We start from the raw sequence: 144179 nt of genomic DNA, 5'->3' as shown, positions 1-144179 counted from the left end.
TAGATTTATATTTAAATAAAAATTGATAAATGCTTATTGAAAAAAAAGTTATAAGAACCTGTAAAGAAATGAAAGTTCAATCTTATTTCTTATTCCCCTGCCAGAAGTTTAAAAAAATGTTGTGGGTGGGGCACCTGCCTGTGTCAGTCATAAGAGTATACAATTCTTGATGTCAGGGTCTTGAGTTTGAGCCCCATGTTAGGTGCAGAGATTATAAAAATAGTATAAAATATAAAATAAATAAACAAAAAATATTTTGTGACTTGGTATATAATCTTCCAGATTTAAAATTTTTTTCTATTTGAATATATATATACTTACATATGTTTAAAATAAACCAACTTTTAACTAACTCGCTTCCCAAATGTAGTATATATATTAGACCTTCTTCCATATCAGTACAATAAAGATTCCTCATTATTTTTAATAGCTGTATAGTATTCCATCCCGTATACATACTTTAATTGATTCCTCTGATAAATGTTAAATTGTCTCTAATTTTTTACTATTTAAAATTATACTAAAAAAAACACAATAAAAAGCAAAGAGAATGCGGTGCTCTATATATACACCTACCCCGTTCTAGTTTACAAAAACCAGTCTCCAGGACTGGACTGGAACCAGGACATCTCAGGACAATGGCTAATTCCAGTGCTAGGACAAGGACAGTGAGTCTAGGTCATCTTGTGGTACCAGGAAGTAGGAAAGTGTTCTGAAAATGATTGGATTATGTCAAAAGGATGCAGAAATTTGCTTGAAGTGTTTCCACTTGCCAAGTCTGGTGCAAATCTAGTACCAAAATAATAAAGAGTATATCTTAATTAAGATAAAGTTGTTAATATTATATATTAATACAGATTCTATTTTATTGATTGAAAATAGAAGTCACTAGCCCATACTGACAAAAAGAAAATCTACATATATACAGGAAAGGAGAAAACTCTTCCTAATAGTAGAAAGCAAATGATACAGAAAGAATGATGAAATTCAAAAATCACCGTTTGGCAACCATCATGTTAACAATTGACGTGGGTATGAATCATCATGAGGTACTAAAATCTGTGGGTAAAAGTTTGAGGAGTAACTGAATTTTTTTTTAGTCTCAAAGTATATGCCCACAAAATACCTATTAGCTACACAGTGAAATATGGTAAAAAACCTGGCAAATACTTTAACCAAGTGTTTAAAGTTAACAAGTCAAAACTGGAGCATGTGCCTGGTCTGATAGACTAAGGGAAGGACTAAGTGGTAGGCCTGCCAAAAGTGCATGACATGAACCCAATCACGTAGAGACATCAGGCTGACCCAAAATAAGAAAAAGTCTGCAAATTACCTGGCCTGTACTCTTTCAAAAATGTCAATGTCATGACATAGAGAAAGGCACAGAAATGGTTCCAGATTAAATCAAACTAAAGAGACATGACAGTGAATACAACTCACGGATTTTCTTGCCATAGAGAACATTAATGGGACAAATGTAGAAATCTGAATAAGTTCTCTAGCTAAGATAATAGTATTATATCAATATTAAATTCTTAACTTTGATAAATGTACCAAGATTATATGGAATTGTTCAGATTTTTAGGAAAATACACAGTGAAGTATTTAAGAGTAAAGGAATACTCTGTTCAGCTCACTTTCAAACACTGCAGATAAAAGCTGTGTATAAGGGTGTATGGAGAGGGAAACAGAGGAGGAGAAGAAAACAAATGTAATAAAGTGTTAATATTTGGGGATTCGGGGTAAAAGTTACATTCTTTGGTTATTATTCTTGTGACTTTTCTATAAATCTCAGATTATGCCAAGAGTAAATTTTGTAAACAGTACTCTAGTGAACATCAGTGTTTATAAATATTTGTGTCATTGTAAAGGAGTTACTGTAGAATAAATCCCAAGTGGGGCAGCGTGGGTGGCTCAGCGGTTTATTGCCGCCTTCAGCCCAAGGCCTGACCCTGGAGACCCAGGATCGAGTTCCGCATCGGGCTCCCCGCATGGAGCCTGCTTCTCCCTCTGCCTGTGTCTCTGCTTCTCTCTGTCTCTCTCTGTGTCTCTCATGAATCAATAAATAAAATCTTTTTTTTTTTAAAAAAGAATAAATCCCAAGTGAAACTGATAAGTCAAAGAACATACACATTCTGGATTTTCAGGGAAACTGAGAAAACTCTATCTTACTCCAGTGTGCTGTTTGATAATCCACAAATGATACAGAAGATGGTGCGTTTCTGACCGACACCAGTGAACACTGTCCCCCTTTTGAATCTAAGTCTGATAAGAAATGAGATCTCTTCACTATTGGGGTTTGCAGTCCTTTGATGAGTAGATAGGTTGAATATCTCTTCAAAGATTCAGTAACCATTTGAATTTCATTCAATGAAATGAATTCAATGAATTTACAGCACCTGTTTACACACTTTGCCATTTCAGGTGTCATTTGTTTTCTTAATCATCTGTAAGAGTTTTTATGTCAAGAAGATTAACCAATGTAATACTGTGATGTTGACTCCACTATCCTGTCTTCAACCTTTAATTATGCTTTATCATTTTCTATGATCCGATCAGTCTTTTCCATAGGGATCAAGATTTCATACCATGCTTAGAAACAGAGTCTGTATAAAGCTTTTTTTTTTTAAGTTTAGAACTTATTATTTTTTACAGTTTTATCTTGATAGAAGGGAAGTTCATAAAAATCTGCAAACCAAATGCTCCACGTGCTCTACGTTGAAAACAATGGTCTTACAGAATAGTTCAATTTCCATAGCTCGCTCAAGAGTCATGATGGATTTGGATCCCGAGGACAGGTTTGGTAGATTTCCCCCAACTTCCCCCATCCCGGTCCTACCCTCGCAGATGACAGTATGTGTAGGGAAAGTGCTGTCATCCTTCCCAAATAAGCTATCTTTTCCCAGAAGTAATATCTTAGTGTAAATATCCACTTGGAGAGAATCTAGTTGTTTTCTGCTTAGATGGGGCTGGCAGGCAGTGTCAGTCCCTTTGATCCCTTGAAAGCACATGGGCCTGTGGGCTGCCATCCTCTTGAAGGATCCTGTCATTCCCCGTCAATCCATATTAGACAAGGATAGTGTTTTGTAACAATTTATCTCCTTCAAGGTGATTTAGTTATTTTCTGCCAAGATTATGCTAGAGGATGTCATTACTTTTGTCCTGTCTGTCTCGTTATTTTTATTGCCAGAAAGTGTTGTCGTTTACTTTCACTGATAATCTATCTCTCTGAGGAAAGATCGTATTAATATTTTTGTGCTGGCTAAAAGCTTCATTTTTATACTGAAGAACATGGAAATGAGATTGCTGTGCCTGTTCTTTGAAGATGCTGTCACAAATAAACAATAAACAACCCCAAGGAAAAAAGCCTTAAAAGTAGCAACATGTTATGCATAGAATATTTTTAAAAGAAAAGAGCACCTAGATAAGCATTCAATTACATGTAAATTGACATCTTTGAATCAGTATGTTGGTTAAGAGGAAAGATCTGGATTTCACCATTGCTAGCTAAGGAACACTGAACTTGTGTCACGTGCTGTTGTAGCTTACTCTCCTTATCTATAATATAGAAATAATTACTGTACTGTGTCCTAGTGTTGTTGCAAAGATTTACTTAGATAAATCCATGGGAAGTATTTTAATACTACTTAGTACATATTAAGAACTCAAGGAACATTAGCTGTCATCATCATCAACATTATAAATAATCCTTATACATTGCAGTAATAACTATCCAAAATAATTAGATTCTGAAATGACATATTTAATACTTAATAGTATTATCTATAATACACAAATGCCCTTTAACTGGACGTTGACAGATATTGACTGAACCAAAAGCTTCTCATTAACTCATGAACTACGACAACAACAACAAAAATCTGTGCAGCAGTTAGAGAGGAATACGTCTAATAATATGGTTCTAGTTAAGTTGGTCCTCTACGAAGAATATTTTTCATTTTTGGATAACAGTATTTTACTATAACTGCCTCTCTGAAGAGGTTTGTAATGGACTTGCTGTAAATAATGAAGGCTTCTTCCTCATGACGTCTTCTGGCATTTTGGGGACCATTTTGGAAAAGGTGGCTCCATGGCAGCTCTTATATTCAGACCTCGGACAGCTCCTAGCACAATCCCTAAATATCCAGTGACTCCCTAACTAAATCTCCCTCTCATTCAATTCCCCACTCCAATGTTCCTCCTCCCAGCACCCCCACCATTTAATTCGGATTTTGTGTTTACTACTTTCCTACTAGTCTTCCATAAATACATGTGTATGTATATGTATATATGTGTATATGTACACATATATGTATATACTGTATATACGCACATGTATATACTGTATATTTCACCTTTTGGAACAAAAACCAAGTTGCCAGGCAATAATCACTATATGATGTATTAAAGGACTTATATATCACAATAAAATAGGTATAGCACAAGTTATAAGAAACAGAAGTGCATAAATGAACACCTAAGGAATTATGAAACTTAAAACTGACTTCTGTGTCTAATCTCATCAGTAGTTTGAATTACTGGATCTATTAACATGTAGGGAAGAATCACAAACATAGCATAGCTTTATTTAACATGATGAAGTAACTCATTATATTCTTGGGAACAATGGACACTGACTGCATAAAGACAGATTGATTCATTGGCAATTGAATCGCCCTGCCCAATATGTGCTAATTAATGGAATAATAAAGGGGGAGGCTTAGCGAGAACAACAATTAAAACATTGTATGTTCTTTTAAAATTTATTGATGTGTGATTAAGAAACAGTGAGATGCACAGATTTTAGGGGGTACTTGAAGTTTCAACAAATGCGGGCACCCGTGTAATCCGTACATTTCTCAAGATATGGGGCATTTCTCTCTTCAGGAAGTTCCTGTGCCTTGTTCCCAGTCAATCCTTCCCACCCAGAAAGCAACACTCTTCAGATTCTTTTCACAAAAGATTAATTGCGCTTGGTCTAGAACTTCATGTAAGTGGACTCATGCATGGACTTTTTTGGACTCTGGCTTCTTTCACTGCATGCTATTGTTTGAGATACATCCATATTGTAGAGTGTGACGCTAATTTAATCCTTTTTTTATTTTCTGGATACTATTCCATTGTATGAATATACTAGTCTGTTTATCCATTCTTCTCTTGATGGACAAACACCTGGACAGTTTCCAGGTTTTACTATTATGAATAGAGCTGCTATAAACATTCTTCTACTGGGGCTTTATGTCAGTACATGTTTTCATTTCTCTCAGATAAACATCAAGAAGCACAATACTCTATAAATACATAATGTTTAACTTTATAAGAAACTGCCACACTATTTCTCAGAGTGGCTTACCATTCATTTTTCCAACTAGCATCACGAGAATTCTGAAAGTTGCGTATCCTTGACAGCATTTAGTACTGCAAGTTTTTGTTGTTATTGTTCTCATTTTAACCCTTCTAATAAGAAGTACCTCTTTGTAGTTTTAATTTGCTTTCCCATGCTTGATAATGCTGAGCAGTAAGTCCTTTATCAGATATATATGTTGCAAATGTTTTCTCTGAAATTTGTGAAGTAACTATTCATTACTTAGTGTAGTCTTTGGAAGAACAGAGAAGCTTTTGATTGTTGTGAACTTCAATGAACAATTTTGTTCTTTTATAATGAGTGCTTTCCGGGTCATTACTAAGAAATTTTCATTTTACCCAAGGTTGCAAAACTATTTTACAGTGAATGTTTCTAGAAGCTTTATTAATTTAGCCTTCATGGGTTAAGTCTATAAGCCCTCTTGAATTAATTTTGGTGTCTAATATGGAGTAGGTAGTGTAGGTGTGCTCATCTTTTTCCTGTATGGATATCCAAATGTTCCTTATAATATTGGTTGAGAACATTCCTTCAGCATAGAATCACCTTGGGACTTTTGTATCAAGTCGTTGCACTATATATACATAGATCTATTTAGGGGCCCTTTATCCTGTGCCAATGATCTATTCGTCTATATTTTGACCAATATTACACTGTATTACTATACTTTTATATAGTAATTTGCTTGCTATACCTTTATGTAAGTCTTAAAATCAAGTAATGTAAACTCTCCAACTTTTAAGACTATTTTGGCCATTTTAGGTTCTTTAAATCTTTCACACAGTTTTTAGAACCAGCTTGACAATTTCTCAAAAAGTCTTATAGTCATTTCTATTAAGATTTCCTGAATGTGTAGATCAATTTAGGAAGATATTGAATCAAAATATTGAATCTTCCTATCCAAGAACATGGTATATCTTTATTTATGTCTTCTTTAGTTGCTGTCACCAGTGTTTTATAGTTTTCAATATAGAGGTTCTACACATTTTTTGTTAAATTTATTCCTAAGTATTTTATAATTTGGGATGCTACTACAAATGCTGATAGTTTTTCAATTTTTTATTGCTATTATAGAGAAAAACAATTGAGTTCTGAATACTAATTTTGGATTATCAACATGTTAAGTTCGCTTTTAGTTAGTGTTTAGTTGGAGATTTTTGCAGGATTTTTCTTGTACACAATAATATCATCTAAAAATAGTTTCATGTTTTCCTTTCTTCAAATCTTATCTTCTTTTCTCTTGCATTAGCTAGAATATCTAAATAGCACAATGTTGAACAGGAGTGGAGAAAGTTTTAATATTGAAAAACTGAGCAGTAGGCTTTTCAGAAGTGCTTTATATCAGATGAGTGAGGCTTCTTTCTATCTCTAATTTTTTTGTGAATTTTTATTATGAATAGGTGCTAAATTTTGCCAAGTGCAATTTATGCATTTCTTGTAGTACTAGTGGGTTTTTTCCTACTATAAACTATTAATCTGAAGTACATCAATTTCTTTTTTTATTTTTAAAGTTTTTTTTTTAAGATTTTACTTATTTATTCATGAGAGACAGAGAGAGAGAGAGAGAGGCAAAGACACAGGCAGAGGGAGAAGCAGGCTCCATGCAGGGAGCCCGACGTGGGACTCGATCCTGGGTCTCCAGGATCACACCCTGGGCTGAAGGTGGCACTAAACTACTGGGCCACCAGGGCTGCCCGTACATCAATTTCTTAATGTTAAAAGAATCTCATGTTTATGTCTAAACCCCACATGGTCATGATTTGTTATTGTTTTAATACATATTACTTAATTTGATGTGCTAATATTTTGTTAAGGTTTTCTACATTTATGGTTATGAGCAATATTCTTTTTTTCTTGTGGAATTATCTAGTTCTGGTAATAGCATTACGCTGACCTTATAAAATGAGAATTTTTTTTCTTTTCTGTTTTCTGAAAGAATTTGTATATGTTTAATATTATTTGTTAGTTAAGTGTTTGATAGAACTCACCATTGAAGACACCTAGGCTAGGTTTTCTTTGTGGAAAGGTTTATATAACAAGTTCAAACTCTTTAACAGTAGAGGGTATATTAGCTTTTTATTGCAGTGTTAACAAATTATCCCTAAATCTTAACAGCTTAAAAGAACAAACATGTACTATCTCATAATTTCTGCAGGTTGGTAATCACGGAGCAGCTTAACTGGGTGCTTCGGATTCAGAATCTCTCATGAAATTTCAGTCAAGCTGTCAGCCTAGGCTGCTGTCATCTGAAGACTCAGCTGGAGGAAACTCCACCTCAGGCTCATCTATGTGGCTCTTTACAGGCCTCAGTACTTGCCAGGTCACTGACTTCTAGTTCCTCTCCTGGTGGGCTTCTCCTAGGCTACCTAACTGCTGTCCTCACAAAATGGCAGCTGGCTTACTGTAGAATGAGTGATATAAGACAGAGATAGAGATAGACACAGATATAGATAAGATAGATAGAGACCCATAATGTGTTTTATAGTGGAAACTCGGAACTGAACATGCCATAATTTCTGTTGTATTCTATTAGTCTACACAGGCCAAGTGGGATAAAACATTGGAGGGGACAACACAAAGGTGTGAATACCAGTATTGTGAAATACATAAATTAATACAATCATAAGCAGTAGAAAAATAAAAGTATACTTTTCAGAAAAAGCAAGTATTTGTCCCAGTTATCTGTACATATATTGGGAGTTTATGCTCCTTTCTGACACTACCATAGAGTGGCATTGACAAACTGGACTAGGTAGGCAACATAACAAATGTTGCAGAGTGTTTCCCAAATGCCAAATGAAGAATGGTACTTAGAATTGATTGAAAATCTTGAAAGTTAGCATATTCTTTAATCTGATGGTCCCGCCTTTAAAGATTTATCCTGAGAAAAATGATGAGTACACAAAGAATTGTATTTGGAGTCTTCGCAGTTCTGGGGGCACCTGGCTGGCTCAGTTAGTAGAGTGTGTGACTCTTGATCTCAGGGTCATGAGTTCAAGGGCCTACTTTAAATTAAAAAAAAAAATATCTTCACAGTGTTATTTTTTTTCCTTTTTTTCCCTATTTTCTTTTCTTCACAGTGTTATTTAGCAAAAAAAAAAAAATATGCATAGAACTTACTGGTTCAAAAGTCAAGGAATGTTACATAAAATTGGTATTTTATAACCATTAAAATGATTTTCTAAAAATATTCATTGACGTGAAAATATTTTTAGTATTGTTTCTAAGTAAAATAGAAACAAAAGTCACAAAAATAGAATTTCCATAGAATGATTTCATTATAAGAAACATATGTGTATAAAAAGTCTAGATATTATTATTGAAAATATTAACTGTTATACCAGAGTGGACATCTGTTGTTTTAGCTCACCCAGTATCTATTTCTCCTTCTCCCAATAGCAAGACCTAGACTTTTCCATTATCCTAGTCTTATCCTCTATTCAATGACTGCATAGTGTTAACTCAAACCTCCAAGTTCAGCAAAAGAGTTGGCATATGACCTCATCTCAAGCAGTCCTTGTATTCCCGACCAGCCACAAATACTGAGTCAGGGTTAAGACTGAGAGAGTCGAATCCCCGACTTTTGTTTATTTAAGTCAGGAGCTAAAGTGGCTACGTTGCTCCTTTGTGGAAGCCAGGAGATGGCAGCAGGGTTGGGGGAGTTGGGGGAGTAGTGGGTACCTGTTGACCCACCAATGACCACATGGTCGTTTGACCATGCATTTCCAGGCAAGCTCTAGGGTCCTCATCTCACTTAGGCTCCCATACCCTATGTTACATCATCATGTTTCTCCCCACCACAGGCACCTCCACTTGACTTAGCTGCACCTCATGTCTTTTGGACTGAATTAGGAAGAAAGGAAGGAAGAAAAGATGGGAAGGAAGGAGGGATGACTAGAGAGAGGGAGGAAGGAAGCTTGATTTTTATTTATTTCTGAAAAGATGGCTATGTAAAAAAAAATCAGGGAAATTGGAGACAAATGAAAACAGAAGGGGAATCATGACCATTGTCTTCATGTAGGTTAAAGACTCAGAAACAAAAAGGACTATTTGAATTCAGTGGTGTAAAGTTACAGGGAGGCATATTTGCTTCAGTATAAGTAACATAGTGTTCTAACAAGGAGAGCTGTCTAAAGGTAAAAATGGGATGCCTTGTAAAGTTATGAACCCCTTGTAAGTGGAAGCATTGAAGCAGAGACTGGATGCCAATCATCAGAGTTTTGTACAGGAAGTTCATTCCTGCCTTAAAAGAAGGGTAGCTCCAAATGACAACTAAGTTAGTTAACCGGGTTGGGTAACTAACTTGGGAGCCCTGGGCTTTCATTTCAATTTTTTATTTCCTTATATAATAAATGAATCTTTGCACAGCACGCTTTTTAACGTAACTCCAAAAATGTCTGAAAGAGGAAATTTGGGGAAAGCAGTACTCATGATTTTCTAGTAGCAAAAATAATTAGGTCCCGATTTTCTCGTGACTCAGAACAATCAGTAGTCAGTGCATTAAATACAAAGAACCTAACGTGACACAGTGTTCCCTTTTGAAATATAAATCTATTTTGAATTATACAGAGAAGAGAAATTTCCCCCGGATAAAATTGAAAACATTACAGACTATACCAAGGAAAGGAAAACATTATATTTTTATCAGCATGGGACTTTAGAGTGTTTTTTTTTTTTTTTTTTATGAAAAAACACAAGCATGACAGAGTGAAAAAGAAACAAAAAATATTGATAAATTTCTGAACTGTCAGATTTTAGCTAATGGTGTAAAATCTCTCAGGACCTTATGGAATAAATTTTACACATGAGTGTTCATTCCTGAAAGTGATAAAAGTTTTGTTTTGATAGAAGTCTTTTTTTTTTTTTTTTTTACAAATATATAGGTGCATTTGCCACTTTCCTGCCTTAACAGAGAATGCAAAAAAAAAAAAAAAATTGTCTTAATGACCCACAGAATTATCATTGTATACTCGACTTACGTGGAGGCCCTCAGAGTCTTCTAAAGCATATTTTATAAAAATATATTAAATATTATATATTCAGATATATATATATATACACACATATTCCTACATTAGCATGCCATTAATGTGTGTTTTGAGCAGTATTGTCTCCTTTTTAAAGTTTTTCAGTTTTCTTCCTTACTGTCAGGCTCCAGTCTGTCATTCTTCAGTGCTGCTAATAAATCTATCTCTGGCAGCCTTTTTCCTAATGTTAAATTTACTGCTTTTTACCTGCTGCTGGTTTGAAAAATGGATAACTTAAGCAGAAAAAGAACACACCAGAAAGATTAGATCAAAACGGTGGACTGAGTACATGTGCCTCATCTTCCTCTCCCAAATCCTTAGAAATGAAAAGAAATGGATGCTGTATGTGTGCGATACAAGGTTGTATGGCATTTTTTTATAATGAATTTATTTGAAGTGTATGATTCCTGGGGGAGACAAAACCGTGTGGAGTACCTTGGTTCATACCTCCTCCTTGCAGTACCGGAGCTGGGACTGAGGATTTTCGATGTAGAGACAACCGAAACCATGTGGCTTGTGGGAAAGAGGTTTAACAAAAAGCATGGCATGTTCAGTATGCGGACACTTGCTGCAAGGAGGCCTTCCGCACCACCCTCCTGGCCACTTGTCAAATTTTAAGAAGCTTGGATTTTAAATTGAGAAACTGACCCTTTTCAGTTTAGCATGAGCAGAATTCACATTTTCTTCAAGTCGACATGTAAAAAGCTTATAAGAATGGTAAATTTTAATTTATATGTAAGTTATTTAATCCCTAAAATATATCTTCATAGCTTGGGAGCTGGAGACTCGTGATTCTTTTCAGTTCTGGAAGATTCCCAGTTATCATTGCTTCAAATGTTACCTCTCTGCCAGTCCCTCCATTCTCTTCCTCTAAAACTCTTGTTAGAAGGACCCTAGACCCTTCACACCTACCCTCTGTATCTCTTAATTATCTTTTCACATTTTAATCTCTCTTGTCTCTCCGTGCTGTTTTAGATGAATTCCTCAGACTATCTTCTCATTCCCTAATTCTCTCTTTCACTCTGGCAATGTACCAGTTATCTATTGCTGTCTGTCTGACAAACCACTTCAAAATTTAGTGGTTTGAAATAAGAACAACTTGTTGTTTCTCATGATTCTGTGGGTTGGCTAGGTGGTTTTTCTGCTAGCCTTGCCCGGACTCCCTCTTGCAACTACCGCTTCCTGGTGGGTCAGCTAGAGTCTGGCCTTCACTGGCCTGTGGCGGACTCACTACTCAGTCCGCATGATCTCTCACTGGCCAGGAGATGACCACGGCTTCTAGCCTTGTGGCTTCAATATTCCCAGCATCATGAGTGTATGAGGCCCAATACTTAAGGACCTTCCAAGCCTCTACTTGCATCACTTTTACTAGTGATCCATTGGCTAAAACAAGTCACAGAGAAATAGGCTCCACCTTTGGATGCCAGGAGCTACAAAAAATGTATGGTCATTCTTCACAGGTGACCATACCTGGCTGGAATTTATTCACCTTCTATATTCTGTATTACAAGTAGAGTTTTTCACTTACAATATCTGTAAATCTCCACATATTATCTTCCTATGCCTGCTTTGTTGCATGAAATCTTGTTCTTGTAATGAATATATTTTTTAAATTTCTTTCTTTGAAAGAACAAACTTATTTTAAGATCTTCATCATATTGTACCATGTAACTGATTTCATATGGGGTGAATTTATGTTCTACTCGTTAACTTTGTTGGTTGTCTTTTTTATCACTGCTTTGTTCATGAGGTTCATTTGAGGAGTGGATTTTATTTTGATTTGTTATTTTGGTTCTCAGTCTCTGTCCTCCCCCTGTCCTACTTTTACTTACTCTCCCACCCCTTTGGACCTCTGGCCCAGAATTGAGTCTTACAATATGTTTTTGGGATCCCACGCTGATTTAGGATGAACTTGGGCCTGGGGCCAGAAGGCAGCTTGACTCAATTTCCAGTTACACAGCTTGCTTCTTGCTTCCTTAGCCTATACCTGTGAGTCCCAGACAGAAAGTCAGCAGGAAGGAGAGGTGGAGGGTAAAAATACAGGACCTTTCCTTTTTAGCTTCCATTCATAGAGATGAGTAGGAAAGGTCTTCTCCAGCCACTGGCTTTAAGCTCTGAGTCAGGCCAGGTCCCCAATCTCCTGAGGAGGATTTTTAATCTTCATTAGCAGCAGGAGCCATCCATTGCCCACTCTTGTTTCCAGGGCCCATCATCTGTCAAGCCTTCAGCTTCGGTTCCACTTATTCAGATTTCTATCGGTTTACAAGCCATGAAGATGTTTCCACGTTTTGGACTCTGCCTACGGATTTTATGTTTTATCTATAATGGCTATGGGTTTCAACTAGATGAAGTACATTACATATGAATGTACCATCCAACTGACCAAAGTCCCACAATTGGTTTAGCAAAGCACCTTATGTTAACTCAGAAGTATATGACAAGCACAGGAAAAGATGCTCAATATTGTTAATCATGAGGGAAAGATTAAAAGCACAGTGAGGTCTTACCATATAATTATTAGAATAGCTAAAATTAAAATCTGATCATACTAAGTGTTGAAGGATGTAGAGCAAGAGGAGCTCCCACACATACCCTGTTGATGGGAATGAAAAATTATAGAGCAAATTTGGAAAATAGCCTGGCAGTTTCTTAAAAAATTTAACATCTACCTACATACGATTTAGCCATTCCACTCTTAGATATTTACCCAATTAATGCATCATCTATATAAACACTTACCCATAAATGTTTATGATAGTTTTATTTGTAATAGCCAAAAATCAAAATTCTATCAACAGCTGGATGGGTAAATAAATTGTGGTATGTATTACAATGGAATGCTACTTGGCAATTAAAAGGAATGAACTATTAATACAGAACGAATCTCAAAATATTTAAGCTGAGTGAAAGAAGCCAGCAAAAAGGAATACATACCATATGATTCCATTTATAAACATTCCAGAGAATGCAAACTAATCTATAGTGACAAAAATTGGATCAATAATTATCTGGGGATGGGGAGGGGAAACAGAGGTGGAAGGTAGAAATCATAAAGAGTCACGAAGGACATTTTGGAGGTTATGGACATATTCATTGTGGTGATGGTTTCACAGCACTTACATACCAAGCTTAAATTATACACTTTATATTCCACTTATTGTATACAAATTATGCCTTAGTGAAGCTTTTTAAAAATAACTTGATGCTATGTATTTTTGAGCTAGTTTAATTTGGACATACTATTTTTACTTAAAATTATAGCATTGGCCAAAATATTGACAGCGACAGCTAACACTTACTGGGCACTTTGCCAAATCAGTTATTATGCTAAGTGTTCTGCTAGGTCATCGCACTTGACCCCTTCAACAAATTTATCAATAAGGGATTACTAATATCCCCATTATCTAAATAAAGATTGGGCTTCAAAAGACTAAGTAACTTGCCCAATAAGTGACACATAGGCAAGCGGCAAAAATGGGATATGAACCATAAACTGTGGTTGTAGGGCCCAAACTTTTAACATTACCCCTAGTCTGATGGGAAGGGGTATTTGCTTCACTCTTACTCAGTTTCCTGGTCTTGTTCTTTAAAACTGGTCTTCCTCATCCCCATTTTTTATCTCCTCCTGGTAAGGCTGATAAGCTTCTTCCAAGGATGGGGGTCAAGAAAGAGCACCACCATTTGGTTATGTCTCACCAGGTTACCTATGCAAGGAAAAACTGAAAGACTGAAATTATGGGGTGTCCTTGCTGGTCCATACATCTAGTGATCACTTTTGCTTGTCTTTACTGGACTATTTTACACCTTTGTGAAGATAGAAGTTGTAGAAAATGGATACTAATGCCATAATTCCTATCCAGAGAAATGCAAATTATCTGGTGAATTGCTATATTGATTATTGCCCCACAGACAATGATTTCTTTTAGTCTGTGTTTTATCCATTTACATATCTATTTCAGCACTTCTCATCTGACTGTAGGTTGTCTTTTCAACTGGTTGTAACATCTCCTGGCTCCCTCATGAATTGGTAAGTTACATAAAATCTTTAATATGCGTTCATTTTTATTTGTATGAAAGACATGATTTTATCCCTTAAAAAACCTACCCTTTAATAATATGTTATATTATAATTTAAAATAATTCAAAAACGTATTCCTTAACAGAGCCAGCAGCTCCCTGAATTTAGTGATCTCTTCCTTATGCCGTCCAACCATGAAATTCCCTGTGTATATATCTTCAATGACTGTGAGAATTTCAATTCTAATGTAAGACAATGGTGAGCCCTTCCTATTGCATCTAATTAGTTAGAGTAAGATCTGGGAGAGGGAAATAGAGACTAGACATAAAAAATAGTTGGAGAAGTAAAAATGGAGTTTCCCCCTCCCATAAACGGATATAAAGTTTAAAGAGAAGAGGAGGAAAAGTAAATGCAGACTTTAAGATTGTCTTCCTGTGACATCTGTAAGGGGAAAGGAAGGAAGCCAAATACATGTTCTTTGGGTTGAAGTGATCATAGAAAGAGCTGAGACCTTATAAAACTGAGTATTTGGAAAGAAAGGAAGAAATACCTGCTTTATGATGATGTGTGTATTAAATACAGATGACTTACAGTTTTTTTCCATTTCAAATATCCAAGTTCTCCTCTGTCCCTCAGTTAAGGCGGAAAGGTGGCAAGACAGACCAGATGAGGAGGCCTGGCCAAGATGCGGGTGCCGGAGCATAAGATTAAATGACCACAGGCACAGAAAAGCAGAAAAGCACTGATAGAACTGGACCAAGCCTTGTAATCCAGATTATCTTCCATAAAAGAAAATAAATTTATGGATATCTGGTTAAAACTAAAGGAGAGGGAAACTCTGAACGTTTCCTATAAGAAACAGTAAATGGGAATTGAATGTAGCATATATTACTTCAAGGTATGTAAAATAGCAGTGATGCTGTCCTTATAAATAGGTGATGTTTTATCTAAGACAACATTAAAAATACTTAACAACCTTAAGGCACAAGAAAGACTTATCTGGAAGGATGCAGAGCCCAGTGGAGCAAGGTTCTGGAGTCCCCTGGCTGTGCCTGACGTTGACCTGGGATCCATGCTCCATGATGGAAAATCCAATAGCCCTCAGGGAAATAACCACAGTTACTGGGGCAAGTGATTGGCGCTTAGGAGGCTTGGGGAAGTGACTACTTACAAATTACATGGAATTATTTTGCTATTTTAATTAAAATGCTTCTTCCTCTCTCTCTCTCTCTCTCTCTCTCTCTCTCTCTCTCTCTCTCTCTCTCACACACACACACACACACACACACACACACACACCCTCATCCTCTTGCTCTCCTAAGTACTTGGTATTGCTCACCTAAACAGGAAAAACAAAGGACTGTAAAAGAATTGATCACTGTATGAGTTAGGAATGTGCAGAGCTACAAATTGTGTATAAGTCTACCACAGGGGCTTAACAGAAGGGTTTTTTTTTTCGTATCACACACACACACATACACACATGATACGAGCAGTCCAGGGTTGGACATGGGATGCATACAGACATCATCAGGGACCCAGTCTCCTTCCATGTTCATGCCCCTCTATCCTGAGCCGTCCTCATTATGCTTGTGCCTCTTTGTTGCAAGAGGGTTCTGGAACCCTCACATTTCACATCTGAATCTCAGGAAAGAATGAGATGGAAGAGTGAAGGAGTAGTATGTATGTTAGGGGAGCACATTCACAGCAGACGTCTGCTTGCCTTTGGTCAGAAGTATGTCACATTATCTACCCTAGATGCCATGCAGCAGCAGGAAGTCAGTATTTTTAGTGATGCACTTTGTTGCCTTGAACAAAATGAGAATTTATTAGTGAGGACGAAGGAGAAAATAAATATTGGTTGGGTAAAAATACACTACACTCGTCTAAAAACTCCATCAAAAATTGGATAGAATTGGCCCTACCAATGAATTGTTAACATTTACAAAAAAGTCTTAAAATAGCAAAGTACAGTGCATTCTGCTGTGGGTTTTTAAATAATGTATTGTGTCACTCAGTAAATGTTGTTATTTTTAAATTTCACATCTGCAGGGATGTATATAATCACAACCTCATGTTTAAGTGGAAACCGTTGTATTACATATAAGCTGTTTCCAAACATGTATAACTAATCAAATTTTTAAGCCAAATTTCTTCATCCATGCAGAAAAACACTCCTCACTGATGTTCACATAAAAGCTCTTCATGAATGTAAGATTAATTTTGTAGTGTTTGAGGAGAGAGAAAGGGCATAATTTAAAAATCGTAAAATTATCCTAGTTAAGGCAATCAAATATAAAGAACTTTTCAAGTTAAAAAAAACATTTTAATTTCAGAATTACTCGCCCCTTTAAAGCAGTTATATTTTGCTCTTCCTGGCTCTGCTTCTTTTCTAAGGTGATCTTCAGTTTCCATTCTGTCTTTCTCTATTTTTGTTTGACTTTTAATTTTTTTTTCTCCATTTCAGAACAGAATTTTTCTAAGAGGGGAAGAGAGGTTTGTTGGTTTGTTTGTTTTTCCCAAATTGCCTAACATCATGTATCTCTATTGTAGAAAATGGTGTTCTCATTTGTCTCTGCAAAGAGGCTCTTCATAGTTTCTAGTGCAGCAAATGAAATGCAATCAGTTATGCTCCCAGTTTAAAAACATCTATGATGAAATAATATGTACGAGTTCATTGGAGAATAACCCTTGCATAAAATGCTTGAGCCTTGTTTTATTTAATGTGAATCCCAGTTTGGGAAGAAAAATGTTTTCAGAACAGTTTGCTTTTGGTAACTGTTAATACTGCTGGATCCTCTTAAGTGCCACAGAGAGTAGAGGGGAATCGGGTAGAGACCAACATACACAGTTAAGCTCCTGATGCTCGCATAGAGCACATATAGAGCTATAATGCCTCAATCAAAAACTAAGCAGTTCTCTGAAAAATAAAAATGGACGGTAACAAATGGCATTTCCAAGATAGACATTGGTTCTCTGTTTAAGCTATACTTAGGTTCAATTTGAATTAACTCAAAGTAAGTTGACTGAAATACTTATTACGTTGCATGAAGCCCATTTACCCTAAATTTATGTCACTAATGACCAATGTGCAGCAGTGACCTCCTTTCCTTCTTTTCTTTCTCAAGCCCAGACAATGCCTATTTGACATTGAATGGACCCAATGAGTCACCTAGATCTAATCAGATAGAGCTGTAAACTTGGCCAGGATTTGTTGTCACTAGAAAATGTCCTATCCTGCTAGTGAGGGGAAAAGTTGGTTCGACTTTTTTGGAAGATCGCTTGATAATGCATCAAGAGTCTTTTAAAAACACAGCAATTTTACTTTGTGCTCATATCTGATCATCTCCTTTGAATAAATTAGATTTATATACAGATGTTTATTATAGCATGTTTACAAAAAACAGAATAAAAGTAACTTCTCATTACTAGGTTATTAGGATATAACCTAATACATAGCTATGATCAAAGAGAGGGTGAAAGGGGCGCCTGGGTGGCTCAGTTAGTGAAGCATCTGACTCTTGATTTTGGCTCAGGTCATGATCTCAAGGTGGTAAGATCGAGCCCTGCCTCAAGCTCTGTGCTGCTTAAAGATTCTCTCTTCCTTTCCCTCTGCCTCCCCCCCTACTCTCTCACCCTCAAAACCTAAACAAAACAAAAACAAAGATAGAGTGAAAGGATAAAGTTTGAGATAGTATAGAGTGTATGACCTGTATTTTTAAAATTATTCAGACAATAAGACCCAAAGTAGAAAAATTACTGAAGGAAAATTCAACCGTGCCATATCTAGGTAAAGCAATTGCCTCCCTCTATAGAAACCTCATACACATATCTGATTAATTATTTTGATTAAATTCCTAAACAGAAATGATCCCGTGTATTACTATTTTTAAATGTCGTGTCACATTTTCAAATGGCCATCCAAAAATGTTATGCCAATTTACGTATGTTGATTGTAAGCAAGCTAATTTTCCTTTCCTTTTTTCCTTTTTTTTTTTTTTGTTAGAGAGGGGGAGGGGCCGAGGGAGAGAGAGCGAGAGAAACTTAAGCAGGCTCCATGCCCAGCGTGGAGCCCAACACAGGCCTTGATCTCACAACCCCGAGATACTAACCTGAGCTGAAATCAAGAGTCAGATGCTGAACCAAATGAGCCACCCAGGCAGGCATCACAGCAAGCCAGTTTTCTACTTAGGTGCACCCAGCTTCCCGGGTCTTCTTTACATTTTTCTTTATTGTCCAAATTATCTACACCAAACAAGGATATTTAAATAATAATAAAAAATACTTATATATACATATGAAAAAGACACAGTATTAGAAATGCAGATCAAATAAGAGAACATCTTGTCCTTCGTGATTATCAAGAGTGTCTTGGACCCAGCCTGAGACCCATACATCAACCTCAAGCGTCTGTCTACCTTCCCTTCTTTAACTGATTGGTGTTTCTACTTAAGTGTGTCATCATCCACCTTCCATTAAAAGTGTCAGACATGGGACTCCCAACCTGGCCCCCCACTAGCTGCATTTGTATTCTCAGCATAGTCCTTCTCTCACGCTAGAAGCCTCTGAGCAATCTTTGACTTCTCCTTTCTTGCCTACCATGTCACTAGATTATAAACTTTTCTGAACCTGTTCTCTGTCCTTTCTTTTCTATTCCCATGGCTCCCACCCTAACCCAGGTTTTCTTTACTTCTTTTATGCAACAAATACACCTTCAGTGCCTCCCCTGCACAAGGCATTCCACTATGACAATGGTATGAGGACAGAGGCTGTTCCTACCTGCATGGAATTTATAGTCTAGCAGGATGGACGGACAGTAAATGACACATTTTTTAAAGATTTTATTTATTTATTCATGAGAGAGAGAGGCAGAGACACAGGCAGAGGGAGAAGCAGGCTCCATGCATGCAAGGAGTCCGACGTGGGACTCAACCCCAAGTCCCCAGGATCACACCCCAGGCCGAAGGCAGTACTAAACCGCTGAGCTACCGGGGCTGCCCCAACACATTTTTTAAAAGATTTTATTTATTTATTTATGAGACACACACAGAGAAAGGCAGAGACATAGGCAGAGGGAGAAGCAGGCTCCCCATAGGGAGCCTGATGTGGGACTGGATCCCAGGACCCTGGGATCACGCCCTGACCCCAAGGCATATGCTCAACTGCTGAGCCACCCAGCATGCTCAGGTGTCCCCAGTAAATGGCAAATCATGCAATTTATCATATAACTGCAGTTGTGACAATGCTTCACAGAAGAAGGCCTGAGAACTGTAAGAGCAAGGAACTAGAGAGACATAATCTAGTCTGGAGAGTTTAGGTTGAAGACTGCTTGAGGAAGTGCCATTTGTTCTGAGCTCTGAAGTGGGGGCAATAACTAGGCATAATGAGAGAACAATCTAGACATAACGAACGATGTGTTCAAGAAAACCAAGAGGGAAGGGACTTGGGGCATTCAGAATAGTGAGGCCAAGTCAAGTTGGATGGAGGACAAAGAGAGGAAGAAAATGGTCTACCCTGAGGCTGCCAAGGTAGGGTCGCCAGATTATGCAGTCCCTTATAGGCTATGTACTAGACTGTAGGACTAAAACAACCTAAAAATAGCCTCTCTGGCTCAGGGTTACAGTGTCTTCAATTGTTATTGCTCACTACAACTAGATAGATCGTTCTAAAAGATCTGCTGGAGCACATCAGTTTCCTAACACAAAGAAAGCTGGAAAAACAAATCATCAATCAGTAGCTCACTGCTGCCTATGAACTCAAGGAGACTCCTTGGGCTTTGGGGGTAGGTTGAATTGTAACCCCCTCAAAATTCATATGCTGAAGTCTCTACCCCTAATAATATCTTAGAATGTGCTCTTATTTGGAAATTGGGGAAATGGGGTCATTGCAGATGTAATAGTTAAGGTCATTCTGGAGTAGGGTGGGCTCCTAATCCAACATGACTAGTATCCTTATGAAAGGGGAAATTTGGACCGAAGCATAAGCACACAGAGAGGACCCCATGCAATGGGAGTTATGTTGTCACAAGTCAAGGAACTACCAGCAGCTATGAGACAGCCCTGGAACAAATTCTTTGCTAGCATTTCCAGAGGGAGCACATCAGACTCCTGAACTCCATGCGAGGTGATATATTTCCGTCGTTTAAGTCATTCAGGGTGTGATGTGTTGTTCAGCAGCCCTAGCAAACTCATACTGACTTTTACCTTGCAATTTCTCATTGAAATATCTCACTAAAATATCTAGTGTTGTCCCCAGAGACCAAAGAAGACTGATACCATTCTTGTTGTCTTTATTTCCTGACTAAAATGACCCCTACTTCTCTCTGCTTATCTGTATCAGTTTTTCCTTTTAGAACCCACCCATGGGAGCCCCCTTCTCTTCTGAAACCCAATATAATTATTTTCTAATGTCATATTCATGCAACTTTTGTAAGCTACCTTGAATAATTTAGGGGACATAATGAATGGAGTAAAATAAATGGATAAAAAGGTAGTGTGGTGCCTAATTGCGATACCATTCATTGTCTATGATATGAAACTCTTGCCACTTTGTTAGGAATTTGTCTCATCTCTCCAACTAAATTGTGTGCTTTATGACCTTTCTCTACTTTTTTTGAATCCCCCCAAAGTAGTTCACCAAACTGTAGTTGATTGCCTGAAGTAGGCAGCCCTGACTGACCTCTTGTAAAGGGTGATCTAGTTGATTTCTGGGTAGTAGCAACCATGATGCTGACTTGACTGCGTTGGGGGCTCCAATTCTCACTCTCAGTATCCACCTTCAGCATCCTCTACGATCATCACGGCACCTCTTTTTCCAAGGGTCTTAGGGCTTTGGAGGACTAAAAATAGACTCTGTCAAAACAGATAAGAAAATTTAGGTGCGGGCTGTACATATATTAAAGTGTATTCAATTTAGAAACCATAATATAAGAAAGAATACAACAAGCAATGGATATTTGCTTTTCCTATTATAAGTCTCGTTCTATTAAATATGAATAAACAGTCTGGAGCCAATAACATAAAATTGCTTTTAATCATGACTGGAAATTTTTGCTGTTATTCAGACATGGGCATCAGTTTGTTTGTTTATTTATTTATTTATTTATTTATTTATTTATTTTTGCTGCTTTTTCAAGGCATACGGAATTCAAAATCTTATGTTCCTAACTCCTTATTTATTAAAGCACATCAGAAATAGAAGAAAGCTAATACTTCATGTAATACTACCTTACTTGCTAGTTTATTTTAAGGAATTACACTGAACCACTTAGAGACCTATGTTAGTGTGTGTGTGGAATATGGTTAACCCAATAATTAAAAGAACATTATTTCCCCTTCGGTTAAGAGAAAAAGTCAAATGATGCTAATGGTAATAGTTAAATACAGTATCCGTAGCAAAAGATTGTTTTCATAGGTTACGTTTTGGTGGTAAGGAACCTTGGGATTATGTTTGGAACTAAGGCATCAATCTAATTCCAAAATAGACCTAAACTGTAACCATTTGAATGACTATCAGGTAGATTGTGCCCACAATATATTGTCTCAAAAGTCACCTCTCTATAACTAAGTCCATTTTAAACATTGAGTTTAGAAAGACAAATACTGTCTTCCTTCTATGTGGGATCTTAAAAAAGAAAAAAAAGAAAAAAATAACCTCATGAAAAACAGACATCAGATTTGTGGTTGCCAGAGGTGAGGATGGTAGGTCGGGGAATTAGGTGAAGGTAGTTAAAAGGTGTAAGCTTCCAGTTATAAGAAAAATGAGTTCTGGGGATGTAAGGTACATCATGATGACTATAGCCAACAATATTGTATCATATTTTTTAAGATCTTGAAAAGAGTCGATCTCATCACGGGAAAAGAAGTGTAACTATGTGAGATGATGGTTGTTAACTGATCTTATTGTGGTGATTGTTTTGCACGTACACACATCAGAATCAAGTCATTACATTGTACACCAACTTCTACAATGTTTTATGTCAACGATATTGCAATAAAACTGGAGGATATGGTTTAAACATTATTTTAAGGGCATTCCTCTTTGCTATTTATTTTCACCACTTAAATTTTTATGCACTTTAACCTGTAATATGCAGCCCTTTTGTTCTGTCTAAAATATATCTGAAATAGAGAAAGAATTGGTTGGCAGCCTATACGTTGGCCTCCAGCGATCCTCACCGCCTGACATCCATACCCTGTATATCACCTCCCTTTGAATGTGCACTGAACGTGGTGACTCACTTCTAACAAACACAGTATGACTAAAGTAACATTATATCCCTTTTGATATTAGGTTATAAAAAGCCTATGGCTCCTGTCTTGGGTACTCTTGCTAACTTTCTCATTCCTTCTTAATCTTGTTCTCTTTTAAATCACCTTGGGGAAGCCAACTGCCATAATGTGAGGCTGTCCTGCGAAAAGGTACATGGGAGTGACCTTGGAAGTGGATCTTCTGAGGCCTACCAAGAGCCACATGAGTGAGCTTGGAAGTAGATACTCCTTCAGATGAGACTACTGCCCTGGCTGACTGCTGGATTGCAACCTTCAGAGTGACCTTGAGCCAGAACCATCCCACAGGCTACTTCCAGATTCCTGATCCACAGAAACTGCTTAAAGTGATAAATGTTTGCTGTTTCCAGCTACTGAGTTTTGGGATAATTTGTTACAGCACAATGATTGCTAATGCATTGTAACATTGTATGCCATGTAGTACATCATTTTTCTTTCTTTCTTGAAATTGGCCCAATCGAGTTTTGAGTGTTGGGAATGGGGCTGCTAACTATATTAAATTTGATCTTATGGATAATACATTTATTATATAGTCTAATTTTCAGTGATTTCCATAATTAACCTGAGTGGACTACAGTGCCCTGATGCATTCTCTGTTACATGGGTAAATTTATTTCAAAGCTCTTGGTGAAAGCTTAAAATGTTAATGACCTTTGTATGTTTGGAATATGAGTTGTTCACTCCTGTATTCATTCCTTTTATCATTAATTCAGTTAGAAAGCATCTGTTGAATATTATTAATCCTACCTTCTAGAAACTTAAGGTCTAATAGGGTAGCAAACCAAAGGCAATGATGATAGAGAGTGATGATTGATAGAAATAGCAGTTGGTCTTGGATGCTATTAGCACTGAGGAGAAGCATTAAGGGGATGAAAGAAAGTTTCCTGTAAGAAATGATGACTGGGGCACCTGGGTGGCTCATTTGGTTATACATCCAGCTCTTGGTTTTTGGCTCAGGTCATGATCTCATGAGATCGAGCCCTGCATCAGTCTCCATGGTCAGCAGGAAGACTGGTTGAAGAGTCTCTCCCTCTGCCCTCCCCCAAAACATGCCTGCATGTGCTCTCTCTCTCTCAAAAAAAAAATAATAATAATAATAAACCTATTAAAAGAAAAAGGCATGACTGATTTTGAATGATAAATAGGATTTAGTCAAATAAAGGAAACATGCAGGAAGTATTTCAAGTAGAAGAAAGATGTGTGTCACAGCACAGAGTAGAAACACAGTTTAGGATTTTAAAGCCCCTTCAGGTTGTTTAATGTAGCTGTAAGGAAAAAGGTGTGTGGTGATGGTGAGAAAAGAAGCTAGAGGGATTGGCAGGGGCAGATATTAAAAGGATTTGTGAAACAACTTAAAAATTTAGATAGACAAATCTGCTCCCAGAAAGCTAGATTAAAGTTCTAGATTCTCACAGTCCCTGAAAGACCCATTTAATCAGATTCTGGAGACTGATGGGATCCCTGGGTGGCGCAGCGGTTTGGCGCCTGCCTTTGGCCCAGGGCGCGATCCTGGAGACCCGGGATCGAATCCCACATCGGGCTCCCGGTGCATGGAGCCTGCTTCTCCTTCTGCCTATGTCTCTGCCCCTCTCTCTCTCTCTGTGTGACTATCATAAATAAATAAAAATTAAAAAAAAAAAAAGATTCTGGAGACTGAGAACATTATAGTAAGCTCTCCTGGCACTGTTTCTAAAATTAATGTAACTTAGGGACCATATTTATAGGAAAAGCAAACTGGCACTGACCACCAGTATTCCCAAATGAAATACAAGCAAAAAATTGTGAATGAAACCAATAAAATTTAAATCTAATGGTGCTCATTTCAATTGTGGGATGGAGTTGTTTGTTGAGCTAAACTGGTGCTTCCTCAGTGACTGTGACTGTGCCTCCTGTCTGCACCACTAGATCTTCAGAGTTTAGCATGTCGATATGATTATGCATCATGTAAGGACTCCATTCATCCCACACATTGTCCTATTTGAACTGCTATGAGTTCTAATTTATACAGCCCACGCTGACCAGTCATTTGACCTTCACTTAAGAATGTCTTGAGTATTGAATCTATGTACTCCTTAGGATTAAGTTCGCTGATGAACCAAAACCCAAATAGTTAAACAGGATAGATGTTTTATTACTCTCTTATGTATGCCTGAAAAGGTGCCTCGGCTTGGTTTAGTCTCCACAGTGTCAGAGACCCAGGCTCCTTTTGCACTATCATGTTGCTTGACCCTAAATGAGCCCTATACAGCTCATCAACCAAAAAGGGTATTCCAGCTTCAGGCATGAGAATATATTCTACACAGCAGGGCAAAGTGAAGGAAAGGGACAGGCTTTTTCTCTTTAAGGACACTCCCTAGAGTTGCGCAAACCACCTTCAGTTAGAGCCTGTAGTCACACCTAGCTGCAAGGGATGCTAGGAAACATAGATTTTCTTAGAGGCTGCCTTGTAGTTCTGTTACTGAGGAAATAGGAACAACCAATTATTGACAGATTATTGGTGGCAACTTGCAATCTCTGTTACACATTGTAATTTTTTTTTTTATCATTAGCCCACAACACAAATAGTTACACTATTTCTCATGCATGCTATCATAAACCTAAAAGTAGACAAGGATATTGAATAAGGGAGTTGTTGAGATCACCCAGGACACACTTGCTTAAATTGTCTTAGATCATCATGAAAGTGGAAATACAAATGTAAAAATAGTTTTAGTCTTGAAATCCATGACAAAATGGGACCCGGCTTAAGCAAAACTACCAGTGTTATTAAAATCATCAATTTAAAAACCAGTGCTAGATGATGTAGGACCATTAAGGGATTTTAAGTAAGTTTATGCTAATAACAATATTAGTTCTCAAAATGTGAGGGGCTATGGAGAGCCAAGCCTAAATCTTTGGGGATTTGGAAGAGAAATGTGCAAGCATGCACACACGAGTCAGTGGGAGGGGCAGAGGGAGAGAGACAGAATCTTAAGCAGCCTTCATACCCAGGGTGGGCTTGATCTCACGACCCTGTGATCATGACATGAGCCCAAATCAAGAGTCAGTCGCTTAATTGCCTTAACTGAGCCACCTAGATGCCCTGGAGGATTTGCTTTTTTATTTTATTTTATTTTATTTTATTTTATTTTATTTATTTATTTATTTATTTTTAAATTTATGATAGTCACACAGAGAGAGATGAGAGAGAGGCAGAGACACAGGAGGAGGGAGAAGCAGGCTCCATGCACCGGGAGCCTGACGTGGGATTCGATCCTGGGTCTCCAGGATCGCGCCCTGGGCCAAAGGCAGGCACCAAACCGCTGCGCCACCCAGGGATCCCGGATTTGCTTTTTAAAAGCATATGAATATATCTTCTATTTTTGTAATAGGAACAGCAGAAAGTAAAGTTTGATATGATCTCTGTGGAACTGCACAGAAGGTAAAGGGAGAGAACGTTTTAGAAGTCATAGGTTGCAAAAATTGACAAATACTGCTTTGGAAAGACCATTCCGATAGGAGTGTGAAAAATCATTTGAAGATAAAACCAGTAGGAAAGAATCCCATAAAGAGGCTATTACAGTTGTTCAAGGAAAAAAGCAAAGGCCCTGAATTGTCACTGGAGGGGAAATGAAGAAGGACAAGTCTGTGTTGACTTTTTTTGGCTTGGATCATGTGAATGTAGATGGTCTTGATATTTGCCAAGTCCCTGAACACAGGAGAAGACACAGTTATTATTTGCTCTTATACCAAATGATTTTTTGTTTGTTTCAACTGTAAATCACAGGCTGTTCTACATTCTGGGAATATTGTGTGACAAAATGAGCTTGATCCCTGCCCTCTTGGAACTAGCACTCTAGTGATGGAGAAAAATGTATGAGCAAACAAATTATTGAATTACAAATTGTGGTAAAAAAATAAAGGGGAAAACTAGAATGCAAAGAGATGGAATTTACATATAACAGTGTTATTGTGGAAAATAGTTTTTAGAAATTAATTTTTTAGAAGATTATGAAATATCTTCTTAGAAAAGTCCCAATGCAATGTATACAGAGAATGGGACTAAAAAGAGAAGCTGGCCTTAGGGTTAAAGACTTGGGTTTTATCAGTAGATTGACATTGTTAAAACCATGGATCTCAATTATGACCCAAGAGAAAATGTGTAGGGTTATCAAACTGTCAATTATTTAAGGAGAGTGCTTTTTGAGGTAGATTTTCAAGGTATCTGATTAATTTTAATCTGAGAATGTTACTTTTTTACATTAGTACCAGGTTTAAAAATAATTTCAAAGAATTTTCATTAAATTATAGTATCAGCAACCACAAAAATGGTTACTAATGCAATGTGCTTTCAGAAGTTCCATTTGGTAAGTTCGTAAGACCTGAGAAGCCGTTAAGTTTAATGCTTAAAAAGCACAGAATGTTGTGAGGGCTGCCTGGTTTCAAATGTTGGCTTCAGCACTTACTGTGTGACCACAGTTAGTTGCTTAAAATCTTTCATCTCAGTTTGTCTCTCTGTGAAACAGTGATAAGCCTTGGACATTTATAGGGAGAAGAAAATGAGAAAATGCAGGCCAAGTGTGGAGCACGCTGTACGTGCTCAATTTAAAAATAGTAGCAACAATGGGACACCTGCACCCCAGTGCTCATAGCAGCAGCGTCCACAACAGCCAAACTGTGGAAGGAGCCACGATATCCTTCGACAGGTGAATGGATAAAGAAGATGTGGTCTATGTATACAATGGGATATTCCTCAGCCATCAGAAAGGGTGAATACCCACCATTCATCATAGATGGAACTAGAGAGTGTTATGCTGAGTGATATAAGTCAATCGGAGAAAAACAATTATCAGTTTCACTCATTTATGGAGTACAAGAAATAGAGAAAGAGACCATAAGGGAAATGAGGGAAACTGAGTGGGGAAAAATTAGAGAAGAAGACAAACCATGAGAGACTCCTAACTCTGGGAAACAAACCAAGGGTTGCAGAAGGAGAGGGGGATGGGGGTGCGGTAACTGGGTATCAGGCTCTAAAAGGGCACATGATGAGATGAGCACTGGGTATCATACTATATGTTGGCAAATTGAATTTAAATAAAATATTAAAAAAATATAAAAATGGTAGCAACTCGAAATACTATTATTTTTTAAAGATTTATTTATTTTAGAGAGAGAGAGAGAGAGAGAAAGCACAAATAGGGGCAGGAAGAGGAGAAATAATCCCAAGCGGACTCTGCACTGAGTGTGGAGACCAATGCGGGACTAGAACTTATGACGCTGAGATCACAACCGAAGCCAAAACCAAGAGCCAGAAACTTAACTGTGCCACCCAGAAGCCCCCAAATATTATTCTTAATGCTGAGCGTTACTACATGTGGCAGTAATAGTAAAAATTGTTCTGTGACAGCTTTCTGAAAATCTATGGGATATTTTGGGCTATAGAATTATCAATATTCTGATATTTTCCAGTTATTGTTGTAGATTTCCTATGACCAAAAGGAGACATGTGGTTTTTTGTTTGTTAGTTACTCCATTTGAGATAGGGGTCAGGAAAAAGAAAGGATTGTGAAAACACCAAAAGACAAGGTCAAGCAACCAAACACATGCCTTCTGCCATTGGAACTAAAAATCTTAGGATTTTTCAAGATCCCTATTTGTTCCTGGGACTAGTTGCTTGGTATTGCTGGGAAATTGCATTATTTTAAATATGAAAATGTTGTTAAATTTTCTCAGTTGTTGTGAAAGGTTGTGAGAGAGCTGAAGGTGTGGCAGACAATTTTAATTTATGTTTAACTTTACCATTTTATTCTCTTTGAGACCCAGATTTCATTTCTTTTGGATATATACCCTGAAGTGGGTTTGCTGGACTGTTTGGCACATTGGTTTTAATTTTTTGAGGACCTCCCATATTGTTTTCCATAATGGCTGCACTAACTTACATTCTTACCAACGCGTACAAAGTTTCCCTGGTCTCCACAACTTCGCAACACTTTTGTCCTTTGGTAATAGCCATTCTTTTTTTTTTTTTTTTTTTTTTTAAGATTTTATTTATTTATTTATGAAAGACAGAGAGGGAGGCAGAGACACAGGCAGAGGGAGAAGCAGGCTCCCCATTGGGAGCCCCATGCGGGACTCGATCCTGGGACCTCCGGGATCACGGCCTGGGCTGAAGGCAGATGCTCAACTGCTGAGCCACCCAGGCATCCCGGTAATAGCCATTCTAACAGGTATGAGCTGATAGCTCATTGTGGTTTTGATTTGCATTTCCTTGATGACCAGTAATGTTGAGCATCTTTTCATGTACCTGTTGGCCTTTTAAGACATCCTTTCTCCATTTTTTAATTGGGTTATTCTCATGCATATTTTATAAATCATATGTTGAAATCCTGAACCGTAGCGTGATGTTACTAGAAAGTAGGGCTTTTAAGAGGCGATTAGGTCATGAGGGTGGAGCTCTCAAGATTAGGATTTTGCTGTTTGTTGTTATTCCAGTCTCCATTTTTTTAGAGGACACTAAAATTCTCACCCAAAATCAAGAAAATGCAACTAATAAGGAGTTTCCCCAGTGTTTAATCATAGATAGTGCTGATATGGGAATACTTTTATTGGTGCTTGGATGAAGTGAGGAAAATAATGTTTTTCCTAAGTTAAATTTATTTAAATATTTGCTCCTATATGTTTTATCTTATTCCTTTTTAAAGCTACGTTATAATATGCTGATGTTATAATTCTAAGCACTAAGTTTAGAATAAGGCAGCAAAATTAAACACTGGCTATTGGCCCTAACATTTTTGGAACTTGACCTATTAAATTTACAAATCTAGTAACTATTTACCTAATGCAGATAATCAATCATAGAAATTTTTCTACCTTATCAGTGCTATTAGTTACTTATTGCTGATGTAATAAATCGCCACAAACTTAGTGGCTTACAACAAACATTCATGACCTCGCTGTTCTGTAGGTTAGAAGTCTGACCTGGGTCTCACTGGGCGTCAACGTCCTCTAGAGGCTCTAGGGGAGAAAGCATCCCCTCACCTTTACTTTTGCCCCACTTCCTGGGTCTCCGGCATTCCTTGGTTTGTAGCTCTTCATCCTCAAAGTTCCTAAATAGTGGACAGTCTCATAGCACCACATCATGTTACTACAAGCTCTTCTTTCTTGGCATTTCCGTGTCAGACCCTTTTCTGCTGCCTTGCTCTTTCACTTTTAATGATCCCTGTGATTACGTTGGGCCCACCTAGATAATCCAGGATAATCTCCCTACTTTAAGATCCACTGATTAGCTCCCTTAATTCATCTGCAGCCTTAATTTTCCTTTGCCTGCCATGTGACCTTACATATTCATAGTTTCCAAAGATTAGAGTATGAACCGTTTATTTTTTTTTTATTTTTTTTTTTTTTTGCAGGGGTTGGGTGCATTATTTTGTCTACCACATTAACAAACAGCAACTGAGAGAGAAGAATGAATGTGGTTTAATTTTGATTATTTCCTTAGGATGAATTATTATTTTTTTTTTTGATTATTTCCTTAGGATGAATTATAAGCATTGAAATTGCTAGATATGTACGTGTTGTAAAGGTTTTGGAAGCACATTTGGCAAATTGCTTTGTAAAAACCATTGCAAATTATTACACAAAATATTATACCCAAAGTTTAGATTCTAAGAAGCATTATTTTACGTGCCATTAAGGAAGGAAAAGCACTGCCAGTTAAACTATGACATAATTTTTTAATCACTTAGAATTTTTATTTTTATTTATTTATTTATTTTAAGAATTTTTATTTTATAATTATTTAAGGAATTCTCGGGAATCCCTGGGTGGCTCAGCAGTTTAGCGCCTGCCTTTGGCCCAGGGCGCAATCCTGGAGTCCTGGGATCGAGTCCCACGTCGGGCTCCAGGCATGGAGCCTGCTTCTCCCTCCTCCTGTGTCTCTGCCTCTCTTTCTCTCTCTATGTCTATCATAAATAAATAAATAAATCTTAAGAAAAAAAAAAAGAATTTTCTTAAACTTACTTGGCCTTGGGTATTTATTCTGCATCATTGTCATGATGCACGAAGAGCTACAGCCAAGCTCGCGCAGTCACAGGAAGTGCCAACTATGTCAGAAGTGCTGCCTGACTGGGAAGGATTTAAGACACCATTGACTGAATGGTACATTTTAATTTCAGAGATGTTAAAACATGCACGTTGGAATCAGTGAAATGCAATATAGATCTATAGATAGATATCTATCTATAGATATTTATCTTATAATGTAAGGATTTAACATTCTTGATGCCCACTTTTTAGTAGTAACTGAGATAGCTCATGATGGGAGATGATTGCAGCTTTGCAGAGACGTGTATTGCACGTTTCCTGTTTGGTCACAGACACAGTACTTCAATCTGTGAATGAGTGTGGTGAGTTACGCGCACCCCACGCTCATAGCCGTAACCCATGCAGCAGCTCTCATTCTGCTTGCCGCTCTGCACCTAAATTTAAGAATATGCAAAGATTTCCTGTAACCTTCAGAATGTCAAGTATGTGGTGGGCAGTTAAGAAAAACAGCATTTATTACTCAGGGGGAAAATAGGCCTTCAAAAAAACCTGCTTCAATAATTAAAAAATAACTACTGTTTACTCAAGGCTTATGTTCAAGGTACTGTGCTTAGGGCTCTGTCAATATTTCTCCATTTAATCTCTCGCAACTAACAGCCTTGCACAGAAGATATAAATACGCCCCTTTTATAGCTGAAAAAAGTGAGTCCGGGACTAGGTAAATGGTATGTTCCAGGAAACATGGCCAGGAGGGCAGAGCTGGGTTTTGAAGCCTGGTTTATTTGAATCCAATCACTGTACTACACTGCCTTCGATATTCATTATATTGATTGTTTCTAGGCAAATAAATCACTGCTCCCAACTTACTGAAATTACATTAAAGTTGGGGAGATTTTTCTGTCTCTACTGTGATTCATCATTCTTATAGGATAATGCTTTTAAGATAACACAGGAAAACATAGTTTATGAAAATGAGCAAACTTCAAGGAGTAACATCTCAAAATACGGATTTATTGTTTTTTCCCTTCGCTGAACATGGCTAAAATCTACTTCCCAAGGACGTCCCTGCTACCTCCAAGTACCATTTGGAAAATATTCCTTCTACATCATGACACAACAGTAGGTATATTGTCAAGTTTTTTAATTGATAGAATATTCTTGCTAAGTATCTTTTCAAAACCACTTCTTTGAAAAAGAACTCCACGAATTAGGAATAATTATTATATATTGAAATGTAGGGGAAACTTATGTCAGTGGTGTATTTCAATCTTAATAAATAGGTGAACACTGCTAAACTCTAGAAATTTACCCTCTCATATAATAAAAAGACCTGAAATTATGATTTTGGAAGAAATATGAAAAAAATGCCTAATAGTCTCTTTCTATGTATCATTGGGGTGCAGCAATTTGAACCATCACTGACATTTACTCTCTAATTTAGCAGGTAGGCTTTCTTGTTGTCTCTCCACCTCACCAGTTCTCAGCATCCTTAACACTAAGGAGTTCTCCACCTTGACCGTACATTGAAATCACATGGGGGAACTTTAAAAAACTGCTAATGTCTGGGTCTCACCCCTGGAGCTTGTGATTTAAGTAATCGGGAGTATGGCCTGTGCATCAGGATTTTTAACAGCTCCCCAACCATCACAAGATGATTCTAATGTGCAGCCTAAGTTGAGAACCACTAATAAAAGGGTTAGATAATAGAAAACACATCTTTGAGTGTGCGAAAGAAGGCTGATTCTAATGGCTTAATAGTGATACTTCTGAATTGGTTACAGATTTTGACATATATATTACATCTGTTCCCAACACCATAGATAATTGAGATTTAGTTATGTTGCTAAATACTGTAGGCAGGTCATGGACCAAGAAATATAACCAGATCATTATCTCATTGTAACTCTTCTCCTAAAATTATCTTATTCGTTTCTGGAATTCTGTAACAAATCGTGTTTGGATTATAGCCCCAGGAAATTCAATGGTACTACTTGTCTTAGGGGAGGGGAGTGGGAGTGTATAGTAATAAGATTTAAAATTTATAACTTATCATCTTGGGCAGAAATCATGGCCAATTTCCTTAAAAGACAATTTGACACACTAATAAAACTTCTGCCAAAATAATCTTTTGCAGGGCCAAAGTAACTTTAGGTACGATAAACTGGCCCCAATTCCTGAATTTTTGAAACAAACGATTGTAATAAGCTATCTGTCGCTTCTGATATTGTTGTTTTCCCTAAAAACACACATAGGGGAAAGCAAGATTTTGCATAGCAAGCAAGTGGTAGAGATGCGGCTAGGCCCCAAATAATAATAATTTCCATTGATACAGAATTTTATGATTTTTTTTTAAAGCTTCTTCACAATGAAGTTCTTTATTTGGTTTCTATGGTGATTTAAAGTCACCTCACTTCATAGCAATGTTCTTTCCTAAATAAATGTTTTTACAACTCAAGCAGTGTACTAATGAGGTAATTTAAAAAAAATTCATGATTGGTTGATTAGAAGCTATCCTGATGCTGTCGAGAAGGATAAGGTAAGTCCCTATGATGTTTATATCTGGTGTTATCACTGTTTCTAATTAGCATATTTACCTTTGGTTCAGACTCTACATCATTATACATCAATACTCCACTTTACACAGCTCCTTAGTGTTATGTCTTCTAAATAGACAATTGGCAACCGCAATAGCAAACACTCCGTAAGAGGAAAATATGACCTCTTAAGAGGAAAGTGTCATCTACTGGGATTTGATGTCAGCGAATGAATATTCATTCAAATAAACATCTGTTACTTCCACAAGCCACTGCAGTAAATCAGTTTTAAGAAGCTATACAGAGATGAATATCACATCACCTTCCCTCACCCCAAATCAATCTCTTTAAAATGGGATCTCTTTTGTTTGGATTTTACATCACACACACCGCACTAAAACACCGTAGCTACTTAGCTTAGGCATACAGAACCCTTGCCTGTGCTCCTGCCCTTGGTCCCTGACACTGGTTTTTACTTATTCTGTATTTGCAGCACCTAAGTAATGTGGTTTATAGAGTTATGGAGTTGTGAAATTTGCAGTGTTGATCCTTATGTGTAGTCTTTAACAAGCAAGTGCTTGCTCTTGTGGCAAATTGACTGTGTGCACATGCTCTCTATATATGCATGTATATTTGCACTGTTTTGCCAATTAGACTAAGTACGTTCAGATTAAATCATTAATTTGTACCAGACTAGGCACAAATTGCCTGCTGATAGTGAGAATTTTCTCTAGACAACTCCCGTTAATGACTCACTATTATTTTTATACATGCATAGAGTTAAATGCACAAATATAATTTATTAATGTTTTAGTGTTTTTTTCAGAAACGGAGAAACTTCAGTGTTCTATAAACAATCCCTTTGCTGTTAGGCACAAGCGAACGGACACTCTCCTAAAGTGAAGAGTCTAATTAATGTTAAAATGTTCCTACATCTAAATTTGGAAATATATTTTTTTAATTTAATAGAAAATGTTCAATTTCAACATGAAATGCTTTGTATTTAAGATTTGGCAATCCCTTCTAATATTGAATTGATGGAGTGCCAGGATTTATTTTCGCAATCTCTTACTCTTTAAGAATTAGTCCACTTTGGGAGACTTTTCTTCTATTAAGAATCATTGACCTGCATTTACCACACTAATAAGGACCAATTTTGAAATAACCTCAGTTCTTTTCTTTCCATGGAAGTGCAGAGAGGGAGTGGGATGATATATACATTTGATTTAGTAAATACAATAATTTAAAATGTAGGTCAACATTATAGCAGGCTAAAAGGGATAGGAGGGGGAAAGAGGGGGACAAAGGAGGAGAATGACATGAAGGAAGGTGAACTAGGGGAAGACTGGCAGGAGAAAAAAATGCCCGGAAGGACCGCAAATAATTTCTGATTTTTGCAGGAGCTTCGTACATGTCTCTTTCTCATTGGGCAGTCTCTGTCAACCCCACAATGCAAAGATTGTCCAAAAGCCACCCCCACGGGTTGCCTAAAATCATAGCACTTCTCCATCTTTGCTGGCTATCAACATCTCCAGCCTGGCCCAGAGGTGCCAATTCTTACCCTTCTCACTGTGGGGCCAATGATGCTATTGGTTCCTCCTCTCCTCCCTCCCATCTCAGCACTTGGAATGCCACTTGGTTATTTAGAAATAGCATAGCACAGTAGTCAAGAGCATGGGTCTCCTGGCCAGGGTCCATCATTTATAGTCAGATGACCTTGGGCAAGTTACTTTCATCTCCCCATGCCTCAGTTTCCTCACCTGTAACATTAATATATAATCATAATACCTGCCTCGTTGAGGCTATTGAGACTATTAAATGAATCAGTGTATGTAAAATACAGGGTAAAAGACAGTAAATATTACAGAAGTGTTTATTGTTCAGTGAATTTTTATTGAGCTCCCCAAGAGTGCTAGGCACTGTGGATACAGTCGTGATGACAGGGAGTGAAAGAGACTGGTGTCTTAAGTACCTTAGCTGGATGGTTGAACTCTGAACTCTGTTCTCCTAAAAAAATAAATAAGCAAATAAGAATAACTTGCTACAGTGCAAAAAATAATTCAACTGCTGTTTTTTTAGCCGTGTAATTATCCTAAGATAGAACTTATTTTCCATCTACTCAAGCAGTGCCTACTTGTTCAGCAACTGCTTCATGCATGTGTACGTGTGCACGTTGAAGGACATCCTACCCACGTTCAAAAATACAGTTTTCTTATTCATCAAATAGGTACAGAATGTTTGTTGAGTGTGCATATAAATCCCTCTTTTACGTCCTCTGGCTTCTCCTCTAATGTATTTGAAGGCAGTGAAAGCACAATTCTAAGGCATTGTTTATTACCTGAAGAGTAGGTGAATGAACTTCTGCCATTGTTTTTTGGGCAGGAGACTCCTGTTTTTGGACTTTGAAACACACTCCCCCCCTCACCCCCCCCACCCCCGCCCCTTAAACCATCCTGCTAGATTATAAACTTTACGGCAGAGACAGTATCATGTCTTGTTTGATACGTATCTTCTAGCATTGTGCTTTGTCCTTCAAAAGGCATTTGTTACATTTGTTAAATGAGTAAATAAAGTTTCAGCTATGCAAATAATTCTACTTCCCAACTTCAATTTTGTGAGGGCTTTTGCGTTGTGTGGCAAAAATGGCCCTAGGTAAGTTATGGACTTTTTTTTTTTTTTTTTCTAGGGGCAAGAAAAAAATTAAGTTTAGAATTAATGTGACCAAGAAGTGGCCATCTCACCTGGTATAAACAGCCTTATTAAAAATAACATTGATTATTTTCTTTATAAAACTTCAAACAACTAGAATTTCTGGTATATATTTTCCCCCACTTAAATTAATAGCTGGTTTGGATGCATATACATTCATACAGCCAAAATAACTGGGGGTGTGGTGGGGGTGGACGTGGAGCAGGGTTGCTGGTTACGGTAGCCTTTATTTAAGAAAGACATTCACATTTTTAAAAGCCAAATTGCACTTTAGCAGTTAATCAACTCGTGTGGATACATATGGCTTTAAATCATTGCTGGCGTAAGTCTTGACATGAAGCACTGTTAGTGTTTTTAAAAGCACTACCAGGCATGTTAGTTAATTCAGTTTGTTCAACAGCACTTACTTATACGATAGCATAAATCATACAGATTCCAGAATTGGAAAGAATCTCTGGACTCTCTCGTTTTGCTGATGAGGAAACTGGCATCCAGAAGGGTTGAAGCAATGTAGTCAGAACTAAAACCCCAAGATGCCAGGTTTCTGGATCAATGACCATGATGTTCTGCTTAAGAGCTAGAGAAAGTTGAACCAAATACTTAACAGTTTTATTTTTCCATCAGTCCTTTTAAATATCTCTGCCAATGGGTCTGAGATTGAGGTCAATTGATTTTAATCTTCGTTGCTAACATTTAGCTTTAGAGAGCACATAACTTGATCTCTTCCATGTAGACCATATAGACGTTGTATAAACAGGGGAAAAAATTTGCTGCCCTACTGTATTTTCAGAAAGGAATATAAGCCAGTATTCATTCTCTGACTAAGGTTCTATTAGAAGTTTGGTGAGAAAAATGTGGTCATTGTTCCCCTGACATGTATTTCAGAGATTGGGGTCACATGCAAAACACCCTTGATTTATCTGCATGTATGATCCTACCGTCCTTTAATTTATCTAAATACTTTTGGACTCCTATATCGTTGGCCTATACTACTTTTCATAAAAATTAGGTCCATAAGAATACCAGGCAGTGTAAAAAGATTGTTTCTTGTGGTGGTTGTTGTTATTCTATAACATTTCCTTCAATTGACATTGAGTGTGAAGGGAACTTGGCCATCCATCCATTCGTTCATTCAGGAGTCATTTACTAAGTATTATATGCGAGGCTCTGTATTGAACATAAAAATCAGATATGGTTCCTGCCTCACTCTAGTAGGGAGAGAAAAATATTAAAGAAATAATCACACAAGTATTTATTTGGAAACTGCGATTCAGTATTTTACTATAGGGTATTAGGAGTGATTAAAATAGTATTACCAAATTTATATCAGTGTATCAGAGAAGATCATTCTCATGCTCCCAAGGGTGAGAAAAGACTGTTACACTGAAAAGAACTTTCTGATGACATCATTTTGGTATCTCTACAAGAGCTGGTGGTTTGGGGAATGGGACTATATGCCCTGGTGGATATGATGGTATAATAGTAGAACGGGGATAAAATTCTAACGTTCTGTTTCCAATTCTGTCAAGAGCTACCTTTAAGACTTTAGGGAGGGAAGTCATTTAGTGTCTCCGAGTCCACCACACAATGAGTATATATTCTTACTGAAAATTATTTACCACTTTTTTTACCCACTCATCTCACTTTGTGATGTCTATTTTATCTGAGCTATTTTTGGGACATTATACTCCAGAGAGGTTAAACTATGGACTCTAACATTTTACTAGGCTTACCTTCGAGATCTCTTACAAACTATCACAAACTTCCAGAATTCGAACCGGAAAAAAACTGAAGTATAACTCTCAACATAGTTAGCTAATATCCCCATTTGAAATATATTGTTTTATGTCTTTAGTATAAGGACATTCAACTAAAATGTAAACTTGCTCATTCTGTCAAATTAAACCACTTTCTCTGCAGCCCCACATCGAAGCACATCGTTTCTTAATAAATCTCTTCCAAGTTGATAACCACTTCTGTGATATAGAAAAGGCAGCCAGAATCACAAGTAAACAGGCCCTTATCCTAAATGACTGTTTTCCTGTTTCTTCCAAATCTCTTTTATACATTTTCCAATCATATCGTGCATTTTGTTTTCTGAAGCATAAAGCATACACTTAACCTGGTTTTACAGTTGAGGTACTGTAAAGCATATCAGAAAAATTTAAGTGACATAATGTTAAGTAAAAACATCAGTTAAAAAGTTGATGCACGACGTCTTTTGTTAGTCTTATTAACTAAGCAGGACGTGAGCTGATCTCATAGAGAGGGATTACCGTGAGATGGCAATGAAGGCCAAAATGATAGTTATAATACTCGCTATTTTATATTCATGTATATTTCATTGAGTGAATGGACCATAATTTACTAAAGCATAGCCTTATGTTGGACAGTTTGAGTGGTTTCCATTTTTATATAGTATAAATTACACTGGGATAAACATTGTCAGGCATATGGCATTTTTTAATATTTTGGATTATTTCCTTAGGATAGATTCCCAGAAGTAGAATTACTAGGTTAAAGGGTATGAACGTTTTTATGACTCTTGAAATACATTGCCAAATTGCTTTCCAAAAAGAGGTTGTATCAATTTACAATGCCACCAGCAATATAGGAAAGTGCTCTTCTCATAATATTCTCACAGGTATTTGGCATCACAGAATCTCTAGTTTTGCAAATTTTGTGGACAAGAACGTAGTACCTCACTTTCATATACATTACTTAGTGGGTTTTTTGGGTTTGCTTTTGGTTCTCTTAAGGCAACATACCGTTGAATAACTTTGAATTTCTGACATGTTCTTTAACTGTCTATGCTGATTTGGTCATTTTTATAAGCCTGTACAGAATTATATGTGATTACATTAAACCTTCTCCATAGTACAAACTTTTGTCTATTTTGTTGCTACAAATCGCGGCATGTATGTGTATGTACGGCAGGAAGCATATTGAGGATGCAATTTTTGTACCTGCTCAAATTCTTGCTTTCTTCTGTGATTTTCTTTTTGCCTGTTGGTTTACAGCATATCGTAACTCCCCTCTCGCTACGTTAAGTATGTGAGTTATTCTAATTTTTCTAGGGAGTGACTTTTTATTTTTTTTATTTTTTATTTTTATTATTTTTTTAAATTTATTTATGATAGTCACAGAGAGAGAGAGAGAGAGAGAGAGGCAGAGACACAGGCAGAGGGAGAAGCAGGCTCCATGCAGGGAGCCCGACGTGGGATTCGATCCCGGGTCTCCAGGATCGCGCCCTGGGCCAAAGGCAGGCGCCAAACCGCTGCGCCACCCAGGGATCCCTAGGGAGTGACTTTTTAAAAACAACTCTTGAATTCATCTGTAATTTATGTTGATGTATGAGACAAGGCATGGATTCCAAGTGATCCTTTTTCCATATGGGTAACTAGTTATCTCAATATCATTAGTTAAATAAGTCTTCATTTTTCTGTGTTTTAGGTGAAGTCTCACTTATTATATATTCATCGAATTCTTATTTCCTTCTTCAGTCTAGTGATCTATCTATCCTTGAGCCAGTGTTTATTTAATGTAGAGTTCCCTCAAATGGCTTTCTAAGGATTTAAAAAAATGGTCTTGCCTTAAAAAAAAAAAAAACCTGAAAATTTTGACAAATTCCAACAGTCTGCTTGAATTTTCATTTCTTTGAATTTATAAATAAAAATTTAAACAAAACAGCTTATAAACTTTTTTTTAAATAAAAAAACGGTTCAAACAGAATTTTTTACCAAATGCATGCCTCTGCAATTATTCACATCTTTTTTTTTTTATTATTATGAAAGGAGTACCTGCCTATTTAAAAATGCTTAGCAAAATACTGAATATAGATTGAAAAAGGTCATTCATAGTTGCTTTCTTTTATTTTAAAGGTTTTATCTATTTATTTGACAGAGAGAGAAACAGCACGAGCGGGGTGGGTGTGAGGGGCAGAAGGAGAAGGAGAAGGAGAAGCAGGCTCTCCGCGGAGCAAGGAGCCCAAAGCAGGGCTCAATCCCAGGACCCTAGGATCATGACCTGAGCCAAAGGCAGACAAGCAACAGAGCCACCCAGGTGCCCCTCATAGTTGCTTTGAAATATAAGCTTAGGGGATCCCTGGGTGGCTCAGCGGTTTGGTGCCTGCCTTTGTTTGGCCCAGGGCGTGATCCTGGAGCCCCGGGATCGAGTCCTGCGTGGGGCTCCCGGCATAGAGCCTGCTTCTCCCTCCTCCTGTGTCTCTGCCTCTCTCTCTCTATCATAAATAAATAAATAAATCTTAAAAAAAAAAGAAATATAAGCATAGTTAACCTCTAGAGTGTGCTCCTTTCAGATAGTTTTGCTAGTTGTGAGGATGTGGTGCATAGTTCCTTGACAGATATCTATTGAGCACTTACTTTGTCCCAGATCCCTTACTAGGCATCGAGTCAGGTTCCGACTTCACAAAATAGACAACTCCTGCCCTCGTTAGCATTTTATCATAATCCGTTCTTGTATTTTGCATACTCCTCATAGATTTTAATACCTGCAGATTTCATTGTGTTGTATGAATCCATTTGAGTAATAATTTTCCTAGAATTGGACATTTCTGATTTTTCGATTTTTTTTCCCCCACATTTAGAATGTTTCCTTAAGATGCATTTCTTGAAATGGAGAAAGTTGGTTAAAGGATGTGAACTCATTTAAAGTTCTTGACCCAGACTTCCAAATTGCTTTGTAAAAGTTACTAACTTTGACTGCCACTGGACGTGGACAAAGGGAAACTTTTTTAATCAATTTGCCAGCAATGATTATCATCACTAAACATTGTTTTTGTTGTTGATGAGTTTTAATTTTCCTTTTTTGATAACTAGCAAGGTTTCAGGTTTTTGTTTTTTTTTTTAATACAGTCAAGCAAATGAAGTTCTTTGAAAATTTTTCTGATCATGCTCTTGCTCTATTCAAGATGCTTCCGTTTTATTTTCATGTGTATGAGCTCTTTATAGATAAAGACATGAGCCTTTTTGGCATTTACCCTCCTTCGGAGTTATCACAAAAGAGAAAAGCAGGAAATGATCACTGAGTTTTGGGTCCTGACGTACTTGAAGTCAAACTGAGGCTTAGGCACCTGTCCATTTCCAGGGCCTAACCTAGGGTGGGCACACAGCGGGCTCTCCATCCAGGACGTGGTGGACGAGCACACAGGTGTCAAGCCGTGCATTGGGTTCTGGGGGTCCAGGGACACGGAGACTGACAAGGGCAAAAACGTGGCTTCCTAAGTTCAGCCTGGGCCAAGGAATGACTTTCTGGGAAACCCATCCATGTTTATGGGTAGGAAGAAAAAAATATCATAGCCAGAGGGCAAAAGGATACAAGCAACTGGGTAGCATCGGAGAGAACCTGAGAGAAGGAAAGGGGTAAAATGAAAAGCTAGTGAGAGGAAAGAAACCAAAGCATTCAGAGATCAACAAGCAAATTTATTCTGCATCCATCCATCCACCCATCCATAGGACATGCACAGGGTGTCCTATGTTGGGAGGTATGTTGCTATGGTGGGCGATTAGAAACGATCGGCGGCCTCACCAAAGCTTATCTAACTCCTCAATTCAGAAACGTCTTAGGCAACTGAAAAGATCTATTCCTGTAAAATTCTTGGTTATACACGCATATGCTTAAGTACATGTGTAACGCTAAGACTCATTGGAAGGTTCAGGAGAGAGCGTTTCCCCAGCTACAGATTTCGGGGGCCTGCCTTCTCTGCCCTTACAACGATAGGTCCCTCTTGGTCACAAAATCTGGGGGGAAAAAGAGGAGAGAAGGTAATAATTATGGCACCATCTGTTGCCATTGGATAGAGGATCTTCTCACCCCTGCCTCTCTTGGGGTTGTGAGTGAGAAGCTGGCAAGGCCCCAGGCCAACAAGAAAAAAACAGGGGACTGAGAGGGGACAGACAACCTGCCGCGGTAGCCGGTGTCCGCTTTGTGGTACTCTTTTGAGGGTCATCTGGGAAAACTTTTATTATATACTTTACGGAATAATTTGCATTAGGTCAAATTTATATTCCTTCCGGAGAGCCTATGAAACATGATCCCTAATTTCAAGGGTAGACGTGGCAAAAACAAGAAAGAGAGTAATTAGCAAAAAAGGGTGTCCTGTGGGAAAGAACTCTGAGTGAGGAACCGTTCAGAATTTACAAGTTGCCCCTGGTTGAGATGGTGATGTGATCTGACCTTGGAGATCTGTGCGCTGGAAAGGATCACCCGAAGGATACCTTTAGTCAGGTGAATGAAGGCAGTTGAGTACCCAAGATTTTGGGGGCAGGTCACCTCTCTCCCTAACCTTAAGGAGCCGTTCATTCTCTTTATGGTGGCTTTGGTCATCCCCTAAGTACTGGCTATTGAGCAACTATTATGTGCCAGCTACTTTGCCAAGAACATCATCTATATTATCACCTATTCATTCCTCCAGGCCTAGCTCACTGTTCTTTTACACCCATGATTTATGTCCCCAAGCCGAATTAATAATGCCACTACCGGTGGACTGGTCATTAAAACACTCTACTCATTCTGTTCACTCCTTGAATGCAGCTCTTCTCCCACAGCCCACGCTTCTACCTGTCCCCCTCAGTTCCTCAGTCCTCCTGAGCTGGACAGGACCAGCACCCACGCTTTATTCCAACTTCCCAGCATCTGGTAGTCCCCACGTGCCACATTCCGTTGAGTGGAACCACATGACTTCAAACTCTTGGAAGAATCCCGTAATTGTTGAGCAGGAGGGCGCCTGGAACCTCCGCTGGCTACAAGCTCCTTTCACACAGGAGGAAATTTAGGTTCGCACAAGTAACTTGCCTGAGGTCACGTAAACCTGATAGGACGAAATCAGAATCCAGTTCCCTTGCTTTTCAGCCCAGTGTAGATGCGACCGAGACACAACTAAGTATCTGTATTTCCCAATCTCCTGGCCCCACCCGAATCCTATCAGCAACTGGCCTTTGGACCTTCAGGCTATTTCTGTGATAATCTATTTTCTAAAAGAGCCCACTTCCATACACAGCTTTTCTTTCAAAGCTCCGCATTCCAAACAGGAAAGTCCAAACTCCAAATGGGCTGGCTTGAGCCCTTGAGCCGCAGCATCGGTGTAAAAGTTGGGGGTGGTGGGGTGGTGGTGGTGGTGGGGTGGGGTGGGGGGGCCCTTCTGTGTATATTTTTACCAAGTTCTGTCCACATGCAGCCTTTGATCCCCACAAATCAAAACGCTTGTCAACACACAGAGCAGGCTCCCTCTTCCCCATCTCTTGAGACCTGGCGGTTGTGCTGACTCGAGGATCCTTCCTCCTCACCAACCTGGCGAACCCCAAGGATCTGTTCCCCTCCTGGACAGCGAGCTGGCTTGGCCCTCGCACCGTCCCAAAGGTGGACTGTGTGTGCAGCACCGAGCAGCAGGGTGCACCGCGTGCCTCTGCATCTGGAAAATTACAGAAATGTGACTTACTCCTCGCAGCTGTACGCAACCCTTAGCCCAAACTTTCCTACTTGTTGGAGAAAGTAAGTAAAATATGTTGGTGCATTCGGTTCCCCCCTCCCGCCCCCCCCGCAGATTTCTTCTCTTTCTTGCTTTGAGTCCGGTTGCTCTGTTATGGCTGCTGGTCCCGCCGCCTCCGGGAGCTGCACAGGCTCCAGCACCCCTGGCCCTGCCCCTGGCCCCGGCCCCGGCGGGACAGAGATCCGCAGCTTCCCGCGGGGCTGCATCCCTGGAGCACGTTCCCAGGAGCTGGAGGACATCTGGGCGGCCCACAGGAAGTTCTGGTACTTCGGACCCCAGAGCAGAGAAGGTGCTGGAAGGGGACAAGACCGGCCCGGAGGACGCCCCTCCGAGGCTGCCCCTGCGCGCACGCTCCGACCCGGCGTGGCCCAGCGCTCCCCGCTCCGCTCCGCTCCAGGACGGTTGCCCGGCGTGCACATGGGGCCAGGCCGGCGGGGGAGGCGGCCTCGGAGAGCCCCGCGAGCTCAGGCTGGGGCAGGACGTTTAACACCCCCCCTCCCCGCCCCGATTGGGGTTATTTTTTAAGTTGTGAAAGCCTCCGAAGGGCTGGCTGCCCCCTGGGCGCGCGGAGGGCCAGAGCCAGGCAGAGCGCGGGGCCCTGGGCTGCCAACCCTTCCTTCCTCCTCCTTCGATGCCCTCGACCTCGTGTTGGCCTTGGGGCTCCGGGGCGGGCCAGGAGCAGCGCGTCCCCGCCTCCGCCCTCCCGGGCCCGCTCCACGACCCCCGCAGGCTCGCGGCCTCCCAGGGCGGGGGCTCCTCGGGGCGCGCCCTCCCCCCCGGGGCGTGCACGGAGGCGCGGCGGGCGGGGGTGCGGGCTGCGGGGTGCGCGGTGCGCGCGGGGGCGGGTAGCCCAATGGGCAGCCTCGCTCGGGAGGCGGGCTCAGGCCGGAAGCCGTCCCCGCGCCCCCGCCCTCCCCGGCCGAGGGCGGCAGGGTCCCCGCCCGCGCTCTTTGTCCGGGGCCCGCGTGCGCCCCCGCATCGCCGCGTCCCCCGCGCGTCCTCCGCGGAGCTCCCGGCTCGGGGGCGCGGGCGGGCGCGGGGCGCGGGGCGCGGGGGGCGGGCGGGCGCGCGGGCGAGAGGCGCTCGTGCCCGGCGGCCCCGGGAGCGCGCGCCCCTCCGCCCTCCGCCCTCCGCCGCCGCCGCCGCCGCGCCCGCCCCTCCCCCTCCCCCTCCCCGCCCCTCCCCTCCCCTCCCCCTCCCCCTCCCCGCGGCCGCCGCGGAACTTGCTGACTGCGCGGCCGGGAGGAGCCGAGCCGGGCGGCGGCGGCGGGAGGCCACAGCGCGCGGGGTGCCCGCGTCCCCGGGAGCGCGCCCTCCCCCGCAGCCCGCAGCCCGCGCCCGCAGCCCTCGCCCGCACGCTCTATTTATTATTTATTTATTTATTTCCCACTATTTATTATTTATTTCCCATCGCCTCGGCATCCTCCTCGTCCTCCCCCTCCTCCTCCTGCGCCTGTCCGCCTCCGCGGCCCTCCCCGGCCTCCGCGGCCCTCCCCGGCCTTCCCCGCGCGGGCCGGGCGGCGCCACCCTCCGGCCGGAGCGCGGTACTGCACGGCCCCCGCCGACTCTCGATGTTCCACGCTCCCCGGCCGGAGCCTCCGCGGCTTCTTTTTTCCCTCCCCCCCCTCCCGCCCCCCCCGCGGCTGCCTCCATTTCCTCAAGGAAGGGTTTTTTTCGCTCTCCCTCCCCCACAGCGTAGCGGCGCGCGAGCGGGCCGGGCGGGCGGCCGAGGTGAGGCGGCGGGGCCGGGGGCGGCGGGGGGCGCGGGCGGGGGCGGGGCGGGGGCGGCAGCTTTGTTCGCGGGCGGCGGGCGGGGGCGCGGGCGCGGGCGGGGGCGCGGGCGGGGGCGCGGGCGGGGCGGGGCGGGGGCGCATCCTCGGCGGCCCCCGGGCGCCCTCCCCACAAAGGCCGCGGGGCTGCGGGGCGGCCGCGGCTCGCCGGCGCGGGGAGGTGCTGCACTTCTTGCGGCTTTTGTTTGTTTGTGTTTGCCTCCTCTTTCCCCTTTTTTTTCTTTTTTTTTTTTTTTTTTTTGGTTATTTCTGGACAAAATGTCGGTCCGCGATGCGAGCGCGGAGCGGGGGGCCGGGGCGGCGCGGGGAGCTCGGCGGGCGGTGCAGCCGGGCGCCCGCTGCGCCCGCGGGGCCGCTCGGGGGAGCTCGGGGAGCTCGGGGGGAGCCCGCCCGGGGCACCGGCCGCCCCCCCCCCGCCCCCCGTCCGCGCCGCGAGGGCCGGCGTGCACCGAGCGGGAACCGCCACCCCGAATGCGCGCGGGGGCCATCGGCGGGGTCCGCTCTCCTGCTGCAGCAGGGGGATTGCACGGTCTGCCTGGACCCTTGTCAGCGCCTAAATATTGAGACGTTAGTGACTCCTCTCTCCTCTCTCTCTTTTTTCTTTTTTTTTGCACATTTTTCAGCCCCAGCTCTGTTATGCACAAGGTGTCCTCAATGCTCGTCGCCTAAGTTCCCTGGCAAATCTGTCTCATGCCTTCTGAGAAACTACACAATTGATAGATTGTCCAAGGGATGGGGGGGGGGGCGGGGGAAGGACAAAAAAAAAAAAAAAGAAAAAAATGTGAGTGGGGTGTTTTGTTTGTTTGTTTGTTTTTCTTTTTCTTTCTTTTCTTTTTTTTTTTTTTCTCCGAACTTGAGTTCGGCCAAGGCTTGAACGTGGTGAGACACACCACCTCCCCGTGTAACCTTGCTGGGTGATGATGAGATCAGTGTGAGCACTGGCAAGTGTTTCTCATTAAAATGCGAATGTAGGGGAACCTTGGGAGGAGAACGTGCTGTTGTTGGTTGATCCCTCAGGCTTAATATTTCCTTTCTCTCTCTTTTTTTCTCCCCCCCTCTCTTTAAAAGTTTTCTAAGAAATAAGTTCACCAAGATGTCCAGTGATAGGCAAAGGTCCGATGATGAGAGCCCCAGCACCAGCAGTGGGAGTTCAGATGCAGACCAGCGGGACCCCGCCGCCCCAGAGCCCGAAGAGCAAGAGGAAAGAAAACCTTCTGCCACCCAGCAGAAGAAAAACACCAAACTCTCTAGCAAAACCACTGCTAAGTTATCCACTAGTGCTAAAAGGTAACGTGTCAAAAAAGGACGAAAGCACATGATTCCGGTTGTCTTCCAGACAACTCACTGTTGGTATTTTTTTTTTTTTACATCACTAGCCAGGGTTCGGAGATATTTACTTGGTGATCACTTCTATTTGCACTTGAATAGCTTGTCATTCTTTAGGTGGGACGTAAGGCACCTCCCTAGAACTGTACTTCTAAGGGAACTTAACTCTGTACTTTGGTTAACTTCAGGGAGAGTGTCCTTGAGTAGAGAGAGCTTGGACTCCCGTTCTGACAGATTGTTTGAGGAGCTGGCAAGGGAAATTTGGTGCGCCCAAATTAGCTGGTACATTGAGGATGTTCCTTTTTATGAGTCATACTCCTCTTCTTCTTCATTGAAATTGACACTTCTGGAGGATCAGCAGCGCCTCTCCATGAAGCCTGATGATTAGAAAGGGGAGTGTGTTTGCTAGGAAATTTGTCAGTTCAAGGCCTGGACTATACTGGAGAGCAGATTTAAAATTTGGGCTCCCCGTTTGCTTTCAGTTTTGCAGATAAGGACTTTAAGTCACGCATCCCAGGTAACTGCTCTTCTGTAGTTAACGGTTGGTTATGCCTCTCTATTCTCGTGAGCGTGCATAAAACTGCAGAGGAGCCATTTACCATTTTGGATGGCACCTGGCTGTCGAAAACTTTCGTTGTGTTTGTGGCCCTTCCCTCTGAAACTTGTGGATCTGCTTGACGTGTTAATACCCCACAGGAGAAGAAACCTGTTTTGTTGGGTATATACGAAAGGCCGTTTGTTTCCTGTTGATTTATATTATCTTTGATGGCAAAAAAGAGAGAGAGAGAGAGAAAAAAAAAAAAAGGATTCTGTCGAGGGGACTCCATTGGTGGCACTAGGGGAATATCCATGAATTCTATTAATTCTACGTCAGATATGTCTATAGCGTTAGCTCATATTGACATTTTGTTGGTTTCTAGTGATCACAACTAAAGGGAGAAGAAAATATAAAAACTGTTCAAATACTGCGTTCTGTAGTGATTTCGAAGTACTCTTATTTTTCTGTGGACTTTCACCTCTATCAGTAATCCCGTATTAATAACTTGAGAATGTTTTATTAAATAACAGCAGTCTCTTAAATAATTTAGAGTCCCCCTCAATTTGCTGTGATCTTGTTGAGGAACGTGTTAAACACATCTTAAGTTTTGAAAGCATTTTAAATTTGAATAAAATGAGAGAACTGCTTCCCCTGCTCTCCCCCCGACCCCCCCGCCCCCATCTCAAGGCTATATATCCTGGTATTTCTTTCCTCCCCACTTTACTCAGTCTTAGTCCTGTACTGAAATTAAGGTCAAGGAAAACAGAATTGGTTAAGTAAGAATGTCAGAGTCCTTTAGAAGTTTTTCACTGGTAAAGATGTTTGTGAATTTTAAACTTTTTTTGGCCCCAGATATCGTCAAAACTGTTAACGTACTCGTGTGATAGCTTGCTGACGCTTACCTCTATAAAAGTGACTTGAAGTCATTGTCAAAAATTCTAGTGCTTTCCCTCCTCCCTTCTTGTCTCATTTGCATATAAGCTTGAAAAGAGAATTTCTTTGGTAAAAAGTGTTTTAAAATAGATCTTCTATCCTTTATTGAGTACTAGTGGAGGACTACTTCTCAAATCAGGTGTGCATGTCATACTTATTTACAGTAGCGAGTGAGAAAAAAAGCTGCAAAGTTTCTGTTAAGGGATTTGGGTTATGCCTCTGAGAACAAAGAGGAAGCAGCCATGTTAGCATTACTGAAGGCAAAGCCAGCCTTGCATTTAACTGCATGGTGGTAGAGGGCAGTGTGATTCCCCGGTTATTCTGTAGACTACCTCAAATCCTTTTTGTCTGTTCTCATTTCACTAACAGAATTCAGAAGGAGCTAGCCGAAATAACTCTTGATCCTCCTCCTAACTGCAGGTAAGACACACATTTTGTTGTTCTGATTTTTTTTTTTTGAAATGTGGAAAAATATCAGGAGGTTAACGTATCGGCTCTGGGTACGTGTGCTGCAGAAAAGCAGCTACTGTTTGCTTCTCTTCAGTTCTTGCAAGTGGAGCAAATAAAAATTATCCGAGGTGAATTAAACCGGTTTGGGGGGGGAAATACTCTTCAGCGTGTATCGTACCTCTTAGATTTAGGAACAGACCGATTTCTGGGCTTCTTACTGACATGGGTGTGAGTGGTGCTGATTTTTGTTCCGTTGTAACATCTCTGTAGGGTGCTTATTCAGAAGTATATTGCAGAAACTTCTAAAATTTTGCTAAGCTTTAAAGTTACTGCTCGTGTGCAATCTGAACTGACCTTCCAAATTTAGAAATCGCTGAATGTGGTGTTACAGAATGTAAATGCAGTAAACAAGAGTATAGTTTCTGTTTGATTTATTCAGTAATGTGCCTTAAGGACAAATTTTATGTGCTAAGCTAATGCTTTTAGTTGTTTTCTAGAGAATGCATTGGTGGAATTACTTACTTGTTAATCAAATGTCTTAATTACTTGGGAAAATCCTTAGGAGTCTTGGTCCTTATAATATGTGTATGGAAAGCAGTAAATGAATTGGAATTTGTAGGAAGAATTCATTACAGTGACATCCTGTGGGATAATTTAAAACGGTTGGTTGCTATAAGGTGCTTTAAAAGTAAGTGGTTGACAGTTCTGTTTGTGAACTTTTTTTTTTTTTTTTTTTCAGTTTGTCTTAGTGCTCTGTTTTCAGCTGTGACTATGTGGCTTCCAAAATTCATCAGACTTAGGAAAAAAAAAAGTGTTGTAGAGAATTTGCATACAGATATGTGCTCAAGAGCAAGAGTGGCAGCTAGAAACAAGGCAGGGTTACAGTTGGATAGGAAAATGATTTTCTTGTCCTAACCTGTATTTTTGATGTAAGTTGTGTTCACATGAGATGATCAGACCTAGCCCTGAAGTCTTCTTGAGATGTAATTGGGTGTAACTCCATTGCTTCTTGCTTGTGTGTATTAATCAGATCCTTGGATAAGGTGATCTGATCCTGATTTATTCAGTGAATTAACAGTTTTGCTGATATTCGTAATCAGCTATTTCAGTTCAGAAGGCAAACGTGAATGTAAACTAATTTAAACAGGTAGTGGGTATGTTAGATCTCGAAGTTCTAAGAGCTGTGCTGTCCACTGATGCAGCCACTAGCCACTTGTGGCTCTTGACCACTTCAGTTGTTGTCCAAAATGAGATGTGCTCTAAATGTAAAATACACATCAGATTTTGAAAACTTAGTACGAAGAAAAGAATGTACAGTACCTTAGTGATTTTTAAAACTATCTGTGACGTGTTTAAATGAGAAGTCGGGTATGTTGAGTCACATAGAATGTTTTAAAATTTTACCTTTTTACCATCTTAATGCCGTTATTAGAAAATTTGAAGATACGTTATGTGGCTTGTATTACATTTCTAGTGAGCAGTGCTGCTGCTTTAGAGAATAAATACATCAAAGTATTCCTTCCAGCCTTCTGGATTGGTGCGTCAAATCTGTAGCCATTTAGTGAGGTCAAGTTAGATTTGCTCTTGGAAGAATCACTTAACTTGCAGAGTATATTCTGATATTTCCCTTTGTAAAAGATGTAAAGATCTATCAGTTCAAAACCTAAATTGCACGTGAGGTCAAACATTGGTTTCTGTTGATTTTCTGCAAGTGGCACAAACTAGCGTACATGCATAAATCTAAAGAGTCTAGTAGGCGAAGTGTTGAATGCCCTTGGAGCAGTAGTGTAGTGTTGCAGTTACTGAAGAAGTGTGCTTTACGTGTTTAACCCAGGAATGGTTCCCCAAGGTCACTGAGGATATTTTAGAGGAAGTTGAATGTTTCTGGGAGGCAGAAAGTTTGTTTATTTTTCTGTTTATATGCCATGTTTCATTTTAGTCTGAAATTACGCTTCACATTTAGTGATCATTGAAGTAGCGAACCTGTGGGCTTGGGGACGGTGACATGGACTACATCATCTGTGCTTTCCCTGGTCACAATTTGTGATGATTGTAAACTATTGCAAATTATGTATTTCGGTTCTCTAGTTCTTTTAATATTTCAGGGTGGTGTTTTTTTTGTTTTTTTTTTTTTTGTGGCTATGTGACTAAAGGAAAAACAGAAAAAGTGAGTCTTGACAGGGAACTGGGAGAAGTTGTGTCTTACTAGTTTGGGGACGGTCTTCTTTATATGCCTGACGTAAAATAGATACTTCTTTGTCTTTTATTTAAAGCGTCTGGAGATTGTTTTGGGGTGGAAGATGATCTAGTCCTGTCCTCGAGCAGGAATTTGGAATATTGAGTGTTTGGTGGAGACACTTTGGGATTTTGACAGTGAAGTCTGAACTTGTGTTGCATTTTTTTTTTACATGTCGGAAATGTGTGACAGATCATGGTGTTGTTGTAGTTCACAGGTGCATGGGCGAGGATTTTAGCTTTATGGTGATTGTATAGTTTAAGTTTATTGATTTATGTTATACTTTAAAATGGGATTCTATGTTAATCAGTTTTAAAATGTGTGAGTTCATATTGCCTGAAATCTATGAAACCTTATACTCTCTTGACTTTGATGTTTAACTTTCATGTGCAGTTAATTAATCAGAATTCCATTATGGTTTTGAAAATAATTTTTACAAGCTTGTCAAAGTAGGTGACAGATTTAATTCTTCCTCAGGGAAGAAATGTAAAGTATATCTGTGTACATTCAGGAAAAAGTTGGTTGAAATAAAACTCAGCAAAACCAGAATTAGACAAGACTAAGAATTCTCTTAGATCCCATCCTCCCTTCTTGTGCTTTATTAATAAAATATTCTTCTCTTATGTTACATATTCCCTTACTATTATATGTCTAATATGTGTATATCGAGAGTGATCTTAGGGTAGACTTACCTGTTGAAGTAAGTGTGTGGTTTTAAACAGGTTTGAATATATTTTTGATAGTAATGATATTTCTTTTCCTGAGAGTATAAAAGTTGGATAAAGGACTATTTCCAGTGATTTGATGGCATTTTAGTTTTTAGGTAGTGGAGTTCCTTAGACCAGAGCATTCTCAACATAGGGATTTAATATTTAATGTAGTGGCCTTGATTTATATGGTTTACATAGTGTATCCTGCGTTATGGTATAGTTGATTCATCAGTGAGAATGAAGGGAAGTTGTGTTATGGGCATTTCCCTATCTGTTTTTGGAGAAAGTGATTGACTAGAATTGTTGAGTACTGTGCTATTAGGACATTTATGTTCCCTCTTTCCCAGAGGGTGCCCTTGTCCTTTCACAGTAACCACTTACAGACCTTTAGGAGGTTGCTAGATCTTTAACTCAACCTCTGATTCTTTCCGTATATGATAAAAACACAAATACGCACTCTTAAAAAGTTCTTTAATATGTTGAGGTTGAATCCGTGTCAAAGTTGGATATTCAGGGACGTTTGTAAATAGTTTTTGTGGGAAAGGCCTTACTGGAGGGGGACGTAATAGTATCAAGTGTGTGCTTGCAGAACTTGAAAAGGTACTTTAATACTTGTAAATCTTGCTAGCAGCATCCTTCTTTTAAAAACAAAATTAATACAAGAGGCAATTAAGTTCTAAACCAGAAGTTGGCAACTCTTGATTTGCTCATAAGCCTCTCATTGTCTAACTGTGGGTGAACCGTACCTCGTGAGGGCTATTGCCGCTTGCCACCATTTTCTAGGATAGACTAGAATTTTGCTCCTCAGAGGGTGATCTTCAGGTCAGCAAGGTCCGCATCGCAGGTAAGATTATTAAAAATGCAGAATCTTGCCTACCCTCGCTGCAGAAGTACTGAATCAGAGACTGAATTTCAGCAAGAATCCCGGTGAATCAAATGTATATTAAGGTTTCAGAAACATTGGTCTGAGTTCAAATCCTTGATCTGCCTCTTATTAGCTGTGTTATTTTAGATCAGTTAGGATATATTTCTGTCTTTCAGTTTTCTTAAATGTAAAATGGAGATTAAAATAATTCCCCTTCTACAGGTTGAGGATTATAAATGAGTTGTTATGTTTTAAAGTTTTGTAATGGTGTAAATTGGGTCAGTAAAGTGACCACAGCATAATTAAGGGGAGAGAGGCAGGTTAGACACCTGTCCTCACTCTTGCTGGCATTTTTCCAATGGATCAACATCGTACTCTAGGAGTAATTTTATTTTAATCAATTTAGCATCTATTTATTTGAAAACACATCAAGCAAAAAAATTTTAAATATATATTTATTAGTTAAAGGAGTTCCTTAGAACTTGTGTAAAAAAGAAAATTAACCTAAGGACATTGGGCAAGGATGAAGGACTAGTATATCCCTTTTAAGAGGAATATACATAAAGTTAATGATACTTAATTCAATAGAGAATGATCTCTCTCTGCAGTAAATTACAATGAAAAAATTTTGAAAATAAGGGTGATAGTTACGTTTTCCCTTTTTAAAATATCCTGTTTTAAAAATGTGCAGGTTTATTGAGAATGAGATTATATCAATATTTGTAAAACTTGGATTCTGAATTGATGTAGTTTACCAGTAACCTAAATATAGCAACTTTTTTCCTTGCCTGTGATTTTGGAAGCTTTTTGTAATTGGTATATGAAGGCAGGTAATAATCAAAATAACATGTGATATCTACATTGCTTGGTTGGTTGCTTATACAGCATTTTATTTTATTTCATTTTATTTGGGGGAGGGAGGCAGGGAGGTTAGGCCTGGATCTCACAACCTTGAGATCATTACTTGAGCGAAAATCAAGAATCAGGTTGCTTAATAGATGAGCCACCCAAGTGCCCTTACAGTGCTTGATTTTTAAAGTCCTCCGCATTTATAGATAGATTGCTTTTTTTCTTTTTTACTTATACATGTGTTGTTGTGGTTGATATTAGGCAGCATGTGCTATGTGAAGGAAGATACCCTCTTTTGTGAAAGATCTCTTTCGTCATCTAGTCATTTTCAACTCTTCAAAAAAATTCTGGAACTCTCTCTCTCTTTTTTTTTTAATAAAAATGAAATCTTAACTGGAAGCACACTTTCTAAAACAGATAAATAAAGAACTACTCTGGTTGAAGGTATTTTCCCTACCACCCCATTGTGGTCATCTACTGATAGATAGTTCTTAATGTTTTATTAATTAAATTTTGACTTCTGCACAGATTTTCAAAAATCATGAGGATTTTTTTTGGAAATTTGGGCATTACTGATCATTTTAAATGATTTTTATGTTTCGTTAGGCTAGTACTAGCTTCAACACAGATGAAACACATAATACAGTATGTTTATGTTGTATACTCTAATTATTTACTTGTTTCTACCTTCTGCAAGGGTAAGTGTTCCTCTGAAAGGAGGGTGTGGTCTTACACATTTTTGTAACTCTTGCTTTACACAGTATTTTGCATATGAAAATTTGTTAAATTAATAGATAAATCGAAATCTGTCGAATTGACCGGAATAGAAAGTCCAGGCAAAACAGTGACTTTGGGTTGGAGAAAACTCTCTTAAAAATACCATATGTTCTGTACTTTTCTTCATAGTAGTAATTTTTAGTATGATTATTCAAAGGCACTTAGCTACTGTTTTCTATTATAGAAGGAAACTGATAATACTATAGTAAGCCTAATTATTTGTCTCATATGCAAGAGTGCTGCAGGAAGACCCAGTGCTGTTGTGGCTAAAAACTTTTCCCAAAAGAATGACATGATTGAAAACAGTATTTCTTCCCCTAAAAGGTCATGTTTTTATTAGGGACCTATTATGTTCAAAGCAGATAGTGTAGTTAGAAAGTAGGTGAAAACACTGTGTGCCTTTATTCCCAGTTGTTTTGTCACTTTCTATAGTTAACCAATTGGTACCTTATTCCCTCCTTGAAAAGAGTTGCTGTTAACAACAGATGGATATGTTTAGTTACAAGAAAATCAACAAATCCTTCTTGCTTTGAGTGCAAGGGCATTCAGATTGAGAATGGAGAGCTTGATCTGCCATTCTCATCTTCCTCATAAAATTGAGATTAAAAACATACAATAAAACCACTTGTAGACTTAGAGAAATAGAAATGATTTTTTTTTTCTTCCTATGCGGCTTTTGTCAGGGAAGTATATTTGTCATTTTATTAGAATCTAGAAAAGAAACTCTTTAAACTTTTATTCTTTCCTTTGCCTCTATATCAGTGGTTCTTTTGCCTCTAGATCAATCAACTGGTGGTGATTTTTGCCTCCCTACTTCTCTCTATCAGCTCCTCCCCCCCCCCCAAAAAAAAAAAAAAAAGCCTAAGGAACAGAGGGAACAGTAGACAATGCTTGGAGACTTTTGTGCTTTCTTAACTGGGAGAAGGGGTGGTGGTGGCTGCTGATATTTAGTGAGTAGAGGTCAGGGATGCTGCTAAATGCCCTGCAGTGTGTAGGACAACCCCCTCCAACAAAGATTCATCTGGACTAAAGTGTCAGTAGTGCTCAGGTTGAGAAATCCTGCTGTAGATCCTTAACTCTGATACCTTGCTGCCTGAATTGTTGCATAGTTTTCTTTTTACCACTTTGCTGTCTTATTAGCGATGCCTGCTTAGTATACTCTCCTACACCTTCTTAGAGCTGATGGCTCTACCTCCCACTACTCCTGTGCTATGGTTTATATTTATTGTGTATTTTTTGACATATGAGTGTGTTGTTTTTTATGTGAAACCACAGGAATGGCTACCTTGAATACCTGCTAAATTATGGTCTATTGAGGCCAGAAATGCTTTCGGCAGTATTTTTATTTCTTTTCTGTCTTCCACCAGTTAATTATACCCCTGCATGATCTAGCTTTAGGCTGTTGTATCTGTGTTCTACCAGAAATATTGAAGTACGATGCATCAAGGAGAAATACCATTGGAAATTCATCCAAATTCAGTTTTACATTGAATTACAAACAGGTAAGAAAGCCATGCTCTTGATTTGGTTTTTAGTATCATCATTAAGACAGTACAGAGATTATTCACTTCTATTATTGTTCTAAGTCCACAGTCTTTTATTTCCAACCCTTGGGGCTAGATGTGTTTCAGAGTACAGAAAATTTTTGATTTTAGAAAGGGAATATGATGTGCTTGCTGTATCTTATATAACAACCCCAGTGGGATCTTCAAACACATAATATTTTTACACCAAAAATGTATGAATATTTATACTAAATGGGATAATAAATAGACATTACAAGTAATTTCAGGTTAGTTCATGTTTGGTGTTGGCTGCCAAATTATTTTTCTCCAAACTTACTTTAAAAACCTTTTGATTTTTAGAGCTTTTGGGATTCCAGAATTGTGGATAAGCAATTGTGAGTCCCCTACTCCCTGTGTTAGAATGACAATCGATTACAGCCATTTACAGTGAAAGTGTTTTGAAGTTGGTCGACTTTCCTTTCTTCTACCTGTTTTCTAATAGCAGTTTTCAGTTTCTCACTTTTTATTCTTGGAAAATTGCTTTTGTTGTTGTGGTGGTATGACTTGTATGTTTAATTAGAAAAATAATTTAGCCTCTTGATTTTAGAATTCTTTCTGCTTAAGTTGAAACTATAAGTATCAGTTTCTTTTTAACTCGCGTATGGTGTATTACTTTTCCACTTTGTTTAGTCATTTCATTTTTTTTCTTAATGCACGAAATTACACCAAAACCAGTGCGTCCTTCAATACTTAAACAGAGGACTTGCCATTTTTATGTATGTGTTTTGTCCTGTAGCATTTGAGTACAGTTGAGTACAATTGAGTACATTAAATTTTGCTGTGTTGGAAACATATAAGGGTTTACTCTCTTGCTCATATGAAGTCCACTGTACATGCAGGAGCTCTCCTGGGTAGGTCTTCCATGTATGGACTCCGCTCTCTGCTTCTTGCATCCTGTAGTTGTGCCATTTGAAACCTGTGTCCAAGCAAGAGAGTTAGGGGGTCATGTGCCAGCTTTTAAGTGCTTCGGTCTGGAAGTAAGACATGAATTCATCACATGGCCTCCGCTAACTGCAAGGTGGCTGGAAAGTGTGGGGGAGCATATGGATATTCAGTGAGAAATCAGTTTTTCTGCCACAAAGGATGCATACTTCCATGAATAGATGACTTTCACTCTTACTTCAAGAGAGGAAATAATTGAGCATCCAGCCTGACACTGTACTGGAGTCCATAGTATAATACTTATTAATACTCTAACTTGTTTAATTCCCAAAGGAACCCTCTAAAGAATCATTCTTTTTAAGATCTCAAAACTGAATCTTAAGAGTAGTTGAGAAAATTGCCAAATGTCACATATGTAGCGCATATACATAACAGATGCGGGACAAAAATCTATGTTTACTTTTTTTTTTTTTTTTTTTTTTTTTTTATGTTTACTTTTTGACATAAAAGTAAGCGCTTCTGCTTTTGTACAGTGCTGCTTGAGAGATCTGGTAAAAGCATTCAGAGTTGATTATGGGTCTGTAGGTGCATGCTTAGTTTAAGTATATCTCCCATTTGTTTGTTTATAGTTTTTCGAAGGATCCAAAAATACTGTTCCTTGTAGGGTTTTAGAACCTGGCAAGTAAGGTCCAGATGGTGAGTTGGAGAAAAAAAAGAGTTTCCTTCTTTGGCTTGGGAGTGCAAGGCTTTCTTACCTTTTTTTTTTTTTTTTTTTAATTTATTATCATTTAAGCTTTTTTTTTTTTTTTTTTTCAGGGAGCATTTCCCCAGTTGTCAGCTCTCTTGCCTTATTCTCTTCCCCTGTAAGAAAGAAGGTCAGGGACTGAGTATGATCATAACGGAAAAAGCAAATCTTTGTTCTCTGCCTTGTAGTTCTTTGTGTATGGCTTTCCTGTGGGCAAAGGAATATCTTTAAATCTACCTCTGCTTTTTTCTCTGGGGTATTGTGAAGCAGTCCATGTTTATGAATTGCTTTGAGGTTGGAAAAAAATCCATCTGTAGATAAGAATTCCTAGCTTTATGGAGAAAAGTCCCAATCATATAGGATTTTAGGAGAATTTGAATGCTGATTTCTCAGCACCATGTGCACTTACTATTTTTTGATACTGGCACTAGATCTCACGTTTTTAACAAATTTGGCTTCATGTTCAAGTTAAGTCCTCTTAATTTTGTCTTTTTTTTCTTATAGCTTCATAGTTCATTTAATCACTGTTTTCCTAAATTTGTGAATTTATACAGAAATTATTCCCAGATAGTAGTGTGGGGATTTGCTTTTTTTCTTACGAGTGAGTCTCTTTGGAAAAGGAGCTGGTCCACTTAGCAAGACAGACCTACTAACGTTCTCAGGGTGACCTGCTAGGTTTATGTAGTTCATTTTAGATTAATGAGATTAGTTTTATGAATCAGTCTGTACCTTGCATTTTGTCTAAAGGCAGTCTTGAATTTTAAACTTGTGGCATTTTCCTCTTTGTTGACATTTCATTGGTTTTATAAGGGTGTGTAGATAAACAGCATAAGCTTATTTTATAGCGCTTGTTTTGTATGTGATGGTCAGTAGGAAGCGATTAACCTCAAAAATAACCGCAATGGGGCCAAGTTTTTAGATCATTACATTTAAAAACATTTCAGTCCTTTCTTGATCCTGAATGTATGATTATTTTAATTTAATGATTATTTGCAGCGAATAGGAACTGAAAGGAATTGCAGTATTTCCATGTTCATTCATTGTTTGTGGTTTAGTCTGCCTGTTTTGGAGAGATTTGGACCAGTTATCCCCTTCCAAAGTTTCTTTGCTGCTTCACTGTCCCAGAGCAAATACACTTTGTCATTCTGTTTAACTTCTAGCTTGTCTGGGGAAAAATAAAGACATCTCTTGTCTGAAATTGCTTTTGGGAGTATAGCTCCACATGTTTTGGTCGGAATGAAAGGCCTAGGGAAACATGAATTTTGTTACCTTTTTATTTTATTTTCCTTTACTTATAAATCATCATGATGATCCTCCCTTTACATCCTTGCCTCTCACTTTTTATAAACAACATTCATTCCCTTTTTAAGGGTGGTTATTTGTAGTTTGTTTTGCCATTTACAATCTTATAAGTCCTTTACAAATGGATCATTTTTTCACATTAAATTTTAGTAGGTCAAGAATCCATTTATTCAGGGTCCCCAAGAGAATCGATCTCAGAAGATTGTGGCTACATATTTTTTATGGCTTCCTATTGCTTTCTGTAGTCTTCTCAATTTAAAGAGTAGCAACAACAGAATATAAAGGGCACCATAAGGCCTTGGCTTTATGGTTTTATTTTTGTTTCACACTTGTTTCTAAGAGTATTGGTAATATTTGTTGGATCTGTGAAGTATATATGCTTGTGGTAAATTCACCTGCTATCACAGTGAGGAAAAATCTGGCCTTTGACGGGTTTGAACATGAATTTAGATGCATGTGTTCCATGTGGAATTAGGTGGCAGTTTTTAACTAGTATTCCTTTAGATTTTATTTTATTTAAACGAGTGTCTGTTTAAAATTTTAAAAGACGTTTCTGTTATATCTTCCCAGATGCTTAATATCCCCATATCCATTAGAGGACTATGCCAAGCGTGCATTTTGTTCTTTTTTAAAACCCTAAAATAAACATGTTGCAAATGATTGCTTTCCCCTCCTGCTGAGGTTTCTTAGTTTTTTTAAATTAACTTTTTATTATGGACGATTTGAAACGTATATGAAAGTAAACAGACTATTATGATGAATCCCCATGTAGCCTGCACCCAGTTTGAGTAGTTACCAATCCTTGACCAGTCTTGTTCCACCTCTAATCCCATCCATCTCACCCTCCCATATTACATTGAAGCAAATCTCAGACATCATTTCATCTATATTTTTAAAGAACAGATATTGTGCTGTGCATTTTCGAAAAATAGGGACTCCTTTCTAACTTAACTACAATGTCATTAACACACCTACATTTTAAAAAATCTAAATTCCTTAATTGTTCAAGTTTACAGATGTCTCGTGGATGTCCTAGACAACTGCTCCCTCACAATTCCCACTCCCTAAACTTACCTGAATCAGTGTCCAAATGAAGTAGACGTATTGAGATTGGTTGGTATGTCTTTTATATCTTTTTTAATCTCTAAATTATATTTTTCCCCATTTTTTTGCAGTGTAGTGAAAGAACTGGGTGAAGTTTCTGAGAGTAGACTTTGCTTATTGCATTTGTATAGTATAGTTTAATATCTTTGCTTTCAATATTTCCTTTAAATTTGGGAGTTTTGTCAAGAGGCTTGATCAGAGTCAGGTTTGGCTGGTTTTCTTTCTTTTCCTTTCCGTTTTCGTTTTCCTTTTCCTTTTCCTTTTCCCTTCCCCTTCCCCCTTTCCCCTTCCCCTTCCCCTTCCCCTTTCCCCTTTCCCCTTTCCCTTCTCCTTTCCTTTCCTTTCCTTTCCTTTCCTTTCCTTTCCTTTCCTTTCCTTTCCTTTCCTTTCCTTTCCTTTCCTTTCCTTTCCTTTCCTTTCCTTTCCTTTTTCCTCTTTTTCTTCTTTCTTTCACAACTGCCTTATGGGTAGTATGGTTTTCTATCAGGAGACTTGTAAGATCTGATTTTCTTCTTGTGATGTTAGCAACCATTGGAATAGATCTCTAAAGAGAAACTTACTGCATCTTCCATTTGTTTACCCAGTTGGGAAAGTTACTTAGTGAAGGCAGACTGTTTTATTCCTTCTCTTATTTATCAGTTTTATTTTTTAGTGCTTTTTCAAAATAATAGTTGGTTTCCTAGTATCCTTTTCAGAATCATTGTGAACTCATAACTGTTGTGTTTCAGTCCATTGCAGCACTTCTGTATGTTGCCATTATAATCCTATACACCCGCTTAATTTTAAATAAACTTTAGCTTCAGTTGCTTTGCCTTAGGGAACTTTGGATGCATAAAAATTGCATGGACCTATTTTGTGGTAAAAAATAATGCAAATACATACATTCAGCCTAACCATTGCCCTAGATATTTTTCAAAAACTGAATACTTTTTTACGCTATTGTTTTAAACAAGTGATATTCTCCTAGCCACCTCTTCATCATTTGTCAAGGGATAATTATTAAGTCTTAGCATTAGGATGACTGAAATACCTTTATTGGAACTACAGGTCTGTTTTTAATTTCTGAATTAAAATAAATGAAGGTGGAATGCAGAGACCTTTATCAGAATGAAATTAATTTATCACAAGAAATGAATTTAAAAATCAACCCTGTTGTAATCTAATAAGATCTAACAAGATAAGCAACCTTCCTTGTCTGCTTACAGTGTTTCTCATCAGGGTTCCCCCTTGGCATTTGGGGCTGGATTGTGCTTTTCCTTGGAAGACATTGAGCATCCTTGGATTCTGCTGGTCAGGCCTGTCCCCGTATTATGGCCACCAGAAACCACCTTCTCCCATTTCCAAATGTCTTAAGGAGGGGAAAGGGGTTAATCACTTCACATTACAAATTACTGGTGGAGATTCCACATTGTAATGCTAGCAAATCATAACAGTGTAATTAAAAATTGTATAGTATTGCTTCAAATAATAATGTATAATAATTTTTAGTAGATTTCTAATGTAAAGTCTGTGATGACCCAGTGTGTGTGATTTTACTGCCTATGTAATTATCTTCCGTGCAAAAAATAGATGTTTTCTTCCTCTAGCATTTTACTTTTTACACCTCCCCCAAACTCTGAACTCTCATTCTGAATATGAACTTTGTGCATGAGCTCAACATATATATATACACACACACATTTTTGCAAATATGTATGTATATACATATCTTTTGATCTTTTTGTTTAGCGAGTTTTATTTTACTTAGAGGAAAACCTGTGTACCTGAGGGATTTTTCTGCTGGCCCATTGCCTCCATTAACCTTTCCTGTTTTTCAGAAATTATTTAAAAGCCCGTTTAATTCTGTCATCTTTTCTCTCCTTATTATCTCCTCTCTGGCTTCTCATTTATCTTTATTGAGCCATGTATGTAGCTACTTCTCCACATTTGTCTTTTATCTCTTTCATCTTTTTGTAATCTGGCTTTTCAAAAATGTCATTTGGTAATCTTGGTTGTCCATGTTTTCTTCATATGACTTATTTGTAATTTCTTTGTTTTAAGTGTTCACCTTGTTATGTCTCTTTACTTTTCAACTTGTATTCTGTTGTTGATGAAATATTTCTTCTTTCTCCTAATTACTCTTCTTTTGTATTTAGTATTTGTTTCTTCTTAAACGTGGTACCTATTCTTTCTTCACATGTGTATCCTTTTTTTTTTTTTAAGGTTTATTTATTTATTAGAGAACATGAGCGGAGAGAGGAGGGAGAGGGAGAGGCAGGCTTCTCATTGAGCAGGAACCCAGGATCATAACCTGAGCTGAAGGCAGATGCTTAACCGACTGAGCCCCCCAGGTGCCCCACGTGTGTCTGTTTTATCTTTTATCTTCCCCTGGGCACTCATGCCACATTGTGTCAGAGGGGCCTTTGATTACAGAATTTCCTCAGAAATCTCAGTAATTGTGGGCCACCTGGGTGACTCAGTTGGTTAAGCATTAGACATTTGGTTTCTGCTCAGGTCATGGTCCTCACAGCCCTTCAATTGAGCCCCGCATGGGGCTCCATGCTCCCGGGGGAATCTGCTTCAGATTCTCTCTTCTTCCTCTGCCCTTCTGCACCCTCTGCTTGCATGCATTCATGCTCATTCTCTCTCTCTAAAATAAATAAACAAATCTATAATTTCATCTCTTAGTGTATGTAACGTTCTTGCATTACATTTTAGAATAATTTTAATGAACTTGTTAATTGAAAGCAGCTCTGAAACTAGCCAAACTCTTTTAAGTATGGAGTGCGCTATAGGAACCCTGCATTGACCATACATCCTGGCTTATGATTATTAATAGCATTAATATTAATAGCATTTGTTTTTACTTTCAGAAATTCCCCAGTGTGCTAAATTATAGGGTCATCTTACTCTTGTGCTAATGTGGGCAATGTTCTGGTTTGGCTTGGTGCATTAAGATTCTTGTAATCAATTCTCCAGAGCCGAGATTCTGATTTAGTAGTTCCAAGGGTGGCCTGAGGAGGATGTGCATTTTAAGAAGCATGTCTTAGGATACAGATAGTAGTGGCCCTCTAACCATTTTCTGAGAACTAGCACTCAGACTAAAGATCTTAGTTGGGTTGGGGATAATGGGGAAGCGGCAGAGGAGGTAATAAAATACCACTTATTCTCACTAGAGAAGAACAATTAAGCTCATATTTCTTACTTGATTTTAATGGCTGTTTTCTTAAGAATCACCTATACTTTGAATGCCGGTGTCATAATACAAGAGTATTGGTAAAAGTGTGTGTGGGAGGAGTCTGCTAAACATTAAGGCTCTGCATGTGTGTATGTAACTAGTGACTTAATGAGGACATGAAATTTTAGTGCAAACAGCTGAAAAATACAAGTAAATCAGAACTTAAGCTACAATTTTGGAGTAAGCTGGCTGAGCTAATAACTCCAGAGACAGTTCTGAATCTCACTCATGTGTTTCTTTTTTTTTTTTTTTTTTCACTCATGTGTTTCTATATTTTTTCTTTCATGTGTTTCTATATTAAAAAAAAACGAAGAAAATAAAAACACTTCAACAGCAGTCTCTTCAGGTATTTAACCAGAGGATGATTGATTTGAAAACCTGAAGTAGATTATTTGTAGACTAATTTTAAAAAATTTATCCTATATACTTTTGTTATATAGCTTTCTCTATGGATATGGATATTTCAAACTTCTAGGTGATTTTTTTTTTACCTTTTATTCGAGAACATAGGAAAACATGAAAAACTACCTTAAAAACTACCTTAAAAATGTTTTGAAGCAAGAATAGTCTAAATTCCCAAGCATGATCCCACACTGCCAAAATGACAGTTGTATAGTCTCACTGAAGACCAGCAGTATTAAAATTGTAGAAACAAGTAGAATTCATTTATTAGACTGTTACCCCGCACACAAAGGAAGTTTGGTACAAGACTGTGAATGAAGAGTGGCAGTTTCCAGTCCTATGCCTATGCCAATATGCCTATGACATATTACTACCATAGGCTACAGAAGAAAAAATATAGAATATTTTGAGATAAAGAATACAAGATAAAAGCATTTTTTTTTTAAATTTTTATTTATTTATGATAGTCACACAGAGAAAGAGAGAGGCAGAGACACAGGCAGAGGGAGAAGCAGGCTCCATGCACCGGGAGCCCGACGTGGGATTCGATCCTGGGTCTCCAGGATCGCGCCTTGGGCCAAAGGCAGGCGCTAAACTGCTGCGCCACCCAGGGATCCCGATAAAAGCATTTTATATATTTTATCCGTTCATCAATTATGGATATTTAGCTCATTTCCATCATTTGGCTGCTCTGAGTGGTGCTGCTGTGAACACTTGCCTACAAGCATTTGTTTGAATACCTGTTTTCAGTTCTTTGGGTATATTCCTGGGAGTGGAATTGCCATATCATGTGGTAGTTCTGTTTAACTTCTTGAGAAACTGCCAAACTGCTTTGCACAATGCTGTAGCATTTTAGTTTCCCACCAATAATGTGTGAGGGTTCCAGTTTCTTTACATCCTTGTCACACGTATTTTCTGGTTTTTTGACTATAAGCATCTTAGTGGGTGTGAAGCGGCATCTCATTGTGGTTTGGATTTACATTTCCCTAATCACTTGTGATACTGTGCATCATTTGGTGTATTTTAACTGACTCCCAATTCTAAATATTGAAGTAGAAGAGAATTCTCCCTTAAAGTAATAAAATATGCTCCCCTTTGAAAAAGCCAATATTCTTATTGAAAATACTTGTGAACAGTTCTTTAAATTTTGAAGGGAGAAAAGCCAGGGATGCCCCAATTATAACTAATAACCGTGAGTGACTATAATATAAACGTTGAAGAAGAAAAGATAACAAAGAATATAAATATTAGAAAGGCAGAGACAACCTCCCGACTGCCCCCCAAATGCCCTTTTTAATATATTCAGGAATTCCAACTGACTTAGACAAATACAAGTTCAAGTCCCGACTCCACAAGGTAGCTGTGAGATTTTGAGCAAGTTAATTTAAATTTCTGTCTCATAAATGTGGATGATAATCCTATTTCATCTGTTTTTGGTGTATTAGATACTCCATATCTGGTGTATGTTACATGTAATGGTAAATAGCTGTTTTATGGAAAAATAAACCAGCGTGTTTATGAAATAAGACTGAAAAATGAGGTATTAGGGTCAGTTATATACAAAGATTTAAGAAATATTTCTAGTCCACAAAGAGTAGTGATGAGTGGAATAGCATGGCAAAAAAATCTGAGATACTATGGTCATTGACTTCTATGGTAAGACTAAGAATTTTGTGTTCTACAGCCATCTTTTATATTTTATATTGTCAGCATTTAGCAGTTTCTGGCACATAGAAGATACATTGTATATGTTTTAAAGTTTTGTTGAATACAAACTTCAGGTGGAGACTTATTAGTATATTAAACGAATACCTTTAAAAATACTCAAAGTGACTTTCCAAAACATGGAGTTAAGATTACTTAATATGTGAAATTGGAATAAACAAATAGTGCTTTAAAAAGTTGTCACAACTTTTATAATATAACCTCCAGATGGATGAAAATCTTAAGTATATTGTAAATAAAGTCAAACTGTTGGAAAACTTCAGGAAATGGGCCTATGTATTGTTTATTGTTTTAGAACATCCATAGTGTACAACTGCAGGGAGTGTCATTTACACTGTGCTCTGTTCAACACGCCGTAGCACAGACTCTACCGTAAGTGGCACCCTGGGGGTTGTGCAGTATGGTGGCCATGATCAGACCGTTGACGATTAACTTTTAATTCATAAGTGAAATCATAAAGGAGATGGTTGAAATTCTAATATATATGTAAAGTAAGAGTTCTTGTGCTATGAAAGGAACAAAATTTTAAACAAAGAAATATTCACATCTGCATTGCAAAGAATGTATATCATAAGGAGCTCATATCAATAATAAAAATATCGATTCATAATGATTAGCTGAAGGATATGAATTCACACAGGCTCCTAAAGACGCAAAAACTGGAAACAACACTGGAGGGGTTGCACCCCTTGGACTGCTTCAAAAACCTATCGAAAGCTTATGAACCAACTCTTCAGGAAAATATATGCAGGACATTTCGGGAAGTTTAGGACACCATGAAGGTCTTTCTTTCTAAGCTCTGGAATTTTATAAATGAATTGTTACATTTAATGTCAGTTAGTGCAAAGAAGCAAAATATGCCTGTCACTTTTCAAGAAAGATAGGTGGGAGAGAAATAACTCTGTAGCCTCCAGAAAATTGAGAGCTTGCATGTTGAAAGTAGAATTTAAAGAGTTTCGGGATCCCTGGGTGGCGCAGCGGTTTGGCGCCTGCCTTTGGCCCAGGGCGCGATCCTGGAGACCCGGGATCGAATCCCACATCGGGCTCCTGGCGCATGGAGCCTGCTTCTCCCTCTGCCTGTGTCTCTGCCTCTCTCTCTCTCTCTCTGTAACTATCATAAATAAATAAAAATTAAAAAAAAATAAAGAGTTTCTTAAATAGCTGGGGGAAAGAAAAATAAAATTATGTTTTGCCTTGAGTCCTGGAAGTCCACCTGCCAGCTATGAATGTGTAAGGGGAGAAGTGGAAATAGAGCAAAAGAGATGATTTGGAGAAGGGGTGGTTTGAGACAACATGTCCAGCCCAACGGAAGGATTAGGAAGAAAAGTAGAAAAAAGCAGAGATTAGGCTGGATGTGGTCTGATGAGACCTCTGACACCTGCAGGCAAGCATCCTGATGCAGGACCTGTAAGGGCATTAGGAAGTCTTTGCAGGCTGTTGAAAGGGGAGTTGGGATTTCAGGGTAACAGATTAGCCTGCAGCTTGAGTTGTGGTGGTTAGACAGCCTTGGGTAACTAATTGACAAATGGATGATTCTGGGGGGGAAATGGTCCGGAAGCAGTTCCTCTTGAAATCTGTTAATTACACGGTTTTCAGATAGGGATGAGGAGATTTTCTAATTTTATTGTTTTAACCTTCCAGTAAGACAGTGCTCCCCTCATTATGAAATATGTAGTAGCTAAAGAAAACATACGATGTTTGTCCGTGTCTGTTTTTTAATAGTGGGAGTTTACGAGGAAGTTGTGCTTTTCTGGTTGTTGCACGTGGAGATTCAAGGTCAAATATCTCAAGCAAAAGGCAATACAGGGGAAGCCCAGTTGGCACTAGCTGCAAGTATATGTGGCTTCCCACACCTCGCTGGCAGCTGGAAGTCTAGGAATGAGGTTGACTTTATCGTTGGTCTATGAAGTGCCTCTTGGAATGGATTTGTTTTAATGAAAACATCTACCGGTTATTGGCTGTGTGATAAAAACTCTAGTACGTTAGTAACGGCGTAATGTTTTCTGGTCTGTTTTCAACTGTAATATATATCAATATGTTTCTTTCGTATTGCTCACTGCTGTCAGCAAGGCCTGTTAAGAAGTTATATGAAAATGTGTGGAAGGGGGACAGGAAATGTAGATCATGCAAAGTGGCAGATACATGTCTCTTTTGTTGTTAAAAGCAAATTTAGGAAGCATTACAAACAAAGAAAATGTTCTAAATTCTTAAGTTTAGGTGCCAGGATTCAAAATAGTGCTATTTAATAAAAATATAGTGCAAGCCATCTATGTAATTTTTGTTTTCTAGTAGCCACATTAAAATTAAGAAATTTGTGAAAATATATATATATATATTTTTTTAACCCGAACCATCTCTCAATTTATTTAAACCACTTGAAAGAAACCCAGGTGGTATGACAGACTGGGAGTAAACTGTGTGATCTTGGGGGCCTGACTTCACCTTTTTTGAGTCTTTAGCTATTAGAGTGAAAATTAATTATATTTTTATTAAGTCAAATATCCAGAATTATATTTCAACATGTAACCAACATGAAATAACTGATGAGCTATTTTAACTTTTTTTTGTACAATATCTTTGAAATCTGGTATGTATTTTATACTTAAAACATATTTCAGTTCATACTACGTAGTCTGTAAGTGCTTAATAGCCAAAGGTAACTAGTGGCTGCTGTATTGGACAGCATGGATTTAGAGTGTTTGGTCTGTGTCCTTCCACATATTATGGATTAACTTGGTTTTGCCCCCTTATACCTCATTTTTTTTGTGTGCATAGGTATCAAGAACTGGGGCACACCCCTACTTGTAAAAGGAAGATTAATAACCCCTTTGGGCTAGAAGTAATTAGATGTGAAGATCCAACAGTTCAACAGTACAGAAATGGCTGTTTTCCAAAGGAATTTTTTTGAAACACAGATCTCTCTGCCCATGTTTCTTCATTATTGGTATCTTATGGTAGGATATTCATAATTGAGAGGGAGTCTCTCTATTCTTCTTTTATTGTTTCTTTGGTTTTAGAAGCTGAAATGCCATTTGTTGGGTTTGATTTTTTTTTTTTATATCAACACCTAAGCAACGTATTTATAAATGTTTTATCTTGTTAGAGATAATCTTACCATCAGCCATACTCCTATTCAGACAGCCTTTAATGAGAAAATTTAGTGTTCTCATTCTGGACATTTAAAGAAATACTTTGTAAATAACTTTAATTCAAATTATTTATGTCTTTCTAAGAACTCCTGGGAAGGATAACATCTCAGGATTTAAAGTTCACTTAATCTAATTATAGTTTGTTGGACTTTATTTGCTATAAACTTTAAATAAGATAGAGTTAGTTCCATTTTTTTTTTTTTTGGATCATGATTTTTCACTACTCTAATGCCATAAGGCAATTTGCTGTTTTTGAACACTAAATTTTAATATTAAAAAAACTTCCCAAAACAAAATTTATTTGTACATAGTACATGATAGAACCAGACTATATTTTCCAAGATGTCTAGCGTTGTACATTTTTATTGCCATTTACTCTTTTCGTCTGTGTTGAATTATGACAAGCGTCACTTAATTATGGCAGTACATGTCCATTTGAAACAATAGCTTTTACTTATTGACTATGCTACGTCCTTTGTTATATAATTTACATATATTTTAAAATTCTTCCCTGAATATCTCCCTAAAAGGGAGATACTTTAATCTTTTTAGAAATAAGAATAAATCTTTGAGAGGTTATGTAACTTGTCTGAAGACATACTAATTAATGATGGAAACAAGATTCAAACTTGATCTGATCCCAGAGGTCATGCTGTTCATCACACCACGTTAGATGTTCCCATGGCTGAATCAGGTGTGTGTGGGCAGGGTAGGGGTGAAGAGTAAGGACCATCAGTTTATACAGTACTCTATGATAAGGAATACTTGTCAGTTTATGTTTGTATTGTACACACACGCATGGGGCTTGTTTCTTTTTAAAGAGGTGAAGGCATAGTCTACTGCGGAAAAAAGTAATACGTGTTATATAGTAAGGAAAACCAAGACCACTGTTGCTTCTTGCCAAATGCAGTTGTGAAGTCTGGCATTTGTATGTTAAATCTTTAGGTAGATTATATCTTACATAGAAAATGTTTTGAAAAAATTTCAAGTAAAACCCAAGGGCTTATATTTGCATATACTTACTTGCATATTGGCAGCCTACAAGCCGAACTCAGCACTGTTTGTGTGTGAGTTATTTTTAAAAATTGACTTTGAATGCCTGTATCAAGACTCATTTTGTTGCAGTAGTAGAAAACTTAGACTGAACTGACTTAAGGAAAACATGTTTGTTGGCATAACCGAATAATGGTACAGCGAAAGAAGTTGTTGCACATAACCGAAAAGTTCAGGGTGGAGTTGGCCTTTAGGCACGTCGTCAGCGTCTCACTGACTTGTCCATCTGTTAGCTCTGCTCCCATTTAGTTGACTCCACTACGAGATGGGTTTTCCTGTTGTGGTCACATGATAACTGCTGGTATCACCCAGCTACATCCTTCAGTGTCAGATGCAGTGTGAAATAGTGTGAGAGTTCTGGCTCCAGTATTTTCATCAGAATTCTAATTGCATGTCATTAACACTAATTGGATTCGTCATTGAATCAGACACAATGGGGTGAGTGGAGTGGGGTGAAATGTTCCGTACATATAGTTCATGCCTAGGTGACTGCTCTGTCTTCAGACTGGGTTAGAATTCACTCCACTGGAGGCATATATAGGTGCTGAGAAGGGCTGCAAATGTGAAATGAGTTACCACAAGTCAAGTGCATAGAGCTGAGTAGCAGATGCAGTGTGCATCTCTTTTGGGGGTGGCAGGCATGTTCTGTTTCACCATAGCCCTCACTCTTCCCAGCATGCTGGCTTACTTAACTAATTTGCGTTACTTACTTGGCAACTTTTGAGCATTTGAGTTTGATTCTCCTGGCTTATAGCTTCCTGTTATAAGGACTATTGAAGAACTTATGGTTATATAAATGTATACTTTTCTCAATTTAACAGATTTATTTTTATAGTTTTAATCTCTGGATATCTGTGTCTTAGATGTTCTTATAAGTGTATTTGTTTGAGTTGTTGAGCAGCAAAGATGTTTATAGACATACTTCTGAGATGTGGGGGTTCAGTTCCAGACTATTGCAGTAAAGTGAATATCGCAAAAAAGTGCGTTAAATGAGTTTTTTGGTTTCCCAGTGCATGTAAAAGTTATGTTTGCGCAATGCTGCAGTCTATTAAGTGTGTGATATCATTAAATTAAAAAATGTCATACCTTAATTTAAAAATGCTTTATTGCTTAAAAACCCTAATCATCATTTAATAAGCTTTCTACAAATCCTAATTGTTTTTTTTTTTTTTGCTCTGGTGGAGTGTCTTGCCTTGATGTTGATGACTACTGACTGATTAGGGTGGTGGTTGATAATGGTAGGTGTAGCTGTGATTGCTTCTTAAAATAAGACAACAGTGAAGTTTGCCGCATTGATTGACCTTTCTTTTACAAGTGATTTCTGTGCAGCATGTGATGCTGTTTGATAGCATTGTACCGGAAGTAGGACTTCTTTCAAGGTTGGAGTTTGTTTTCTCAAACCTTCCCTCAGCTTTATCAACTAAGTTTATGTAGCACTCTAAACCTCTTGTTTTTTCAACAATCTTCACAGCATCTTCACCAGGAGTAGATTCCATCTCAAGAAACCACTTTCTTTGCTCATCCATAAGAAGCAACTCCTCATCCACTCAAGTTTTATCATGAGATTGCAGCAATTCAGGCCCATCTTCAGGCTCCATTTTCTAATTCTTGTGCTGTTTTTACCACATCTGCAATTACTTCCTCCATTGAAATCTTGAATCCTTCAGAGTCATCAGTGATGATTGGAATCAACATCCAAACTCCTGTTAATGTGGAGATTTTGACCTCTTCCCATGGCATCTAGAATGGTGAATCCTCTATAGGAGGTTTTCAATTTATTTTGCCCAGATTTAACAGAGGAATCATTGTCTATGGCAGCTATAGCCTTATGACATGTATTTCTTAAATAATAAGGCCTGAAAATTGAAATGACTCCTTGATCCATGGGCTGCAGAACAGATGTTGAGTTAGCAGGCATGAAAACAGCATTAATCTCATTGTACATCTCCATCAGAGCTCGTGGGTGACCAGGTGCATTGTCAACGAGCAGTAGTATTTTGAAAGGAATCTTCTTTTCTGAGCAGTAGGTCCCAACAGTGGGCTTAAAATATTTAGTAAACCACGATGTAGATGGATGTGCTGTTATTTGGCTTTGTTATTTCATTTATGGAGTATGGACACAGTATATTTAGCAGAATTCTTTTTTTTTTTTTTTTTTTTAAGATTTTATTTATTTATTCATGAGAGGCACAGAGAGAGGCGGAGAAACAGACACAGGGAGAAGCAGGCCTTGCAGGGAGCCTGATGCAGGACTTGATCCTGGGACTGGGATCATGCCCTGAGCCAAAGGCAGATGCTCGACCGCTGAGCCACCCAGGCGTCCCTTTAGCAGAATTCTTAAGAGCTCTAGGATTTTCAGAGTGATAAATGAGCATTAGCTTCAGCTTAAGGTCACCAGCTGCATTAGCCCCTACCAGGAGAGTCAGCCTTTGAAGCTTGGAGCCAAGCACTGACTTCTCCTCTCTAGCTATGAAAGTCCTAGAAGGCATCTTCTTCCAATAGAAGCTTGTTTCATCTACATTGAAAATCTGTTCTTCAGCCACTTTCATTAATTATTTTAGCTAGATCTTCTCATTTTCACTAATTATCTTAGCTGCATCTTCTGGATAACAGGCTGCAGGTTCTACATCAGCACTTGGTGACTCACTTCCTACTTTTACATTATGGAGATAGCTTTTTAAACCTCAAGAACCGACCTCTGCCAGCTTCATGCTTTTCTGCAGCCTCCTCACCTCTCTCAGCCTTCATGGAATTGAAGAGGGTCAGGGCCTTGCTCTGGATTAGACTTTGACTTTGTGGCTGGTTTGATCTTCTGTCCAGACCACTCAGACCTTCTCCACATCAGCAATAAGCCTGTTTGACTTTCTTCTCGTTCGTGTATTTACTGGTATAGCGAGAGACCTGCACTCTTCCCTTCACTTGAGCACATAGAGGCCATTGTAGGATTATTAATTGGCCTAATTTCAATACTGTTGTGTCTCAGGGACTAAGGAGGCCCGAGGAGAGGTAGAGACAGGGAATGGCTGGTCAGTAGTGAGAACACACAGCATTTATTAAGTACCTCTTATGGACGTTGTTCATGGTGTCCCCAAACAGTTATAGTAGTAACATTAAAGATCTCTGGTTACAGATCACTGTAATAGAATAGTAATGAAAAAGTTTGAAATACTCTGAGAATTATCAAACTGTAGCACAAAGACACAGAGTAAGCAGATGCTGTTAGAAAAATAGCCCTGATAGACCTCTTGGGGTAGGGTTGCCACAAACCTTCAATTTGTAAAAACACAGCATCTGTGAAGCACAATAAAGCAAATCGCAGTAAAGCGAAGTGCAATAAAATGAGGTATGCTTGTGCAGAGGATTTGAATTAGTTTTTTAGAATTAGTTATTTTTAATTTTTAATTTTTTAAAGATTTTATTTATTTATTCATGAGAGAGACAGAGAGAGAGAGAGGCCAAGACACAGGCAGAGGGAGAAGCAGGCTCCATGGAGGGAGCCCGACGCGGGACTCGATCCCGGGACCCCAGGATCACGCCTGGGCTGAAGGGGGCGGGGCGCTAAACCGCTGAGCCCCCCGGGCTGCCCTAGAATCGGTTGTTTAGAATGACTTTTCCAAAACAAGTTTGTTTACTTGTTGGTTGAACGTCAGTTGGATGTCTTGAACTATTTCACTGCTTCGGGCAGGTTTTAGAAGAGCCTGTAGCTAGATTTTGGCTTGTTTGTATAGTTACAGCTAGACCAAAAGCTACTGATCTAACCCAGTGGACGGGCTGAGCGTCAGGTGGCTGCCATCGCTGGAGTGGAGGGGCTCCAAGCCTAGTTCTTCTGTAGGAACAAAGTGGAGACATTTCCAAAGTCCTTCCGAGTACAGGCCTGAACTCAAGCGCATAGAGAGGCGCAGGTCTGTAGCACTATTTGGGATTTGTGTCAACAAGATGAAGTTAACAGAGTGGGAGCTGGAGTTGAGCACAGCTAACGTAGGAAAAAATTTCCCCAACAGGATTCTCATGAACTGGCATTAGATTCAGCGTCTTAGGGTTTGCTCGGATGCATGTCTTTACCTGTTTTAAAAGCATACCTCTGTGTAATGTCTGTATTTATCCATATCGATTGTGATTTCAGATCTTGTCAACTTCCCCTTTTTGCCTTTCCAGATTCCATGAAGGCTAATACTTTTGGGCCTAGAGAGGCCAGATAAAATATAGGGCACCTCATTTAAGCTGAATTTCAAGTAAATAACAAGTAACTTGTTAGTGTAAGTATGTCCCAAATATATACAGGGTATACTTCTACTAAATATTCTTTGTTTATCTTAAATTTGGAATTTATCTGGTTATTCTGTATTTTTCTTCCTTTTTTTTTTTTATTTTGAGATAATTGCAGATTTGTGTGCAGTTGCATCAAGTAATTCAGAGAGATCATCTTGTATTTTTGTTTGCTAAATCGAGCAGCCTTTTCTGGGTCTTTTTTTTTTATCATAAGGCAACCCAACCTCAAAACAGTTGTGTTTTGCAAAAAAATAAACACTAGATAGAAACCCTTTGGGGGCCCTCTGACACTTCAGCAGAGACCGATACTCGAAAGAATAATCTTTGAGGAAAGATACTACTACTAAAAGTACTTAAACATTTCTAAATTTCAGAATAAAATTACTTTAAAAGCTATACAGGGTTTGGGATATTTTATAATTCCATCTCCTTTCTAGCAAGGTGTAGTGTATTGGAAATATTATGAAACAATGAACTAACTTGGCTTGTGACATCTCTGAGCATTATTTTGAGCCAGATAGTTTCACATCTCTTTCATCTCTCAGTCTTTCAAATTTGTTCCAACTTTCTTGACCCAGATTTGGCAAGAGGGTTATAATCCTGTCTTTTCCTGAAGTTCGTGGTGATTGCAGGCTGGAATCATAATTTGAATAAATCAGAACCTAAATGCCTACCACTCCTTTGAATGAGATCAGAAAAAGAAAAGAAGTGATCCTTCACGTTTTCAAAGTTCTTGAGTCAGGGTTACAGCTTGTTTCCTTTTTCTTTTCCCTCATCTGGATGGTGGGTGGTAGGGCACAGGGAGAAACATGGCCAGCTTGTTTCCCACACAACTACTTAGTTCCAGCTGTTACTCTCCATTGGTAAACAAACTTGATTAGTACTTTTTTTGTTTTATCAAGCAAGTAGATTGAACTGGGGAAAGAAGAGGAAGCGGAACTAAGTAAAACTAAACTAAAATTGATCATCTCTTTTTTTCCTTTATGCTTGGAAATACCTGGGTGAATGGCTATAGAATGTTGTTCTCTAAGGAGGAGATGGAAGTTGGAGCTTCAGTTATTTAGGCTTTTGGACCTTCCATTGGATCAGTTTTGGTCTCCAGCTTTACTTCCTCTGGAGGAGCTTGGAATCAGCAGGATTTTTCTGCCACGGCTCAGTGGGAGGCAAGACAGTGATTGGAGGCCAGTAGATCAGATGGTTAGTGCCACAGGGCTTTGTCTGCACCAGTGTTGTCCAAAAGAACTTTCTTCAGTGGTAGCAAAGTTTCTGTCATATGTGGGAACTGAGCACTTCAAAGGTGGCTAGTACCACTGAATGACTGAATTTGTAATTTAATTTTACTTATTTATACATGTAATCGCTGCATGTGGCAAGGGGCTAGCTACCGTATTAGGGATGGAGTCTTGAACCTTCATCGAAACTTGTACAGGAATGAAGTCATTTTGTCCTTATAATCCAAGCATACACTGAAAATAAAATCATACAAATACAGTATTTTGTATTCTGAATAGTCTGTAGTCTGGCTTTTTAAAGTAGGACTTCACAGGGACGCCTGGGTGGCTCAGCGGTTGAGTACCTGCCCTCGGCCCAGGGCGTGATCCCGGAGTCCAGGGATCAAGTCCCACTTCAGGCTCCCTGCATGGAGCCTGCTTCTCCCTCTGTGTCTCTGTCCCTCATGAATGAATAAATCTTAAAAAAAAAAAAATAAATAAATAAACACACGACTTTATAAACAAAGTAGGACTTGAGAAATATTAAGATAATGCATTTAAAGCTTTGGCCTTAATGATAAAATTACTAGTTGTGACATCGTGGGGTCTCTGCTATAAACAAATATGATTGCTCTGCCAGTCAGGCATTTATTTTGCGTAAGGGTTTTATTTTCCTACCTGAGGTTTGGCTGGACACTTTGCAAATAATTCTGCTAATGTTTACTGAAAATTACTATATGCCAGGCATTGTTCTGAGTCTGTAGCAGTCTTATGAATGTTATTTTCACATTGAGATGAGAAAACTGAGGGACAGGGAGTTAATTACCTAATATTGTATAGATGGTAAAAGGGGGAACTAGGATTTGAACTCAGGTTCCAGAGTTCATGCTCTTACCTGCTACACTGCTCTGGTCTAGCAAGTTGTTGAAGCAGCCGTGGATATTTTGTTTGTATGCACAGAAGTTGACTCCTGGTGGAAAAGCTTTCTTTGTTCCAGCTGAGGGATCTATATTATAGCCCTGCTTGTGGCAGGAAAGGTTTCCTAGTTTTCAGCTATTGAGGGCAGTTTTACAGGCAGCTCTGGGTTCTAGCAGCGGGAGAGCTGGCTCTGACACTGTGTGTAGTAGTAAAAGGAGGGTAATGGAGAGGGAACGGAATTCCTCCGTGGCTTTGGGCTGGAAAAGGGCAAACTGCAACTGGGTTGGAGAGCACTGGGCATGCTTACCGCAGGTCAGCTTCTAGGAGCAAACATTAAACAGTACTGGGAGGTGAGGGTTTAATTTCTTGAGAGCTAAGTTTGGAATAATAATTTGATAGATTATGACCATGATTGTCCCTGATAGTCTTTAACAGAGTCAGTCATTCTCACATTATTCTTTTTCTCATCACACTAGGCTGTAATTTGTTTTAACAGAATAACATTGGGTCTTGAGGCATTAAATACAATAGGAATGCTAACGATAATTATTCTAAAACAGCGTACTTTATACTATTTGCATAAAATGATAAAAAAGCATAAGATACAGTTATTTTTGTAAGCCAACTGTTTTAGTCACCTGCCTGCGCCTTTTGAAAGAATATCCTATCTAATCCCTGATTTTCTTCAGTAATTGTTAATTTAATACTAGCGTAATGTTTTTCCTGGGCATGTAGTATTTTTGATACTGAAAGATTGGGCACATTACAAAACAAAACTGAGGGGTCTTTTTTCACTATTTATCTATGAAGTTATCTATGAATTATTAAACTGCCACATTGTATTTGTTTGTTGTGGTGTATAGACCTGCTTGGAGTCAATGAACAAATATAATTTTCTTCCTTTCAGTGTTTATTTTCTTCTGAAGGGGTGATTGTGAAAATTTCTTATTTTACTCCTGCACTCTAAAGTACATGCTAATACGAATTCCTCTAAGAAGTGGACAAAGCACTGTTTTAAGAAGTTGTTGATATCTAGAATCCAAGGTGGTATTAAAGCACATTGGTGCTTAGCTACTTTATATTTTTATCCTAAAAGGTACAGTCTATTATTTTTCTTGATAAACTATTCCAGTTTAATGCATTTGTTTACTCTTAATTGTCCTCCGATGTATTTTTATTTTGATATTGTAAATGCTATTACTATTTTCTATTATATTCTGGCCGGATACATGGTTGTAATAAGATTCCAGGCACGTCCTTTTTTTTTTTTTCCTTAACCCTTTCTGGACCATTGTAATGTTTTTTATAAACTAGAAACAGAGTAAGATGAAAGTCATCTAAAGTATTATTTCTGCTATAGTACTGGTGTAATAATTAGAAGATACATAATTTGTGGTAGGTCGGCTGTATTCTTTTGTATTAACTGTGCTTTACTGTATAGTTCCTGTGTTCATTCAAAAAAGTCATTAAGTAGAAGATGCAATTTCAGGTGTGTTAGAACTGATTGCTGACTTGTTATTGAATCGTTTTCTTGTTTGTTCTATCCTTTATAATGACTGGTTAATTTTTGAAGTGGTCGCTTTTAGCTGATTGCTTTTTAAAGTAAGAGTAGTGGTTGCTTTTCCTAGCTGTAGAAGAAGTCAAAGGGATATTCATATTTCAGTTTTGCCTGTCTGCCTTCATCTTTTTATGTGCTCTTTGGTAATAGGGGGATCTTTAGCAGGTTTTTAATATTTCTATAAGATAGAAAATCTTCCTTGCCATGGTGTAAAAATTCGAGTAGGATTGGCACTATTTTAGTTAGATTTTGGCAATTGTTTTATAGCTGCCAAAAATGGGTTCAGAAGTTACATATGAAGTTGGTTTTACAGTTAGATATAAAAGGAAAACAGTAGCTAGTAGAATTTTTCTCCATATCATATACTTTCCCTTTTTTATGTTTGGATAAACAATGTTTTCTAGTGGGACTTCAGAATAACTAAAACAGCCTTTGATGTTAGGGGAAAAAAATCCTTTTTGATGAAGTATGATGTCTTAAGAGTATTGGAAATATATACTTCCTGCTGGCAGTTTGTGCTACATCCTCTTCTTTTTTTGTGTGTTTTATTCCTACATGGATGTGCTTATTGGCAATATTCAAATATGTCTCAGACTTAATGTTGTGTTTTGAGTACCTCTGCAGAAATGAACCTACTTGTGTCCTTATTAGTGAGTGATGGGAGTTAAAATTTCCTACTGAAGGCTTAGCTTTAGTTGCACATCATATGCCATGCAAGGCCATTGTGGACCTACCTCTCACTTTGTTAGTAAAATCAAGGAGTGACTTAGTGACTTGGCCACAAGATCTTGACTCCTTTTGATCAGAGCCAGAACAAAAATCCAGATCTCTAGGCTCGAGTCCAGTGTTATTTCTAGTGCTCCTCAAATAAAATTTTCTTTTAGAAAGATAACCCAGAGACTGCAAGGAAACCATGCTATAGAAGTGTCATTTCTAACTCTATTAGTTGCCAGGTAATATGCTTCCATTTTTCAACTTTTATCTTAATGTCAGCATTGTGTGAGCTATAACAGTTTAATCACTGAGATCCTCTGGCAAGTAGTGTTAGAAAAATTGGATCATACCATTATTTATTGTTCTTATTTTAGCTTTTCAAATGAACAAACCACATGTCCTCCTTTTAACTGCTTTTAGGAAGAACAAATGATAAAAGATTGATTAACATTTTTTCCCGATTATCTAATTTCAATTTATGGGCAGTACTTTTTTGTTTATTTGCTTTTAAATTCCCTGAGTAAGGTTTGTTAGGCAAAGTGGACTCCATAGAATACATCATGTTTTCATCACTTTAGTGATTTCAGAACTAGACTATCATTTTATGTGCAAGGGCAGTTCTGTTTTGCTTCACTGTAAGGTAGAAGACTCAGTTACTAGGTGGGAGGTGGAAAAATTAATTATTTTCTTTTGAGAGAAAGCCTTGTGATTGGTCACTAGCTATGGATTTGTTTTGCCCCCTGCCAAGTACGTTTTTGAATAGTATGCATACTCCTTTTTTATGCAGCAGTGCTACTAGCAATACCAATTAGATTAGTTTTAACAAATCTATTATATGTAATAGTGTTTGCTGTAAATTTGCAGCATAGCTCAGACACACTTTTTTTTATTCACTTGTTTAAGAGTCAAGATGGTTTGTCAGTTAGAGTTGTCATTTGAAATCAGTATTGTCTTATGATTTACATTATTTCCTAGATAGTTTGCTGTGTATTTTAGGTACCTTGCTATCCCTTAAAAACAAACACGGTCAGGGTGGGTGTGTCTGTTCGCGTGTATATGTTGTATACACACATGCATATGTATGTGTATTTTCATAGATTCATGTCTGTGTGTGTAATTTTAAGTTATTTATGCGGCAGCCAAACATTGTCAGATAAGCCCAAGGAGATTTAACACTTATTGCCACGGATGTAATCTCTTTGTTATGCCTGAAGCCAGTTTGGAAGATCTAACTAGTAAAATGAGTGCAGTATACTTTATTTACTAATCCTTTGGTACACACAGAGAAACACACAGTCCTATTTCTGTTTGTCATTTATTTATTTATTTTAAAGATTTTATTTATTTATTCATGAGAGAGAGAGAGAGGCAGAGACACAGGCAGAGGGAGAGGCAGGCTCCATGCAGGGAGATCCCAGGATCACAACCTGGACCTGAGCCAAAGGCAGATGCTCAACCACTGAGCCACCCAGGGGCCCCTTCTTGTCACATATTCATCTATATTTACTTACTTGTAATTTTGTGTTTTAAATTGAGGTATTAAGGCATTTGATGGCATCAACACATTAAAGTTTTATCATTATCTCATAACACATTTATAATTATGAATTTAGAGATATTGGTAAACATTGGCATTTTTCAATGAATATTTCTGGAGGACCTACTATGTATTAGACATTCCTTGGTGTCCAGCATGTAACAGTGAGCAAGGAAGGCTTTGTCTCTGCTTATTCTGTTTTTTTTTTTTTGGAAGCTGCATACATTTTTTCTTTTCTTTTATTGCAAATATGTGGGGCACCTGGGTAACTCAGTAGGTGAAGTGGCTGCCTTGGGCTCAGGTCATGATCCCAGGGTCCTGGAATAGAGTCCCACATTGGGCCCCCAGCTCAGCCAGGAGCCTGCTTCTCCCTGTCCTGCTGCCCCACCCCTTGCTTGTGTGCGTGCTCTCTCTCTCTCACAAAATCTTTAAAAAAAAAAAAATTTTTTTTTCAAGCATGTTAAATATAACAAAAGTACTAAGTGTTATGATAAGGGTACCAGAGAGGTTGTGTTAGTTATCTATTGCTATTTAATAAATTGCCCCCAACTTAGTAGGCCAAAAGAGGAAACATTATCTTATACTTTCTATGAGTCAGGAATTTGGGAGAGGATTAGCTGAGTGGTTCTGGTTCAGTATCTTCCACCAAGCTGCTGTCATGGTATCAGCAGGCTATAGTTATCTGCAGACTTGATTAGATTAGAGGATCCGTTTTCTCGGTGGCTCACTCACATAGCTATTGGCAGGAGGTCTCAGTTCCTCACTGTCTGTTGGCAGGAAGACTTAGTTTTTTGCCATATAGGCCTCTTCATAGGGTGCTTAAATGTCCTCATAATATAGAACTGACTCTCTCCTGAGTAAGCATTTGGGCAAGCATTATGAGACAAAGACTGAATGAGAGGGAGACAACTACGTGGAAGAAGCCTCCTTGCTTTTTGTGATCTAGCCTGGGAAAGTCATACAGCATCACTTCTGTACTCCGTTCACCAAGTTATTTCCAGAGCCTCAACCAAATTCAAAAGAGGAGAGATAGACCATACCTCTTAATGGGGAATGGCAAGGTTCCAGAAAAGCACTTGCACCACAAGTATTGATGTCATTTTTAGAAAATATAATCTGTGGAAGGGAGAACGAGAGGAGATCCTAGCAGATCCGTTAACATGCTTCTGGTAGTTCAGGAAAGAGGTGATGGTGGTGGAGATGGAAAGAAATGGATACCTGGAAGAAATATGCCAGAAGATGGAAAGAATCTTGTGATTGGAAAGATGTGGGTGGTGAAGGAGATGGGATATCAGGTATGACTCCCATGTTTCTGACACGAGCAATCAAATGAAGGTGGTGTGATATCTGGGATAGGGAAGTCTGGATAAAGGCCAGAGTGGCTACGGAGGTTTGTTTTGTTTTTTTGTTTTCTCAGTGCTTGTGGTTGTGGTGAGCTTAGCTGGTGGGAAGATGCTAAGTTCATTTCTGAATGAACTGAGTTTGAGTTACATGAGAGACATTCAGTGGAAATGGAATGTTGCTAGTCTACGTAAGAGATGTAGTCTGGGCTGGAAATAAATATTTGAGAATTGTAGGTATATAGGTAGCAATTTAAAGTGTGTTAAGTATCAAAGTTCAAACTTGGGTGCATGTAGACTGAGAAGATAAATTTTAAAAAAGAGCTCTGAGGAATAACATCTTCTAATGGTTGATTAGAGAAAAGCTAATCAAGTAAGGCTGAGAAAGAGTGGCCTGAGGGGTAAGAGAAAAACCAGAAGGATAGACGTCAAGAAAACCTAAGGAAGATTGTGTTTCGGGCAAACCAAAGTCAAGTAGGTTGAGGATTGAATAATGTTTACTGGATTTGGCCTCTTAGAGGTGACTTTAGCAAAATTGTTTTTGAAGAATGTTGGTGGTGAAGGCAAATTGGAGTGGTGTGAAAAGTGAGTGGGAAAGGAGGCCATGGAGGTGCCCGGTGAGACCACTCTTAGGTTGAGTCAGTGTGGGGAGAAGAGGGACTGAGGCCACTAGCTGCAGAGGAAGGTGAAGTACAGAGATTTTTTTTTTAATGAAAATTTTTCCCCTTTTAAAATGAAGGGGCTTGATATCTTGAAATGTTTAAGGATCAAGAAAGAGAAAAACGAGGACAGAACTGTAGTTATGCTGTCAACTTAGTTTAAAGGGACATACAAAAGGATACTTAAATATTGAAATAAGGTATTCATGGCCCAATATAGAAAGCCACTCTTAACCTATAGCCACATTTAGCCTTTCCAAAATCAGAGTTTTGGTAAAAACAAGCTAATTGGCTTAGGAAGTCCCCAAGAAATAATAGATATTTAAAAAACAGATGCTACAAATTCCATCAACAGTGAATGGTAACCAAAATTTGGCAAGTACTTAAAAGAATGTAAAGTAGTCTGAAATGTATATATTCACTAAACAATCACTTAGTCCTTGCCCCATGTACTAGAGATATAGGAATTACAGCTAACCGTATTGTAGGAGCCCAAGTAGAAATTGGGTCCTATTCTCACCCTGTTGAGAATGTTGTATAATACCATGGAGCATGTCAGAGCTATGAAAATGGGATTGGAGTAATTGTCAGTGAAGATTAAAATTTGTCCAATTAGCCTAGTTTTATCAAGTTACAGGAATTATTAGGAAGGTAGAAAATATCTGCAGTGCTGCCTCTGGTGTTCGTTCATATGCAGGCTTTGAAATAAATGCTAGTGAATAGTGTAAGGGGTTCAGTGTTAGAAGAACTGAATTTTAATCTAAATTTGCTACCAATTTAGCTGCACAAACCTGGGTAAGAGCTATATAACCTTTTTGTTCCTCAATAAAATGGTGGAGCTGGAGTCAGGCTATGAAAAAACTCAAATTTGTTAAGCAGCAGCTATGTTGACAGGCATAGTGTCATTTTCTTAATACTTTCTCGTTTAATCCTTACAGCCATCCTATGAAGCTGCCCATGTCCATTTCAGAGATGAGGCTAGGTAACTTGGCAGTTGATAAAGGTGGAATACCCACCCAAGTCCATTGACCCCTAAACTGATGCTTTTTACACAGCATCATGTGTCACAGACTTCATTCATTTTTGTACCTTTTTTTTTTTTTTTTTTTTGGAGAGGAAGAGAGAGTCTTAAACAGGATCCACACCCAGCGTGGAGCCTGATGGAGGGCTTGATTTCATGATCCTGAGGTCATGACTTAAGCTGAAATCAAGAGTTAGACACTTAACTGAGTGACCCAGGTGCCCCGTTTTCGTACCATTTAAAAAACTGTTGCCCTTTCGGTGTGTTACTACTACTGTTATTTACTTGATATTTTTCTTTAAGTCTAAACACATATTTTACTCAGATTTATTTCAGAAGGAAACTACTTGGCAAATAAAAACAAAATGAAACAAACTGATGTGGAAGACTGGAAAGACCAGGAGTTCTCCCTCCTTTCCTAGGGGGAGGGAGGGAGGGACGGAGGGAGGGAGGAAGGAAAGGAAGGTAGGTAGGAAAAAAAAAGAAGGTAGGTAGGAAGGTAGGTAGGAAGGTGGTGGGAAGGTGGTAGGAAGGTAGGTAGGAAGGTAGGTAGGAAGGTAGGAAGGTAGGTTAGAGGCCGGGGCCTGGAAATGCCAGAACATTACTGAGAAGTGGGTTTGGGACTGGCAATTTGAATCCCATTTGAGAACTCTATCACAGACAAGAAGATGGAAATAAGTCAGGAGCACCTGCATTTGATTTAAAAGAGCTGGGGGTTAGGAGAAAGAGTTGGGCCAGGAATGGAACCTGGATTATCAGAGGGTCTGGAACTGAGAGGTTGGAACACTTCCTGGGAGTGTTCCTGGGAGAGGGGAGAGGGTAGAGCCTCAAGAAGTAGCACAAAGATTGGGAATTCTGGATAAAAGAGGACAGGGAGCTCGGATTAAAGCAGGACAGTGGCTGGAGCTCTCCAGAGACTGAAGGAATGCTCAGGTGAAGGCTGAGGCCCTAGCTGGAGGCTCAGAAATGAAAGCTTAAAGGTGGGTACCTCTAAGATTGGGGCCCTAGAGGCCGAGTTGGGAGCACAGGGATGGGGAGGGAACCAAATGTGATTCTCTTCAGTATTAAGCCCATAGTTTTTCTCCTAAGACTAGATCATGAGTGCTACAGTTCTAGGAAATTCTCTCCATGAGACAGTTTATATATGGTCTGAAATAATCTTTTGTACATGCAGTAGTAGTATATACACCGCCCTTTTGGTAAACGTGGTTACTCCTAGATTTAATTCATCTGTCCCTTCTAACCCTGGGTTCTCCCTTGACCTGTTTTGTCAAGTCCTTACTCTCTCGTGTTATAGGTTCATTTAAAACAGGGTTAAATAAGAGGTCTAAACATTTCTTAAATTTAAATAATATTTAGATCTAGAATATTCCTATAGCTTGCTTTGTCTTTCAGCTCCCAACTAAGAAGGGGACTGTCATAAGCAGGGCGTAGGAGGGGAATTAGACTGCCTTTCTAAAGAGAGGGATTGACCAGAGAGGCTGAGCATCCTGCTTCGGGATTTCTAGGTCACGGGAGTCCCACCTTTCCTGTTGTCAGCCATTGTTTTCCAGTTCCCTTTGAGTTTGTTTTACTTTTTTCTCCATTTTTTTTTCAGCAGTATCTTTACTTTCTGCTTTCTCTTTCTGCATATATGTTCACGTTAGTAGATTTTGTTGCTGTTCTTCTAGTTTTTACCTAGTTCTACATAATGACACTACCCTGATGCGTGTGCTTGGGGTTCATTCGTGCCTGTTGGACTTTGATTTTCTTTGCTCTTGGTATTTTGTTGGCTGTCTTTCCTACAATGGGTAGGTAACTCTTGAACAATTAACAAAATATTATAAAAAAGATTAAATTATAAATTAAAATTATAAATTATAAACTAAAAAAAGATATTATAGTAGTACCATATGCCACTAAAATCTAAAAAATACTGTTTCTATTTAAAGATTCTGCCTTAGAGGAATGTATGTTAGTGACGTACATGCATACATAAGTACACACATATAAGCGCCCGTATTTACACACATGGTTAATATTTCATCTACAGACATAGTATTTTTGACCTATAGGAAGACATAGTGTGTCCTATGTATTTATGAGGGCGTTGTGTGTATATATGTAATATATAAGCACATACTTCAGAGGATTCCTTGATTATTAGCTTTTGGGCTAAAGGACGTAGGGGAGTGTAGGTTAGTTAAAACCGTGGGCCTTATTGCTGACACCTCTGCATTTTGTTTCAATTTCTAATGTTTGTTCTTTTACTAGACCTTTTAATAAGCAGGTTCTAAAGAGGTTGAAGAGGGAAGTTAAGTTTAATTGCAGGAGTTAGTTTGGTCTTTCTCATTCTCGTTTTTCATTCCAACAGTAGTCTTCATCTTTGATTTCATACAACAGTAATATCTCAGTAAATGGCCATAGTGTAGTAGTATAATATATATACATTTTTCTTTTTATTAGTATCCGGAGGATCTAGAAAAGCTCATGCCTTTTGAATTAGAGAATTATTATTCCTGATAAACAGTTACCTATGCAAGGAGCAGAAGAGATCCAGGCTCCCTGGTATCAGAGTTTTCATTGTAAAATGAGGAAGTTGGAAACAAATTCTGAAGTTCCCTTGCTGCTCTAAAATTGATGAGAGTATGGGTCTGTGAAATTGATGGTTGACAGACGTTTAATCATGGAACATGTTCAGCCAGTGCTCAAAATTTTCTGCCCATAAATGTCACTCAGAAGCATATTAACTTTGCATTAATCTCTTTCTATCCTACCAGTGTAAACTTTCAAACTTTGAAGATAATGGTGCATAGTGGCATTTCCAACTTATTTTTGCAGGTTGTTACTTTGGAAAACAGCATGGATTTAGTTTTAATTTGCATTTTGAAGGCATAATAGCAACTGTAGGACTCTCATTTGGTGGGAGCTTTGTTTGTACTTAATAGCAACATTTATTTTCATTGCAGGGCATAATATACCAGAATTTTTTTAAGTCTATTTAATATCAGTTGTTTTGTTTTGCTTTGAAGGTTGATGTATTAGTTTTTTGGGGCTCCTGTAACAACATACCCTGAACTGGATGCCTTTATTTATTTATTTTCTAAAGATTTTATTTATTTATTCATGAGAAACAGAGGAAGAGATATAGGCCAAGGGAGAAGCAGGCTCCCTGGGGGAGCCCAAGCGGGACTCAGTCTCAGGACTCCAGGATCACGCCCTGAGCCAAAGGTAGATGCTCAACCACGGAGTCCCACAGGCGTCCGAACTGGATGGCTTTCAACATAAATTTATTGTCTCACAGATCTGGGAGCCAGAAGTTCTCAAAGGCAAGGTATGGGTAGGGTCATGTGCCCTCTGAAACCTTTCCTTGACTCTTCTAACGTCTGGTGTTTGCTGGCATTCCTTGGCATGTGTATATATGTCATTCCATTGTCCTTTGTCACATGGCCATCTTCTTGAGTGTTATAAAGACAAAGGCCATATTGGATTAAGGGCCAACCTTACTTAGGATCTCAACTTACTTGCAGTGATTCTGTTTCTAAATATGGTCACATTTTGAGATACTCTAAGTTAGGAGCAAAACATCTTTGGCAAAAGGGAGGGGGACAGGGCACGCTCACCCCAGGACAGCTGTTAAGGTTGTGATTGCAAATAATCATGTACTAAGCCCAGATTATTGTCCTTTTATTCCTCATTTCCTAATTCTTTCAACACTGCCACTACCACCTTTCCATCTGCTGAACAAATGTTCTTGAACTTTTTTTTTTTTTTTTTTTTCTGGCATCTAACATCAAATAAAAAGCTCTAGTATAGATTTAGAGGAAATGTTCAAACTAGTTTTCATATTAAGCTGAGAGAAAGAAAGTGAACAGTTAAAAGTGAGTTTCACATGACATTAGGTAATCATAGGAACTAGACAATTTTAAATTTACTTTAACATACCCAGGAATTCCTTGATATGAGTGTAAAATCTAATGACATGTTTGTAGCATGCTGCGTAAAGTTTTTATTAAAATTTTAGATTTAGAGAATGATAAAAGGCAAGAAAGGGGGGGGGGATTTTATCCTTCCTGTTTCATAGTATTTTATTTGGAAATGTTCCAGTATTTTAATGCATTTGAAATTAATGAAAGGGTTAGCACATACTTTGTCAACAATTTTATAGAGTATGGTGCATAAAAAAACAGTAATTATGTTGAGAAAGGTGGCTTGGGTATAGAAATATGGAGTAGATAATTGCTACAGCAATATACCACTCTTTGTGGACTTGAATATATAGTAACATAGTTAAAACTAAAAAACATGAGGTTAGTCAGGATTCTGTGCTTTTACTGGCAAATAAGATACTAATCTGAGTGTTATGTTTTCTCTTGATATTGTATATTCATTTAAGTTCTGCTCTTCTGTTCTTATCCAAGTTTTCAAAATTATTCAAATGTGAATGCTGCTTATAGCTTTTCATTTAAATGTGTAATATGTTAATATCTGTGGTCATGGGACCAAGTAAAGTGATTTAGTGGTATTTGAACTGATTTCTTAATATTCTTTTAGATTAATTATTTCTTTAGAGTTCTACTTCTGTCTTTTTCAAGAACCATATGTAGGTTGGAAAATGTTTTTGGATTTTGTTTTCTTAAATGATTTCCAAGTACATCTTCAGATTCAGAGTAATAGTCCTGAGAATCCATGACTTTAGTCTCACCTAGATGTGAAACCACCAGCTTTTCTCTTTTGATCAGTTAAGAGTAAAAGCTACCTTGCCTCACATACAATTTTTATGAAAATAACAATGGGTGCATCATTTTGGAAATTGTAAAATGCAGTACAGATGGAATAACATAGCATTAAAAATAATAGAATCTAAGTGGGAATCTGTATTGTTATCTTCCAGTTAATGTTTGTTACGGTAAATGTAGCTTATAAGTCTAGGAACCATGGACAACTTTTTAAAAACGAATGTTCAATAGTTATCTGATGATTAGGAACTATAACCTTTTTTGGTAAAACTCTTGAAAATAAGATTAGTTTTACTAGCTCCATTCATTTCAGGAAGATTTATGAGATGTTTAGAGAAGGAAATTCATTTGATTTTGATTATTTGCGGTGGTTATGTTGCCACAAACATTGGATTAGTGAACACTGAACTACTGCTCCTAGGAGACGTACCGGGTTAGGTTCCTGTGAGCCTCTGGTTACATTTCATCACAAGTCAGTGCCTGACTTATGTTTCTGTTTAAAGACATTTATTTAATATGTATTGTTAATTTATTAATCCTGGACCCAAGGCCAGTGACACTGTCTAACTCAAGCCTGAGTGAAGCTTATCTGACACATGTGTTTTCTCTAAGGCACACCAGAGCTTTTGTGCACTTTTGGGGACACTACACAGCACTTCAGCACTGAACTTGAGGCCGTTTCAGACAGTGAAAAGCACAAAAATGGAAGAAATGTGGTACTAAATAGACCATGAAAAGAGCACTTGTTTACAGTGTGAGAACTGAAACAAGAAGGCTGAGTATTTCTTTATTTTATTACCTAAGCTGGGACTCATATTTTCTACCACTCTGCATATGCCTCGAATGACTGCAAAAGTACCGCTAATATTCATTCAGGTTATGGAAATACATTTGGTGAGTAGGTGAATTCAGTGTCAAAATCCAGGAATGAATGAGGATGTTGTATATGCAACAGTGAAAGATTGAGTTATTAAGTTGTTATAGTTGGATTCAGATACTTTGTATCTTAATTTCCTAAATTTACATTTAAAGTAAATAGTACATCCTCTGTCTTTGTCTTCTGATTTCTCAATCAGTGTAACTACAAATTGTCCATTATCAATGATACCTGTAACAAATAATTTAATGCCTTGCCCTTTTATTTGATGATAAGAAATTTGTGACTTAAAAGAATCATGCGTTGCTCTATAATATCAGAAGGAAGACAGAGAACTTTGATCACTGTAGTGAGTGTACAACATTCCCTTACACTATTTGAGTCAATAATAGCCGTGCTCTTTAAGTAATTCCACTCTCCCAACCTCCAGGTATTTCTGGGCATAAAAATCAGGGACATTCTGGAACATATTAAAAGTGTTAAGAGTGGGGGTCCTATCTTGGTCTCATCACTTACTTGATGTGTGAATTTAGGTCTATTAAGTTCTTTGTGCCACAGGTTCTTTTATACAGTGAGAATAATAATAATAGTATCTACCTCATTATTTTGGTGGGAGAATTCAGTGAACTGCTACACGGAACATACTTAGAATAATGCCCACCACTTAAGTTAGTGCTCAGTAAATGTTAGCTGTCATCATTATTACTATTGTTATTCTCCTAAATTTAAGTAGACCCTTTTTATTCCTTCTACCTCTTACTGTCAGGGGGGTAATAAAACAACTGAAAAACCTTTGTTTTACGGTATTTCTCATTTGCAGCCTCTCCCAGTGCTCATGTTTATCATTGATCTGATGAGTTATGCCCCTCCTCCCTATTTTTACTATCATTGCATGGGGTCATGTAGAAGAGATAAACATGTATGTTCAGTCCTCCATCACGAGCCAGAAGTTGATATGGGGTCTTAAGGTGATGAGTCACCAAAGGAATTTTAAAAATACTTGTTAATTCCTTCTTCTTCTATTTTCTTCAAAGATTTTGACTGACTTGTTCTCAGAAATGGTTGGCAGTGTATATGTAAGATTGATCCTTACAGTGAATTATGGATTATGTTAAGACTTCATTAGGAAAAAGTGAGACTATCCTTCCGTCCTGCCATCCTATCATCCATGTACCTTGTATGAAAAATAATTCAGAAAAGTGTTCAAAAAGGAAGGATGTTTTAATAATGTATTTTGGAAACTGAGTTTCAGTCATCATGAAATAAACAAGCAATAACCAGGTTAGAGTAAAGCTCCAATAAAGTAGAATTATAGAACTATAAATTATACTTTGAAATTTTTTCGATTTATTTTAAACTTTACATTTTATATATAATTTTGTAAAGATAGTAATTTCAGTGTGTTGTTATGTAGGAAGGAGTCAGTGTTATAGTCATCTTTTTTTCTCTCAGGATTTTTATTATGAAAATGTTTAAACATACAGCAAAGCTAAAAATTTTACAGTGATACCTGTATGCCTACCACTTAGATTCTTTCATTGAATAATTCATTTTTATAAAGGCAATTTGATGTAGCAGTATTATAAATGAAAAACCGTGCCCTCTATAAACAAATACGTGAGGGGCACCAAGGTGGTAGTTGGTTGAGGTTCCAGCTCTTAGTTTTGACTCTAGTTGTTATCTCAGGGTCTTAGATCAAGTCCCACATTAGGCTCTAACTCAGCTCAGAGTCTGTTTGGGTTTCTCTCTCCCTTTCCCTCCGCTCCCTCCCCCCGCACTTGCATGCACACTCAGATAATTGAGAAAGAGAAAGAGAGTGGAGGAGAGGACAGAAGGACGGAGAGAACCTGAAGCAGATTCCACACTGAGCGTGTAGCCCAAAGTAGGGCTCAGCTGCATGACCCTGACATCATGACCTGAGCCAAAGTCAGGACTCAGATGCTCAACCAACTGAGCCACCCAGTAAGAAAATCTTAAAAAAAAAAAAAAAAAAAAAGGGATCGCCAAAATCTTTAATAGAAATGAAATAAAAGTCATCTGATTTTTTCTTATGTAATTGACTTGAATGATAGTAATTCAAATGTAGTAACTTCAAAAATAGGTTTTTCTGATATATATTATTATATTGTTTCATGTTAGCTCCATTAATAGAAGTCAAATAATAGAATAATTCTCTGTTCCCATTGGCAGGATAGCCAATTAAAAAAACAATTGTTGGGGCACCTGGGTGGCTCAGTTGGTTAAGCCTCTGAGTCTTGATCTCAGGATTGCGTGTTTAAGCCCTATGTTGGGCTCCATGCTGGGCATGAAGCCTACTTTAAAAAAAATTGTTAATAAAGAGTTTTAGAATCCTGCATAAACATTTCTTATGGCTTTAGTCAGTCACACATGGGTGGGTTCTGGGACCAAAGTTGGAAGTATTCTTGGAGAATTAAAAATAAATAATTTTTAGAGACAACAGTGTTTAGAGGTGCAGTTTTGGATTTAGGATGGGTCTGAGCATTTGTTTAGGAAGCAGACCACTTTGCCCAATGTACTTGAATTCCTAATTGTTTTCGCTAGCCTAGACACTCTCCAAAATAGAGCAGAAATCCTACTCTTAATGACATAAAGACAATGAAATGAGTTTGTTTTCTGAACGTGTTTTCATTTTCATCACCAATATTTTACTTACAAATAAATACCCTTTCACAGTGTCATTTTGTTGATTTTCGCAGTGAAAATGTTATCTATTTTTTTCCACTGATATTTGATGTTAAAATGTGTTCAGCTCGTTAGGTGAGATAACTTAAGTATTTTTCTCCAGTATTTATTGTGAAAACAGGTCTAATTGCTTGGAATATATGCATTTAAAGGTATGCCTTTAGAATAGTTATCTAAGAGATTATTTATTTTTTAAAAGATTCTGTTTACTTATTTGACACAGAGAGAGAATGCACAAGCAGGTGGAACAGCAGGCAGAGGGAGAGGGAGAAGCAGGGTTCCTGCTGAGTGGAGAGCCAGGCATGGGGCTTGAACCCAGGACTCTGGGATCATGACCTGAGCCAAAGACAGCCGCTTAGTGAACTGAGCCACCCAGGAGCCCCTAAGAGATACTTCTAATCGTAGTTGTTAAATACTACATGTCATTTTCTGGATTTAAGCAGCTACCATGCTGTAGTACTGAACTTGTCTCAGAAATGATGGAAATACACTGTCATTAAATTAATTTCTAGATTTGAATCATATTATTGGCTATTAATAATCTTCCAGAATCACATCTACATATTTTAGCAGTAAAGAATCATTTTAGTGACAATCTGTTAGACTTAATAAAAAAGAAAAAAAAACCTGAGTTCACACCTTGTCTTCTGTGAGAGCAAGTCTGATGTCAATGTACAGCCCTTTCTTTTTTGTTTTTAAAACAGTCAAGATAGTTCAGTTTTATATGGAAACATTTTTCAAAAGAGCAGGAAGTGGATTTATGGAAATTTGCACATAAACTTGCACTCACATTTTACCTAACATGTATACAGATTGGGGCACCTGGGTGGCTCAGTTAAGTGTCTGCCTTCGTCTCAGGTCATGATCCCAGGGGCATCATTTCTCCCTCTCCCTCTGCCTACTGCTCCCCCTGCTTGTGTGCATGCGTGCTCTCTCTCTCCCTCTGTCAAATAAATAAGATATTTAAAAAAAATGTGTACAGATTATTTTTAGTGTTCAAAAAATGTTAAAATTGAATAATATCAAAGAATTTTATTTCATTTAGGGGGGCCATAGGATAGTTAATAAAATGGTGATAGAACTGAAGAGACTTTCATCATAGGATCAAGCGTGTTGGGATCATGAATTCTTAAATAGTTCCAATTATGAAACAGCAGGAAAACCTGAAAAAACAAAAAACAAACTCCAACCCATTGATTTAGTAAAAAATTTGGAATATAATAATTTGAGGCTAATATTTTAGACAATCTCATGGAAACAAAAATATGTTTTTGAATATTGCAGAGATAGAGTACATATTCTATAGATTATTCTGGCATTTTCTTGTAATCTGATTTTTTTCTTTTTAAATTTAAGAATACATTGAATAAGCTTTAGGTAACTTCTTCAGTTAAAATTCCTGAAAAGACAACTGTAATCTCTCTTGGAGTATTTGGATTTCTGCTGGTTCCTGTATCTTTTTTGTCTGAAGATAGGGAAGAGGGTGTGTGTGTGTGTGTGTGTGTGTGTGTGTGTGTGTGTGTATTTTCTGTCAGTTGGGTTAGTAAATCTTTCAGCCATCTTTTGATAATTGTGGGGAAATGTCCTCTAAAAGTTGAGGATAAAAAGAGGAGGAAAAGCTGCATGTAATGAATATTAGATAGGATAAATAGTGTTCTTCAAGTTGCAGTAATGCCATTCATTTAAATTTTTGGCTCAGGCCTTTTGTTAGATGACATACGTAGATCTCGTACAAGAACTGTGGTTGTGCTTAATTAAACCTTTGGCAATGGCTATACTGGATGTATTGTACATATATTGTCAGTAAGCTTATAATAGTTTGATACTGATTAAAATTCTTGTCTAACTTGAGTCTGTTGACCATATGACATTTTGTGTAATTTCTATGGTTATTATAAAGTTGATAACCAGTTACCCAGGTAATTGATATTTTAAATGTTTTATTTTGAGTTTCACTAATCAAATATCTCTATCCATGAAGCTAGTGAATGATTCGTTAGTAAGATTTGTGAATGAGAATTGTGCAGAACATTCAGACTTCTAATTTTATCTATTCTTCCTAATTTATACTACATTTAGGAATGTTCTTAATACTTTACAGTTTTATTTGGAATTGTTTTGGTCATCAATACTATTTTAAAATGGTATCTGCCACTTTTAAAACAAATGGTTATGCATTCTGTAACGTAAATTTCAAATTTATAACATATATGCATGTGTATATGAATTAAATTTTAGATGGAAAGATGGACTGTAACAACAAGAAGTGTGGGCATAAAGTCACAATATCCTTCTTTTAGCTTTTCTGGGTAAGATGTTAGTAACTATATCATGACCAGCCGGACCTCTTGTTTGAAATCAGAGGCATGGTTAATTTTAAGTAAAGATGCCAAATAAATTTGAAAGGAGAATTGTTTGAGCTACTGAGTGAAAAGATCTCACTAGGAATTCCTAGATTATCAAGTTATTTAATTCTGAGCTCTAACTTAAAAACATAAAAGAATTTGAAAAATAAGAATCCATTTGTGGGTAGACTTTTAAAAAGTTTTGTCACTTGCACATAGCTGAGACTAGAGACTTTGTTTCTTTTATTTGAAGGTCTGGGGGGAAAAAACCTCACATATAATTAGGAGCAGGAGAACTAGAGCATATTGTATCTTTCAGAGGTCTTTTAGACTGACAGAAAAACCCAGCTTCTCTCCTAGTATTGTTTTTAAATACATGTTTGAAGTTGAATATTATTCAGCTGTAAGATATTTTTAATTATTCGTGGTTATCAATGTTAACTATACTTAACTGCAGTGATTGTTTTGCAATATATACATATATTGAATCACTACCTTATAAACTTGAAACATGTTTTCTTGTAACTGTTGGGTATTTGGCTGTCTTTGAGAAACTCTGTTTTCAGATCTTTTTATCTATTTATTTTTAAGGATTTATATGCTTATTTTAGAAAGAGAATGCATACATAAGTAGGGGGAAGGAGCAAAGGCAGAGGGAGAGAAGCTGACTCCCTGCTGAGGGCAGAGCCCAATGTGGGGCTAGATCTCAGGACCCTGAAGACAATGACCTGAGCTGAAATCAGGAGTTGGATGCTTAGCTGACTGAATCATCCAGACTCCCCTACCCTTTTTTTTTTTTCCTTAAAGATTTTATTTATTTATTAATGAGAGACACAGAGAGAAAGGCAGAGCATAGGCAGAGGGAGAAGCAGGCTCCCTGCTGAGGGCAGAGCCTGATGTGGGACTTGATCCCAGGACCCTGGGTATCCTGGCCTGAGCCAAAGGCAGACAAATCACTGAGCCACCCAAGTGTCCCTCCCCTGCCCATTTTTAATTAAAACAAACAAATCTTTTTTTGTTTTTTTTGCTTATGAGTTTTTTTTATATATTTTGGATATTAACTCCTTAATTAAATGGATCTGCAAATATTTTCTCCCGTTCAGTAGTTAGGCTTTTTATTTTGCTGATGGTTTCCCTTTGCTGTCTACAAGCTTTTAAATTTGATTTAGCCCTGTTTATTTATTTTTCCTTTTGTTGACTTTGATATTGGTGACTGATGCCAAGCAGCTTGCTGGGTGTGATTTCTTTTAGGAGTTTTATGGTTTCTGGTCTTATATTCAAGTCTTTATTGCATTTTGAGTTGGTTTTTGTGTATACTACCTTCATTGGAAAGGGGAGCACCTGTACACTTTGTTTCTTAATGTTGAATCCAACCGTAAGCCGTCTTGCTGACCTTCAGCATATTACGGTCACTCAACTATTGGAAGATCATTATAAATCATAACCTGTGTCCTGGGAAATGCAGTACAGTGTCACAGAAACGTGGCCTCTATCTAACTTATGATTCTGAATAGATGAAGAGAGACATTTTATAAGAATACACTGCAGTTTTAATACTGTCAACTAATGTGATTAAAGCTAAAGTTTCTCTTTAATGACAAAAAAAGTGTAAATTAATGGTTTCGGTTTTTTTGCGTGTGTTTGTCCAGTTTTCCCAGCACCATTTATTGAAGAGACTGCCCTCTTTCCCCAGTGCATATTCTTGGCTCCTTTGTTGTAAATTAATTGACTAATTGTGTGGGTTTATTTCTGGACTCTTTATATGTTCCAGTCATTTCACGTGTCTGTTTTTATGCCAATACTGTAGTGTTTTGATTACTGTAGCTTTGTAATAAAGTTCAAAATCAGGAAGTGTGATGCTTCCAGATTGCTTCGGCTATTTGGAATCTCTTGTAGTTACTTCATACAGATCAGGATTGTTTGTTCTACTTCTGTGAAGAATGTCATTGGAATTTTGATTGAGATTTCATTGAACTGTAGATTGCTTTGTCAGTATGGACATTTTAACAGTTTTGCATTTCCTAATCCATGAGCATGTGTTATCATTCTATTTATTTGTTCTGTTTCTTCCATCATGTCTTAAAGTTTTTAGTGTACGTATCTTTCACCCTCTTGGTTAAAATTTATCCCTAGGTGTTTTATTCTTTTGGATGCAAATGTAAATGGAATTATTTTCTTAATTTCTCTTTCTATTACCTCATTATTAGTGTGTAGAAACTCAACTGATTTTTGTATATTGATTTTGTTTTCTGCAACTGAATTCACTTATTAGTTCAAACAGTTTTTTGGTGTATGTAGTCTTTAGGGTTGTCTGTATATATCATGCCATCTGCACATAGAGACAATTTAACGTCTTCCTTTCTGGTTTGGATTCCCTTTATTTCTTTATCTTGTCTAACTGTTCTAGCTAGGATTTTCAACATTGTGTTGAATAAAAGTGGTGAGGGTAGTTATCATTGTCTTGTTTCTGATCATAGAGGAAACGCTTTTAGCTTTTCTTCGAGTATGATATTAGCTGTGAGCTTTTTACTATTGGCTTTCTGTGTCCACCATGTTGAGAGTTTTTATCATAATTGGAGGTTGAATTTTATAAAATTCTTTATCTGTTGAGATCATCATGATTTTTATCCTTTTGTTAATATAGTATATCACATTGATTGATTTGCACATATTGAGCCATCCTTGCATTCTTTCAATAAATCTAACCTGATCATGTTGTAAGATCCTTTTAATGTTTTGCTGAATTTGGTTCATATCTTGTTGAAGAATTTTACATCTATGATCATCGGGGTTATTGGCTTATAATTTTCTTGTAATGCCCTTATCTGGTTTTGATATCAGAGTAATGCTGACCTCATAAAATGAGTTTGGAAGTGTTACTTTCTCTTCTGTCTTTTGGAAGAATTTGAGAAGAATTGATATGAATTTTTCTTAAATGTTTGGTACAATTCACCAGTGAAGTCATCTGGTCCCGGACTTGTGTTTGTCGGGAAGTTTTTGATTACTGATTCAATCTCCTTGCTAGTAATTGGTCTGTTCAGGTTTTTTATTTCTTCACGATTAAATCTTTGGTAGGTTGTGTGTTTCTAGGAATTTACCTACTTCTTTTCTTTCTCCAGTGTGTTGGTGCATAATTGTTAACACAGGATCATAAGAGACTACTATCATCAGTTGTTGTATTTACCATTTCACTTCTAATTTTATTTATTTGAGTATTCTCTCTTTTTCTTGATGAGTCTGGCTAGAGGTTTGTCCTTTTTATCTTCTCAAAAAGCCAGCTCTTCATTTCAGTGATCTTTTCTTTGTCTTTTTAGCCTCTATGTCATTTACTTTTGCTTTTTGTTAATTTTTCCTTCAACTTTCAGCTTAGTTTGCTCTGTTTCTAGTTTTTTTGAGGTATAAAGTTAGGTTGTTTAATTGAGCTCTTTCTTGTTTCTTAATGTAGGCATTTATTGCTGTGAACTCTATCTTACTATGGATTTTGCTGCATTATATAAGTTTTGTTATATTTTCATTTGTGTCAAGGTATTTTTAAATTTTTGAAAATTTATTCTTTGACCCATGGGTTGTTCAGTGGCATGTTGTTTAATCTTCACATATTTGTGTATTGTGCCATTTTCTTTTTGTAATTGACTTCTGGTTTTATACTTTTGTAGTTGGAAAAGATTCTTGATATGATTTCAGCCTTCTTAAGCTTATTAAGACTGGTTTTGTGCTCTAACATGACTTATCCTAGAAATGTTTTGTGTATGCTTGATAAGAATGCGTATTTTGTTGCTCTTGGGTGAAATGTTCTGTATATGTCTGTTAAGTCCATCTGGTCTAACTTGTTGTTTAAGACTATTTCCTTACTGATTTTTGGTCTGGATGAACTGTCTTTTAATGAAAGTAAAGTATGAAAGTCCTCTACTGTTATTTTATTTCTGAATATTTTCCCTCTGTGTCTGTTAATATTTGCTTTATATATTTAGATAATCCTATGTTTGGTGTATAAATATTTACAAATGTTGTATTGTCTTATTGGATTTTTCATTTATTATTATCTAATCACCTTCTTTGTCTCTTATTAAATTCTTTGTCTTAAATTCTTTATTTTGTTTGTTGCTTTCCATTTGCATGTATTCTTTTTCCATCCTTTTACTTTCAGTGTGTGTCTGTCCTTATATCTAAAGTGAATCTCTTATAGTGGATATATAGGTGGCTCTGGGTTTTTTAATGCATTCAGCCAGTCTTTGGTTTTTGGTTGGAGGATTTAGTACATTTACATTTAAGGTAATTATTGATAGGCATGGATTTACTGCCATTTTGTAAATTTTTTTCTGGCTGTTTTGTAATTCCTTTGTTCCTTCTTTCCTTGATCTATTTCTTTGTGATTTATTTCCTGTAGTGATGTGCTTATATTCTTTTTCTCTTTATCTTTTGTGTATATACTGTAAGATTTTGCTTTGTGGTTACCATGAGGTTTATGTTAAAACAGCTTCTAATTAATAGTCCATTTTAAGCTAATAGCAACTTAACTTTGAATGAATATTCTAACTTTCTACATTTTTACTTTACTTCCCCATATTTATGTTTATGTTACCATCACTTACATCTTTTTGTGTATCCATTAACAAGTATTGTAGTTAGAGTTATTTTTAATGCTTTTTGTGTTTTAACCTTCATATGAGATTCATAAGTGATTAACATACCATCTTTACATTAGAGTGTTCTGAATTTTACTATGTATTTATTTTACCAGAGAGATTTGTACTTTCATATGTGTTTCTGTTACTAATTAGCACTCTTTCATTCCAGTTAAAAAAGTCCCTTTAACATTCTTTGTAAGGCCAGTTTAGTGGTGGTGAACTCCTTTAGCTTTTGCTTGTCTGGAGAAAACTCATTGAATTCTGAACAACTTTGTTGGTCAGGTATTGTCATTTGGCTTTTTTTTTTTTTTTCTTTTATCACTTTGTTTGAATATCTCTTTCCTGTCCCTTCTGGCCTGCAATATCTGCTGAAGAATCTGTTTATAGTCTTGGGGGTCTACCTTATATATTACAAGTTGTTTTTCTTATACTGCTTTTAAGATTTTTTTCTTGTCTTTTACTTTTGATAATTTATAATGTGTCTTGATGTGGGTCTCTTTGGAGTCATCTTGTTTAGGTCTCTTTGGGCTTCCTGGGTGTGGATATTTGTTTCCTTCTCCAAATTAGTGAAGTTTTCAGCCATTATTTCTTAAAGTTTTCTGCTCCTTTATTTCTCTCTCTCTCTCTTTTTTTTTTTTTCTGGGACTCCTATAATGCAAATGTCAGTCCACTCGATGTTTTGCCAAGAAGTCTCTTAAGCTATCCCCACTTTTTTTCTTTTAGTCTTTTTTTTAAATGTTTGTGGCTGCTCTGATTGGATAAGTCCCACTGCCTTGTCTTTAAGGTCACTGATTCTTTCTTTTACTTCATTTAGTCTTATTGAACCTCTCTATTGTATTTTTCAGTTCAGTTTTGTATTCTTCAGCTCTGTGATTTCTCTTTGGCATTTTCTTGTATTTTCTATCTCTGTTCAAAATCTCACTTTATGTATTTTTCTCTTGACTTGAGTATATGACTGCTATTTTGAACTTTTTATCAAGTAAATCACTTCTGTTTCATTAAGTTGTCTTTCTGAGGTTGTATCTTCCTTCATTTGGAATATATTTCTCTTTTATTTTCCTTGACTCTGTGTCTTGGTTTTTATACATTAGATAAAATGCCACCTCTCAGTTTTAAAAGACTGTCCTAGTTTAGATGAACCTCGTTTTAAACCCTGTGCCAGCTCTTAGTTGTCTTTCAAACCTTGTGATTGTCCATTCAGCCCCTTTTGTTCTTTGTTGCTCACAGTAATTCAGGGTGTGTTAACATTTGTCAGTGTTCCAAAGGGGAGGATCTCCATCAGCACATAGATTCAGGTTGTTTAGAAGCTGAATTTTTGAGGTGGTATCTTTTAAAGTATGCAGTTATACTTTCAGAGAACACCTGGGAAATGAATGTTCTCTCCGCTTTCTCTGAACTGAGCCCTGGGGTGTTTTCTGCCATCTGTTGAACCTGTCAACAGAAGCCCTTTGGCCATCAGAGCTGGGCTGTCAAGGGACTGCCACACGTGTTCATAAGCTCTTTTCTAGGCGATACCAGTGACCTAGAGTGAAGTAAAAGGAGACAGTGATGATGGTGCCCACTGGCCTTTGTGGTTTTTTGGAGAGTATTTTAGTAGGCTCCTAGATATGTTGTTAAATTAGATCCCTGCCCTATAGGTAGAAGCTTTCAAGATAAACACTTAGGCCTCTATAATGGAAAGATTGGGTATTTCAATCAGCTGCTTCCACTCTAGGCCCTGGGTATAGCTTCCATGAATATGTGTGAACCCCTTAAGACCTGGTTCTCTGTTTGTGGTAGCTTTGTGGATATTGTGGTCATATGCACTGTTGCCTTTAAAGCTGATGTTTTGTGGGCCCATCTCTTAGGTACAGGTCTTAAATATTGTGCCAGATGTGGGGCACTTTAGGGAGAAACATCCGTTTGTTTCTCAAGGAGAATCTCAGAATTGTGAGTTTTCTCCTGATGTGGGTCCCCACACCAGTGTGTGGTGAGATCATGTCTCAACCTCTTCTGCCCATTTTATTGTAGAGTTTTTCTTGTTCATACAATGTGTAGGAGTAACTCCACTCCCATTTGTTTCTAGGTTTCTTTCAGAGAGAATTGTTCCATATGTAGCTGTAGATTCAGAGTGTCCAGGGGAGGAAGTGAGTTCAGGATCCTTCTACATTGCCACCTTGAGGCAAAACTCCTTTTTCTCTTACATCTTGTTTCAAGACTTGAGTCACGGCATGTAGCTGTAGTTCACTAAATTTTCTACTGTATACCACTTTCCTATGTGAATATACCTTGATATAGTTTACTGTAGTAGGAAATACTGGGCGTTCTAGGCTTATTTTGTCATGAGCAATTTTAATGTGAAGATCATTTAACATGTATTTTGGTATATGTGAGTAGATTCTTTAGTTATATATCTAGGAATGGAAGAGGTGGGGGGAGGAAGGTCACAGGGTAATGTACATGTTCATCCATGCAAGATAATGCTAAATTGGTGATGCATCATTGTGTAGTCCCACCAGTAGAGTATAATTCCTTTTGCTCTGTATGCTTTTCAACACTTGACAGTTTTCATATCTTTTTTTTTCTAATCCATGTGTGTAAAAGTGGTATCTTACCATGGTTTAATTTTGCATTTTCCTGAATGATAATGAGGTTGAACATCCTTTTATGATTAATTTCCAATCCAACTTTTTTCTGCAGTTAGTTGTATCAGTTTCTTGTATAGTTAGCCCTTTTTTAAAATGTCATGGTTAAGAATTGTTTACTTGTTATAAGGACTTCAAGGTAATATCAATATTTTATTTTATTTTATTTTATTTTTAATTTTAGTTGTATCAGTTTCTTGTATAGTTAGCCCTTTTTTAAAATGTCATGGTTAAGAATTGTTTACTTGTTATAAGGACTTCAAGGTAATATCAATATTTTATTTTATTTTATTTTTAATTTTTATTTATTTGTGATAGTCACACACAGAGAGAGAGAGAGAGGCAGAGACATAGGCAGAGGGAGAAGCAGGCTCCATGCACCGGGAGCCCGACGTGGGATTCGATCCTGGGTCTCCAGGATCGCACCCTGGGCCAAAGGCAGGCGCTAAACCTCTGCGCCACCAGGGATCCCAATATTTTATTTTTTAAAAGTTTGCTCTTCATATTTATATTATACCTATCAGGAATTAATTCTTTGGACCGTGTTAGTTAATGATGCTATTGCATGTTCCCCATATGAATGACTGTTCTGGTACCTTTTATTGACTAGTCTTTCCATTGCCTAGAGTGCCACCTCTGTCATTTCATGATTCTGTATTTGTGTGTTTCTATGTTGGGTTCTTCTGTTTTATCAATCAAGTTGTCTGTCGCTGCACAAATATTAAATTATACTGTTTTAATTACCATAATTCTAATGAGTCTTGATGCGTGTGTGGTAGGGCAAGAATCCACATTTCCATCAGGAGCTGCTTGCCTCAGTCATTTACATTGGGAATCAGCTTATCAAATTCTTGAAAATACTTTTTTTTTTTTTTTTTTTTTAATTTTTTTTTATTTATTTATGATAGTTACAGAGAGAGAGAGAGGCAGAGACACAGGCAGAGGGAGAAGCAGGCTCCATGCGCCGGGAGCCCGACGTGGGATTCGATCCCGGGTCTCCAGGATCGCGCCCTGGGCCAAAGGCAGGCGCCAAACCGCTGCGCCACCCAGGGATCCCTACTTTTTTGTTTTGATTGAAATTTTGTTAAATTTATTTATCAAATTGGAGAGAAGTAAAATTGTTAAAAATGTTGAGTGATTGTACATGAACATAGTGCATCACTCTACTAATTTTGGATTTCTTTGATAACAGTTGTAATTTGTCTATATAAGCATCACCTGTGTTTTGTTAGATTTATTTCTAGGTGTTTAATATTTTTGTTGGTATTATAAATTATATCATCCGAAAATTTCAGTTACCATTCTGCTATGTAGAAATTGAGTTGATTTTTTTTGTTGTCTTTGAAATAAACTCTTACCATATATATGGTCAGATCTACAAGGTCATAAGTGTGCTTCCTGTCTTGTTCCAGGTCTTAAAGAAAAATGATACAGATTTTCATCTTTGAATATGATGTTCCTTGTGGGTCTTTATCAGTTAATAAAAGTCCCCCGCTCTTTTATTTTCTAATTTTCTTTTTTTTAATAATAAATTTATTTTTTATTGGTGTTCAATTTGCCAACATACAGAATAACACCCAGTGCTCATCCCGTCAAGTTTTTTTTTAATTTTCTAATTTTTTAAATTTCTTTTTCTAATTTTTCTAATTTTCTAATTTTCTAAGGAAGTATTTTGGCTGTTTTTGTTAGTGGTGTTCTTATGTAAAATATTTATTGGTTATTTAATTTTATCAAATATTTATCTGCTATCAAGAAATAATCATGGTTTTCCTTTAATCTGGAATTGTGTTTGTATATTTTTCTGTCTAACTTGCATCACAGTTTGGTTATGGTATACTATCTTTTTTAATAAGGACACTCTTGAGTATGGTTTATTACTAAGAGTTTGCATCTGTGTTCCTTAATGAGATTAGTTTTTAAGTTTTTTTGAATTGTACTTTTAAAGTCTTTTTTAAATATCAGTTATATTGGCCTCAGAAGAAAGAATGATGTATTGCTTAAAATTTGTTAGGGCTTCTCTGTAAAATAATATTTGGAAGTTTTACATTTGAGGTGGTGTGGGATAGGGAAAACATAAAGAATAACTACCAATCCATTACATTTTATTATAGCAGTATTCTCATAGTCTTTTCCTTTTGATAACTTGCGTTTTTCTAAGTGTAGGATCATTTGTCTAAGATTTATTTATGGTGGTGTTTGTGCCTTCTCTCATTCAGTCTTTTTGGAGGTTTATATATTTTACAAAAAAAAAGAGAAAAAAGTCTTTCTTGATTCTGTATTTTGTGTTTGTGTTCTGTTTCACAGATTTTTATACTCTTACCTCTGTAACTTCTGTATTTATTGTAACTTCATACTTTTGTTCTTTTTGTAGTTTTTTAGGTTGGGGATTTAGCTTGGTGATCTTAAGCTTTTTTACATTAATGTAAGCCTCCAAACTGTAACTTTACCTCTAATTACTGCTTTGGTGGTGATTTTAAATATTTGATGAAATTTGCTTTTTGGCTTAATATACAGTTGAATTTTGTAAGTATTTTCAGTATGTTGAAGAAAAATGTCTTTTCAGGGTGTGCCTAAGTGGCTCAGTGGTTAAGCGTCTACCATTGGCTCTGGTCGTGATTCTGGGGTCCTGGGATCAAGCCCCACATCAAGCTCACCATAGGGAGCCTGCTTCTCCCTCTGCCTGTGTCTCTGTCTCAAATAAATAAATAAATAAATAAATAAATAAATAAATAAATAAATAAATAGAAAAATATGTCTTTTCTAATTGTTAGGTATCAGGTTCTGTATGCCTCCACTGTATAAAATCTATATGTCTCCAATATGTTAGCTGTGTGATTCAGATATTTTATATTTTCATTTTTTCCCCTGCTTGACTTATCAAAAACAAAATAGAAATGTGGGAATATATGGATTTGTCTAATTGTTTCCTGTATCTTGAGGATATTTTTTTAGGTGAAGTAAGTTAAAAATGATATGCCTCAGTAAATGAAACATTTATCTTCATTGCTTTTGCTTTTTTGTCTGTTAAAAGTACCATATTACTGTGTGTATATGTGTGTGTGTGTGTGTGTGTGTGTGTGTGAGTGAGTGAATTCAGTTTGGCAGTTTCTGAAAAGTGATCTATTTATATGGTGGTTGGGCTTGTTTCTGCCATGTACTTAGTACTTTATCTTTTCTGTCTCTGTCCTCCTACCTCCTCCCCCTTTTCTTGTAGTTTCTCTTTCTCCCTTTGTAAATTTGTTGAAGACTTTCTACTTGTTAGTTGCTTTTTTTTTTTTTAATTTCCTATTTATTTTATATCCATTTTGGAAGATAAACACTATTTCAATTTTCTTATAGTTCTTTTGAAATTTTACCATGCCCACTTAAATCCTAAGTTAGTGTCTTAATGCCTTCTCATACAACACAGGGCCTGTGGAACAGTTTAACTCTGGTCAGCTTCTTCCATGATTTAAATGGTTCCAGACTAATGATTTTTTAAATGCTGTTGTTTGAGTCTAACTCAAAGTTAGCCAGGCCCACAAATGCCAATTTGGAAGTGCCATGTACCTATTCTAACCATCCATTGCTACTTTGAGCAGATTCTATGTCCACCTTTTGTTGGGAGACATCTCTGACAAAAATGAAGCTTTATGTTGAAGTAATACGTTGTGAAAGCTAAAGTGAACATCATTATTTCAAAGGAAAAATAGAACTTGGCCTTACTTATTCATCCGGTAGCAATTGTATGAAATAATGCATACTCAATATTAATATTAAGTGGTGATATTTATTTTTCTGAAGAGTCAGGTTCTGCTGATGAAAATGTGTATTATTCTTGCATATATAGAGACTACAGAAAAGCCATTTGGCTAATTTATTCTTATGGCACCTATCAAAGGGAATCTCTGTGTTACAGATAATGTGGGTAAAATAATGAAATTTCAAAAAAATATTAGAGCAAATCATTCTGTGTTCCTGAATATGTTCTTTGTATCTTAACATTTTCTCATTTGTACACTTTGTTAACTCAAACTTTTAAGTTGGTATTTTTCTAAATATGAAAAATTTCTAAATAAAAATTCATAGTCTGAAAAATAAAAGAAACTTTTGAGTATATCATAATTTGGACATACAAAGAAAATGAGATTGGAAAAATATATTTTTTAAATCTGCTTCCTATTCCCAACTATGTTTAAGAACCACTGAAATTGGGCAGCCCCGGTGGCTCAGCAGTCTAGTGCTGCCTTCAGCCTGGGGTGTAATCCTGGAGACCCGGGATCGAGTCCCACATCGGGCTCCCTGCATGGAACCTGCTTCTCCTTCTGCCTGTGTCTCTGCCTCTCTCTCTCTCTCTCTCTCTCTCTCTCTGTCTCTCATGAATAAATAGATAAATAAAATCTTAAAAAAAAAAAACACTGAAATTTATGAGTAAACATTTGAAGTAATTTTAGGTTTATCAAACACTATCTAAAATTTGCTAGAACTAGCATGTCACAATATTATTTTATGCCTCACTCAACTTATAGTGTGTATACTCAGTTGTACTTCATTTCTATTCATATTCATATTGATATTTGAGAAGTGGTATTGAACTGAAATGTGGTTTTCAACAGGTGAAATGGTTTGAATATTAGAAAAAGAAAGGTAAAGCTCTAGTATTTAGATTATAGGTAGATGAATTCTACTTAGCTAAAGGTGAAAACTCATTTGGAAAAGCTACATAATATCTATTATATAAAAATCACTCATAAACTAAGTTATTTAAATGAGAATTTGCACTTAAACACAACTTTATCATTGTCATGGAGTTTTTTTTCTGAAGTTAACATTTTTAAAGGATACATGATGACATATTCAAGGAAGAAATTTTGACGTTTGTAATTTATGAAAGGTAGAGAAAAAAAGGACTTACTGAATTTTTAAAATGTGTTTTTAAAGAATATGAATTAGTTTTTAAATAATAATTATTGCTAATACAAATCTTGCTCTGTAAGTTCCTAGGGTTCTTGCACTTGGGCAGGAGGGCAGGAGGAGGGTTATATAATAAGACAACGTAAGCTTGTAATACATTCTTTTGCTCTCTTCAGCTGTCTTAGGGTTCAAGATTGATTTTATGTGAAATTGAACTCTTGGTGTATGCTAAAGTAAGCCTCTGGTGTGGTAGGTGATATAAATTCAGTACATTCTTTAAGCAACAGAGATACAATTCTCATTTTCTTCAGTGGCATTTTTGAAATACCAGTTTTTTTTTCAGATTTATTTATTTATTTTAGAAAGAGAGAGTGCAAGCAGCTGGAGAGGCAGAAGGAAAAGGAGAGAAACCCCCAAACAGACTCCCCACCAAGCCTGGAGCCTGACATAGGGTTCAATCCCAGGACCCTGAAATAATGACCTGAGATGAAATGAAGAGTCAGATGGTAAACAGACTAAGCCACCCAGGCAGGCGTCCCTGAAATATCCATTTTTTAACAGAAATGGACAGGATGGAGGGATTAGATCATGTCTGGCACCATTTCGGACATTCTCATTTTTGAAAATGAAAAAATAGAGGACTCACGTTACCTGCCATAACATATAAAGCTACAGATAGTGTGGTATTGGCAGGAGGATAGACCTATAGATCAGTGGTACAGAATAGAGAGCCCCAAAATAGATCTACACATTAACGATCAGTTTACTTTTGACAAAAGTGTGAAAGTTCAGTAGGGAAAGGATTTCAACAGATGGTACTAGAATAACTGAATATCTATTTGTAGAATAATGAACTTTGACCGTTGTCTCTCATCATACATAAAAATTAACTAAAATTGGGTCATAGAGCTACATGTTTAGAAGCTAATGTGATAAAACCTCAAGAATAAAATATAAGAGACCTTGGATTAAGCAAAGATTTCTTAGGATACAAAATCATGAAATAAAAGAAAAAAATGGGTACATTGATTTCATCAAAATAGAAGACTCTGTTGAGAAAACGAAAAGTCCACTTATAGACAGGGAGAAAATATTTGCAAAACCTATGTCTGATAAAAGATTTGTATCCAGAATGTTCAGAAAATTCTTACATCTTAATTCTGAGAAAAATCCAAAATGGGCAAAAGATTGAATAGACATGTCACTTACAAAGCTTTATAAATTCTAATGATGCTTAACATCATTAGTCATGAAGGAAGTGCAAATCAAAACCACAGTGAGATAAAGTCCATACACATGGACTTTAAAATTAAAAAAAAAAAAAAAAGAAAACAAAAACAGATCATACCAAGTGTTGGGCTGGATGTGGAGTTGTCACCACACATTACTGTAAACAAAGGCAAAATGGTATAGTCACTTTGAATGATAGATTGGCATTTTATTGTTACGAACATACACTTACCTTATGACCCTGTGCAGTGGGTTGAGTTACATCCACCCAAAAGGTTATATTTAAGGCCTCCCTATCACTACTTCAGGATGTGACCTTATGTGGAAATGGGGCCATTGCAGTTTAAGATAAGGTCATTTGGACTAGGGAATTCTTAAGGCAGCATGACCTGTGTTCTTAAAAAGAGAGAGAGGGCAGCCCCGGTGGCGCAGTGGTTTAGTGCAGCCATCAGCCTGGGGTGTGATCCTGGAGACCCCGGATCGAGTCCCACGTCAAGGCTCCTTGCATGGAGCCTGCTTCTCCCTCTGCCTGTGTCTCTGCCTCTCTCTCTCTGTGTGTGTCTCTCATGAATAAATAAATAAAATCTTTAAAAAAAAATAAAAAAAAGAGAGAGAGCCACAGAAGACCTAGAAGGGAGAGAAAGCCACGTAAAGACAGAGACATAAAAGGAGTGAAAGAATATATCAATCGTATTTAACTGGGTATAAGACGAAGCTCTATGCATGTCTGAATATATGGCAATTCTCCATTTTCCCAGTAAAAACAAGAAAAAGAATATTCCATCCTTATAAGGATGGAAGCAGAGGTTGAAGTTAACCAGTTTTAAACCAACGGCTGCCAGTACCAGTACTCTACCAGTTGCTAAGAAAAAAGACATAGGACAGATCTGTTCCTAAAGGCTTCAGGAGAGCATGGCTCTACCCACACCTTGATCTCATGCTTCTAGCCTACACACTTGTAAGGGAATATATTTCTGTTGTTGTAAGCCACCTATGTTGTGATACTTTGTTACAGTAGCATTAGGAAGCTAATACAGCCAGTAATATCACTTATAGGCATTTACTTAAGAAAAATGAAACCATATTTTCAGAGATGTACTTGAATATTCGTAGCAGTTGTATAGTTTTAATAGCCAGAAGCTGACAATAATATTGTCTACTAATTGGGTGAGTGGATAAACAGATGGTAATATATCTGTGTGATTGAATGAACTGATACACACCCACAACATGAATGAGTCTTAAGGGGGTTACGCTAACTGAATGAACTCAGCTACAAAATTCTACATAGTGTGTGCTGCTAGTGATAAGACATCCTAGAAAAGCCAAAACCATAGTGGCAGAAGTAGATCAGTAGTTAACCAGGAGCCAAGAGGTGGAGAGAGGGGATTAACTGCCAAGGGAACGCCAGGGAACTCTTCTGGGATAGTAGAAATGTTCTAGATCATGATTGTGGAGATGCTATAGGGTTGTGTACGTTTGTCAAAACTCATCAAAATGTTTGCTTCAGAATGGTGAATTTTATTATAAATAAATTATACCTCAACAAAGCTGATTAAAACAGTTAAAAGAGTAAAATAAATGGTTATATTGAGAATATAATGAATATACTTTTAGGTTGAGTGAAAAGAACATTGATCTTAACATTGTACAAATGATATTTCTGGCTGATAAAAATTTTTGATAACGGCATCAACTGCACAGGCAAAAAGGGCTGCATCTCAATAATTTAGAATTAAAGATAATGTACTCTGGAAAAGGATTCTAGTGATGGTAATGACACTAATGTCCAGGAATTTTAATGAAACAGTAGAGGAAAGCATTATTTGTAAGTTAATTTAGTATTATATTGGGTGATTTTAAATATCTGTAGATGAACTAGATATTTCAAGTGTTTCCTTGGCATTCCCAAAATCATACACTTAAATTGGGAGGGGAAAATTATTTTTTTCTTTTTTTTCCTGGGAAAATGGAGAATTGCCATATATTCAGGCATGCATAGAGCTTCGTCTTATACCCAGTTAAATAGAATTGATATATTCTTTTTCATCCTTCCATGGGTCACTGAACTATCTCTAGTTCTGCACCTCTTAAACTGTATTGCATTTAACCATTTTCGTATCTGTAAATTCAGTAGGTGGCATCTTATTTGTCCCTACCACAGTCTACGGTACCTGATTTCTGGTGTACATAAAGTAAAAGATTGGTGAATGGGACAAAACAGTTTTTATAAACAATCAGTTGTGTGCCATCGTGCCTTTTATGATATTTGACATTTATTCAGCAAGCACTTATTGTTATGTGGAAAGCATTATACTAGCTGCTTTGGGACATACAAAAATGCTGTAACATCTAAACTTTTAGGATTAAAATAAAATGTAATCTATTTAGTGAAAGGTGTGACAAAAAGGATGAGGGTAGGTAATCACTAGAGCTTTCAGGTAGATCATAGGTTAAAAATACTGGAGAAACTATTTAGTCCGATGACAGAGGGAAATCACTTCAGCCGCCACAATATGCAAAATAATCATAGTTTAGATGTCATTTAACAACATTTCCTGGGATTTTTATAAAACCATTCTCCTTACTGTCATATTGTTAAGTTGATCAAAAGAGTTGGACTGTGCAGTAAATGAAATGCTCTTCACCTTATAAGAACAGAAGACTTGAATTTTCCTAAGTAGGCTCCTAGCGATTCCTTCTGATGCTTCAGCATATTTTTCTTTTCTCTAAAGAAGTAGAAGAAAGAATAATGCCTCAAAGATTGACCATTATTTGTTTGTTTTTTTACCCTTTTAAGTAGATTTTGGTCCTCACATGGGGTTAAATAGCTGTGAGACAACACCTTTACCTCTCGAGGGGCATTGAACAGGACGTAGAAGCTCAGTATGAGCTATTTTTTTAATCAGTATAGCTTCATGCTAATTGTTAAAATGGATGTCAGAGTTTTCCGTGAATAGTGTGGAACATAAGGATTCTTAATATACTGCAAATTGTGATAAGGTTTTGTCAAATAGAATTATTCATGGCTGATGCTTTCACTCGGTGAATTGAGTGAAAACCAAGCCTTGGACATGAGCTGTGCGTGTGGTCCAGAAGAGCACTGGAGCAGGAGGCAGACGACCCCCCCGCCTCTACCATCAGAGTGGAGATGGTCTCCGTATTCCTTAGAACGCCTGGTTCAGTGCTGTAGTGATGCCTGTCCTCCAGGCACCGGCAAGCAATCATACATGAGAAGGCCTTTTTTGAAGCCTCTGCTACATTTATCAAAACTAATTAATATTAGATAATTAGAAATTAATATTGGTAGGTTACAATTAATTCCAGGCTTTATTCATATTTAACATTTTTTCATTAATGCTCTCTTTTGATTCCAGGGTCTTTTCAGGGATACCACACTGAATGCAGTTGTCCTGTTTCTTTGGCCCTAACACATTAATTTTCAAGCACTTTCTAAAATACCTTTTACAGATGTTGGAAAATTAATGTTTTCCCATCTTAGGAAACAGAGTATGTGCTGAACCTCACTCAGTCTTTTCTTTTAACTCAGGGCTGTTATTTTGAAACATGTTACTATTCTGTGCCTTTCAGGGGTTGTTTACATGTTTCATGTTTTTTTTGCCCTGACCTCAAGCCACCGCGCTCTTCTTCTAGCTGGCCTTCCGACAGTGTGCCCTAACCGAAAGCCAAGCAGCAGAGTGTGCTCAGTGAGTTCAAAAAGAGGGAGGAGTCTTGTAGAGTCCTGGAAGGCCTTCTGTTTATCAATGAATTCAGATAAAGAGTATTGAGAGAAGCAGGAGTGTTCAGGGAGGTAGAAGAAATGGCATAAACAAAAAGACTTAAAACAAACAAACAAAAAAGGACTTGAGGAATTTTTCAAGGATTCTAAAGGACTTTTTGCTATTTCCATTCTTGCGATAGAAGAAAGATCGCATGAAAGGAATTCCTGAAACATTGGTCCTGGTGAGGAAGGAGGCTTAAAATTAAAGTTTCATGTCTGTACAACTGGAATGCTAAATGCAAGTGCCATTTAAAAACCCCTTTTTTTCTGATTATAAAAGTATAATTATCATAAACATCTGGTTAAGACACAAAGGCAGAAAAATACGTAATAAAATTGAGTAGCTCACTGTAGATACAACCACTGTTTATGTTTTTATCCATATACATATTTTACACAGATTACTACTGGTATACAGTGTTGTGACTTTTCTTGCTTTAATCCATCATCTTTTTCCACGCCATTAAATAGCCTTCAAAACTTGATATTTAGTGGCTACATCGTAGTTCACTGAAAACCAGACATGATTTAACTATTACTTTTTTGTTGGACAATGAAATTATTTTGAGTCTCATTACTGGTGTATTTCTTTTAGCTTCCTTACAGAAAAATCTGTAATCACATTTGTATTTATTCTCTTAGGACATTTTCTTAGGGATGGGATTACTTATCAAATGGGTTTTGACACATGTGGCTAAGGAACCTTTAAAAAGTTGTATTTCTTCTGTCCCCAGCAGTGTATAAGCATGACTGTCCCACCCTTTTGCCATCAGATACTACAATTTGTGGACTTTAGAAGAGCCAGAAGGGCCATGTTTGCATTGAAGATTATTTTGACTTCGTGGAGTTTCAAGTGACAATTAGACAAGTAAAGTAGTACTAGAAGAAGCAGAGTGATAAATGTGTATATAATGGTACAACTGAAGATTTGGAAACTTGTTTATATGAAATAGGATATTTCTAAGCTATAAGTACATATAGTATGGGTAATGATATCTGTGGCATTGACAGAGCAAAAAAGTGGGGAGCTCAGGACTTAACTTCAGGGAAAGCCCAGGTAATATGAGACAGAAGTGGAGAAAAGGATCTTTCAAGGTGGTAGAGAAGGCTGGAGATGATATACAGTGTGGGTTTATATTAGGCCTTACAGAAATTGTGACCTTCTATTTTCTGTAAGGCTGTAAGGCCTATCCTAAGGAATATTTGGTTTTAGCTTATTACTATATAGCGATTCCTTTTGTAATTTCAAATTTCTGACCCAATCTCAATATTCCACTGTTATACCAATAAAACTGTTTTATGTCATGTAGATTAATATGTTGTTGATCTTCTTCGTGAATCTTGGCTTTTTAAATAATATTCCTTTAAATAGTAAGGTATTACTAAAGTCCTTGAATGGCTGTTAGAGGCCTCAGACAGTTTAGTTCTGTTTAAAAGTATTTTATAGGGGATCCCTGGGTGGCTCAGCAGTTTGGCGCCTGCCTTTGACCCCGGGTGTGATCCTGGAGTCCTGGGATCGAGTCCCACGTCGGGCTCCCGGCATGGAGCCTGCTTCTCCCTCTGCCTGTGTCTCTGCCTCTCTCTCTCTTTCTCTCTCTGTGTCTATCATAAATCAATCAATCAATCTTTAAAAAAATAAAACAAGTATTTTATAGCACAATGGTCATATAGTACTAGTAATGTTAAGTGGTGAGTGTTCTAGACTTAATAATTATATATTACATATAATTAATATTATTTTCCCATTATGTAGAATTTTCTAAATGTTGAACATAAAGTGATAGAATTTAATAAATGTTTAAGTAAAATTTTAAAATAAGATTTTACCTCTTTCTGAAAGCTCTATTTGTGTTTATGCTTTTAAGTCTGTTTCTGCTTTATAAGCAGAAAGGAAGGGAATTGACAAACTTAGAGTAGAAAGAGCAAGGATTGTAAACTGTGATAACAGCATTTTACTTTTTAATGACAACATTATGGGCAAAAGTAATTGTGCATTATGTGAGTAGAATATTTTTGAGACCTTTCCTCATTTGACCAATGTTTTGAAAAGTTGTTGTATTCTGAGGGTTATCGTTGCAACTCTTTTGAGATGGTGATACGGAGGTTGTCCAGGGAGGCTGGCATGAACCAGGCTGAGCCTAACAGAGCAGCAGTACCTTAGTAAATTCAGTGTACTCCGAAGATGATGATGAGTTTTGGCAAAAAAGTTATTATAGTCTCTTACATCTGTCTACCCAGTAGGAGTAACATTTACGGAGCCCAGGTAGTTATGTCATATATGAGAATTGGAATATTTTCTCATGTTTCCATTCTGTCATTTCCCAGTCTTCCTGTATGTGAGATCTCTTTTTTTTCCCCCCAGTTGCTTTGAATCTTGACTGCACCTGAGAGTTTTTAAGCCTCTGCAATCTTGGATCACACTTGTGCTGATTAAACGAGTCTCTTAGTTAGGGCCTAGAAATCAGTAATTTTTAAAGTAATTTTTAAATCAGTAATTTTTAAATTTTTAAACCCTGGGCAGCCAGGGTTATGATCTCTGGTTTTAGATGTAGTAATACCACCAGTGAACTTAATAGTTCTTAAGGGGGTTGCTTATTAAAATCACCTGGAAGATTTCTCCACATTATTCCTTCCCCTCCCTTTCCCCTTATTACTTGAGTGATCCCTCCCTGCTGGGAGTATAGCCCAAGCCTTCGATGTGTCAGGACAAAAACAAAACAAAACAAAACAAAACAAAAAAAAACAAAGGATCAGGATGTTAAATACTGTTTTCCTGGTAGATACTCTGTTTAAGTGACTTTGCATATATCCAGTGTTATTCCATATTAATAATTTTGTGTTGTTTGTTCACTTATTTGCATATTCTCTTTGAAGGCAGACATCCTATCTGTTCTGTTCATCACTGTTTTCAGTACCTCACAGTGCCCAGCGCATAGTGGGTACTCAGGAAATGTTACAAGAATGAATCATTGACTCTGAGTTTTGGGAGTTACCTCACTGTTGTACGTCTATATGCACTACCTATATTATTAACCTTTATAATTACATTATCCACCGAGGAGAAAGAACTTCTGTAAAGCAAAACATAAGTAGGAAATAGATTTATTGAATTTTGAAAGTCTTTTTTCAGGTCAGGGATTCCGTGTGGACATTATTAAGGTTTGAACAAAAATTGCAGCTCATAAGACAAACATTTCCTGGTAGAAGTGTTTGCATACTTAGCCCTCATATCAAGTGTCAGACCAAAACGCATAGAAAAACTAGTGAACAAACAGGTACTTTTAAGAGTCTGTGCTTAATTCAAACTTTATGATAAACTAGACTAGAGCTTGGCATATATATCAGCTTGTTAGTTGTATTTTACTCAAAGTCTGTCTTAAAGATTAAGGTGGAAACTAAAAAGGAGATGATCCTGTAAAATGTGGTTGATTTGTAATACAGATTTACAGTATATTGACAGAATGGCTTAAATTTTAATGAGCCTTTAGTTTTACAGTTTGTAAAGAATGGGGAAAGGGAAGGACCTGAGAAAGTCTGAGTAGTTCTAGCTAACATATCTCAAAGCTCTTATTAAATCTCTCTTATTTCAGAGTTAGGGAATCTCTGACACCAGAATTCTCCAGTTTTAGGATTGAAGATAACAAAATATATCATATAAACTCTGCATAATTAAAATCCTCTATGGTTTAGATTTTCTTCGGTAATCATAGTGTTTCAGTGATAGAAAACTCACTGGGATTTTCCCCCTTATTTTTTTAAATTAAAAAAAGTTAGAAAAAAACATTTTTGGACAAGTAATTAATTCAGAATAGAAAAGAATAAACAGGGAGAATTAGGTTCCTTTCTATCCCAAAGCATCAGATCCTTCTTGGAGCGAACCACTATTAGCATTTTCTTGTGTATCTTCCCGGAAAGCGTTGGTTCCTTTTGCCAGTTTACACATGCACATAGCTTTTGTAGTTTACACTGCAATAGAATCATTGACATCCACTGCTCTGTGCCGCCTTCTTCTTCTTCTTCTTCTTTTTTTTTTTTTTTCAAACATATATCTTGGAGATCTTTGTAGATTACATTTTTTATTTTCCTCGTTGTGAGTTGTTTATGATCCCCATCTCTTTACCAGGTGAGCTCTTCCTCAGTTTTTCTAACGTCCTTTTCAAACCCAGCTTCTCCTTATATCTCTTCACGTACTTCATTTCTCCTCTGCTTTGCTTCCATTTACTTTCTCGGTCCTTCTCTTGTACGCTGCTGCAGGTCCGCCTTTTCATGACTTCTGTATGATTCTCTCATCCCAGGTGTCACTTATCCCAGTTTGGCCCATCCCACCTGCAGGACCGTAATTACCACCTAAATACTAAGGTTTCACAAATACACACACACACACACACACACACACACAGAGCCCAGGCCCAAATTTGAGGTGTCCATATATATCTCCTTGACATATCAGTTCTTGTCTATCTCTAAGACATCTTAATCCTACTACATCCAAAATCAGCTCCTTTTTCAGTGTCCCTATCTTAAGTAAAATGGCATCTATATCCATTTCAGTTGTATACTCCAGAAAACTATGAGCTATTCTTGATAGCCCTTCTCATGGTGCTAAAAACATAACTTTGGTTGAGTTTTATTTCCTAAGTCCCTCTCAAATCTATCCTGTTCTCTTTCTCTCTAATATTGGCTTGAGTCCAGCCTACCGTTTTCACCTGGATTACCACAATGGTCCACTCACAGCCCCCTCTGGTAGTCTTCCAGACCATTCTCCACACATCAATCTGGGGAAGCTTTCCAAAATATAAATATTAGTATGACACCCTCGCCTCCCACTTAATTATTTATTGACTTTCTGTTGCTTTTAGGATGAAGCCAAATATCTTTAATAGCCCCACAAGATCCTACAAGGGCATTCATTACTATTTCCCTCTTTAGTTATCTCTCACTCCACTCTCCCTTGTTCTTTTTGTTCCTGCCACATTGACCTTATTTCCAGTTCCTGCTACTCAGCTTTGCTCCTTACTGCCTCGGGGTATTTGCATATGCTATTCAGTCTTCCAGGGCTTGGCCCTTCCCTTTTACCTTTTCCTAGTTAACTCCCATTGGGTGTTTCAAATATCATCTCAAGCATTGCTTCCTTTGGGAAACTTCCCTGGTCTTCATAACTAGGTCACATTCCCCTAGAACTGAGCATGGTATAACTCTCCTATGTAGCAAATTTTCTATTTTACTTTTATTGTGTGTGCATTTATTTAATATTTATATCCTCCCCCCGGCGCCCCCCCCCCCACTAGATGGTGATCTGTCTGAAGGCAATGTCCATTATATCTTCAGTTTGCAGCATAGATGCCCAGCTCAAAATAGTAGACACTTAAGTCTTTAGTGAATGATTGAATTTATTTCTATTTTCTCCATTGAATCTACTATGGAACGTATGCAAAGTACTATACCTTGCGTATTATAAAAGCTCAAATACATTTTTCAGATACAGAGTGAAATCATATGCTCAACACAGTGTAGGGTATGGATTAATAAGCAATAAATGCCATCATTTTCCAGAAGACTTAGAAAGAGGTCATTCTGGGAGAGGGGAATAGGAAGATAATTTTGTGATCTGCTAGGAGATAGCTAGGTCTGTCTTTTTAGTTAGTAGGATTATTTCCTTATATTGTTTCTTAAGCTATCTCCCCTCTCCCATTGTCTTATATCTCTCTCTAGTAAGTCGTGAACTTCTAATTATATTTAAACTAGAGAAATATAACTATTTCCAAAACACTCAGGAGTAGCACCTGTTTACTTAAAACAAATTGCCTAGGACACTTGGGTGGCTCAGTCAGTTAAGCATCTGGCTCTTCAGCTCAGGTCATGACCCAGGGTCCTAGAATCAAATCCTGCATCTGGCTCCTTGCTCAAGCGGGGAGTTTGCTGCTTCCTCTGTCCCTCCCCACTTCTCGTGATCTCTCTGTCATGGTTCCTCTCTCTCGCTAATAAGTAAATAAAATTTTTAAAAAATTGCCTAAATTTTGGAAAGAAATCTAGAGATGTGGTTAAGCTTATATATAACTCTCTTTAGATAGACTCCTTGTGTCTGCCTTCCTACTGCTATGCTAGCCAGAAGATTTTAGGGGAAGCAGCTGAGCTGCTGTGAAGCTGGGGTAGTTAAAGTATCTATCCCATAGTATCACTGTGAGGATTAAATGAGATAGATAACATTTAACATCTTGACTCTTGGCAACATACAAGTACTCAGTCAATGCTAAATATTTTATTTTGTTGCTGCAGCTGCTTTTACAAGTTAGGACACATTTTCCCAACACAAGGTTGCTTAGGTTTCCAGTTGGTTCATACATAACCATTTAGCACTTGAGGTACTTAGTATAGTTTTTTTTCTACATGCCGAGGATGTTCTAAAGCCCTCAATACCACTGATGACCCTGTTTATATGAACAACTCATTGATAACTACTATTACCTTTATCCCTCTTCCCGTGTTCCATGGAAGAAGATAGAACATGGGAGAGAAAGCAGTTTGTAGTTGAGGATGGGTATTCGTGATGCCTCCATTAGTAAGAGAAAAATCAGGAATCTGCAGATACATAGCACTTCATTTATTTATTTACTTTTAAAGATTTTATTTATTTATTCATGAGAGAGAGAAAAAGAGAGAGAAAGAGGCAGAGACAGAAGCAGGCTCCGTGCAGGGAGCCTGACGTGGGACTCGATCCTGGGTCTCCAGGATCAGGCCCTGGACTGAAAGCGACGCTTAAGTCACTGAGCCACCCAGGCTGCCCATAGCACTTCATTTAAAGCTAGGGAGGAAAGGGTTTAAATAGACTTTGTGAGCCAGCATTGAAATCACCATTTATCTTACTGTAGTTCAAATGTGTTTCAAGTCCCTAAGGACCTGATTTTAAGACAAATTTTTGGAAAGCATCCCTTTGTAAACTTTATTTGTATGTTCTAAATTAATAAACGTTAATAGCAGTTTTAGTTTCACAGCAAAATTGACCAGAAAGTACAGAGTTCGCATATACCTGCTGTCTCCACACTGCACAGCCTACACACTGCAAACATCCTGTGCCACAGTGGCACATTAGTTACAGTTGATGAACCTACATTTGGTACATTATTGATCAAAGTTCATAGTTTACCTTAGGGTTCACTCCTAGTGTTCTGCAGTCTGGGTTTTGACAACGTATAATGACGCGTCAGCATTGTAGTCTCCTTACAGAATAGTTAATACTGTCCTGAAGGTGCTCTGTACTTTGTTCATCTTCTCTTCCCACTAAACCCTGGCAACCACGGATCTTTTTACTATCTTCATGGCTTTGCCTCTTCCAGAGGGTCATATGGTTGGAATCCTACAATATGTAGCCTTTTCACATTGGCTGCTTCCATTTAGTAATACGTATTTACATTTTTTCCGTGTTTTTTCATGGCTCGATAGCTCATTTCTTTTGAGCATCAAATAATGTTCCATCCATTGTCTGGATGTACCACAGTTTACCCTTTCACCCACTGAAGGACATTTTGGTTACTTCAGGTTTGGATCGTTACGAATAAAGCTGCGATAAACGTCTGTGTGCAGGTTTTGTGTGGACATAAGCTTTCAGTTCATTAAATACCAAGGAACACAATTGCTGGATTGTATGTTAAGAGTATGTTTAGTTAAGATGCTGTCAAGCTGTCTGCCAAAGTGGCTGCACCATTTTGCATTCCTCCCAGCAAATGAATGGAGGTTCCCGCACATCCTTGCCAGAATTTATTGTGGTCAGAGTTTTAGATGTTGGCCATTCTAATAGGTATGTAGCGGTATCTCGTTGTTGGTTTAATTTGCAGTTCTCTAATAACATGTCCCTAATACCGTAGACTTGGTGGCTTACAAGCAACAGAAATTTATTTCTCACCGTTGTGAAGGCTTGGAAGTCTAAGATTTGGCATCTGGTCTTCTTGCTGTGTCCTTCCATAGCAGAAGGGACAGAGAGTTCCGGGGCTCTTTTTCACAAGGGCACTAATTCCATTCAAGAAGCCCACACGCTCCTAACCTCAATAGCTTCCCTCCTAATACTGGGGGTTAGGGTTTCAACATGCATTTGAGGGGGACACAAGCATTCAGTCCATAACACCATATGATGTTGAACCTCTTTTCATATATTTATTTGCCATGTATATATATACTTTGGTGAGGTTTCTGTAGAGATCTTTTGCCTATTTTTTAATTGGGTTCATATTTTTTTATTGTTGCATTTTAAGAGTTCTTTGTATATCTGGGATAACAGTCTTTTATCAGATAGGTCTTTAGCATATATTTTTCTCCCAGGTTTGACTTCTCCTTCATTCTCTTGACATTGTCTTTTGCAGAGAAGAGTTTAATTTTAATAAGTCCAGCTTACCATTTTTTTTTCCCCATGGACTGTGCCTTTGCTGTTTTATCTAAAAAGTTACTGCCATACCCAAGGTCACCTAGGTTTTTCCCTATGTTCTCTTCTAGGAGTTTTATAGTTTCACGTTTTATAGTAGTTCTGTGGTCTATTTTGAGTTAATGTTTGTGAAAGGTAAAAGGTCTTTGTCTAAATTTTATTTTATTTTTTTTTACATGTGGATGTCCAGGTGTTCTCCAGTGCCATTTCTTGAGAAGACTGTCTTTATCTTTGCTCTATTCTATTTTGTTTGCTCCTTTGTCAAAGGTCACTTGACTTTATTTATGTGGGTCTATTTCTGGGCTCTCTATTCTCTTCCATTGATCTGTTTTTCACTTCTTTTGTCCATGCCACACTAACTTGATTACTGCTGCTTTTATACTAAGCCTTGAAGTTGGGTAGTGTCTGACTTGGTTCTCCTTCAGTATTGTGTCAGCTATTCTTTTGCCTCTCCGTATAAACTGTATCATCAGTTTGTTGATACCCACAAAACAACCTGGTGGGATTTTGATTAGGATTGTATTGAACCTATAGATGAAGTTGTGAAGAACTGACATCTTGACACTTGAGTCATCTTACCCATGAACATAGAGTATCTCTCCCTGTATTTAGTTCTATTTTGATTTTATTTGTATTTTTAATAGATTTCATATTACTATATAGTGCTTTAAAATTCAGTGAGGGGTGGAGAAGTCCTATTGAAGTTAAACCAATATGGCATCTTAATTCAAGCTCTTCCATTATGTAACCCATGCTTCAATAGGAACTTTGTGTTAGTAAAGGTTTTTTTTTTTCCATTTCAAAAGCATCCTACACTATGTGTACACAGTATACATAGGAATAGTTATTTTAATATTTTAATCATTTAAAATGGGACACTTGCTTGTATACCAGTTTTCAGTTATGTTTTGTGTTAAGTCATTGTTATATCATTTTCTCTTTGAACTTAGTTCATCTCATTTTTAAGATAAGACTTTTTGCCATAGGGATAAAAAGCACATAGAATTTTAGTATAAATATTTGCATTTAGTTTGGTACAGGATTAAAAAGTTGTGTGCCTAAAATCATTGTGTAAAAATAATGCTTATTTGTAAAATGAGTCACTATTAAATTGAGCATTTGAAATTTTGTGCAAGGAATCTTTCCAGTGCTGGGAAAGTATAGTGTTTATGACCCTTGCAGTAATAGTACTTGTTGAATTAATATTCAAGCAATGAGAAAATGGGTTTTGCTAATATATCAATCCTCATGTTGCAGTGTTTAAAGTTATGTCACTTGGGGACGCCTGGGCGGCTCAGTAGTTAAGCGTCTGCCTTCTGGCTCAGGGCCTGATCCTGGAGTCCTGGGATTGAGTTCTGTATCGGGCTCCCTGCATGGGGCCTGCTTCTCTCTCTGCCTCTCTGCTTCTCTTTCTCTCTCTCTCTCTCTCTCTCTCTGAGTCTCTCATGAATAAAAAAAAAAAAAAAAATCTTTAAAAAAGAAAATAAAGTTCTGTCACTTGTTAATAAGAGCAGCTAGTAACAAAATTTTTAGGGTAAGTTTGTCACTACCTAAACTTTCTACCTGCTTTTTACTTCTGTTGTTTTGTGTAGAACATATAGCTTATAGGAAACATGGTATTAGAAGGAGGGATGAATGTTTGTAGGGTGAAAAACAATAGAATAGAGGTACTTCTCATTCTCTTAGTAACCTTTAAGCCACAAATTGCGTACTCCATTATGGAATGTAATAATTGATTTTTTTTTTTTTTTTGGTATTTGTGCATATTGAGGATTCAGTAACAAAGGTCCTGTTAATTTTGTCTCTGCTTTCTCATAATTTGACTCAGAACTAGAATAAATTTTACTTTTGCTGTATCGGTGAAGTAAATTAAGTAAATGAACCTTTTATGAAGGTAATACAAGATGTTTTCTTTCCCTCCCATCCCCTCCCCTCCCCTCCCTTTCCCCTGCTGTTACACTTGCTCTGTGAGATCTCCCTTTCCTCTCACCTGGGGCAGGTGCCACAGCTCCTTAGCCATTTTGAGTTACTAAAATATTTCTAATTTTCAGGGCATAAGAAGCACAATCCCCACTGTAAGTTATAGAGCCCAGTCTATATTTTATAGCCTTGTGGAGCCTACATTCTAGTGAGGCAGACAAACGGTAATATAAATAGGTAAATTATATAATATGTTAGAGAGTTTTAAATGCTATGGAGAAAAAAATAGAAAGGAATACATAAATTGTGTGGAGATGATGATGTGTGACATTTTTTGATAGAGTGGCCAGGAAAGGCCTCAGTGAAAAGGTGACTTTTCAGTCAAGACCTATAGAAGGTGATGAACCTGAACCATGTTGCCATTGTGAAGAGCAACATTCCAGGCAGAGCTCCATCTGTGCAGAAGCCCTGAGGTGGAAGTGTACATTGTGTGTTGGAGAAACCGGTTGCTACAGCCAGTTGAACAAGGAAGACAGGAACAGATAAGAAGGATGAAGGTAGTGGTGGCGGCAGTAAATTATACAGTGCCTTGTAGGTCATAAGACTTTAACACAGAATAGGAGGGTATGCCTTTGGAAAGTTTTGGCCAGACTTCGTTGATCTGATTTACTTTCTATCTTTGCCTAATTGTCACTTGCAAATAGACTCTCATGGTAGGAGTAGGCTCAAAGGTGGAAGGAGAGAGGCTGTTGTAACTAACCAGGAGAGAATTCTAGTGTTTTGAATCAAAGTCAAGATGGTAGGAGTTGGGAGAAATAATAGAATTTTCATTTTGTTTCGAAGATAAAATCAACAGAATTTGTCAGCATACCTGGATGTGCGGTAGTGTTGTCAAAGATGAGGTCTCTGCTTTTGCAAGAATGAAGAATGGCATTAACTGAAATAGGGAAGATTGTAGGAGGAGTTCAGGAACTTAGGTTGGGACTTGTTAAAATATGAGGCACTTTTCAAAATTATTAGATTTAAGACATTAGATTTCAAAACAAAGACTGTTCAGTAAGCATTTAGTTGTATGCCTCTGAAATTCAGGATAAAAAATCTAGGCTGGAGATAGAGATTTCAGAATTAAGAGCCTACTGGTGCTGTCGGAAGCCCTAAAAATGCATGAGATCAGCAAATGAGTGGATGTGAGTAGAAAAGAGAAGAGGTCCGAGGTCTGAGTTCTGGAGGACTGGCTATATTGATAGGTTAGGGAGATAAGGAGCAGCACTAGTGGTTGAGAAGGCAGGACCAGAAAAGTTAGGAAGAAAACCAGGAAGTTTGTTACTCTGGCAACAAAACAGTGTTCTATCAAGGAGGAAGAAGTGATTCTGTGTCCAGTGTCGCTGGGTCAGTCACATAAGACGAAGATTGAGAAATAAGCTTTGGGTCTAGTGATGAGGTCACTGGTGACCTTTGATGAATGCTGTTTCAGAGTAGTGATGAGGAGTAAAAGCCTGTTAAGAAATCATTGACATGGGGCCTGGAAGGGGTAGAGTAATAGAGACCTGTCTTTTAATAAAGATTGGGGAAATGGTATTTGTGATACTCTTATGAATATGATTCAACAGAGAGGGGAAAAACAAATGATCTAGGATGGCATGTGCAACTGCTTGTGTCAGAGAGAGAGAGAATGCAAACTAGTGAAAAGCTATGAATAGCACCTGTCTGGAGATTGTTAGCATTTATCACTCATTTTCTACTCAGCTGTGAAGCCTCAGTGGCAGGTCAGATGCTAGCCTGTAAAATGCTTTGCTTGAATTTGGGTGGAGTCAGCTCTTGCATCCAACATCTCATCCCCCACACCCGCCACCAAGAATGTCTTGATGTGCAGTTGACACCTTTGTGAGAAGGAAAGGGGCTCCTTATTCCAAACGAGGCCGCCAACACAAGGGCTGGATTGTAGCCCTCACCCGCCTTAGGCTCAGTATTCTTGGAACAGTAAAGGAATCCTACTACCATAAGCTGGGGCCTTCTTCTTCAGTGTTCCCTGAGACAACAAGGAAAGTCACATTTATTATTCTGCTGTAATAAACATATCATTTGTCCTGTAGCAAAACAGCATAAATGAGAAGAAAGCAAACTTAAGAACCAGTACAAATTTCGTGTAGGAATGAATCCCAGTCCTTCTGCCAACTGGCAAAGGGGATTTAAGACGCATCATATACTTTCTGTGCCTTGTTTTTTTCAACTGTAAAGGGTGGGGGTGGGGGGGTCGGCTTCAACCAGTTTCTTTTCAGTCTGAAATAATGCGACTCATTAGAATATAGTAATCCCCAACTTTTGTGTATCCCTTGAAGCATAGCATATTCCTGTAAGAACTGAGAAATAGCACTGAGGAAGTTTGGTTTTGGGTTTTTGTTTCTGTTGTTTTGTTTGAGTAACAGCACCCCTTGAATTTTTACACAAACAAGCATTAGCAAAATTTGAAGACTAAATTAGATGTAGCAGCACTGAAATTAGTAAGAGGAAATATATAGCAAACCCATTGAGGACAGTACAGACTAGTTCACAGACTGTCCAAGTTCTGTCTGAGTCATTTTTGGCTATGGGACATATGGAAAGTTATTTAACTCTCTGAACCTTTGTTTCCTCATCTAAAAATAGGAATGTACTAATAGTACCTACTTCATGGATTTGTAGGGAGGATTAAATGAGTTATGCACTATGCTTTGAACAATGCCTGGCTTGTGGTAAAGATGGAATAAACCTTAAGTAATATTGTTTTTAGTATTTTTTATTACTATTACCACTACCACAGTGTGACATGTATAGTTTAGCAACATTTTAGTGAAGTGGCCATATCATAAAAGTCTTTGACACTATAATTTAATTGTATAATGATTATCTTAAGTCACCAAGGGAAAAATTTGCTTGGAAAAAGAAATGCTCTTGAAACTGGTTAAAACCCTTTTTCGTTTGTTTACAAAATTAGGACTCAATTTTATGTTTTTAGTTACAATAAAAATTCACTTAGGGAATATAGCTGATTCTCAAGTGATGACAGAACAGTGAGCCATTATTGTGATTAGTTTCAATGCTGTGTATACTTGAATCATATAAAACAGTATTTATTTCAAAAATATTTTTCCCTACATAGGCCAAAATAGTAAGATTTTATTGTTGATGTACCTACCTTAAAGATAGGTATTTAAAGCATGCTGCCAACATTTTGATTATACCATCAAGTTTTCTACACCCTTTCTGTATGAACTATTTTTCAGAGCATACATTTGATTATTGATAACATCATTTACCTGACTTTACAATTCAGTTTGTTTTACAGAATTAATAAGATACAGTTAAATTATTTTAACTATACTTAAGTCCTATTGTGATTAATGTGGACTATTTATCAATGCAGGTTTATCCTTATTTCAAATCAAACACGCAGATCATTTCTAGACTCTAGTGGTCCCTTTAAAAGAAGAAATGCTGTATATGCATTATACATATATATATATATATATATATAGTTCAGAAAGTCAAGGTAATTTATGATGTTAAAGGTCAGGGGAAAATGGAAGTCTGTAGGTAAATTGGAAGAGAATTTAAGGATTGTTGAATGTTCCTTACCAGCCAATAATTGTGAGGCTAAATTTTATTTGAATTATCTCTCTTTTTCAAATTTTATAAATGAAATGATAATATTGTTGAGCACAATGCAGTGTACCTGGAACTCAGTAGCACCTAGCATTGACCATTCCCTAAATGTGAGACTAAAAGGAACCAGACAGAGCTCCTTAAGGAAACGACTGATTCCAAAGCTGGAATCCTGAACATCTAGTTATGCCAGAAAATTAAAGAAGTACTTATAAATTACAGCAGCCTGTCACAAGACTACAGGGGCCATTTTGAAGGATCTCCCACTGGCCAAATTTGGGATAATTTGAGCATCAAAACAATTAAAGGTGGTGATGAATTCCATATAAATCATTAGGAAAAAGTAAGAATCCAGGAAACCACACCAATAATACACAGATTCATACCATTGGAACAAGAGAGGGATCAAGGGCTAGCTGGTAAATGTGGAGGAAATGCTGAATTTGGAAAATCATGATTTTATCACCATCACAGTGCAGTTTAGTTCAGCCAAGAATCACCGTTGGGTGTTGAATCTAGGGAAGAAATTTTGATGAAGAGCAGAATATTGGTATGGTCGAAAAGTATCTGTCCAAAGGTTATTTATTGATTGCAGGGGAAAGATAATAAGCAGTAGGAAAATCGGACAGCACTTGATCTAGATGATGAAAATTAACATCACCAATTAGAGATAAGTGAATGAATACCTTGGTACCGTGAGAACACATCACTTACATACTGCCGTGGCTGGGAATGCACTGTCTGCATCTAATTATGAGGAAACATCAGATAACTCCAAAAAAGATGAGGATTCTATTAAAAGAAGGAGGTGATAGGGAGGGAGATGAATGTATTCTTAAAAAATTAATGTATAAAAAGTCCAAGGTAGAAAGATTCCATGTTAAAGGAAACTAAAGACATGGAACGTAGATGATCACAAGACTGGATTCTGTATCTGGATGGAAATTAAATTTTTTAAAAGGCGTTATTGAGTGTGGACATTATTTTGCAGATTATAGGTTAAAGTGTGTTTTACTGATATATTTACTAAAATTGTAGCTGCATTGTGATTATATTGGAAGTTAATTTAGGAAATGTGCACACTAAAGTATTTATGGGGAAAGGCTTACTCTCAAATGGCTTAAAAAAAGCACTGGGTGTCGGTGTGTGCGTGTATACACAGACACAGACATAGAAAGCATGGGAGGGAGGGAAAGATGAAACAGCTAATGGGGCAAAATGCTAACAAGGAGATTCTGGGTAAGGTTATACTGGTATTCTTTGTTCTTGCAGTTTTTCTGTAAATTTGAAATATTTGCACATAAGTTTATACATTTGTATGTACACATTGGGGCTTATTTCTTTTATATTTATCTCATTGCTCTAGGTTGCTAATTTACCTTTAATACCTAATTGGTTTAAGATGTTAACATCCATTGCTTACAGATACACACATTGATCTTTAATTTCTTTTAAATAGTGCTGGGCCTAAAGGAGATAACATTTATGAATGGAGATCGACTATACTTGGTCCACCAGGTTCTGTATATGAAGGTGGTGTGTTTTTTCTGGATATCACTTTTTCATCTGATTATCCATTTAAGCCACCAAAGGTAAGAACCTAGATGTCCATTCTTTAATATTTATCCTTCTCTGAAATGCTAGAGATTAAATGTGTATTTATGTAGTCATTTTCATTTCATTGCTTTTCATGAAGTGATACGGAAACTCTCATGTAACCAAGTATTTTAAAACTGAAAGAAATTGATTTCTGCCTTATACAAATAGCTTTATAATCAGCGGAAAGAGGGTTTGTTAATTGCGAATAAAAATATGCTACTTTGCATACCAATAAAGCAGATGCATTTTAGATTTATGTTTTAAGGGAAAATATCCTGTGAACCTTCTTTGAGAAACATATGCGGGTAAAAAGTAAACAGAATTAAATAAGAATTAAATAGCTTGAGTTTTGTGCTCAATACTTTACCCTTACAGATCAGCAAAAACTAACAAACCATAGCAAAGAAGAGGGAAGCTACTATTATTTAATCAGCTTACTTTGTGCCCTCTGTAGATACAATGTAGAAATGAGAATGAGGGTAGTTGGGTAGCTTAGGCCTCAGTTGGCTCTCAGTATGAACTGGATGGATAACAGAAGGGTTGAGTTGTGCCTTGTGAGGATTGGCAATTATTTTTCACGTCTTAAACATGACAATTACCTGAGTAGTTTCCTCCTCTCACTTCTCATTATAAAGTGGTCAAGCAAACAGGTAAAAACCGCCAGTATTAAGCCTGAACATAATTATGGTTTAGTTACAGGGACTTCTGACCTGTCAGGGGAAAAGTATGTTGTTATCAAGCCTCTAACTAGGATGAAATGTCTTTCCTTTCAACATAGTTCCTTATGTTCCCTACGCTATTTAAAATACATGTAGAGTTTAATGCCTGCACTCACCTGGATGCATAGGTGGGGTTGGGGTTGGGGGTGGGGTTGAGATTGAGAGAGAGTAAAAATTGAAGGTATTTTTTTTGAAACCCAAGATTATTTCTCCATTATCTAATAAGGTAACAACAGTTCCACCTAGTGGTATCTACCTCAAAATACAGACCCAGAGCTCCCTATCACCTAGAGGTATTTACTGTCAACTGGAGTTATCAGTGATCCCATCAGAATTTAAGATCTTTAAACGACTGTCTTATTGAATGTTTTCAAGTATGTAGAGTGTATCTTGCTAGATCAAATAAAGGAACAAAAAGCCCTTTGTTATTGATACTACAAATTGTATTCACATTCAAAATGACACGTTAAGTGCTGATACATCCGTAACTGCTCAATTTTGCATTCTTTGGTTAAGTTTCCCATATTACAGAAAACAAAACCACAGCAAAATAGCCATGGCTGTATTTGCAAATAGTGATACTTCTTTCCAGATGCCTCATTTTTCTTGAAATTGGTTTTAATGTGGCAGCAAAATTAGATAAAGTTTGCAAGATGTATTTTTTACAAAATTATTTTTGTGAGGGAAGATCTGTTAAAGAAAGACTCCTATTTTTCTTAGCATCTTTTAATGTAAAATAGAAATTGACTAACAAGAGTTTCAAACTATAGTTCTGTGTATGATTTATCAGTTGTTTTGGTTACTATAGTGGTTATGTTTTAATTTAGCATTAATTTTTTTTTCTGAAGTCTTAGTATTTTAATTTTCTAACCCTTGCATGTTGAATCATTCCTTTTGCCCAAGATCTCTCACACAGTGTTATGAACCACTATCCAGATCTGTGGTTGGACACGTGAAAAAGAAAGAATACTTCTGCTCTTATCTTGGTGTTAGGTATAATTATTTCTATACAGTTCTGCTTATTTTTGAGGTTCAGATAAGGTGTTGAACTTCTTGAGGGATAATACAAATTTAATTCTCTTCCATTCACCAATTATTAGTAGCTGAAAGGATTCAAAGTATTTTTAAAAATATTTTTTGAAAATACATTTATTTGAGAGAGAGAGCATGTGCACGAAAGAGCAAGCAGAGGGAGAGAGAGAAGCAGACTCCCTGCTGAACAGGGAGCTAGATGTGGAGCTCGATCCCAGGACTCTGGGATCATGACCTGAGCTGAAGGCGGGGCTTAATGGACTGAGCCACCTAAGCATCCCCAAAGGATTCAAAGTATTAATTGCATTGTGTTTATAAACCACAGTCTGTTTAGTAGTCAGCTGTCGGTGATCTAAACATATATTATTCCCATATTCTAGAGCAGAAGTGTCTGACAAAAATAAGGCAAGCTACACATGTTATTTTAAATTTTCTATGAGCTACATTAAAAAGGGTAGAAAAAGTGAAATTAATTTTAATAACATCTAGTACATCCAAATTCTCATCATTTGAATATGAAACCAGTGTAAGTATTATTAATGTGATATTTTACACTCTCTTTCTGATACTGTGTCTTTGAAATCTGGTATATATTGTACATTTTTAGCCCATCTCACTTCAACTAGCCACATCTTAAGAGCTATAAAGCTAGTATGTGTACCCTATTACACAGAGGTTTTGGAGCTACAGTCTCTTCCTTTTTCTTATTGAATGTTTTCAGTTGAATGCTAGACCACTGGTTTCTTTTTGTTTTTTTTTTCTTTTTTTGAAATTTTCTTATTTTTAATTATGCATCCTTATCAGAAATATACTTTTGAGAACTTTTAATATTTTCTTTCTAGACTCCATCTGGGAGATCATGTAGTATCCTGCTAGTTCTAAAACATCAGGAACTTTTTTTTTCTCTGCTACTCCATATTAAGAATCAGGAACTTTTTCTTTTTTTCTCTGCTACTCCATATTAAGAATTAGCCACCCCATTAGTGTTGGTGACTGTTTAAAACTTGCCGGTACTTGTTCCTATGATTTATTCTTTTTTTTCCACATATCTCAGATGTATTAGTTTCCTTTATTCATTACCTCAGGACCTTGTTTCGTTTTACTGTCTTAGTCTAACAAGACGCTGAACCAACAGCAGAAATGAAAGGCTGAAAAATAGACAAGTGATTTCATCAACCTTCCTCTAAGTCCTTGGCCAATATTTTCTGATACATGACAGGACATTAACTGAGTTGATACTGATCTTTTCTACTAAGAAACTAATGTGACTTTTGTTTTATGGTAAAAAAAAAAAAAAAAAAAACTTCACAAGTTCCTTCTTACCTCTGGCACTAAAGCATTTCTGTTTTCTCTCACTTGCTTTACACAGAGAGCTGTATGTGCACACGTGTGCACGGTATATATGGTCATACATACATAGAATTATTGTATCATTCATTTAGCATAAACCAAGCAACCAAATCAGCTACTCACTTTGGTGTAAATTGATGAAGTTCCTTATCTGCTGGGTAAAAAAGGTTTAGTTAAATAAAACCGTTTACTTTTTTTTTTCTTTAATTAGGCTCCATGCCCATCGTGGAGCCCGGTGTGGGGCTTGACCACACTATCCTGAGATCAAGACCTGAGCTGAGACCAAGAAAGATGGTTAATCAACTGAGCCACCCAGGCGCCCCAAATAAAGTCATTTACTTTGATGTTATTTAAACGTAGTATTTAATTAACTCTTCAGTTAAATTATTTTCTATTTAGTATCTATGATGTGTTACTCGTCACTTTTGCTGGTGAGAGTTTTAGTTGGTAATGGAGCATTCATTTTCTTTGTTTTTAATGGAACTGCCTTTAGGTTACTTTCCGCACCAGAATCTATCATTGCAACATCAACAGTCAGGGAGTCATCTGTCTGGACATCCTTAAAGACAACTGGAGTCCTGCTTTGACTATTTCAAAGGTTTTGCTGTCGATTTGTTCTCTTTTGACAGATTGCAACCCTGGTAAGCAAATCTTTATTAACACATACCGTGGGGCTACAGAAACCAGTGTGTTTTTGTGGTTGCTAAACTGTGGATTTGAGAAAGTAAATGCTATTAGTGGAAAGATCAGCATAAATCATTTTGCAAGGAAATTATCAATGCCATTTCATTTAGAATAGACCAGAAGTTTCACAATAACTTTTAGTTTATTAATGGCATGCTACCTATAATTATTTTCTTTCTGTCACTGATGGTTTTTTTTTTTCTTAATAATGTAGCTGTACAAAGCATGTTTGACAAGAATAAAGCAATGACTGGCACCAGTGTTTCCTTTTCTTGCACCTTCCATGCTACCATGTGCTTTAAAGCAGCCACTTACTAATGAAGGGCTTCTTAGTCTCCCTTCTCTCTTGGATTACAGTTAGTTGTCTTAGAGATAGTAATAACAGATATTAAAATGATAGCTGATGAGTTGGACCAGATTATGACATATAACCTCAGAGATAAACTCATTAATACATAATTCCTAACATTTTCAAGAGGTGCATACTTGCCACATAGTAACCTGTATAGTTGACTTGAAAAGTGATGTTTAGGTCTGAGATTTTGCATATGTTACCTTACTAAGTGGTCATTTTTTAAAGAAGCTGAATTACTTTTTCTATATATTGGACTAATCACCAAAGGCTTTTTCTAATATCTTAAGCCCAAGAGAGAAAACAGAATTATAAGGAGACCACTCTAAATGGACTTATAGGGAAAGTTCTTCAAGATATATTAAGTGAGAGAGCAAGGCACTGGAAAAATGTACATATGCATAACAATATTTTAAATGCTTGTGAATGTGCATAATATCTAGATAGAAATGCTGTAAACTCTATTGCAAGATTTGGGTTTTTATTTAAAAATTACATTTTTAAACATCCATAAGCAGGGAGACCTATAATCACCATACATGCTTTCATAGCTGAATAAAATGCCAAGAATATTAGTATTAAAGGCACACATTTTTTTAAAAAACTCAAATTTATTAAGTCAACATGCATTTTTTAGTTAAAAGGGCTTTTCTAATTTGAATATTAGAATATTTATGTTGAGCATTTTAATCTTGAAAATTCAGCCATTACATATCAAGGTGCTCCTAAAAAATTAGTGTTTCAATTTAATAGACTAGTTAAGCTGTAACTTGAAGACACCATCTAATCTCTTACTGTTTCTGCTTTTCCAGCGGATCCTCTGGTTGGAAGCATAGCCACTCAGTATTTGACCAACAGAGCAGAACATGACAGGATAGCCAGACAGTGGACCAAGAGATACGCCACATAATTCACAGAATTTGTATGCGGTGTGAAGGAGCAGAAGGCCCCTTCCCACTGTGCTGCAAATCTTTATAGCCTTTACAATACGGACTTCTGTGTATATGTTATACTGATTCTACTCTCTGCTTTTATCCTTTGGAGACTGGGAGACTCCCCAAAAAAGGTAAATGCTATCAAGAGTAGAACTTTGTAGCTGTAGATTAGTTATGTTTAAAACGCCTACTTGCAAGTCTTGCTTCTTTGGGATATCAAAATGTATTTTGTGATGTACTAAGGATACTGGTCCTGAAGTCTACCAAATATTATAGTGCATTTTAGCCTAATTCATTATCTGTATGAAGTTATAAAAGTAGCTGTAGATGACTAGGAATTATGTCATTTGTATTAAACCCAGATCTATTTCTGAGTATGTGGTTCATGCTGTTGTGAAAAATGTTTTACCTTTTACCTTTGTCAGTTTGTAATGAGAGGATTTCCTTTTACCCTTTGTAGCTCAGAGAGCACCTGATGTATCATCTCAAACACAATAAACATGCTCCTGAAGGCATAGTTTCCTGTCGTAATATTTTAAGTCAACCTTGTTAGAGGGTGTGTCTGAGATGATTGTTGATGAAATAAAAATGCGGATATGAAGATTGACTATTAAGGACCAGTACAAATAAATGAATTGTTAAATTGAAAACATTTGAATTCGTGTTAAATGTGTAGAGTTTTCTTTTCCTTAAAGTACTAATGAGAGAATATAATGAGCTTAAGTATGTAAAACTGGATGTTAAGTCATTGATCTCAAAACACATAATGCTTTACGTCGATAAGATGGTATTTGAGCAAAAGATAATATGAAATTGTGACTCATTTGGGCATCTGGTATTAACTTATGGAACATTTTGCTTCCTAATTGGTGATGTCCATCCACCATTGGACCGTGTTGTCAAATAACTTTAATCTGGTAGTGCTTCTGGTGTCGTTGGTATATTTTTTACTTCTAATCGTGGTCTTGAATTTTCGTGGTGTGTGGTGTGCATTACCATTCTTATTATGGCACTGGGCCAGCAGATACCTAGAGGCAGAGTTGAACACAAAAACCCATTGTCTGCCCTGAAGGTAGAATAGAATTCTGGATTATTGTGCAGATGCAACATTTATTTCTCATTTGAAAAAATAATGGAATTTTAAGGGTCTTACAGCTTCTTTTGGTGTTAAGGGTTTTACAGCTTCTTTTTTGGTTACAATGATCAAATATGAGACTAGGAGTTAAAATTACTTTGCTGTATTCAGGTTTGGTAAACAGTATAAATGTGCTTAATTTTTTTCCATGACTACGATAATTATTGAGGTAATTCTCTGGTCAAGCAGCCAAGATTGTGGAATGCGGTGCAGATGTCTTCAGTAGTCCTAAACATGGAACCTAGAGTACCGTCTTAAAACTGGAGTTACTAGTATAAAAATACATTGCTTCAAGCTAAAGTAAAACATTTATAGTTGCATCTACTCTCACTGAGAATAGTGGGCCTCCTACTTGAGTACTTGTCAACAGAAGTCTTAAATCAGGGTAAAAATAAAGTTATATTTATGTGTATTTTTCACTCTCTCCTTCCTCCCACTCCAACCCCCATTCTCCATATTACAAAAGGAGCAACACGGGGGATCCCTGGGTGGCGCAGCGGTTTGGCGCCTGCCTTTGGCTCAGGGCGCGATCCTGGAGACCCGGGATCGAGTCCCACGTCGGGCTCCCGGTGCATGGAGCCTGCTTCTCTCTCTGCCTGTGTCTCTGCCTCTCTCTCTCTCTCTCTGAGTGTGACTATCGTAAATAAATAAATTAAAAAAAAAAAAAATGTTTTAAAAAAAAAAAAAAAAAGGAGCAACACTAAACAAATGGGTAGTATTTTGAAGACTTGAGGCTTAGGTCTATGAAAACCTCCGAGCCTTGACTATTTTAGGTGGTAATCATCTATACTGGAGTTCAAGTCAGTGTGATGACAGTAGGGACCTTTTATGTAATCTGTGTGCATTTCTGTGCAGGTGAGCTGCAGACTTGTTTTTTTCCCCACTTCCAATATGTAGGTTCTGCATCCTAGAGTAATGAGCATCTCTCTTGATGCTAGAAAAGCTTTCATCATAACGAATATTAGGGTGTTGGAGATGCTATCGTTAGACTTCCTCTATCTCCCTAATTAGTACCACCATCCTTTTTTGCTACATGTAGGCTATACCCCAAACTCACTTGGGACAGAGAAGAGGGAACTGGTTACTTAAAAGTGTTTGTGGCTCTTTCACAAACTACCTTTGTAGTAGCCTTGAATAAGACACTGTAACTTCTTTCAATTTTAGTTTACTCATATATGAAACAAAAATTGAATTTGATTATTTCCTTATTCTCTATACTGAGCCCTCAGACTCAGTAGTTCTAATCCTATTACATGTGTTACCCTTTTTCTCTTCTCTTTTAGGACCTGGCACAATTTCAAATAGACTGAAAACTAAAAGTTGTCATTTGGTTTCTTACCGTTAGGTTCCCTTAAAATCCTGAAATTCTTTTTACCTTGTTTCCTATTTCTGAAAAAACATAGATCCACTTTTCAGTTACATAGGTATTCATCTATGAATACTACAAATAGGGTGTGTTTTTCCCCCCATGAAACTTTGCCCTGGATGTAATTTATGATATTTCAGAACCTCAATTTTTTTCTTCCCCATTCAGAACAAATTTTGCAAGTGAAAGTCCGAATGTAACTTCATAAGTATTCAAGAGTCATCATGGCACTGTGCATCGCATTGAGCCTGCAGTGTTCTAATTATGGTCATGTGGCCTCAGGAGCCATATAGTGCGCCACTACATGCCAGGCCCTGCTGAGTTACTGATGCGCCGTGTCTCTTACTGACTATCCCCTGCAGAGCTTTAGGAGAGGAGACCCTGACGATCTTTGGTTGACAGAGTGAAACTGATGCATAGACAGGTTAAATAACTTGCCCAGGTAGGTTACACAAGCCAGTATGATGGGGACGGTATAGTCTCCAATCTTCACCAAGTTGGGGTTTGTAACATCACAGTTAGTACTGATTATATATGTGTGTATATGTGACAGCAGACCTAGGTAGATTGATAACTCCTGAAAATGACTCTATCGGATAAAGTGCAGTTCGCATTTTAGTAGCATTTTAAATTCTGTTTTAAAGTCTCAAATGTAACTTACAAAATAAGGCTTTATTAATCCCAGTGAATATGAGATACATTTTCTGCCTTAGATATTTGTCATGGGAATACTTTAAACATCCCTAATTTCCCTTTGTTCATTGGAAAAAATGAGTTTAAATGATGTTATCTTAAATTTTTTTAACTATACGTACATAACCACAACAGGAAATTTATATTGATAAATATGTGTCAGGCATTTAATGACTATCTTTTTCAAGCTAACGAGATGTATTACTTATCTAGACATTGCTTTTTTTCTTTCTTTAAAGCAAGAAATCTTAAGGAATCACAGGGATAAAAAAATCATGTAGGCATTTGTGGTTTAGATTGACCCTGAAAGTTCCTGTAAGAACTTTGCAGTGTCGGACGTCAGCCCACTGATTTGTCCGGGTGTATTGTGACAATACAAGAATGAATTGTAAAATTTAAAAGTCCGTTTCAGTCCTATGACTTCATGTATTAACATGTGTTATAGTTAATGCAGTGCATTAACACGTTTTCAGTTGAATTTATATGGCGGTCTTTGGACAGAATTATGGCATGATGTGAAAACATTATTTTTATAAAACCACTGCAGATTGTTTTAAGAGGCTGAGATAATGGGTCTACAGTAATCACATTACAGTTAGTGTTCTTTATTTTAGATGAGTAGAATATATAAATAGATTTGTTGCACGTCTAAATAAATTACTAAGTTTTTTCAGGTAATTCCCAAATAAAAAATAATTCATAATTGCATTTTGATAGATAGGCATTATTTGCAACATCAATTTCATGTAAGTAATTTCTCAACTTTTTTTTTTTGGATAAAGTTCTTCAGTGATATTTACATAGGCCTTTCAAAATGGTTATAAAATGAATTTCTTAAGAAAAAGAATTTCTGAGACTGGTCTGTAAACCAGATTGCCAGCAGCGATGGAAACCAGATTGCCAGCAGCGATGGGTAGTGTTAAAGCCTCCTCAGACAGAGCCAACCTTGTTAACTAGAAATGAAGAGTGATCCTCTAAGGTGGAGGCGTATTACCACACCTATCCTCACTTTTCTCTTTTTCTCCGTGATGCACTCCATAAACTCATAAGCACTTCTCTGAGGGGAATATCCTGGATTTTGAGTGGTGTCTCTTGTTTAGTTTGCCATCTGCTGTGCTCTCAGCTTCTTGTGGTTCCAGTAGTTCATATGACTGGAAGCCCTCGGTGATTTTTAAGTGATAAGTATCCTGTGAGTAAGACCAAACCTTCAGAAGCTAAATTTGAAAATTACAAAAAAAAAAAAAAAAAAAAAAGGCAAGAGATGACCCAGATTCAGGCACATGGACAGTGTAGACAACCTGTGACGGTATTTATTGTTAATTAGTTGTCTGTGAGAAGGGAGTGAGTTGACCCTGATGAGGAGCAGAGCTCTGGGTCCTAGACCTGGGTATATTCAGAAATAAACAGAACTATGGCATAGCAAAGGGAATTGGTCAACAAGCCTAGACATTACCAGTGAGTGTATCTGGAGGTACTTAAATTCATGTTAAATCTCCATAGCCAGGTTGCCTTGTTGAAATCCATCCAGTAAGGCTAAAGCCGATTATGCCAGTCTACCCAACACAAAGCATTAAAAGCAGGTTTTTCCCCCTAAATCCTCCAATCTCTAAAGTTTATCTCAAGTCCGGATCTTTCCATGAAACCTTTCTATTTTCACTGTCGTGTACTTTTTAGTCTGTTTCTCTTGAGACACCATGTGCACAAACATCAGATATAAGAAAAAGGATTCAAGCCTGTGGTATATTTCCAAGCTGCCAGCAGCAAGCCAGGTGCTTTCCTCGGCAAGGATCCTTTTCTCCTTTTCTTTTTTTTCTACGGGAGTGGGCAGGTAGTGGTTGGTTATGCCGTAGAACCCCTTAGCTGACCTCCAGGTCATTCATTCTACGCGTTTTAAGCGCTTGCTAATGGAAGATCCTTTCAAACACCGTGATGCGTAGAGATGAGGACATTGTCACATCCTTAAATAGTTTATCATTTTCTTGTCTGGATAAGATTTTCCCCGCCTCTTAGCAGAGGAGAAAACATCTTTGCTAATGTGTATCCATTTTCTGTTGAATGAGAAATTGAACAGATGTCCCTGCTGATTTAGTTATGAAAATATTAGTATAATAATTTGGTAAGTTTTACTCAACCTATAGGATATTAAACATCCTTCATACTATTTGATGCTTTTAAAATAATTACCGTCTTTCAAACTACTCTTAGTACCCAGCGTCTGTGGTATGCATTTTGGCATCTTACTACATTCAGCTTTATACGTAACACATATTTCTGGAGGATAATGTCTGTGCTCCTTGTCTCTGTATCTCAGCCTAATACCTAACATGAAATATGTTTGCTGAATGAATTAATATTATAGGTATAAGTCTTTTCCAGAAGGTTATCCAGAGACCATATGAAGCAAATCATTCATGTCGTCTTTAATTCCCTATCGTCCTATTCAGTGCTTAATATCTAGTAGGTGTTGGATTAGGTCGTGTTCACTTGAAATAATCTGAAGTAGCAATGGGTTTTTCCCATAACCTACTTGATGTCTAGTTGTTTGAAATGGAGAATGAAATTAATCTGGTAATTTTCAAAGTCCTTAAAGATCCCCAAATGCATTTCGTCTTACAGAGTTTACATAATTTTCCATTGTCATTACTTTCTTCTTGAATGGATGTATTTCTCCTATCCCATTTAATTGGCAAAAAGAAAAAAAAAACCCACAAAGGAATACGTGTATTTGCTTACAGTATTCTTCTAGAAAAATCTAAGAGGAAAATGAAAAGGTACAGACTTTGAAAAAATCTATGTTAACAGAACTATTTCAGGGAAAAGGAACTAGTGTGCTCTCGAGTAGTATGGGGGGCGGGAGGCGGTCCTTGAGGACTGTTGAAGTTGGCTACTTGAAATACTGTCTCTGCCTCATTTACTTTTCTTCCCCACTTGTAGCTTCTGTGAGAAAGGGGATAGGATAAAGAATCCGAGAAGCTGGTTTGTGTTTTTCTGTGTTGCTCCCTATTAGTCCTGCATCAAGAGATAGAATTGAAAGGTGAGTGAGAGGAAGCTCCCTAATTCCAGAAACGTCATTCCAGCAACTTCTCATTCATTGTAACATGAATAGTTCATAGATGAGCTGAGAGTAGGCTCGGGTAGGCTGGCTGCTTGTCACTCCAGGCCCACCTCAGACCGAGAGGGGAGAAAGGCAAACCTGTGGAGAAGTGGGTTCCTGAGACGTATTGGCACCGTGAGAAATGCCGACAATTGTGGGGCCGAGGGCTTGAGGAAAATTAGATTCCCCAGTAGCTGAAATTGTTTTGACAGGTCTTTATATAAACATTTCACATTTTCATCTACAGCGTGATGGAGAAAAGTAATTAGGAACACGAGGCAGGGAGGGAATAAAGCTGTATGTCGAGGTGTCCCTGGCACCCCTTCCCTGATTCCCTCATCGTGTTTCCAGAGCACTTTCCCCCTCTGCTGAACTCGGACCACTCCGCTCCCAATGGGAAAAGTCATTTTAAATATACATGTGAGATGTTCTTTTTCTTTTTCTTTTCCTTTTCCTTTTCCTTTTCCTTTTTCTTTTTTCTTTTTTCTTTTTTCTTTATCTTTTTTTTCTTTTTTTCCTTCTTTTTCCTTTTTTTTTTTCTTTCCTCTCTTTCTCTTTTTCTCTTTTCTTTTTTCTTTTCCTTCTTTTTTTTTTTTTTTTAAGGATTTTATTTGCTGCGGAGAGAGGGGGGAGAGAAAGTGGGAGGTGGAGCACAAGGGAAGAGAGACCCGGGGTCTTCAGCGGACTCCGCACTGAGCATGGAGCCTGACGTGGGGCTCGATTCCAGGACCCTGAGGTCACGACCTGAGCCCAGACCAAGAGTCAGATGCTCGACCGACAGACTGAGCCACCCAGATGCCCTAAGATGATGTTCTTTTTAATGACACACTTTATTCGTGTTTGTGTGTCATCCTTCTTGATCCTGAGCCCCTAGAAATCAAGGATCCAGTTCACTTAGTAGGTTACTAGTTATGTACTCTCCTCAATGTTTTTGAGGGTGTTTAGGGTTAGCAGTGAACAAAGCGTGTGAAAGCCCCTGTCCTTATGGTGTTACTTGCCAGTGTCGACCCTGCCGTGAGAGCCTGGCCATGACACGCAAAATGCCAGCGAGGGCCAGGGGAGGTGGAGAAGGCTGGGCGACTAGGAAGGGGGCGGCAGACGAGGTCAGGACTGTGACAGCGGGCCCGACCACATAGGGTCCTGCAGACCCCTGAAGGGGAGGAGTAGGACTACTGTGAGGAGTAGTCTAGGACACGAAGCCTTTGGAAGGTGTTCTGTTGGGATCCCTGAGTACTGGGACGGTGGAGAATTGGTGGTGAGGCGGGGGTCAGGGTAAAGGACAGCGATGGCTTCTCGCTGGGTGGCGTCGGGGCGCCAGTGGTAGCAGGTGGTGACGTGATCCGAGGCTGGCTGACGGCAGGGCTAACGAGACTGATGATGCCTTTAACCCCATGGTGTGCAAAAGGAATCCGCGTTGGCACCGATGCAGATTGGGAGGCTGGAGTCGCTGGAGTCGCCTAGGATGAGGGACCCGAGGTGGAGCAGCCTGGGGAGAGTCGTGAGCTCAGTTTTGACCGGTGACGTTTGCAGTGCCTGTGCAGTGGGCCAATGGGGGTGTCAGCATTCAGGACTGGTCATGGGCCTGACGTGGGCCTTGGGGCGCTGTGAGGCCCCAGGGGACCCTCCAGGACACATGCTAGAGGAGGAGGGGGCTGGGGCGCAGCGACGCCCCGGAGCCGAGGTGGTGAGGCATCAGCGGGGCACCCAGGAAGGAGCCATCCGGGAAAGGAAAACCCCCCAGCGCGTGGATGTCTGGAAAGGAAGTGAGTCCCTCGGAGGGGCGGGGGTGACCGGGGTCCGCCACGGTCGGGAGGTCGGATGAGCACCGAAGGGTCCACCTCCCTCAGTGGCTGCCGTGGCGCTGGAGTGGGGAGGACAGAAGCTGGACAGGGGAGCGGGGCCTCTGGGGACACCCGACGGTTCTGCAGCCCCGGGTAGGGGCACACCCGCAGGTGGCACGGTTGTCCTTTGCGGGGGACTCCGGCGTCGCCAGCCTCGGTCCCAGGAGGGCGCAGGAGAGGCGGCCGAGCCAGAGGGTGGCACGGCCGGAGCCTCCCTTGCTTTTAGCCTCGTGAACCAGGGGGGTTAGTGCCTGAGGCCCGGGCCCGGCCCCCGGGGCGTGTGTTTGCGGGACGCCTCGTGCCCTGCACGATCGTGCGCGACCAAGTGGTCACTATTGTCCGGACGGGCCTCTAGCTTCATGGCTGCGTGTTGGGGACGAGCAGTGAAGATCCCAGCGGCGCTCGGAAAGGCTCGTCCCTCGGTCAAGCGGGGCCAGCAGCCGTCGGCCGGTGTCCGCCTCGAGCACCTTCTCTCTTCCCTCCGAGCGGCCCTCCTCGTGTCACTGGAGCATCGGCCGCGGCGCCGGGTGCAACCCCACGAAGTTCGGGCCTTCCTGAGAGCGAGCAGGTCTGTAAGTGCAGGAAGCCGACCTGGGTGTCGGGAGAGCTCCCCACGGTCCGTGGGGACGGGGCCGTCCTGGCGAGCACCGCGCGTGGAGGCCCCAGCGACGCGCACACGGGACCAGCGAAATGGTTCGTCGGGGTCCTTGCCCGCCCCTCGCGGATTCTGGGACCCCGGGCGGCTTTGTGGATGTGAAGCGCAGAGAAGGACTAGTGGTGCCCGCTCCGGTGAGCCGGACTCCCACCCCGGGCCCGTGGGAAGGCGCCCCCAGTTCAGCCTTCGGGCCCACCTCGCCCGGGGAGTCGGGAGGACCCTCGCGCAGGCCTCACTTCGGGAGCCGCGGGCTGGTGACCTTGGGACCAGGCCCCCCCGTCTACTGCGCTTTGCCCTCCCTGCTACGGTCCTGACCTCCAGCTCCCCGAGGCTCCCAGGTAGGAAGGGGGGCCTGGCTGGCTTACTTGCCCCGGAAACCCAGTCTCAGGCGTGCAGGCGCGCCTCCTCTCTGGTTCAACCACTTACCTGTACTTGCTCAAGAGTTAACAGATGCAAGTGAACCCCCCCCCATTGAGTCGTGCGGGGGTGGGGGGGGCCCTACCCAGAGGCACCGTGACCGTCGCACGGTTAAACCCAGCCGCGCTTAGGATCTGACGCTAGATGGGACGTGGCTCTTCTTTCCCAAGTGAATAGTGTCCTTGAGGATATTTCGCATCTACCCGCGGGCTACTAGTTGCTGTTTCCCCTTGTTTCTGAAGGCGTCTTCGTGTTCTGTCCTTCCCAGTTCTGCTCACTCTTCATGTGCCTCATTAACTGATTTCTTTCAAGGAGGCTCCGCACCCCCTGCCTAGTCCCTTGTGGGGCTTGAACTCACAACCCTGAGAGCCAAGACCTGAGCTGAGATCAGGAGTCGGATGCTTACCCTGACTGCGCCCCCCACCCAGGCGCCCCCCCCCCCCCCCCCCCGTTCTCTTAATCTATCCGTGTTTAACAACTGAGCTGGCCGCACGCCCCGGTCCTTGTCCTGCTCTCGGCCCCGCGGTTATCGGGGTCTCGAGGAGCCTTCTGAGGTGTCGGGCAAGGGGCCCCGGTGTGTCCCTCAGCCCCACCCCGGGTCCTCCCCAAGGATGCCCCTTACGGGGACACCCCCGGGCCCCTGGACTGGTGAGAGTGGTCGCCCGGAGCGCACGGAGGGGGTGCTGAGTCCGTTGCAGGCCCCCCACCTTCAGGGCAGCAGCGTGCTCCGGCTCAGCACCACCGTGGGTGCACCTGCTGGGCCCCCGGAGCCCTGCGGCCCCCCCCCGCCCCCCCCGTCAGGGCAGCAGCATGCTCCGGCTCAGCACCACCGTGGGTGCACCTGCTGGGCCCCCGGAGCCCTGCGGCCCCCCTCCGCCCCCCCGTCAGGGCAGCAGCGTGCTCCGGCTCAGCACCACCGTGGGTGCACCTGCTGGGCCCCCGGAGCCCTGCGGCCCCCCTCCGCCCCCCCGTCAGGGCAGCAGCGTGCTCCGGCTCAGCACCACCATGGGTGCACCTGCTGGGCCCCTGGAGCCCTGCGGCGCCCCCCCCACCCCCCCATCAGGGCAGCAGCGTGCTCCGGCTCAGCACCACCGTGCATGCACCTGCCGGGCCCCCAGAGCCCTGCTGCCCCCCCGCCCCCCGCCCGGCAGCGGGTCGAGCATCCCTCACACGGTCGCCCGGAGGAACAGCCATCCCGGCCCCCTGACAGCCCTTCCTGAGTCCTCTTGCTCCTCAAGGCTCTGCTCGCAGGACCACAACTCTGATGCTCTGACATTTTTATAATTTCTTTTACAACTAGCGGCTCGGAGTGTTGCCGCACGTAACCTTGTCGCAGGCCGCGTTACGTTTCGAGCTTCAGAAAATGGATTGCTTAGGATACATGGCTGGGCACCCCGGGATTTTAGATCCGAACTGATATCCTTGGCGCTTCAAGACAGATGGTGCACTGCTTCTGTGCCTAAGAGCATTTGGCAGTACTGAGCCTGCGCCTTCTGTTCAGTCCAGAATAATTCAGCGATGAGTGGGCAACTTTGGACTTTTTTTTTTAAGAATTTTTTTATTTTTAATTTTTTTTAATTTTTTTTTTTTTTTTTGCCAAATTTGAATATTTGGAAGTGTTTCAGCTCACAGATTAAGCAGGAGCGCCTTCCCAAGATGACATTGCAGGTGTAGGGAGGTACAGGACCGGGGTAGGCGCTGCGTATGGGTTTGGCATATGGCACCCCTTGTTTTTATTTTCATTACCGTGATATGTTTCCAGGAAGATTAACGAGTATTTGGCCACAATTAAACACGGGCGTCTCAAACTTTTGCAGATTCAGGTAACTGCTAGCTGGACTGATGTTGGTCAAGATCAGAAGGGGAGCTTCCCAAATGGGAAGGAGGTTTAAAGGAGCAGAGGTGCCCACGTCCGGTGTTGGCCGCTGTCCCCGGATGCGCTGTATCGCCTGGTTACCACCTCTTCGGGCACCTGCGAAGACGGCAAGGTTTCCTCCTTGAAGGCCTGGCTGGGGGACCCAGGGAGAAGCACCCCTGACGCCCTGTATTTTAATACTTGGAATTAGAAATTGTGTATTCCTCTTGGTGCGCAGCTTGTGAGAGAGCCTTCTCGGTGATTAGCTAGGGAGGTACTTTTTCTCTTCGTGTGTTTTCAAAGTAGCATTTATGTGACCATGTGGTTATCCTCTGGGGACCCTGGGCGTTAACTCTAGGAGGCCCGAAGCCCACAGGTGACACTCCGGAGGGGATCCCTGAAGAAGAGGAGCGAAGGCGCCCCTATCCTGCGCTTGGCTGTGGCTCCTGGGTTGATGCAGAACCACGTGGTTGGCCTAGGAGAGGGGACTGCACTGTGCAGAAGACGTCCAGGACCCTTTGAGCCTTGGGAACTTGGGTCGAAAAGACTGGATCGCCTGCGCTCACAACGCTGGCGAGGACGAAGACATCGATAGGAAGTCTAGATTCCGTGAATCAGACTGGCCTCTGTTCTGTCTACGTTTCATGGGAAGCCAGGCCCACGAAGGCTGGTGGAACCTTGGGGGGCGGGTATTAGGGATATATTGGCCACTCCTCTAGGTTCCTGGCACGTTCCACGGCTGTGCACTGACCTCCTCGGGGGCCACCTCGCCTTCAGCAGCTGCAGCTTGGTGCGCGACCGGACGACCCGGCCTCTGTTACGGAGTGGCATATGCATGCTTGGGAGCGTGGAACTAGAAGATTGATTTAGGGGGTCCCCCTAAACCCCTGCTGACACACACACACACACGACTGATGATCTCTCTGAAAATCACTGGACTCTGCGTATTCAACACTAGGGTTAGTAACCTCAGCTCCTGGGGTCCTGCCCAGGAATCTTTAAAATCATTTCCACAATACAGCTGTATCATCAAATGAAATCTATATTTTATATATATACACACACACATAGACATATATATAACATATATAGTTATATAGTTATATGAATTAATATAGAGAATATATATATATATTAGTTATATTAGTTCTCATATATATGAGAACTAATTACCAAGGGTTGCAGCCGGATGTATTTTGACACTTTCTCTAGAAAGAAATGAACCCTGGAGATCGTAGCCTTTACATCTTAGAAATTCCAAGTCAATTGATGTATCACAATAGTTTGCTCGTGAGTAAAAAACTCAGTAATCATTATTTCAGTTCGGACTTGTGGGTCTTTAGGATACCGAACTCTAGAGCTGTAAGTTTAATTAATCTAACCTGTAGTAGAGTGAGTAAGCTTTCAAATTTCTTTTTTCTTTTTTCTTTTTTTTTTAGCTTTCAAATTTCTTACTACTGTCTTGTTCTCTAAGGAGGATTTTTTTTTTTTTTAAACTTCTCTGGGCCTGAATTTTCTCAATTCTGTAATTGAACAAAAACTGAGGAACAACATTGCAGAAATATTGTAGTGATGGGGGGGAAAAAACCTGGTAAGACCCTGGGCGTTTTAAAGAACGTGGAAAGACTTTTTAAAGCAGTAAACCAAGACAATTGCAAACTGTATAGATAATTACATGTTTAGTGCAGCGTGAAGCTTCACTATTAGAACTCCGTTTCTGCTTGTGCTAATAGGTGGCGCCGCATCTTTTTTTGTTGTTTTTTTGTTTGTTTTTGTCTCTGGGCTCTGAAGATTGAAGTGGACTATTAATTGCCAAGAAGGACATAAGTGAGTATATTTCTGCTTTTAAATTTAACTACACCAATAACAGACGCGTACTTACTTAGTAGAGGGTGTTTGGTTATAATTGAGCACATGTAGCTGCCGTAAGCTTCTTCTAGGGTTTTACATTTGGGAGCTGGTCTAGTCTAATCATTTTTAGATGATTCTCCCGATTGCCAGGCACAAATGAAAGAACGAAGGAGTTAAACAATTGAGCATTCTGGGTGGGCTGGGAACAAATTCATGCACATTCTTCTCAAGAGAAAAGTCACACATTTCCTAATCCTTGAGGTTTCTTTGACTCCTATGCTATTTCCTCTAGTCCAAAAGTAAGATGTTTTCATTTTTTCCCCATTCTTTTCTTTCTCCCCCCTCTCCACTCCCCCCCAACCCCATAAGAGGTGTGGTGGGTCTGCTAGGACCAGAGGCTAAGCACACAGCAGTTTAAAACCATGAAACAAGCAAAAATCTTTATTTCAGCTTCCAGAATCCTTCTCCAACCTTTCTGTTAATGGAATAAGGAAGCCATTAAAAGAGTGATGTAA

At 38.4% G+C, this 144179-nt stretch overlaps 1 protein-coding gene and 1 long non-coding RNA gene across 3 annotated transcripts; one reads left to right on the top strand and one right to left on the bottom strand.

The window, feature by feature from the left end:
- Positions 1-41380: 41380 nt before the first annotated feature.
- Positions 41381-45112, bottom strand: LOC144304881 (uncharacterized). Its single transcript, XR_013371869.1, has 2 exons — positions 44858-45112; positions 41381-43389 (listed from the first exon to the last, which is right to left on the bottom strand). It is a non-coding gene; the product is annotated as an uncharacterized LOC144304881 (long non-coding RNA).
- UBE2E3 (ubiquitin conjugating enzyme E2 E3) lies at positions 44753-131274 on the top strand. Of its 2 annotated transcripts, none has more exons than XM_077883470.1 (6): positions 44753-45198; positions 46326-46544; positions 48424-48474; positions 125546-125678; positions 129280-129427; positions 130635-131274. In XM_077883470.1, exons 2-6 carry the CDS (start codon positions 46351-46353, stop codon positions 130730-130732), a joined length of 624 nt encoding a protein of 207 aa, XP_077739596.1. In that variant the 5' UTR covers positions 44753-45198; positions 46326-46350; the 3' UTR covers positions 130733-131274. The 2 variants fall into 2 exon arrangements, with proteins under 2 accessions (XP_077739596.1, XP_077739597.1); XM_077883471.1 differs by lacking the exon at positions 44753-45198 and adding an exon at positions 45805-45824.
- Positions 131275-144179: the final 12905 nt, after the last annotated feature.

The sequence above is a fragment of the Canis aureus genome, chromosome 34, assembly GCF_053574225.1.
Source record: "Canis aureus isolate CA01 chromosome 34, VMU_Caureus_v.1.0, whole genome shotgun sequence".
Classification (NCBI taxonomy): domain Eukaryota; kingdom Metazoa; phylum Chordata; class Mammalia; order Carnivora; family Canidae; genus Canis; species Canis aureus.
This window is presented reverse-complemented; position numbering and strand designations above follow the sequence as displayed.

Excerpts from the sequence above, each read along its gene's own strand:
- UBE2E3 (XM_077883470.1), top strand. The coding sequence starts at position 46,351 with ATGTCCAGTGATAGGCAAAGGTCCGATGATGAGAGCCCCAGCACCAGC. Across the intron at positions 125,679-129,279 it reads ATCCATTTAAGCCACCAAAG|GTTACTTTCCGCACCAGAAT; the intron begins GTAAGAACCTAG and ends AACTGCCTTTAG. Across the intron at positions 129,428-130,634 it reads TTTGACAGATTGCAACCCTG|CGGATCCTCTGGTTGGAAGC; the intron begins GTAAGCAAATCT and ends CTGCTTTTCCAG.